Source organism: Haematobia irritans, chromosome 1, assembly GCF_050003625.1.
Source record: "Haematobia irritans isolate KBUSLIRL chromosome 1, ASM5000362v1, whole genome shotgun sequence".
NCBI lineage: Eukaryota > Metazoa > Arthropoda > Insecta > Diptera > Muscidae > Haematobia > Haematobia irritans.
The window spans coordinates 262,479,700-262,623,878 of record NC_134397.1 but is presented as its reverse complement, the minus strand read 5'-3'; the positions used below and the strand labels follow the sequence as shown (position 1 = coordinate 262,623,878).

Genomic DNA, 144,179 nt, shown 5'->3' with positions numbered 1-144,179 from the left:
TATATATATATATATATATATATATATATACTGACCGATTTTTCCAAAAAATGGGTATAAAACCCTTATTTATCAACCGATAGTACTCAAACATGGCTTACTATAGTCTTCTATAGTACTTTTGAGAAAATTTTCTGTAGAAATAAAATTTTGACCAAAATATCTATAGAAATAAAATGTTGACAAAATTTTCCATAGACATAACATTTTCTATAGAAATAAAATTTTGCACAATTTTCTATAGAAATTAAATTTTGCAATATTCTATATAGAAATAAACTTTTGCAATATTTTATATAGATATAAAATTTTGCAAAATTTTCTATAGAAATAAAATTTTGAGAAAATTATCAACAGAAATACAACTTTTCAAAATTTTCTATGGAAATAAAAATTTGCAATATTCTATATAGAAATAAAAGTTTGCAAAATTTTCTATAGAAATAAAAGTTTGCAAAATAAAATTTTGAGAAAATTATCAATAGAAATAAAAGTTTGCAAAATTTTCCGTAGAAATAAAATTTTGGCAAATTTTTTTATAGAAAAATGTTCTATAGAAATCAAACTTTGCAAACTTTTCTATAGAAATAAAATTTTGACAAAATTTTCTACAGAAATATTTTTTTTTTTTTTTAATTTTCTATAGAAATAAAATTTTGCAAAATTTTCTATAGAAATAAAATTTTCCAATATTCTACATAGAAATAAACTTTTACAATATTCTATATAGAAATAAAATTTTGAGAAAATTATCAATAGAAATAAAATTTTTCAAAATTTTCTATAGAAATAAAAATTTGCAATATTCTATATAGAAATAAAATTTTGCAAAATTTTCTATAGAAAAAAAGTTTGTAAAATAAAATTTTGAGAAAATTATCAATAGAAATAAAAGTTTGCAAAATTTTCCGTAGAAATAAAATTTTGACAATTTTTTTTATAGAAATAAAACTTTGACAAATTTTCTATAGAAATCAAACTTTGCAAGCTTTTCTAAAGAAATAAAATTTTGACAAAATTTTCTACAGAAATAATTTTTTTAAAAAATTATCAATAGAAATTAAATTTTGACAAAATTTTCTATAGAAATAAAATTTTGCAATATTCTATATAGAAATAAATGTTGGCAAAATTTTCTATAGAAAAAAACTTTGCAAAATAAAATTTTGAGAAAATTATCAATAGAAATAAAAGTTTCCAAAATTTTCCATAGAAGTAAAATTTTGACATTTTTTTATAGAAATAAAACATTTTGTCAAAATTTTCTATAGAAATCAAACTCTGCAGCGGTGGATTATACCACCTTAGTAATGCTGGTGACATTTCAAAGCTTCTCTAAGTGGTTTCACTGCAATGTGGAACGCCGTTCGGACTCGGCTATAAAATGAAGGTCCCTTGTCATTGAGCTTAATATGGAATCGGGCAGCACTCAGTGATAAGAGAGAAGTTCACCAATACTACATTGTAGAGGTCTGCATCGAATAACTTGTCACTACATGTATGCAATTCGCTGTCGAATATAGTACATACACTGTCTTTCTCTCAGAGCGCAAGTAGTGAAATGAAGAGAACACTTGCTTGTCAAATACCACCAAGTACTTATCCGAAACAATATGTGTTCCGAAAAGAAGGAACAATAAAAATGTAAGTACTTGAGAAGAAGTACAACATGGATTCTCTTCACTTCACGTGGTACCACAAGTATTTCTCAGTTATGTGCGAAGCAAAACTTTCCATTATTATTAATCATAGATATGTATGTATGTCACATATTTCATATATTTATGTATGTCACACACTTAACTTAACGTTTGCCGTTCTTTATAACAAACCGAAAACATTTATTATGGAGAGTAACTGTTTTTATGTATTTCTGAAACTGCACGTGGTACATGGAGTACTCTATGAAGTTTTGTTCTCGCAACATACTTGACGTGATCACTCTGAGTACACTTCAATAAGAGAGAAAGAGGAATATGTGTTTGTTGGTAGTGAAGACATCAGAGTAGCAACAAGAACTTACTCGTGGCTTTTGGTGTTCATCAAAATGTGTACCAATTGTTTTGCGAATCTCTCAAATAGATGTACTCATGTAGCAAGTACACGTGTACTCTGCATTTACAAATAGAATTGTGCAGACCTCTACTACATTGGTGAACTTCTGAATGGACTGAATAGTCTAAGTGAGCCTGATACATCAGGCTGCCACCTAACCTAACATAACCTAACCTGACAAAATTTTCTACAGAAATAATTTTTTGAAAAAATTATCAATAGAAATAAAATTTTGCAAAATTGTCTATAAAAAAAAGTTTGCAAAATTTTCTATAGAAATAAAAGATCGCAAAAAAAAAATAAAATGTTGACAAAATTTTTATAGAAATAAAATTTTGACAAAATTTTCTATAGAAATAAAATTTTGAAAAAACTTTCTATAGAAATAAAATTTTTACAAAATTTTTATAGAAATAAAATTTTGACAAAATTTTCTATAGAAATAAAATTTTGACAAAATTTTCTATAGAAATAAAATTTTGACAAAATTTTCTATAGAAATAAAATTTTGACAAAAACTTTCTATAGAAATAAAATTTTGACAAAATTTTCTATAGAAATAAATTTTTTAAAAAATGTTCTTTCAATATTCGACATATGTATATAGGTATAGTTATGATCTTAAAATAAAATTAAAAAAATAAAATCGATTGAAATATTTCAAATACATTGTTTTGGTGGTGGGCATTTAAATGGATCGATTCAGCCCATCCGCTAGTGTAGCATTCTAAGAAGCATAAAATGATCTCCGTAAGTGGAAGTTGCTTTTCATTTACAGTCATACCGTACATTGATCTAATGAATAACGCAATGGAAACTAATTTGCGTAAAAACTTGTTTAGTTACAAAAATGGTGAAGTGTTTTAAAAAATTTTGTTTATCCGGAGTCGAAGTCGAGCAAAATTTTTACGACTCCGACTCCAGCAAAATCTGCAGACTATATATATATATATATATATATATATATATATATATATATATATATATATATATATATATATATATATATATATATATATATATATATATATATATATATATATATATATATATATATGTATATATATATATATATATATATATATATATATATATATATATATATATATATATATATATATATATATATATATATATATATATATATATATACATATTATATATATATATATATATATATATATATATATATATATATATATATATATATATATATATATATATATATATACATATATATATATATATATATATATATATATATATATATATATATATATATTATGAACTTCAAGAATGTTTTAGTCGAAAAAAGAATGCGATTCTATATTATCAATTTTTTATTTCGGTAGAAATGTTGTCTAAATTTTATTTCTATATAGAATTTTTGCAAAATTTTATTTTTATAGATAATATTGTCAAAATTTTATTTCAATTGAAAAATTTTGTAAAAAAGAAAGATAAAAGAAAGATGGAATAAAATCAAAATTCCTAATTTCTATAGGAAATTTTTGCAAAACTTTATTTCTATAGAATTGTATAGAATTGTTTTGCAAAATTTTATTTCCCTTCGTTTTGTTTTGTTTTTGTTGGTTTCGTTCTTTAAGTATTGTTGTTGTTTTTATTGCAGCTTAAAACCATACAATGACTAAACTACAAGTGTAGCTTAACCAACAGAGGAAAATAATGTTTGTCAAATTTATTTGGGCAAAGCCCTATAGACTGCAAGATGGTTGGATGGACGCACGTTTCGGAATTACCACATTCCTCATCAGCATCCCCTACTTGCAGCAAAACTATCAACCAATTATAAGAATAAATTCAGGGCAGTTCATTAAACCCAACAATAAACCACACTTGAACCTTCCGAAAAAAAGGTTTTTGTATGATAGCCGGATATAGAAAATTTTTGCAAAATTTTATTTATATAGAGAACAAAAACAATTTGTTTTTTTTTTCGACCGTCGTTGACGGGCTTTTCAGCTAGTATTGTAGGATTTGTGCAAGTTTTATAGGTAAGCGTTTTCAAAATAAAACCTTCAGCTTTCCTTCAACATCTTCGATAAGATTTTTCTATGCAGCTAAAAATATATATTTATTTATATAAAAATATTCATTCATTTCGGGGGGGTGTTTGATCCCCCTCATCCCCCCCCTGAATACGGCCTTGGTCATTAGATACCATATAGTAACACCATGTACCAAATTTCAGCCGGATCGGATGAAATTTGCTTCTCTTATAGGATTCGCAAGACAACTTTGGGGGTCCGTTTATATGGGGGCTATACGTAAAAGTGGACCGATATGGCCCATTTGCAATACCATCCGACCTACATCAATTACAACTACTTGTGCTAAGTTTCAAGTCGATAGCTTGTTTCGTTCGGATAGCTTGTTTCGTTAGCGTGATTTCAACAGACGGTCGGACGGACGGACAGACATGCTCAGATCGACTCAGAATTTCACCACGACCCAGAATATATATACTTTATGGGGTTCTAGAGCAATATTTCGATGTGTTACAAACGGAATGACAAAGTTCATATACCCCCATCCTATGGTGGAAGGTATACAAACATCTTTGGGAGGACATTTATGAAAGTGCGTTTGAAGTTGTGCCTTTAGAAAAACTTCTAAATTGTTTACAGGGACATTTCATAAAAAACTTTAAGAAATCACAATGCTCAGCTTACGTTAAATGGTAAAATTATTTCTCTTAAAGATATTTGTAAGCACAACAAAATTTTTTTGCCCTGACCACACAGTCATTTGTTTGTGGATTTCAGGGCAAAAAAAAGCCTACAAAAATCCTCTTCACACACCCTCAAAAGCACAACCACATTCTTGATACACAAATGGGATATTAAAATAGCACACAATCAAAATGGGCGTTTTTCTTTACTTTCGGCCACTATTTGTTTTTTAGATGGTAAAACAGAGAAAAGCGTCCAAGATTTGTATATAATTTATGATATTAGTTTTGTTTATTATTGTTTTTTTTTTTTGTGGGGAGAAGTATTGCCATAAAATAAAATTTTATATAGTTGGTCCACACAAAAATTTAATTTTTTTTGTTGCTTGTCTTTCGACCAAAATAAACACTTTTTTCTTCAATAAATATACAACAAAATATAAATATATATTTTTGGTTTGTTTTTATAATACACGACCCCAATGCCAAGTTCAAAGTCGTTCGTTGGCATGTCTGTGGCATGGATGGATGGCCGTCCGTCCGTCTGTCCCTTTGACCAATTGTCCATTGGTTGAGCATGTCTATGAGTCTCTTACATCAACCCATCCTCCTGTATTGCCCTTTCAGCATATATTTCATAGAATATTAAAGAAGCAACAATAAATTGCTAGTGCGTGTCAATGAATTCATTTCCTCTGGGGACCACTAAAAACAAATTCGACTAATTATGAAAAATTAATCGACACCACGGAAAAGGGCTATTTTGTATTTAATTATTAATGGAGAAGTATAAAAAGAATGCTTTTTTTTTTGAAGAATATTTTATGGCACTGACGGTCTGCAAGAATTAAAAAATCCTCAGCAGATCCTTATTTCTACTTAATAGGCAAAAGTTGGAAAGAGTCATCATATTGGTGGTATTCAACGAATTTTGGATGTTTTATACCGAAAAGGAATTGGCGAAAAATTTAAACAATAACTTTTAAGTTAATAGGTCTACTACTGTCACAGTTCATGAGAATCGTGAGAAGTGTTCTAAAAAATTGACATGTAACGCATTTACCAATTTTGTATGGAAATTGGGAATTTTGCAAGTATATTAGAAGACCATATGTTTATTAATGAAAATGATGTGGAATTATATATCATACTAGCTTAACTCTGCTCGCTTCGCTGCGCCCTCCGAAGCGTGTTTTTAGGAAAATTTTGCGTTACCTTAGTCAACCATATCCTTCGAGCTGTAAAAAAAAAAATCGAAAAAATTTGAATTCTTTCAAACAAATCGGACAACTTGCTTTTTCGTTTATAGATGGAATTACGGCGGATATGTAGATGTAAAACGGTCCGCCTTAACAAATGTCGGGGAGAGGGTTTTTCCTTTACGCCATTGTGTTTTGTACACACCACCATAGGATGGGTTGTATATTAACTTTGTCATTCGGTTTGTAACACATCAAAATATTGCTCTAAGACCCCATAAAGTATATATATATATTCTGGGTCGTGGTGAAATTCTGAGTCGATCTAAGCATGTCCGTCCGTCCGTCCGTCTGTTGAAATCACGCTAACTTCCGAACGAAACAAGCTATCGACTTGAAACTCGCCACAAGTAGTTGTTATTGATGTAGGTCGAATGGTATTGCAAATGGGCCATATCGGTCCACTTTTACGTATAGCCCCCATATAAACGGACCCTCAGATTTGGTTTGCGGAGCCTCTAAGAGAAGCATATTTCATCCGATCCGGCTGAAATTTGGTACATAGTGTTGGCATATGATCTCTAACAACCATGTAAAATTGGTCCACATCGATCCATAATTATATATAGGTCCCAAATAAACCGATCTCCAGATTTGGCTTGCGGAGCCTCAAAGAGAAGCAAATTTCTTCCGATCTTGCTGAAATTTAGTACATGGTGTTAATATATGGTCTCTAACAACCATGCACAAATTGGTCCACATCGGTCTATAATTATATATAGCCCCCATATAAAACGATCCCCAGATTTGGCTTGCGGAGCCTCAAAGAGAAGCAACTTTCATTCGATCCGTCTGAAATTTGGTACATGGTGTTGGTATATGGTCTCTAACAACCATGCAAAAATTGGTCAACATTGGTTCACAATTATATATAGCCCCCATATAAACCGATCCCCAGATTTGACCTCCGGAGCCTCTTGGAGGAGCAAAATTCATCCGATCCGGTTGAAATTTGTAACGTGGTGTTAGTATATGGCTACCAAAATTGGTCCATATCGGTCTATAGTTATATATAGCCGATCTCTAATCACACAAAAATTGGTCCATATCGGTTCGTAATCATGTTTGCCACTCGAGCCAAAAATAATCTACCAAAATTGTATTTCTTTAGAAAATTTTGTCAAAATTTTAGTTCTATAGAGAATTTTGTTAAAATTTTATTTCTATAGAAAATTTTGTTAAAACTTAATTTCTATAGAAAATTTTGTCAAAACTTTGTTAAAAAGTAAATATTAAAACAAATCAATAATCGATTGTTTCTATGACCTCAAGGCGAACAAAATTAATAATGAAAACTTTATTTCTATAGAAAATTTTGTCAAAATTTAATTCCTATAGAAAACTTTGTTAAAATTTTATTACTATAAAAAATTTTGTCATGATTTTATTTCTATAGAAAATTTTGTCAAAATTTTATTTCTATAGAAATTTTTTTCAAAATTTTACTTCTATAGAAAATTTTTGTCAAAATTTAATTTCTATAGAAAACTTTGTCAAACTGAATTATATACGTATTTAATCGGTCTTTTTTGATTTAATATATACCACGTATGGACTTACTTACTATTTAGAAGACGGTGTTAAGAGGTTTTAAGATACCTTGCCATCGGCAAGCATTACCGCAACTCAAGTAATTCGATTGTGGATGGCAGTGTTTAGAAGAAGTTTCTACGCAATTCATGGTGGAGGGTACATAAGCTTCGGCCTGGCCGAACTTACGGCCGTATATACTTGTTTTTAAATTATGTTCTGTATATAGGCGAATTTTAAGTGTGATTTGTCACACACGGAAAATTAAGCTTTATATTTCAACAACATACAAAGAATCACTGTTTCCCGTCCAAGAACTCGGAAAAAACAAAAGTACTTAAAAAAAGTTACAACATTAACAATTCTTAAAATGTTGGACACGAAGGACATGCCTTTCCCGAACATACACCGAAAAATGATGTACCCTCTACGTTGTCGGCCAATTTCATGTAAGTTTGGCAAAAGCCTGTGGAAAAAATATAAAATTAAGTACCGAGGTCCCATTTACGGACAACCCTCTACTTTCAATTTTAAAAAAATCCCTCTCCCCACACCGACCAGATATCGGTAAATCACGTACCCTATATTAAATTTACAAACTACCCAACAGTTCCTATAAATTCCAAATAAATCGACAGAGTTCAATTCACCAATCCCCATCCTCAACCAGATATCATGTACCCTGTATTGATTTAATCCCTGAAAATTTCAAGCAAATCGGATATTTTTGTTCCAAGATTCAAACAGTCGGGCAAGGGGGAGGTCCCCTCCCGTTCACATATGAACACATCAGGTACCCCATATTAATTTCATAACCTCACCTTATGTTTTCTTCTTTTTTTACTGTACTTTAAAAAAAAAGTAGGACAAAGGGGAGTTCCCCCTCCACGACCAATATCGAAAAATAAAGGAGCGGATCTTTGTCTAGATGCCAACCCCAACCTTCAATGAAAATTTCAAATCGGTCAACTTTGGTCCAAAGTTGGGATTAGAACCTGTGCTGTTTGACTTCAATTCAATTCAATTGCATAAGCCAAAGGCATTCTGAGGCCAACATTGATTATGTTTACCAACAACCTACATCAATAACCTACCTACATCAATAACAACTACTTGTGCTGAGTTTCAAGTCGATAGCTTGTTTCGTTCGGAAGTTAGCGTGATTTCAACAGACGGACGGACGGACGGACATGCTCAGATCGACTCAGTCTTAGAGAAATATTTCGATGTGTTACAAACGGAATGACAAAGTTAATATACCCCCATGGGAGCCACCGTGGTGCAATGATTAGCATGCCCGCCTTGCATACACAAGGTCGTGGGTTCGATTCCTGCTACGACCGAACACCAAAAAGTTTTTCAGCGGTGGATTATCCTACCTCAGTAATGCTGGTGACATTTCTGAAGGTTTCAAAGCTTCTCTAAGTGGTTTCACTGGAATGTGGAACGCCGTTCGGACTCGGCTATAAAAAGGAGGTCCCTTGTCATTGAGCTTAACATGGAATCGGGCAGCACTCAGTGATAAGAGAGAAGTTCACCACTGTGGTATCACAATGGACTGAATAGTCTAAGTGAGCCTGATACATCGGGCTGCCACATAACCTAACCTAATATACCCCCATCCTATGGTGGAGGGTGTAAAAAGTGTTGTTCCACCAAGACTACGCACCGTGCCACAAGTCATTGAGAACGATGGCAAAAATTCATGAATTGGGCTTCGAATTGCTTCCCCACCCACCGTATTCTCCAGATCTGGCCCCGGCGACTTTTTCTTGTTCTCAGACCTCAAAAGGATGCTCGAAGGGAAAAACTTTGGCTGCAATGAAGAGGTGATCGCCGAAACTGAGGCCTATTTTGAGGCAAAACCGAAGGAGTACTACCAAAATGGTATCAAAAAATTGGAAGGTCGTTATAATCGTTGTATCGCTCTTGAAGGGAACTATGTTGAATAATAAAAACGAATTTTGACAAAAAAATGTGTGTTTCTTTGTTAGACCGGAGACTTATCAGCATAAGCGTAGGAAGGCCTCTGGGGAGGGGGCTTAGACCCCCCCAGAAAAATTTTAGCCCCCCCCCCCAGAATTTGAAAACCTATTTACGATTTTACATTTTTATAAAAATTAAACAAGTATATACTCGTACAACGCACAAAGTTCCACTAAAGACTTTCATGCACAATCGAATTACTTGGGTTGTGGTAGAAGTCTGATATTTATGAAATAAAGCTGTGGTGGAACTTATGATTTAGTTGAAAAAAATGGTAATTGATATTAAAACTATTCTTTCATAAATTAATATCTTAGTAATGCTGCAAAAAAGCTGCTGGCGGAGAATTGGCGGAGAAGCGATGAATGTAATATGAACTTGTCATAGAACGAATGTCCATCGTTTCAACAGCCGTTGCAATGAATTTGTGTCACTTCTTAAGGTGTGATCCGAATTCAGTATTTTTAATGTGAATTAAAAATTTTGTGATATTTTCCCAAATAAATAATTTTTATACTTTTTTAATGCATTCTAACGCTTGTTTGAAACGATTTCCCTCGAATATTTTCAAATATTATCGATTTTTCTATAATGGATTTAGCATTTTTGTGGCAAAATTTGAATAATTTGTGTCATTTATTCTTACTCTTTTTTTTAAAACTATTTGAAAAAAACTATTTTTTTAAAACTATTTGAAAAAAGAAAACAAAAAATTACGCATTAAAATATAAAAAATGAAGTAAAAAAACTTCCTGTGTAGTTAAAATAGTTAACTTCTTTGTGAAGACAATCTTGGAAGTGCTTTTAAAGTTGTGCCTTTAGAACAACTCCCAATTTTTTGCTGGGAAAAGTGTGGAACTACCCTACGGGAAATGGATCAACCACAGAACTGGTACAGGACTAGTTCCTGGTGTGTATGGACCAGTCCCACACCCAGAAAAAAGTGACCCCTTCTTTAAGTTAAAATGAACTCATTGTGAAGAAAGTTGAACTTCGTATAGCGCCAAAGACATTTTTATTTGTTTGAACGATGTGATTTTCGTAGAAATTAGGAATAATGTATTCCCTATATTAGTTAACATTTTCCTATATTTATGTACCACTATACTACAGAATGAACAAATTTAACTAATTTGAATTCATATATGGAATGATTTTATTGAAATTTTTTCATTCATTTGGACAAATCTTACACATTTGTGGTAAAACTTTTACTTCATAATTAGAACAGCTTACCTTCGTTTTTAAATACAATTTTATTTATTTCTATAAGCAACTTTATCTTCAATAAAAGACATGTTTTATTAATATATTGAATATATTTATTATGAATCAACAGAATCGAATCTCTTTGAAATATTAGTTTATTATTCCACTATTTCCAATTTCCGTGTGATATTATCAACTGTAAAACGCACTTTTTCTTCTTCTTGTACTTTTCACTTTTAATAAGTTGCTGCCTAACGATTTTGTCCTCCTTTTACAATTTCAATACCTATAAATATAAAAAATCATAAAACATTTTTGTTCCAAAAGGTTATATTACCTGATAATTGAAGATTCCAAAATGAAGACAAATGAAAGGGTTGTTATTCTGCTGGTGTTTTCTTCCTTTTACACTATCACGAACATTGATAGATTTATTTTTAAAAACGAAAATTTTTCTCACTAATTTAAAATAACAAATATTTTATATATTTTATTTGTTATATATTATATTATTTTACCATGTTATTTTATTAAAAACAACGCGATTCCAACTAGAAAAAACAACCGACGCGCAAACATATCGATTACACCCATGCGCAAACACATCGATTACGATGACAGGTATCGATTACAGGTAGACGATAGAAATTTAGGAAAATTTCCTATATTCTAACAAGTGTGTTTCCTTAAGTTTTGAAAGGATTGCATACTTCTTAGTACGAATGAACTAAAATATTTTTCTATGTCAAGTGTTGTTCGTATGTATGAAAAACTTTCTATTATAAAGGAAGTCGCAATTATCATTTTATAAGAAATTTTACTAATTTTGAGGAAACTTGGTTTTAGTTCGGTTTTTGTTTATTTTTACGAATGCTTTGTTATCGGTGAATAAAATTTTCTTTTTCAGTAGTAAATTCTTATACCCAGCGAAGAAAATAGTATGAGTAAAATTCCATGCCTTATTCTAGTTAACGAACTATTCCTAACTGCTTACAGTTTAGGATTTTTTTACTGAAACGAGTAAATTTTATTATTTTTCACAAAAATTTACCTTGATTGAAATAAAATGGATAAACTATATTGATGAAAATTTTTTCCTTTAGTTTCGAAGGCACTTTTTTCTGGGTGCAGTTCTGATCAAAACGTATGGAAGGGACCGTCCACTTTAACATGGGGTTGTCATTGACGGAGTAAACTTACATTTTAGGACGCGTCTTGGACTCATCCCAAAGGACACGTCCTGGGACAATTTAGCAGGAGCAACCCATAAACAGGTCCTCAGGAACCAGTCTCGGACAAACTCTTAGAAATCTCTTTCAATGTGGGCTCCTAAAAGAACCCGAAATGAAAAAAAAAACTTTTGAAATATGTCGAACAAAAGGTTATTCTGATAATTTTATTTCACTAAATGTGAAAATTGCACCTAACTGGAGCAAAGGTACCAGTTCTGTGATAGGTCCGTCAGTGGCAATTTGCACCAATTTCCCGTAGGGTACTTTTAGTTGCTTTATTATAAATTGATTGTCGAGTTATTTTGATGTCTATTTTTTTATTCAATTTTATGAAATAAAACATTAGTTGAACCTATAAGTTCAGTCTATAAAGTTTTAGCTAGGGGGGCTATAGCCCCCCCTAGGAAAATTGTGTAGCTATATCAAAATTAGATCCTATTTTCAATTTAATACCATTCGTTCTTGTGCCAAAAAAAAAAAACACCGTATGCCAAATTTCATCAAAATTTGGTAATAAATGTGATCAGAATCCTGCGAACACCAAATACATAGACGAACGGACATTAAGAGCTAGATTGATTCAGGAGGTAATTCTGAGTTTAGCTTACTTCTCGAAAACCTATATACCATATATCCTACATGCATTATTGCATAAATTTTCATTAGCAAAGTAAACGATTTGTAGGTCGTTGTATCTAACCCCATTGCAATGTTTTTGGTTTCCTAACGTTAATAACAATTTTTGTTATTCGGAGCTTTTGAATTATATATTTTTATTACTTTACATTATAACGCATGGCGTCCTCATGGGCTTCTATATCAAGAGAATTGTTGCTTTTGGCTGAAACCACAACTTGTTTCATGGTACTTGTATTTTTGCCTTTGAGTGTTTGTGTGTTTTTCTTTTTGATAGGAAAAGTGTTGACTATGAAAATATTGTTGGTAATCGTGATGATGTTGACTATAATGATGATGGTGATGATAATGATGATGTTTTTTTTTTTTTGATGATTATTACGTCTTTGTGGGAATAAAAAGAAAACTCATTTCAGTTTTTCCTTCTTCAATGTCAAAGCACAAGCTAACCAAATGGCATGTGCGTAAATCGCCTTTGCTACAAAGATACACAGATAAAAATAAGTTTGAGAACCAATAACTTTTGTTGGAAAACCAATAACAAAATTTGTTAATTTTCCTGCAACAAACTAATTTGTACTTTTAATAACCATTATTACAAAAAAAGTTGTTAGCAATCGTTACCATCAGAAGGCAACAAATAATTTGTGTTCTCAATAACATAATTTGTAAGTAATTTGTTGAGCATCCAACAGTACAAAATATTTGTTGTTGAACGTTACGTTTAATCCTCAACAAATATTTTTTAATTTGAACGAAAAAATTTGTTTGTGGTTTGTTGGAGTCTATCAATGACCTGTAACAAATTTATTGGTGTATTGATAAAAAATTAAATTGAAATTAAAATTGACAGAATTTTGCTATGAATTGCACCAAAATTGCAAAATTGCCGGAACAATTTTGGAGATATTTTGTTAAGTATACACAGAGAAGGAATATGACCAAAATGTTATTTTTGGACGGGGAACATGTAACATTTTTGTGTCGAAAATCCTATACTCAGTTTTGTAAATGTTTGACAATTTTAAATTTGAGTAGTCCCGGGTCTAGCAAGCATTTTGACAACTTTTTGCCCAGTGCTATATATTCTAGTTAATTAGAATTGTAATAACTCTAATCCCGATAATAATATGGTTTTATTATTTATCTCATACAAAAACACATTTAAGAAACTACCATATTGAAAAAAATACATTTTTCACAGACATTTATAAATGTCCTTCTGCACTGAAAAAACAGTGAACCCACCAGGAAGAAACATTTCGGTTAATTTTAGAAAATTTTGAATATGTTTAGAAAATTTTAACTAAACAGTATAACAAACGCTGGCATCACGCCGATGTCATAAAAATAAGTAAATATTTTTCGACAAATTCAAGAAAATGTATTAGACATAATTAAGTTTTTTCACTTGTCAAAGAAAATTTTGTACTTTGAAGGAAAAAATTGGAGTTCAAAATTGCAAGAATGTCTTTAGTGACATACGAAGTTCATGATGAACGCATTTGTAGTAAAATTTACAAATTTAAAGAAATATTGAACTATTTTGTGGAAGATACGAATTTAGTTAATCTTTATCCTTCATTTGTGTAAATTTTTTCCTCGGTTTTAGTTAAATTAACTAACGTACACAAAAAATTATTAGAGTAGAGGAAACTTTCTCCAAACATAATAATTCCATGAACTAAAATACAGTTAAATTGGCTTTAGTGAAATAGAGAGTTCACTTTTTTTTGAGTGTGTATTCTCTGATGAGTGAGCTCTTTGCTTGCTATCATACACGTGCATGTGCTCATACTCGTTTTGTTCTAACGGTATTCTCCGCATACTTCTTTTAGCTTTCGTACATATTCTCAGCGATGTGCGCGTAACACACCCAGAAAAAAGGGGCTCTAATGCCAACTGAACTTTATTTTAGTTTATGGAGATTAGTCGATTTTAGTTAAATTTTGCACAATATGAGCTTTAATGACAATATGAACTTTAATGACATGATCTAAAAATAAGAAAAAAAGTTGTATACAAATATAGTGCACAATTTTACTAAAAAATAAAATAGTTCATATTTTCCTAAAATGACAGAAATTTGCTTAAATTGAGTTCATAAGTCTCTAAAATGAGTAAATTTTACTAAAATTGTACCTGTCTCGAACTTCGTACAGCGCTAAAGACATTTTAACAATTTTTAAATCCAAGTTTTTCTTCCAAAATATGAATTTTTCTTAAACAACAGAAACAAATTTATTATTTTTAACAAATTTTCTTCAATTTGAAAAAAAGTATTAACTTATTTGTAACATGTTGCAATTGGAAAACTATTTTAGTTAAAATTTTCTAAAATAAACCTACATTTTCTTCCACGGTGGGGTCACTTTTTTTTGGGTGCAGTCTTGTATTTTTGTTTTTGTTTTCATATCGATAGCAGTCAACTATTTTCGCAACAAAGCAATTTGTTGAAAATTCAGAATATTTCTATTATTTCTTCTGTGAAGCATCTACAAACACATTTCAACAACAAATGCCCCATGTTCAATAGACAAATTTGTTGAGCATCAGCAGATTCTACATACAAATAAATTTGTTAATATTTATTTGCAGTTATTTTTTTGTGTGTATCGATGTCTGTTTAGTATTCCCAATATCATCATCATCATCATTGAGCATCATGTGAAACATTGCCTCTATTGTCAATCCCCAAGCTCCATATAATGGGGAAAGCTGCCTTAGTAAGACATCCAAAATATGATTATGATAGGCAGATGATAGATTCTATGGAGGCCTGTTTCTATGTCATCCGGGAAGGGGGTTGACTTATTTGTTGTCAAATTACTAAAATTTGTGTGAATTGTATTGCGCCTACCTATTTTTGTTACCCCTCTATGGGTATAAATTTGTTTGTAAAATATCATTTGTTGTTAATTTTTTTTTATTAATGTTTTTATGACTATTTTTCAATTGTTTCAGTTGTTTTTTTCAATTGCCAAATTTTTTTTTCATCTCAGGCGAATTGTTTTCGATTGAATTGTTATACACAGACTCTTATTAATTGACTTTGTTGTTGTAGCTGACTGACATTATGTTTTTTTGTTATCATTGAAATTGACATACCAATCATCTCAATACAATTGAGGAAGCAAAATTTTATGATAACAAACATTAACGCCATCCCAATAGAGGCAATTTGGTAAACAATTAACACCGACGAAGGCAAAACAATGATATAATTTAACAACAATTTAATTGAGTAATAATTAATGTAGAGCAGAGATGGTCCGAGTAGCATTTTTTTGGGGGTCTCTACTGTCAATAAGTTGTAAACGTCGAAAACGTCATATACGTGCATAAAAAGTAAAAAAGTAGTATGTTATGTATATTGACTGATTTTCAGCTGCATTTTAGCCGAGATGAAATTGTAGGCGCCATTGAGTCGTCGGCAAAGGCTAAAATCATCTCGGCTGTTTCATTTTCTGATATGAACCATTTGCCTCATATCTATGTATTTATGGGACATTGAAGTAAAATCGATATCCCTTTTTAATGCAAGGCTCAAATGCTATTCATAACATTTCAATGGATCCCTGTTCTATCTTTAGATTGTCCCCGAGCCCACAGTGAAATCTAGATTAATTCTGGTCAGACCAAAATTAGCTTCATCCTTATGCATTTTTATTCGGTTAAACGAAATTAAAATATATCTGTTGTGAGAAGTAGGTAACACAATTCCCTCTAGCGTATCTCATTTTTGATTTACTTGCTTTGATTGAACTCGCTATAGAGTGACAGAACTATGCTGTAAGAGAAGTTTATTAAGAGAATAAATTATCTTTATTGGGCCTTATCTGACAGTGACAAAACTGCTGCCGTTGTCATTTCTGTCCATGTTTGTAATGCAGAACACGTACTTCTCTCGTGCTGGTTTACTGCGGTAAAATTGGATATTGGCAAAGTGTTACATGCCACATGGATTATTATCTCGTACAAAGGCTACTTGATGGTAACAAGTAAATATGGAAGAAATCTAGGCCGGGAGGCATTTCAATCATACGCAATCGCCTATAAGAAATAATCCTTGGGGCTATAGCTGACACAGGCTTTATTTGTGATATACCCTCTGAGAGCCATAGATTAATTGACTGCATTAATTAGATCTCAATTGGATATTGAGTGACATGTCGATTTGTTCGAATTGAAACAACCCTAGTGGTGCAATCTGTCAACTGACAGTTTAACATTTTTGACGTTATACACCCTCAGATCGTTTTGACATACAAGCGATATTTGTATTGCTTACAGCAACTTAAACGATTCATCTCGTCCAATAAATGGAATTAAATCGTCAACATTTTCGTGCGATTATTTTTTCCAAGATCTTCAAGTGACTTATCGTGAAATTGAAACGTTCTCAGGTATTAGTGGGACAAAAAAAAAACAAGTATATACTGACATAAGTTCGGCCATGTCGAAGCTTATGCACCCTCCACCATGGATTGCATAACAGGTTGGCTGATAAGTCCCCGGTCTAACAAAGAAAAACACATTTTTTGTCAAAATTCGTTTTTATTATTCAACATAGTTCCCTTCAAGAGCGATACAACGATTATAGCGACCTTCCAATTTTTTGATACTATTTTGGTAGTACTCCTTCGGTTTTGCCTCAAAATAGGCCTCATTTTCGGCGATCACCTCTCCATTGCAGCGAAATTTTTTCCCTGCGAGCATCCTTTTGAGGTATCAGAACAAGAAAAAGTCGCTGGGGGCCAGATCTGGAGAATACGGTGGGTGGGGAAGCAATTCGAAGCCCAATTCATGAATTTTTGCCATCGTTCTCAATGACTTGTGGCACGGTGCGTTGTCTTGGTGGAACAACACTTTTTTCTTCTTCATATGGGGCCGTTTTGCCGCGATTTCGACCTTCAAACGCTCCAATAGCGCTCAAGATAATCGATAAAAATTATTCCATGCGCATCCCAAAAAACAGAGGTCATTACTTTGCCAGCGGACTTTTGAGTCTTTCCACCCTTCGGAGACGGTTCACCGGTCGCTGTCCATCAGATGTCGATTGGACTCAGGAGTGTAGTGATGGAGCCATGTTTCATCCATTGTCACATATCGACGGAAAAACTCGGGTGTATTACGAGTTAACAGCTGCAAACACCCCTCAGAATCATCAACACGTTGTTGTTTTTGGCCAAGTGTGAGCTCTCGCGGCACCCATTTTGCACAGAGCTTCCGCATATCCAAATATTGATGAATGATATGACCAAGACGTTCCTTTGATATCTTTAAGGCCTCTGCTATCTCGATCAACTTCATTTTACGGTCATTCAAAATCATTTTGTGGATTTTTTTTTATGTTTTCGTCGGTAACCACCTCCTTCGGACGTCCACTGCGTTCACCGTCCTCCGTGCTCATTTCACCACGCTTGAATTTTGCATACCAATCAATTATTGTTGATTTCCCTGGGGCAGAGTCCGGAAACTCATTATCAAGCCAAGTTTTTGCTTCCACCGTATTTTTTCCCCTTCAGAAAACAGTATTTTATCAAAACACGAAATACCTTTTTTCCATTTTTTTTTACAATAACAAAATTTGCATCACAAAAGACGCTCTATCGTACAAATTAATTGACTTATCATCATTCATCATTTGAAGGTTGGTACTATATAAAAATAATATGCATTTACTACTAGCGACGCCATCTATGTGTCAGACCGGCGACTTATCAGCCAACCTGTTAGAAACTTGTATTAAAGACTATCATCCACAATCGAATTAATTGGGTTGCGGTAAAACTTGCCGATGGTAAGGTATCTTACCCTTGACACCGTCTTCTCAATTGTAAGTTAGTCCATACGGGGTATATATTAAACAAAACAAGGCCGATTAAATACGTAAATAATTCAGTTTGACAACACTTTCTATAGACATAAAATTTTGAAAAAATTTTCTATAGAAATAAAATTTTGAAAAAAATTTCCATAGAAATAAAATGTTGACAAAATGTTCTATAGAAATAAAATTTTGATAAAAGTTTGTATAGTAATAAAATGTTGACAAAATTTTCTATATTAAAAAAAATTTTGACAAAATTTTCTATATTAAAAAAATTTTGACAAAATTTTCTATAGTAAAAAAAATTTTGAGAAAATTTTCTATATTAAAAAAATTTTGACAAAATTTTCTATATTAAAAAAATTTTGGCAAAATTTTCTATAGAAATAAAATTTTGACAAAATGTTCTATAGTAATAAAATTTAGACAAAATTTTGTATAGTAATAAAATTTTGACAAAATTTTGTATAGTAATAAAATTTTGACAAAATTTTGTATAGAAATAAAATTTTGACAAAATTTTCTATTGAAATAAACAAAATTTTCTATAGTAATAAAATTTTGACAAAATTTTCTATAGTAAACAAATTTTGAAAAAATTTTGTATAGTAATAAAATTTTGACAAAATTTTGTATAGTAATAAAATTTTGACAAAATTTTGTATAGAAATAAAATTTTGACAAAATTTTCTATTGAAATAACATTTTGACAAAATTTTCTATAGTAATAAAATTTTGACAAAATTTTCTATAGTAAACAAATTTTGAAAAAATTTTCTATAGAAATAAAATTTTGACAAAATTTTGTATAGTAATAAAATTTTGACAAAATTTTCTATAGTAAAAAAATTTTGACAAAACTTTCTATAGAAATAAAATTGTGACAAAATTTTCTATAGAAATAAAATTTTGACAAAATTTTCTATAGAAATAAAATTTTGACAAAATTTTCTATAGAAAGAAAATTTTAACAAAATTTTCTATAGTAATAAAATTTAGACAAAATTTTCTATAGTAAAAAAAATTTGTCAAAATTTTCTATATTAAAAAAAATTGGCAAAATTTTCTATAGAAATAAAATTTTGACAAAATTTTCTATAGTTATAAAATTTTGACAAAATTTTCTATAGAAAACAAATTTTGACAAAATTTTGTATAGTAAACAAATTTTGACAAAATTTTCTATAGAAATAAAATTTTGACAAAATTTTCTATAGAATGAAAATTTTGACAAAATTTTGTATAGTAATAAAATTTTGACAAAATTTTGTATAGAAATAAAATTTTGACAAAATTTTCTATTGAAATAACATTTTGACAAAATTTTCTATAGTAATAAAATTTTGACAAAATTTTCTATAGTAAACAAATTTTGAAAAAATTTTCTATACAAATAAAATTTTGTATAGTAATAAAATTTTGACAAAATTTTCTATAGTAAAAAAATTTTGACAAAATTTTCTATAGAAATAAAATTGTGACAAAATTTTCTATAGAAATAAAATTTTGACAAAATTTTCTATAGAAATAAAATTTTGACAAAATTTTCTATAGAAAGAAAATTTTAACAAAATTTTCTATAGTAATAAAATTTAGACAAAATTTTCTATAGTAAAAAAAATTTGACAAAATTTTCTATATTAAAAAAAATTGGCAAAATTTTCTATAGAAATAAAATTTTGACAAAATTTTCTATAGTTATAAAATTTTGACAAAATTTTCTATAGAAAACAAATTTTGACAAAATTTTGTATAGTAAACAAATTTTGACAAAATTTTCTATAGAAATAAAATTTTGACAAAATTTTCTATAGAATGAAAATTTTGACAAAATTTTCTATAGTAATAAAATTTTGACAAAATTTTGTATAGTAATAAAATTTTGACAAAATTTTCTATAGTAATAAAATTTAGGCAAAATTTTCTATAGTAGAAAAAATTTTGACAAAATTTTCTATATTACAAAAAAATTTTGGCAAAATTTTCTATAGAAATAAAATTTTGACAAAATTTTCTATAGAAATAAAATTTTGACAAAATTTTGTATAGTAATAAAATTTTGACAAAATTTTGTATAGTAATAAAATTTTGACAAAATTTTCTATAGTAATAAAATTTTGACAAAATTTTCTATAGTAAACAAATTTTGACAAAAATTTCTATAGAAATAACATTTTGACAAAATTTTCTATAGTAATAAAATTTTGACAAAATTTTCTATAGAAATAAAATTTTGATAAAATTTTCTATAGAAAGAAAATTTTGACAAAATTTTCTATAGTAATAAAATTTTGACAAAATTTTCTATAGTAAAAAATGTTGACAAAATTTTCTATAGTAAAAAAATTTTGACAAAATTTTCTATAGAAATGAAATTCTGGAAGATTATCTTTTGGGATCGGCTATATATAACTATAGACCGATATGAACCAATTTTGGCTTGGTTGTTAGAGTCCATATATTAGCGCAATGTACCAAATTTCAACCGGAATGAATTTTGCTCCTCCGGTGGTCAAATATGGGGATCGGTTTAAGACCGGTATGGACCAATTTTTGCATGTTTGTTAGAGACAATATACTAACACCACGTACCAAATTTCAAGCGGATAGGGTGAATTCTGCTCTTTCAAGGGGCTCCGAAGGTCAAATGTGGGGATGTGTTTATATGGGGGCTGCATATAATTATGGACCGATATGGAGCAATTCCTGTATATATACCAAATTTCAACCGAATCGGATGAATTTTGCTCATCCATGAGGCTCTGCAAGCCAAATCGGGGGATCGGTTTATATGGGGGATATATATATTTTTGGACCGATGTGGACCAATTTTCACATGTTTGTTAAAGACCATATACCAACACCATGTACCAAATCTCAGCCGGATCGGGTGAAATTTGCTTCTCATAGGGGCTCCGCAAGCCAAATCTGGGGATTGGTTTATGTGGGGGATATACATAATTATGAACCGATGTGGACCAATTTTTGCATGTATGTTAAAGACTATATACTAACACCATGTACCAAATCTCAGCCGGATCGGGTGAAATTTGCTTCTATTAGGGGCTCCGCAAGCCAAATCTGTGGATCGGTTTATATGGGGGCTATATATAATTATGGACCGATATGGACCAATTTTTGCATGGTTGTGAGAGAGCATATACTAACACCATGTACCAAATTTCAACCGCATCGGATGAAATTTGCTCCTCCAAGAGGCTCCGCAAGCCAAATCTGAGCGTCGGTTTTATGGGGGCTATACGTAAAAGAAGTCCCATATGGCCCATTTGCAATACCATCCGACCTACATTAATAACAACTACTTGTGTCAAGATTCAAGTCGATAGCTTGTTTTGTTCGGAAGTTAGCCTGATATTCGATGTTTTACAAACGGAATGGAATGACAAAGTTAATATACTCCCCATCCTATGGTGGAGGGCGTAAAAAATTTGCTTTGTGCCCCACACAATTTTTCAACCGCTCAAAATCCCAAAATATAAAAGGCAATCCTGGTATTTTTTGTCGACCCGAACATATATATCATAATACATAGATCCAGTATTCTCTTTAAAAAAATGTGTCTGTTTCAAAAATTAATTTTCTGACATTTCGCTTTAATTTTTTCGTAAAGAGTCAGTCCCCAACATTAATTTTCGTACAGTTGCTTTTGTGTTGTTCGTAAAGAGCAATGCTGCTCAAAATTAAATTTCGTATTTTCGCGGTTTTGGTCACAATTTTTTATTCAAATATGAACTTTTAATATATTAATTTATTATAAATCCTCTGGTGCATCATAAACGTTCTAATTTTGTGTAAAATTGGCAAACTACAAAAAGGAAAACGAAAGAGAATGTAAGCGTGTCCTTATTTTTATCGTTTATTCTTAATCTTTGGAACGGTCAAACATAGTTTGACACCCATGGCTCATCTATATGTTATGTATTATAATGTCTATGGACCCGAATACTAAAAACCAAACACATAGTTTTTTGCAACAATTAAGAGGCCTGAGTGATCATTAAATTATAACGTTAAAATCGTTCAAACCTGTTTCTTGTGTGAGTTGGTGCACACACGAAAAAAAAAATTCTTCTGATTCAATCACAAAGTTAATTGGTCAAATTAATTTTTTTTTAATTGAAATGTCTTCAATCACGATTTTTTTTTCAGATTCAATCACGAAATTAATTGATCCAATTAATTTTAATTTAAAAAAAAAATTCGAGTCAATTAAATTTTTAATTGAATATTTTTTCAAACTCATTTAAAACTTTAATTGAAAAATTTTTTTTTATTTTTTTTTTTTTATTTTTGGTGATATTTTCGTTTTTTTTTTGTGTAGGGAAATCCAGCATGGCAATTTTGAATTTGGGTCTACAGGGTGGCTATGTATTGTAATCAATTTTTGGTTGCTATCATTTATAAACCGCTGGTCTGATAGCTGACAGATTTTGTGACAGTGTCAGTTCATTATATTCTATTCATTTCAGTTATTCGTGATGAAATTCCAGAGTGGTAGTGTATAATAGCCTATTTTAAAATTTTACCTTTCGCTTGGACGGAGAATCGAAACGCGGACCATACATTTTGTAAGCCAACATACAATACACGTCTGTCATAGACAGACAATTAAGCAAACAGTCAAGCATATTTATAAAGCATAGTTTTCGGCGCTCACAAGCCGATGTAAAGAAACTATTTTTTAACAAAAACATACCTTTTGTTACCTACCGAGGAGCAATGGTTAGAATATCCGCCTGGCATACAAAGGGTCCTGGATTCAACCGCTTCTTCGTTCGAATACCAAAAAATTCTTTTTAAATATATTCCAGAAATGTTCGGAATGTTTATTGTGAAACTTCAAAATGTGTCTTATTAAAGACTCAAAGTCAGAAAAAGAACAGTGCTTGATATAAACAAAATGGACTGTGTTTTTGGATTAAAAGACGATTTTTTTATTGCAGAAATAAAAATTTTGTAACAAAAAATTTTTTAAATTTTCGAAGAAATTCAAAAAACTATAACAAAAGAAAAACGTTTTCCAAACGATTTTTTTTCTTTTGTATGGCTACCAAAATCTCCTGGGAATTTTGGAGACAAAGGTTTTCACTAAAAAATACCATAGTGTCGATCATCTCAAGTTAGCCAAAATGCCGCAGAGCCAGTTTCGTGTATCATGTGATGGCATAGCCGTCACACAAAAAAAAATAAAAAAAATTGCGCTTTACTTTGTTGCATTACACATCGTCCACCCTGCACAGGAGACCTGTTGTACTTGTTTTTAATGCCAACAGGCAACGAGAAAATCTTATGATAGTGGGTAAAATGGAATTTCATGTAGAAACGTCCAACGTCGTTATCATTTAATTTTCTTACTGAAATCACAACTACCCACACACTGCAAGGATATTTTATGGATGGACAAACACACATTTACCACTACACCATCTCACACTTACTTGTTAGCTATCTCTTATTTTCTTCTTCTCCACTAGATATCTGTAAATGTTTTTTTTATTTATTTTCCACTGCTGTAACACAAATGTCATTTGTATTTCCATTGATAATGGGAAAAAAGGCAAGTGATTGATGTATGGCTATAAGCAAAATGGTCCAACCATAAAATAAAATGAGATTGTGAAGTGAAACTACAAAGGACTTAAACATTGGACTTAAAATAAATTGCTTAGATATTTTTACAAACATTAAAGATTTTGGTCTTATTGTCCTTAAACCAGATAATTTTAAATGTATGATAAATTTAAAAATTTTAAATGTATATTCACATAATGACAAGATTTGGGTACGTGAGTGAAATTTTAATTATGGAGAGAATAGAAAATTTGTTCTTACGCTACATAGATGTGTTAGCGACTATCGTTAACTCCAACGAGTTTCGAGACGCTCAATTTAATTTACGATTACGAACGAAAAAACTGTAAACGTTATGCGGGCAAAGTCACTCATAAAAAAAGAAAATTGCACCTAAATATTTCCAATTAAAATGTATGTTTAAACAAGTAAGTAAAGTCTAAAGTCGGGCGGGGCCGACTATATTATACCCTTCACCACTATGTAGACCAATAATTTGTGTTACCATTTCAAATCGTTCAAATTTGTTGGGAGTTATTATGAAGGCTTTTATTAGAAATATTTATATAATTTATATACAATATGGAGACAATTTTTTGTACTTCTATAAAATCTCTAGAATTAAAATTTAAATCGGCTGACACCCTGGGATGAAACACAATGTTAGTTACAAAATATGGGAAATATAAAGCTAGAGCAATTTTAATGCAATTGTACGAAATAATATTTACGATTTATCGAGCGAGAAATACGTATTGGAGATAAAGGAAAATTTAAGTAATATTTAAAATTTTTGCTACAGTGGCGCTTTCACAAGGATATTGTTTAAATCTCGGCATTATATGTGGTCAATTGTGGGTGGATATATTATTCGGCCTAGTTTATTTAAAACTCGACCGTTTTGTGGAAAGTGTGGTATTACAGTGTGACTACGAAATCTGAACCAATTAGATCAAAAAGCAAATTAAATATATTCTCTGTGGAAACTATCGAGTCAACTGAAGGAAACTCCCATTGAAAATGGGTCTAATATATGAAATATTCTACTCAACTCTGGCGTATATATACAAAATTTGAAGCAAATCAGGCTTCAGCTCTGGCTTTTGTGCAAATCGGACAAAATATATATATGGGAGCTATATTTAAATCTGAACCGAGTTCAAACAAATTTGGCACAGTTAACCATACTATTAAACGCACTCCTTTTGGAAAATTTTAAGCAAATCAGGGTAAAATTCTGGCTTTAGAGGGCATATAAGTGCAAATCGGACCAAAGGTATATATGGGAGCTATATCTAAATCTGAACCGATTTCAACCAAATTTGGCACAGTTAACCATATTAATAAACGTACACTTTGTGCAAATTTTGAATCAAATCAGGGATTGTCTTTGACCCGAAAAAAGACCCCATGCCAAAATTGAGGACGATCGGACTTAAATTGCGAGCTGTACTTTGTGCACAAAATTACATATACAGACAGACGGACGGACAGACAGACAGACGGACATCGCTAAATCGACTCAGAATTTAATTCTAAGCCGATCGGTATACTAAAAGATGGATCTATGACTATTATTTCTTGGCGTTACATACAAATGCACACAAGGCCGTAGCCAGGATTTTAATTCGGGGGGGGGGGGGGGGGGGGTTCAACTTAAAAAAAAAATATTCATATAATCTCATGTGTAGAAATTTTTAATTATGCATAGGTATGTATACAATATTTTTATAATATTAAATTGAACCGACGGGCTTTTTGGGCAGCAAATAAATCAATGACTTCTTCAGTCGGCACATTTATTCGGCGATGAACCGACATTAATGCCAATCCTTTGAGTCTACTCTCGCTAGTCGAATTTCTAAGATACGTCTTTAATCTCTTCCATGGCTGAATAAGGAGGTTGAATCACGATAACAAAAACAACAAATTTCAATATGTTGTTTACAATTTTAAAAAGTCAAAATCAGCTGATAAAAAATCGTATGTCATTGGTAAAAGTGGCAATTATTTATTCTTTCAATTGTCCTGAAAAAATAATTCAAATCCAGAGAAAAATAAAGGTTCAAATTTAATTGCGTCACCTATGAGTTATTGTGAAGTGGATAATTCATCCGAGGAACGCCGATATGAGACCAAAGTTAATAATGGAAGTCAGTCAAATGGATATTCGCCATCTATTAACAAAAACAGTTTATGATGCAGTTTAAAAACTGATGTGCGTGGTATTTTGGGTCTGGAATATGTTATCAAGATACTCAAGTCATCTTTGAACAATTCTCCAGCTATGAATGCGCGAGTTTGTTTGAGATGCATTTGCTATGCAGTGTCATTTGGAGAGCTGCAATCACCATAAACATATGATTTTGACATCTTAAAATTTGGTCGAAATAAAAAAATTGTAATCATATGGCCCCATGATTTAACCTTCTTGTTCAGCCATGAATCTCTTCATTGTTGAAAATGAACGTTCGGATGAGCACGTAGTAACTGCAGGGATGGAAAATGCAGTACTATAGTACTTTTTTCAAAACTTTTTCACCCCGGTCAGTAACGTAGTACCCCCGCGAATGATTTAGTACCTTTTGTGTAGACATTTTTGAGTCGATATCAGATTTATGGTACAATAGCTTTGACAAAATATTTTAATATTTTGAGAAAGTCTTTATCAACCTTATTTGCTAATAGTCTTTTACAAATATGGCAAAACAGACATGTTCATGTGGGAAGAAAATCTCGATTTTGTAAAAGACATAGTCAAAAACAGGATTTTATTGAACTTCAAGAATGTTTTAGTCGAAAAAAGAATGCGATTCTATATTATCGATTTTTTATTTCGGTAGAAAATGTTGTCAACATTTTATTTCTATATAGAATTTTTGCAAAATTTTATTTTTATAGAAAATTTTGTCAACATTTTATTTCAATTGAAAATTTTGTAAAAATTTTATTTTCTTTAAAATTCAGTCTCTTGACAATAATATTCAAGTGAAATTTATGTTGAAATTTAGTAACAAGTACCTTTCCGATCAAAAAATACCTTTTTGGTACATTCTTAAAAATTGTATTTTCCATCCCTGAGTAACTGGCAAAGTGACCAAAATTTTTAAAATATGCACGTTTGGAAATATCTCTTTATTGCTTCCATCGCTAAATTAGGCAGGTTCTTTTCGCAGGTTTTGCTCCATTTCATTTACACACGTGTGTTTGGCTGTTTCGCTGTTGTTCTATGGCCAAACAAAGCGAGTCATGTTCACAAAAAGAACAACAAACACACATAAAAAGCAGAAATACATTTTCCAAAAATGAAATTTGTGGTGCGAGAAGAAAAACAATTTGTTTTTTTCGACCGTCGTTTGACGGGCTTTTCAACTAGTATTCTATGATTTGTGCAAGTTTTATAGGTAAGCGTTTTTCAAAATAAAACCTCCAGCTTTTCTTCAACATCTTCGATAAGATTTTTCTATGCAGCTAAAAATATATATTTATTTATATAAAAATATTCATTCATTTCGGGGGGGGGGGGGTATGATCCCCTTCATCCCCCCCCTGAATACGGCCTTGAATGCACAAACTTATTATACCCTGTACCACACTAGTGGTGAAGGGTATAAAAATAATCAATCAAAAAACTAAAACTATTAACTTTTTAATTAAATTAAAAAATACTGTTAATAAAATTATTGAAAATGTTCATGTTTTTAATTGAATTATTCATTATCCCAATTAACATTTTAATTAATTTAATTAAATAAATATATCCTTTAAAAATTTCTTAATTCTAGATCCTATTAAATTAAAAAAATATTTCATTTAAATGTGAAATAAAAATAAATAAATTGAAAAATTTTGCAATAATAATTAAATTTTAATTGAATCGATTAAAAACTTAATTAAAATTGCGGAGGAAATCAATTAATTTTTTTATTCAAGTACATTTTTATACCCTTCATCACACAGTGGTTCCAAATTGCTTTTTTTTAGAAATAATTCTGCAACTTTTGAACGGATAAAGATATCAACATAATTTTTCATTGTGTATAAGCTAAGGTGTTTTCCTCTAAGTTGGCAAATTTGTGAGTCCCTAGTAGGTCTACGGGTTGACCTATAGGCGTTGAAATTTGTCACCTCGGGGGTATCTGATTTTGTTTTGGCTGTCAAATCCGCAATTATGAACCGATTTTGATGATTTTTTCTTTGCTGGATAGAACTTGTAAAACCGAGATATGGGCCCCACAATTAACTTTTTTGCAAAATTTTAACGAAGTGGGGTCAGTATTTTGATTCTACCGAGTCTGTTGTTGTGCCGGTCCTTGTTTTCTTTTACCATAAGATGGGGGTATATTAACATTGTCATTCATTCTATAACACATCAAAATATTCGCCTCAGACCACATAAAGTAAAGGGTGGTTAAAATTTCAAGTGCCGATGTTGATTTTGAATAAAACACAAACTATTTAGGAAATTATTGTAATTTTATTTTATTATGATATATTGGTATTACTCAATTATGTACGGAACAAAATATCGGCCAATTGGTCGGTGGCACACCTTCATCCGATGGTCCAAATTTTCGATGACGCTGAGGCATAATGGAGGTTCTATACCGTTAAGGTCCCGAATTATCTCATCCTTTAGCTCTTGAATTGTTGCTGGCTTATCGACGTACACCTTTTCTTTCAAATAACCCCAAAGCAAAAAGTCCAACGGTGTCAAATCACATGATCTTGGCGGCCAATTGACATCGCCATTACGTGAGATAACACGGCCATTGAATTTGTTGCGCAAAAGAGCCATTGTTTCGTTAGCTGTGTGGCAAGTGGCACCGTCCTGTTGAAACCACATATCGACTACATCCATCTCTTCCAATTCGGGCCATAAAAAGTTCGATATCATCTCACGATAGCGAACACCATTCACAGTAACTGCCTGGCCAGCCTCATTTTGGAAAAAATACGGCCCGATGATGCCGCCAGCCTCTTTGTGGGTGCATTGGTTTTTCGACAATCACTCTTGGATTCTCATTTGCCCAAATGCGGCAATTCTGTTTATTGACGAATCCACTGAGGTGAAAATGTGCCTCATCACTGAAGTTGACTTTCTTCGAAAATTGATCATCCACTGTTGCCATTTCTTGGAACCATTGGAACGTTGTTGGGTTGTGTATCTCTCCATGGTTCAAATTGAGTAAGTCTGAAATAGAGAAATGTAGGTGTTTAGGTGTGGTTCACATTAAACATCGGCCCTTACAATTTAACCACCCAATTTTTAATTCGGTTTACGTTGTTTCGATTAACGTCGTCAAATTCCAGAACTAATCACGACGTAAATCGAGGGATTACTGTATATGCTATATATATTATATAGGTATTTAATCTGCCCCATATGGACTAACTTACAATTTAGAAGACTATATTGAGAAGCTTTAAAATGCCTTGCCATCGGCAAATTTTGCCGCAAACCAAGCAATAAAACCATGTCATTAGTCGACCTTTCTACGCAGTCCATTGTGGAGAGTACATAAGTTTTGGCCTCGCCCAACTTACAGCTAATTACTTCTTTAATTAATACTATAATTTTCGAGATTGAAGCAAATTCAATAAGAAACATCATTAGAGCATTAGCAACATATATTTTTCATTCATAATAAATTAAACGGTAGCAATTCAAGAACCATAGACTACATACCCATTGTAATCCATTGGATATAGAACCATGTATAATAGTCCCCAAAACTTGTACGACTGGTGATTGAATATACAAACACGTTTCCTAATACTCTCACTCATGTATTGTAAAACACTATTAAATAAGTACACAAATGTATACACGTTAACAGACATGCACATACACGACACAATCTGCAATAATTTTAAACGATTTTCATTCATCCTCGAAGGACCAAATACTCCGACACCTCAACGGCCCCAATTGTATTATTTAGCCCAATACCTAACTCAATGTGTTTAACAGTACCGTCATTTAAAATAAAGAACTAACATACCAACCAGCTACACAACAGACACACGCAAACCATTAAACATTTCATCTTAAATGGAAGCTCCCTTAAACACACGCATATACATAAAGAAAGAGGAAATAAGGCCACCCACATCAGAAAGCCATGTCAACTGGGAAATGGGGCAATGAAACATTCAAGAAGAACATTATGCGCCTCCGAAAACGCCAATGGGGGAGTGAGATTGACAAAACCGTTAGTCAGTAAGTAGGTACTGTGAATGAGTGTTATAGAGCGAAAGAAAGAGAGAGAGTGTTTGAGAGGGGATACTCAAAAGTGAGAATAATTAAACAAACCCACAAGGAAGACAAAACAGCTGAACACACACAAGCTAACAACAGCTGTTATTCGTGATAGTAGCCTGGGTGAGTATCACAAGGACACCAATGCATTACCTCTCAAGCAGTAAAAGAGCACAGGCACGTCTTTGTGGTGAAAATGAAGCGATGCCAACGGAAATCATTAAGAATTACTGTTGGTGTTGTTGTTGCTGTTGCTTTATCATTCCCCTCAATTACTACACCCAGGGAGTTTTTCACGTAATTAAACGAAATGGAAAGTGTATTCAGTCATTTTAACATTCCAGCATTAAGCCCTCTCCCCTGGTCGATGTTTGCTCAACAATCTTATCATGTACCCATGGCACAGTGATTGAATTTTTGCATAATTTACAGATTATGACAGAAGTAAATGAAACAAAATGAATCAAATTTACGATGAAAGTGTTTAGGTCATGAACTTATGTTATACACCCCCCTCCCAAAATTTTCCAATGGTATTTCAAAATTTTATTTTATTGGAAAGGATAACTTGCATTAACCAACTTTGAATTGTGCTTGCACAATTTTTTGCCAGTTACCGAATTTGCAATTGGACACCTTCGATTACCTACCGGAACTCAACCTCCGTTGATGGTACACTAATAGAAAAAATTACGTTCCATAGTCGTGAACGGACGGTGACAAAATGAAACGGAAACGTTCACAAAAAATCAAAACGCACTAAAAAAAAATATTGTCGTGAGGTCAAAGATTTCATGTCTTTAAAATACGAATGCAAATTTTGCTTAGCACGGAAGACGCAATTCTCTACCATAAAGTTTTTTTCCTTGTCCAAAAGTCGATAAACTTTTCAATGAAGTCGTATTATCCTTATAATTAAGTGATTTCACTTAAAAATGGGTATCATAACATGAAAGAAAAAATTTTTGGGCTAAGGTCAACTTGACTTTAATAAGAAAAATTCTTTACATTTAATGAAATTGTCTGTAAATTTGTTGCCTTTTTGCATCTTGACTACAACGCAAAAAATCGTTCAAATATAGGACATATATTTCAACACTTCATTTTAAAGACGTTTATTACTTGAAACATATCATAACTTCTACTGGAAGTCAAGTCTTAATTTGGAAAATAAAGTTGTCGTTAACTCGTTTTTAAAGGACTTTGATAGCATACGAAGAAAAAAAGCTGAAAAGGCGAAAAATTAAAATTTGCTCCCTAGAAGCAAGTACACAAAACCCAAGTTTAAAAGAGAATTGTGTCTTAAAAGTTTCTTTACTTGTATTCTCCGCTTCTTTGGCTCGGAATCAATACCAAAATTTTTAAAGTAAAGACAAAATCTTTGGAACCGGGCATGTTTTTTATACCCTGCTCCACACTGTGGAACTGGGTATTATAAGTTAGTGCATATGTTTGCAACACCCAGAAGGAGACGAGATAGACACATGGTGTCTTTGGCAAAAATGCTCAGGGTGGGCTCTTGAGGCGATATAGCGATGTCCGTCTGTCCGTCTGTCTGTGAACACATTTTTGTAATCAAAGTCTAGGTCGCAGTTTTAGTCCAATCGACTTCACATTTGGCACAAGTATGTGTTTTGCCTCAGAATAGATCCCTATTGATTTTGGAAGAAATCGGTTCAGATTTAGATATAGCTCCCATATATATATTTCGCCCGATATGGACTTATATGGCCCCAGAAGCCAGAGTTTTACCCTAATTTTGTTAAAATTTTGTACAAGAAGAACAATTAGTACTATAGTCAAGTGTGCCAAATTTTATTGAAATCGGTTCAGATTTAGATAAAGCTCCCATATATATCTTTCGCCCGATATGGACTAATACGGTCCCAGAAGCCAGAGTTTTATCCCAATTTAGTTGAAATTTTGCACAGGGAGTAGAATTAGCATTGTAGCTATGCATGCCAAATTTGGTTGAAATCGGTTCACATTTAGATATAGCTCCCATATATAGCTTTCGCCCGATTTACACACATTTGCCCACAGAGGCCAATTTTTAACTCCGATTTAGTTGAAATTTTGCACAGGGAGTAGAATTAGCATTGTTGCTATGTGTGCCAAATTTGGTTGAAATCGGTTCACATTTAGATATAGCTCCCATATATATGCTTTTCTGATTTCGAAAAAAATGGTCAAAATACCAACATTTTCCTTGTAAAATCGCCACTGCTTAGTCCAAAAGTTGTAAAAATGACTCAAATTTTCCTAAACTTCTAATACATATATATCGAGCGATAAATCATAAATAAACTTTTCCCTAAAATTGCTTCAGATTTAAATGTTTCTCATATTTTTTTTACTAACATTGTGTTCCACCCTAGTGCATTAGCCGACTTAAATTTTGAGTCTATAGATTTTGCAGAAGTCTATCAAATTCTGTCCACATCGAGTGATATTGAAATGTATGTATTTGGGACAAACTTTTATATATAGCCCCCAACACATTTGACGGATGTGGTATGGTATCGAAAATTTAGATCTACAAAGTGGTGCAGGATATAATATAGTCGGCCCCGCCCGACTTTAGACTTTCCTTATGCCAGGGTCACACTGGGCAAATATTTGACAGAAATCGAAAAAGAATCCGTCGCCATAGGAAAACCAGCAAACATTATGAGCTCATATTGGATATATAACATCATGGCAGGGTTATTTTCCAAAAACCGTATCCAGATGTTTGGATAATTGTTCTGGAAAAATGTTTGACTCTCATTTTGGTCAAATATTTGGAATGTTCACTATTTCGTCCACGGGAGTTCACGATTTCATGACCGGCGTTCGTTTTTCTTTGGCCATGAAAAGTCTTAAAATAATCGTTAGACGTTATTATGGCAACTCCCTCGGTGGTGCAATGTGCTAAGGCGACTGTTAACGCATATGGTGCAGAAAACACAGGATCGAGTCACGCTAGCGGAAATCTTTTTTTAATTTTGTTTATAAAGTCGTAACCATAAAGTTTTCAGATCATAAACGCTGATTGTTGTTTTGACAACGCATGGTATCATTTTATCGTTGTCAGATTGACACCGCCTGTTGTCAGTTTGACACCAAATGTGTGTTGATTCACTTTCATGAACGAATCGTTTTGAAATGAGCACCCCGTGCATGATTTTTTCTATGAGTGTAATGATGAGGGAAGCCGTAACGGCAAGTGGTCACTTGCCGCTTCTGGAATCAAAATAAATGCCGAATATTATCGGGAAAATTTCATAAAGACCTTATGAAGCACTGGACAGACAAACATTTCGGTCGCAGACCATGGATATTTCAACAGGACTCAGCACCATCGCATTCGGTACGCGTTAACCAATAATGACTTACAACGGAGGTTACTGACTTCATTTCTACCACACAATATCGACCAAAATCCCCGGGTCTCAATCCGTAGGATTGTTGCGTCTAGGGTATTTTGAAGAGTTATGTTTGTACAAAAAACTTCCAAAGATTCGATCATCATCTCGCTGCGGGATTGGACCAAATTGCAGAGAATGAAGCCGCCTAGTCGCGCCGCTGATTTCAGTCGCCGCCGACGATTTTTACCAGTCGACGCCGCCGCCGAATATGTCGACTCATCTCGACTCAAATTTAGCCGTCAATTAATCAAAAATATCGATTTCAATCAGAAAAATGTATTACTAATTTTCGTATTTTATTCCAAAATGTTGAACCTTCCACCCACAATCAATCAATTTCACGCTGCTATAATAACTTTGCAAAAACATTTGCTCAGAAAATTTGATTTCAATGTAAATTTGATTGTAAATTTGGTTGTACAACTAGTCTCAATACCATTCGTATAACTTCCAATTGATTTTATAATGGATAATTGTCCACCGCCGAATGGACAAATTTATATCGGAGGCAAAAATTTAGTGTCAGCCGCCGCCGACAAAAATGGGTCGGCTTCATTCTCTGCCAAATTGCCGCAGAGCCACTTTCGTTCAGCATGTGATGATTTGTCGGCCATTCAACCCAATTCCGAAAACCAGAGAATACCAACACTTATACCGTTCAAAACTTCGATCTGCAGTTTAGCTACTAACAAATAGTTCAACCATTTGGAGTTCGTTTTACAATTTTACTGCAGAGAGCGCGAACTACCCTTCAATTACAAGCAACTTGGTCTTTTGTTCAACCATTCAACTGGAACTTTCCGTTAAGCTTTTTCGATATTTCTGAGATTCCAATTCGGCTTGTTGCGCGCTATAACTTTTTCTTTCCTTGGTACCCCTCTTTCATTGCTGGAACTCTGTGTCTCCAATGAATTCCCTAATTTGTTTCCAGAACCTGTTTGCCGGCTTAGCCAGTTCCCGAATCATTCCATCAGCGATATAGTTAACACTTTGCATAGTGAAGGCAGACTACGTGCACCTTCCTCTGATGTGCTCTCAAATCTAGTTGCCTGGTGATTTTTCGCATGATCCTCCTGACTGTCGTCCTACTCTCTTTGAGTAGTTCTCCAATCATTTTCTTATCTGGGTCACCCCATAATATTTTCGTCTCCTTGCGACCGTTGATAGCAACATGTGTTTGCTTAGGATAAACGGTGTTTGAGAAATTCAAACGTTCTGAGCGGCCCCAAAGTGCAATGTGCAGCGTCCTCTAAGAATCTTTTAGGGTAAGTGGGTGGAAGATATGCTGTGTCATCTATAACAGTATCATATTCTTCTTTGAGTTATGTTCTGTTGCATCACATCTTCCTACCGGCACAGCTTGCTGACGGGCATCTTTAAGAACAGCATAAGTATTTCTTCCTTTAGTCCCTGTGTGTTAGGTTAGGTTAGGGGGCAGCCCGATGTATCAGCCTCACTTAGACTATTCAGTCCATTGTGATACCACATTGGTTAACTTCTCTACCTTAGCAGATATTTTCAAGCACATAAAACTGTCAAAGTTCGCAAAGAAATATCTGGTTTGGCAAGCCATCTGTACCTATGGCTTGAAAAGCAGCATTTTCATAGCTTCCGAGACTGTCAACCAAGAAATTTACGTGAAAGAGTGTTTGAATAAACGTCTGCTACCTTTTCTGAAGAAACACGGTTGTTCCGTACTGTTTTGGCCGGATTTGCCATTACGGTAAAAAGGCCATGGAGTAGTACGCCGCCAACAACGTGCAGGTGGTTCCCAAGGACAAGAACCCTCCCAACACGCCAGAGCTCCTCCCAATTGAGAAATACTGGGCTATTGTCAAGGGGAACCTAAAGAAGACCAAAAAACTGCTAAGGACGAGCAGCAGTTCAAGGCAAACCGGCTTTCTGCGGCGAAGAAGGTGGCTGTACAAAATCTGATGGTTGGTGTCAAGCGTGAGGCCCGGCAATTCGGATTTGGAAAAGCGAAAGCCTAACTGAATATTTTTCCTGAATTTTATACTAATTGAACTTGAAAAAGAAATTTAATTTGATTTTTTAAATAAACGATTTCACCGATTTACACGCGTTTTCCCTTGACCAAATTTTGACCGTATCACCCTTTAGACTATTCAGTTCATTGTGATATCACATTGGTTAACTTCTCTCTTATCACTGAGTGCTGCCCGATTCCATGTTAAGCTCAATGACAAGGGACCTCCTTTTTATAGCCGAGTCCGAACGGCGTTCCACATTGCAGTGAAACCACTTAGAGAAGCTTTGAAACCCTCAGAAATATCACCCAGCATTACTGAGGTGGGATAATCCACCGCTGAAAAACTTTTTGGTGTTCGCTCGAAGCAGAAATCGAACCCACGACTTTGTGTATGCAAGGCGGGCATGCTAACCATTGCACCACGGTGGTTCACATCTTACTACTGGCACAGCTTGCTGAGGGGCATCTTTAATAACAGCATAAGTAATTCTTCCTTTAGTTCCTGTGTGTTAGCGAACGCCCTCAAGCCGCAATATTCGTTGTTTTTCTGTGTTTCACCTTTCTTTCTTAGTGCTATATCATTACTCCATAGCTCCTTAACCGTTTAAATCGTGACTGGTATCATCTGCACACGGTAACCTCCTCCTTCAGATGTATTTGTTATCGCTCCACTCTCAGTTACTTTTCCTCGATCTCTCGTACTGTTTTTATCCCTCTTAAACTTTTCGTGTCTTTCTTCTCGCTTCGTCGTAGTTCTCCTCTTCGTTTTAGTCTTCGTTATCTTCTTCGCTACCTTCTTTGTTATATTCTCGTTGATCCTATTTTAACTTTTGCGCTCTCGTTTTTCCACTGTTTTTTCTTCTTCGTTCTAATATTTGACGTAGAACAAGATTCGCTGGTTCATTCTTACTTTTACAAGGTTCGAAGGACCAAAAATGAATAAAAAGAGGTCTGTGAGATTGCTTAGGATGAAATGATGTATGAGAAATTCAAACACAGTATATGTGGGTCTTCCACATATACGCCCAGTCCCGTCCCGTGACTGTGGTGTCGTTCTCCCAGGGCCATCTTACTGGCGCCAGAATATCACATTCCGCAGCCCTGGCTAGCTGGTATTTGATCATGGGTTATTGCGATATCCTCCATTTCACCCATAGTCTCCCCTTTTAACACTTGACGCTCGTGTTTTCGACTATTCTCTCAACATCTTCAATCGCTTTGCATTTGTACCAACTACGCTTTTGATCTGAACCTCTATTGGTCTTACGTCCAAAGCTGTGGTTCATTGTCTCAATTATGCCAAGATATCATGCCCGTGGACCCACTTTCTCTCCATTGATTGTCAACCCATAGGTCAACATTGGCGAAATTACACTCGTTTATATACAGTGCGTCACCTTTGAATTCAGGCCCCATTTATAGCCGATCGTTCTTTTGCACAGTGTCCAACATCTGTAGACTTTCTCAATCCTCACTTTCAATTCAGTTTCCTGTCTAAGGGCGTTTTCGTTTCGAAAAAATATGTTGCATTGGTGTTACACTACTTTTTTCTCCATTATATTTTCGCCCAAATGATAGTGCCATTTCAAAGTTATTACTAATTCATAATATTGTGAGGAATACAGGACCCAGAAGCTATGACAGTGTCTTTCATATTTTGCAATCAATTTCGAGAATGTTGCACCTTTTCTCCCAATCGAAATCACCATAAGGTTTTTCCTATGTACTTTATTTTATCAGACATTGATATTGTCTTGTCCAAAAAGCTCGGTTCGGTATATGGAACAATTTTAGTACTTCTAGTGAATAGGCCAAATTCCGTCTTCTCCGAGTTAACATTCAGGCCCCTGGGTCTTGCCCAGTCACATGTCATTCTCAGTACGCTTTATGCCCTCCTGCAGAGTCTGTTCGGATCCGTTCCTTTAAAAACATTATAACGTAGTCTGCGCTACCGACGGGTTCAAATCCCCCCTTAGCTAGAATCCCCAGTAGATGGTGTATAGTTGTTACCCTTGCCACCGTGGTGCAATGGTAAGCATGCTCGCCTTGCATACACAAGGTCGTGGGTTCGATTCCTGCTTCGATCGAACACCAAAAAGTTTTTCAGCGGTGGATTATCCCACCTCAGTAATGCTGGTGACATTTCTAAGGGTTTCAAAACTTCTCTAAGTGGTTTCACTGCTATAAAAAGGAGGTCCTTGTCATTGAGCTTAACATGGAATCGGGCAGCACTCAGTGATAAGAGAGAAGTTCACCAATGTGGTATCACAATGGACTGAATGGTCTAAGTGAGCCTGATACATCGGGCTGCCACCTAACCTAACCTAACCTACCCTTGCCTCCCGCCAGGATTTTAGAGTATATTCTAATCTAAGGCATTCCGTATAAATGGAGAATCTCTCTGGTCCATCTCTCTTTGGAGAAGTGACGGAAATACCCATCGGATCCATTACGACTTAAGTGGTAAGAATCTTTTTATAGCCCCTTTGATCATTTCATTTGTTATGATAATGTCCTGGCTATGACTTCCGTTTTTATTAGCGTCTCCTCCCGGCCCGATACACATCGGCGAAAATAAGTAGTAGTCAAGAGTCCTATCCGACACTCTATTGATACCATTCCATTTCGCACATCGTTTAGCATTGCTTCGGTCTGGGTATGGGTTTTAGAGAAGAATTTCCTTATTCTCGAAGTCGCCAATTTACTTTATGTTAACTGACAGTTAAAGCCTAATGGAGATACATGAAAACGGACCGTTAGTTGGAATTTGTATACTCAAATGCCATGAAACCACTGTCCATTGTGTCTTACCATTATTCATGACTTTGCCACAATTCTCTTCTATAAAACTTGATTGTAATCCAAAATAGAAACAAGTAAATCTCAAACAAAGTTGTATTGAAGAACGACAGGTGGATTGTATTGCCGTCACAAAACATTCAAAGAGCATTTCACCCAAGGAATTGCTAAACCTTTTTCTAATCTCTTGAAAAATGTTTGTGGTCCGAGTAAAATAAATGTTTTTTTTTGTTGTGTAAAGGATTTTCCAAGACATTATGTTTGACTTTTTATGTCCATTTGAGTTGGGGGTTTTATCGTTTGCTGTTTGGGCCTTCAGTCAGTCAGTTAGTTCTTGACAACATAAGTGCGTCATCGTTTGGGTGGGAGTTGGTGGGATTTGGATTTTATGATTTTAATTGGGTCATGGACAAAAGGTCAGCATCGTTTTAACATTTTACGAAAAGTTCAATCGGAGTTTGGTTTATGGTTTTTGTGGATATTGTGGTAAACCACACGACACGTAAACAAGGATTGTGGTTATGAGCAACACAGGTTATTATGATACATGGAGAAAATACTGATGGAGAGGTAGGGAAATGGGTCCCAGGAAAATGAGTCACAAAAAACCAGGTTATTATGATACATGGAGACAATACTGATGGAGAGGTAGGAAAATGGGTCCCAGGAAAATTACACGCAAAAAAATAATTCTTTCCTCCCAAACGAAATTTTAGACAAACAAAGTTCGTTTCTCATTTGCTTTTCGCTGTAAGGAAGTGTATTTGGAAGAAAAGTATATACTTTTTGTGATAAACGTTTATCTTTTCCAGGATGTAAAAACAATTTCATAAAGACTAGCTCAAAAAAAAAACATTATTTTCTTGCTAATTGCATTGTCCCTCACATCTTTCTCACATCCACGAGGATTTTTAGTTCTTAACACCTTTTCCTGTAATACCAACAATGTAGAAGAAATTATACGATTTTATAAATTTTTAAATTTTTTTTACCTTTCGCCTGGACGGAGAATCGTTATATTTATATAGCATAGCTTGCGGCGCCCACGAACGGAATAAACAAAGTTTATTTAACAGAAACAAACATTTAGTTTGGCACCGTGGAGCAGTGGTAGCTACGTCCGACTCTCATGCCAAGGGTCGTGGGTTCGATCCCTGCTTCGGCCAAAGTTTTTTTTTTTTTTGCTTTTGTTTTTTTTACATATATTCCAGATATATTTGGCAGATTCCGAAAAAATGTTCAACATTACATTGTACTATATTAAATTTTGAACTGTAAAATGTGTCTTATTAAAGACCTAAAGTCAGAAAAGAACAGTGTTTGATATAAAACGACTGTGTTGTTATTTCAAAAATAACTTTTTTTATTGAAAAAATAAAAATTTTGTAACAAACGAATTTTTTTGGTGATAAAAGTTTAAAATTTTCGAAGCAATTCAAAAAACTCTAACAAAAGAAAAACGTTTTCGGTACACGTTTTCCAAACGTTTTTTTTTTCTTTGCGTGTAGTCACAAAAACCCTAATGTAAGGGGGAGGGCGACAAATGTGGCGCGACGCTACATAATGAATATGCGCCTCATGAAAATGAGCCCCAACAATATGTAACTGAAGCATGAAAATCGACTCCTTAATAAAATTAGGGCTCATTTTGTTTTGATTTTAAAAACCGTGTGAAAATGAACCCTAAGGTGCTATGAATATGGGCCCCATGCAAATTAGCACCAAAACCTAAATAAAGTAGGACCTCTAATAATTATATGGAAAACAACATCATCAAATTTGTATGTGTTTTTGGGAACAACTTCATTTTACTTTTTTGGGCCTGTTTGCATTATGAAAATAAAACCCAGTATTTCAAATGAAACTAAACCCCAATTTCCATTTTGGGATTGTGCTTCGTTTTCAAGTGGGCCATATTTTCGCATTCTGGAATTTTTCAAGTGGAGCCTTTTTCGCATTGTGGAATTTTTCAATAATGGCAACTAGTTTTGAGCCTTCGTTTCGGGGTTTAAGACTTTCTCCTATGGACAGAGTCCAAGGTGAGTCTCAAGAGATACTGAGTAACATTTTTATACCCTCCACCATAGGATGGGGGTATATTAACTTTGTCATTCCGTTTGTAACACATCGAAATATTGCTCTAAGACCCCATAAAGTATATATATATTCTGGGTCGTGGTGAAATTCTGAGTCGATCTGAGCATGTCCGTCCGTCCGTCTGTTGAAATCACGCTAACTTCCGAACGAAACAAGCTATCGACTTGAAACTTGGCACAAGTAGTTGTTATTGATGTAGGTCGGATGGTATTGCAATCGAGCCATATCGGTCCACTTTTACTTATAGCCCCCATATAAACGGACCCCCAAATTTGGCTTGCGATTGCTCTCAGAGAAACAAATTTCATCCGATCCGGCTGAAATTTGGTACATGGTGTTAGTATATGGTCTCTAACAACCATGCAGAAATTGGTTTATATCGGTCCATAATTACATATAGCCCCCATATAAACCGATCCCCCGATTTGGCTTGCGGAGCCTCTAAGAGAAGCAAATTTCATCCGATCCGGCTAAAATTTGGTACATGGTGTTGGTATATGTTATCTAATGACCATGCAGAAATTGGTCCATATCGGCCCACTTTTACGTATAGCCCCATATAAACCTATCCCCCGATTTGGCTTGCGGAGCCTCTAAGAGAACCAAATTTGATCCGATCCGGCTGAAATTTGGTACATGGTGCTAATATATGGTATCTAACAACTGTGCAAAAATTGGTCCACATCGGTCCATAATTATATATAGCACCCATATAAACCGATCCCCAGATTTGACCTCCGGAGCCTCTTGGCGGAGCAAAAGTCATCCGATCCCATTGAAATTTGGTACGTTGTGTTAATATATTGTCTCTAACAACCATGCCAAAATTGGTCCATATCGGTCCATAACAGCGTTGCCAGAATTGTTTCACCAAAAACCGCTAGATTTGTCCAAAAAACTAGCCAAAAAAAGCTAAAAAATTAAAAAAAATAGCTAGAAAAAAAGCTAAATTTTTTTGTATCAAAAGTCGCATTTTTGATTGAAATTTAACAAACTTGAAGGCTTTATATCACTTAAAATGCATATTATTTTAATTGTATTAATTTTAATTCCATTTCTGTGAGACTGTAAGAAAATCTAAGTCTGTTTGCGAACTCGATACATTTTGATTACTATCACAAATTTTTCGTCCTTCGTTTATATTTCCTAGGAAAAACATTTTTCCCAGTAAACTTGCAATTATCAGCTTGTTAATCATCAACAAGTCCAATGTGCGATATATTGCACAATGTCACATAGAACTGCATTAGAAAATATCAATATATTTCGTTTTAACCGAATTAATCATAAATTCGTGAACGTGTAAAATTCTCCTAATTTTACCCAAGAGAATAAAACCCATTTTAACTGTCTTGCAAGTTTATACTGAATAACTTTTATTCGAAAATGTCCCATACAAACCTATTGTTGTCCAATTTTCGTAAATGTAAATCCATTCCATTAATAAATAGCAGATTTGTTTTGATCCTATCACTACGAATTTTTTATTGCCTTTTTTGATGTTAAAAAAAATAATACCACATTCAAAACTTTATTTCCTTAATTATTTCTATGTTCGGTTCCAAAGATTTTGTACACTAATGATTCCGAGTCAAATTTGACTTTATTCGTTTTTTCACCTTTTTCTTCATGAGCTATCACAGTGCTTTAAAAACGTGCTAACGACAACTTAAATTTCCAAATTCAGACTCGACTTTAAGTAGAATAAAATATTGAAAAACCTCTTCTATTTTTTAACGCTATTTTGGTTTGTGTTCAAAATGAAAAAACTCCACAAATTTAAAGACATTCATTAATTTTAAGAAATTTTTAGATTTGACCCTAGCCTTCTTTCATGAAAAATACCCATCTTTAAGTTGAATCACTTAACTACTCGTATAAGGACAAAACGACTTTATCGGCTTTTGGACAAGGAAAACAGTTTATATAAGAGAAATTCACAAATGCTAAAAAAAAACTTTACAACCGGGTGTATTTGCTGCAAAAATGCCCGCATAACGACTGGAATAATTATTAATGTTTCAATTGAGCTTTGAAATATGTGGAAACCCGTATTCTGGCTTAGATAAAATCGAAGTTTTATCCATATTTCAATAGGAACATGTCGAAAATAAAAAAGCCAAAAATAGCTAAAAGGGTCATGAAAAAAAGCCAGAAAAAAAGCTAAATGCATTTTTTCCCCGCTAAACGTCTTCAAAAAAAGCCAAATCTAGCGGGAAAAAAGCTAAATTGGCAACGCTGGTCCATAATTATATATAGCCCCCATATAAGCCGATACCCAGATTTGATCTCCGGAGCCTCTTAGAGGAGCAAATTTAATCCGATCCGGCTGCAATTTGGTACATGGTGTTGGTATATGTTCTCTAATGACCATGCAAAAATTGGTCCACATCGGCCCATAATTATATATAGCCCCCATATAAACCGATCCCCAGATTTGACCTCCGGAGTGACGATCCGGTTGAAAATTGGTACGTGGTGTTAGTATATGGTCTCTAACAATCATGCAAGAATTGATCCATATCGGTCCATAATTATATATAGCCGATCCCCAATCACACAAAAATTGGTCCATATCCATAATCATGGTTGTCACTCGAGCCTACCAAAATTTTATTTTTATAGAAAACATTGTCAAAATGTTATTTCTATAGAAAATTTGGTCAAAATTTTATTTCTATAGAAAATTTTTTCCAAATTTTATTTCTATAGAAAATTTTTCCAAATTTTACTTCTATAGAAAATGTTGTCAAAATTTTATTTCTATATAAACTTTAAACTTAATTATATTCGTATTTAATCGGCTTTTTTAGTTTAATATATACCACGTATGGACTATGTGGTATATATTACGGTGTTAGGAAGTTTTAAGATACCTTGCCATCGGCAAGTGTTACCGCAACCCAAGTAATTCGATTGTGGATGACAGTCTTCAGTAGAAGTGGAGGAGGGTACATAAGCTTCGGCCTGGCCGAACTTATGGCCGTATATACTTGTTTTTCTTAAAACTTTATATTTTCTATCATCTAGTGTTCATTTTCACACGGTCATTTAAATCAAAAGTGAAAATGAGCCCTAATTTTAATTTTGGCTCCACTTGAAAACGAAGCAAAATGGGGATTATTTTCATTTGAAATATTTGGGACTATTTGCATAATGTAAACGGTAACCAAAAATAAAATGAAGTTACTCCCCAAAAAACATAAAAATTTGGTGTTGTTGTTTTCCCATACAATTTTTTGTGGGATCCTACACTCACAAAAATTTACTTGGATCCAAAACTTTTGACTTTCGCTTAAGGATATTGGTAATGATTTCGAGCCAAAGACGTGGCTTCTTTAAATTAAAAATTCAATATCTACCGGATACTTCAAAGTACACTGAAAAAAATATTGACCTAATATGGAAGATCATGCCTCTTCAATTTTAGGACTCGAAATTTACGCAATGCTAAAGACAAAATTCTTTCAAATAATGACATTTTAATTAAAAGAAAGTTTATAATCCTTGCTTCAAAAATTCTTTTCATTAAATTTAGGACACACATCTTGAAATTTTGCGTCCCTCTGTTGAAGTTGTTGATCTTTGAAGTACGACAAATGTTCCTTAAGATAAAGAAAAACATTTTTAATTTAAAGAAATCGACTTTAACTCAACTGACATATTGAATTTTTAAATTTAAGATAAAAATGCTTCAAATATAGGCTTATTGGTTTAAAGTTTTTTTTTACATTAAGAAAACAGTTTTTACTTTGAAGTACTTGGCTTAATTTGGATTTTGAAACTGGAATTTGTTTGTACATGAATACCTTTATTAATATATCGCAAACAGAGAATAAAAATTCGATGAATGAGATCTGTATGCAATTTTAATTTTATCGATCCTAGATTTAAAGCCAGAGAGGTCCCTAAAAAAATTCTTTATTTTAAAGAAGCCGCATCTTTGGCTCGGAATCAATACCAAAATCCTTAAAGGAAGGTCAAAATCTTTGGATCCAAGTAAACTTTTTTTTTGAGTGTAAAAAAATATTTTCCTAAATCAAAAAAAAAAACTTTAAACCAACTATGCAAAATCCTCAAAATAAGCCTAAGCCCATTTTTTGAAGCATTTTTATCTTAAATCTAAAGATTGAATATTTCAGTGAATTTAAGGACGATATTTTTAAGTCAAAAATGTGTTTCTTTTCTTTAAGGAAAATTTCCCTTAGTTTAAGGATATGCTATTTTAACAGAGAGGCGCAAATTTCCAAAATTTGTGTCCTAAATTTAATGAGAACATTTTTTTAAGCACAGATTATAAACTTTATTTTAATAAAATGTTCATTATTTTAAAGAAATTTGTCCTTAATATTTTGTAAATTGCGTAAATATCACGTAAATATTTTTGTCAGTGTAGTTATTCTTAAAAGATAGTTTTTAATACAATATTTCTTCAAAATTTTCCCTTTACTCTTGAAAACGCTCATGCCTAAAGTCTAAATCGTTTTTTTTTTGTATTGTTTAAAGTATTCTTCTGTGTTTGCATTTTTTGTAAAAGAAAACCTAAACAGAATCCTTAAAATAAGGACTTCCTTTACTAAGTGGATTTAAAATACCCCACACTCATGTAAATCCACTAACATTCGCTTAAGCTGTACAAAATGTTGTAGAGGAAGCACTACAACAATAGCTGACATTTTTTTATCTGTGCAGTCAAGGGGATGAAGGACATTCAACAGAGAGATAGAGAAAGAGTGTGAATGAGAGGAATAAACAAACATTTGAAAAATAAACATCAACATAAATAAATGTTTATGCACAGTAGTCGATATAAGAATGTATACAGTAGAACACTTAAACAAATTTAATTGATTTCAATGTTAAATTTAACTTTTTATTGCAACAGTGGCTCAAGGTTTTTTTTTTTCTTTTTTATTATTACTCTCAAATTTCGCGAATTCTGAAAATTCTGTAGTCATGGTTTGGGTGTCATATAGTCGGTTCATAGTCACACTTAATCAACTATACACCCTCGGTAAAAATCACTACTGTAATGTACTCTCACAACCTTATTCAGCTTCAAGGATATATACTTTCGAAATTTGGGAAACAATATTTGCACTGTACGAATATGAACAAATAGTTACTTCCACTTTCTGAAAATTTATTTAATTGCAGCGAAATGTCCTACATATATAGTGTGACCACAAAGTTTTCAATAAAAATTTGAATAGAATTTAAAAGAAATATTCAATTAAAAATTTAATTGGATCAACAAATTTTTTAATTGAAACAAAAATCAATCACAACAATTAATTAATTATTAATTAATTATTTTTTAATTAATTAAGTTTTTAATTGACTTTGGTGATTGATACTATAATTTCTATGAGTGAAGACATTTCAAATAAAAATTAATTGGATCAATTAATTTCGTGATTGAAGACAAAAAATATTTATTTGTGCGAACAGTTCATTTTATTGTTTACAAGCTTACAAAACAATTTTGATATATTGCATTCAGCATTCAGTTATTCGTGATGGAATTCAAGCAGGATAGTGTGATTGCTTTATAATGAGTGATTTTTAGCTAGTATCTTTTTCGAAACACTGCACACAAAGAAAATTTCATTAAAAGTCAGCCAACGAAAAGTTTTCATTGATATAACGAAACGTTTTCATTAATACAATGAAAATATTCGTTAACAGTACGAAACGTTACGTTGATTTGCAGAAAATTTGTTATATTAACCAAAAAAATTCGTTGTATTAACGAATTTGTTTCATTGGCTGACTTTTAACGACACATTTCGTTAATATAATGAAACTTTTTCTATTAGTGTGGTTTAAACAGCAGACGCACATTTCGTGCTTTGTTTCACTCTCAAACATCTGCAATTCGGTCTATTATTTAGCCATGAATCCTCTTACAAACGAACAACGCTTGCAAATTAATGAATTTTATTATAAAAATGCGTGCGTGGAAAGTTGGCCGAATATCGGGATTCAGCGCAGAAGCCCTGTTTTGGCTCGATGGGTACGTAAATAACCAGAATTTTCGATTTTTTAGCGAAAATCTACCAATGCATCCAGAAGAGGTCACATTTTGGCGCGGTTTATTGGCTGGTGGCATCATTGGACCGTAGAAAGATATAATTTTTTTTTTAAATTTTATAGAAATAAAATTTTGAAAAAATTTTCTATAAAAATAAAATTTTAACGAAAATTTTCTATAGAAATACATTTTTGACGAAAATTTTCTATAGACATAAAATTTTGACGAAAAATTTCTATAGAAATAAAATTTTGGCAAAATTTTCTAAAGAAATAAAATTCTAACAAAATTTTCTAAAGAAATAATATTTTGACAAAATTTTCTAAAGAAATAAAATTTTGACAAAATGTTCTATAGAAATATATTTTTGGCAAAATTTTCTAAAGAAATCGAATTTTGACAAACTTTTCTATTGAAATAAAATTTTGACAAACTTTTCTATAAAAATAAAATGTTGACGAAAATTTTCTATAAAAATAAAATTTTGACAAAATTTTCTATAGAAATAAAAATTTGACAAAATTTTCTACAGAAATAAAATTTTGACAACATTTTCTATAAAAATATAAAATTTTGACGAAGATTTTCTATAGAAATAAAATTTTGAAGAAATAAAATTTTGACAAAATTTTCTAAAGAAATAAAATTTTGACAAAATTTCCTATAGAAATAAAATTTTGACAAAATTTTCTATAAAAATAAAATTTTGACAAAATTTTCTACAGAAATAAAATTTTGACAAAACTTTCCATAAAAATAAAATTTTGACAAAATGTTCTATAGAAATAAAATGTTGACAAAATTTTCTAAAGAAATAAAATTTTCTATAGAAATAAAATTTTGACAAAACTTTCTAAAGAAATAAAATTTTGATAAAATTTTCTGTAGAAATAAAATTTTTACAATATTTTCTATAGAAATAAAATTTTTACAATATTTTCTATAGAAATAAAATTTTGACAAAATTTCCTAAAGAAATAAAATTTTGACAAAATTTTCTAAAGAAATAAAATTTTGACAAAATTTTCTATGGAAATAAAATTTTGACAAGATTTTCTATAGAAATAAAATTTTGGCAAAATTTTCTATAGAAATAAAATGTTTAACAAAATTTTCTATAGAAATACAATTTTGACAAAATATTCTATAGAAATAAAATTTTGACAAATTCTAACGAAATAAAATTTTGACAAAATTTTCTAAAGAAATAAAATTTTGACAAAATTTCCTATAGAAATAAAATTTTGACGAAGATTTTCTATAGAAATAAAATTTTGACGAAAATTTTCTATATAAATAAAATTTTGACAAAACTTTCCATAGAAATAAAATTTTGACAAAATGTTCTATAGAAATAAAATGTTGACAAAATTTTCTAAAGAAATAAATTTTTCAATAGAAATAAAATTTTGACAAATTTTTCTACAGAAATAAAATTTTGACAAAACTTTCTAAAGAAATAAAATTTTGACAAAATTTTCTGTATAAATAAAATTTTTACAATATTTTCTATAGAAATGAAATTTTTACAATATTTTCTATAGAAATAAAATTTTCGTTTTGTTTGTTATTGTTGGCTTCTCTTCAATCGTTATTGTTGTTTCTTTTTTTGATCTCAGCTTAAAGCCATGCATTGACTAAACTACAAGTGTAGCTTAACCAACAGAGGAAAAGTATGCTTGTCAAATTTATTTGGGCAAAGCCCTATAGACTGCAAGATGGTTGGATGTACAGCTGTTTCGGAATTACCACATTCCTCATCAGCATCCTCTACTTGCAGCAAAACTATCAACCAATTATCAGAATAAATTCGGGTAATTCACTCAACCCAACGTGAACTACACTTGAACCTCCCGAAAAAGGGTTTGATAGTCGGCTACTGCCTAAACAAATTTGCCAGCATATCTCTTTTCCTTTGCCAAACTCAAATCATCGATTTGTATGTATTTGGCTGGGTTTGTTTTTGAGCGTGCTTCCTCTATCTTCATTCGTTTTGTTTGTTATTGTTGGCTTCTCTTCAATCGTTATTGTTGTTTCTTTTTTTGATCTCAGCTTAAAGCCATGCATTGACTAAACTACAAGTGTAGCTTCACGGGAGGTTCAAGTGTAGTTCACGTTGGGTTGAGTGAATTACCCGAATTTATTCTGATAATTGGTTGATAGTTTTGCTGCAAGTAGAGGATGCTGATGAGGAATGTGGTAATTCCGAAACAGCTGTACATCCAACCATCTTGCAGTCTATAGGGCTTTGCCCAAATAAATTTGACAAGCATACTTTTCCTCTGTTGGTTAAGCTACACTTGTAGTTTAGTCAATGCATGGCTTTAAGCTGAGATCAAAAAAAGAAACAACAATAAAAATAAAATTTTGACAAAATTTCCTAAAGAAATAAAATTTTGACAAAATTTTCTATGGAAATAAAATTTTTACAAGATTTTCTATAGAAATAAAATTTTGGCAAAATTTTCTATAGAAATAAAATTTTGACATAATTTTCAATAGAAATAAAATTTTTAACAAAATTTTATTTCTATAGACAAAATTTTCTATAGAAATACAATTTTGACAAAATATTCTATAGAAATAAAATTTTGACAAATTTTTCTATGGAAATAAAATTTTGACAAAATTTGCTATGGAAATAAAATTTTGACAAAATTTGCTATTCAAATAAATTTTTTACAAAATTTTCTATAGATATAAAACTTTGACAAAATGCAATAAAATTTTGACAAAATCTTCTATGGAAATAAAATTTTGACAAAATTTTCTATGGAAATAAAATTTTGACAAAATTTTCTATAGAAATAAGATGTTGACAAAATTTTCTACAGAAATAAAATTTTTACAAAATTTTCTATAGAAATAAGATGTTGACAAAATTTTCTACAGAAATAAAATTTTTACAAAATTTGCTATAGAAAAAAAATGTTGGCAAATTTTTTTTATAAAATTAAAATTTTGACAATATTTTCTATAGAAATAAAATGTTGACAATTTTTTTTTTTTAGTTTTTTTGGTAAAATTTTCTCCGAACTTTTGTACATTAATTATAGCTCGAGTGGCAACCGTTGATTGTAAGACGACATTAAAATATTCCTTCGTGAAATACCGACCAAAGTATTGCCACGAATATGACAAAATTGGATGAAGGTGATGTACTTGATTTGAGGCGCAGTCGCGTTCAACATTTACATGAAATAATCTTCAAACATTAAATTATAAGGACCTTACTATTGATTCAAATAAAGAATTTATGCATTTTTTTGAATGTTAAGCGATTTTTTTATTTTTCCTATAGCTCTTAAAAACTCACCCTTTATTTGGCTGGAAACCATTAGTGACATAGTTGGAGCCCTTAGAGCATTTAAATGTGAATAAATCTTTTTATTTAGTGTTACATCCCGACCAAAAAGTGGTCGGAAAATGGAAAAATATTTGCTCACAATATGTGCAGTAGACTGCAGCCATTGAAGTTCCAAAACCTACAAAAGCTATCTAATGCACAAAAAATGTTAGGCTGGAAAGAGCCAATAAGAATACATTTCGGGAAGTTTATGAACAACAAAAATAATTTGTTTTACTTGTCAAAGATAAATTTAATAATTAATTACTAATATTTCAAATTTTTGGGGTAGCCTCGTTCATGTGTCAGACGCATGCTAAAACGAATGCAAGTTCATTTATCTACAACGAAGCTCAATCTTGATCTTTTCCTTTATCATCTCTCACATTCTCTGACATTTCTAAATATATTTTATATCTCTATATATCTGTTTTACGCCCATTTTCATGAAGCTCCGTTAGTGCTCCGTTAACTAACGAACTTTTAAAGCGCATTATGGGCATAGCTGCGTATATATTCCATATGGCAGTTAGGAACTTAACTGCCGTAATTTTTTCAGTTAAAGTTAACAGGAGAGAAGATATTTGGAATTTACTTTCTGTTACCTGGCAGTTAAAGCCTAACGAAGCTACATGAAAATGGCCGTTAATGAAATTACAAAATTAATATCAGAGAAAGTGAGAGATGATAAAGGAAAAGTTCAAGATTGAGCTTCGGGGTTATGAAGAACCACATCAACATAACACAGTGAGAGAATCAAATGAGAGCAAATAGTTGGTGCTCTACTTGAGAGTCATCAACAAGCAATAAATTTCAGAAAATGTGGTGTCCCAAAATTATATACTATATTAATAACATTAAATGCTTGCACTTAAAAGTAATGTGACAAAACGTTAATTCCAAATAGATATTTTTTACTCGGAAACATATGAAATACTCTATATTCATCCGTGGAGGTAGAGATTTATTTCATAACCACTATTCTACTGTTTATTGGTTGTCAAAATCAAATGAGATTGTCCATTCGATAGACGTAACTCTGAATTGTCAATTGGCGCAACTACGAAAATGGGTCGGTACTAAAATTAGTTAACACAGTCAATATGTTCTTTCGGTGTAATTAAATAAATTCAACTGTTGGATTCTAAAATTCATAATAGAGCACACTTTGGAGAACTTTAATACAGCCTGTTAATACCAAAAGAAAAAACTGCTCAACAAAACGAAAGTTGCCTTTAGCCACTTAAATATCTCCTTGGTACCAAATCGTAGCATATAAAATATCACAATGGACTGAATAGTCTAAGTGAGCCTGAAACTTAATCGGGCTGTCACTTTAACCTAACCTAGCATATAAATGATCTTGAATGAAATTTATTTCTCATCAAACACATATTTTCAAATATGAAGAAAATGCATAGAAAACATATTCTCCCAATGTCGCCATCATCGCTTCACCACACCCTTTTTGGCATAACTTTAACGCCAATCTCCCACTTTGTTATTTAGTTCCCATGCGTTTAATCTATTAAGAAAATCACAGGAGACATACGCCTTACTAACAGTGTTCATATGAATATGGGTCTTCTATAAAACTGAGCGTTCTTCATTAACATTCACCTAAAAAGAAACACGCACACACACACTCAAGGCCGTATTCAGGGGGGGGGGGGGTGAGGGGGATCAAACCCCCCCCGAAATGAATGAATATTTTTATATAAATAAATATATATTTTTAGCTGCATAGAAAAATCTTATCGAAGATGTTGAAGGAAAGCTGAAGGTTTTATTTTGAAAACGCTTACCTATAAAACTTGCACAAATCCTAGAATACTAGTTGAAAAGCCCGTCAAACGACGGTCGAAAAAAACAAATTGTTTTTGTTCTCGCACCACAAATTTCATTTTTGGAAAATGTATTTCTGCTTTTTATGTGTGTTTGTTGTTCTTTTTGTGAACATGACTCGCTTTGTTTGGCCATAGCAACAACAACGAAACAGCCAAACACATATGTGTAAATGAAATGGCGCAAAACCTGCCAAAAGAACCTGCCTAATTCAGCGATGGAAGCACTTGGAGAGTGCAATAAAGAGATATTTCCAAAGTGCATATTCTTTTAAAAATTTTGGTCACTTTGCCAGTAACTCAGGGATGGAAAATACAATTTTTAAGAAAGTACAAAAAAGGTATTTTTGAGCGGAAAGGTACTTTTTACTAAATTTCAACAAAAATTTCACTGGAAGATTATTGTCAAGAGACTGAATTTTGAAGAAAATAAAATTTTGAAAAAATTTTCTATATAAATAAAATTTTGCAAAAATTTTCTATAGCCGGCTATCATACAAAAACCTTTTTTAGGCTTTCCCAAATAAATTTGACAAACATTCTTTTCCTCTGTTGGTTAAGCTACACTTGTAGTTTAGTCAATGTAAGGTTTTAAGCTGCAATAAAAAAACAACAACAATGCTTGTTAATATTAAGAACGTGTAACAGCCCTTTAAGTACTTCCAATATATATGAACGATTACTTGTACTAAAATATATTTTCTATCAGCAGATGGCGCATATATCTATTTTCTTAATTCGAAATATTACTCTCACTTAATTTTTTTAACGAAACCATGTAATAGCTTTTAAGTAAAAATGAAATAAATGATCACTTTGGATTTAACACTTAAACTGTTCGGTAAGCTTTTCACTCCATTCCACCTGGTGAGGTTTTTGTCAAGCCTGAAATACCTTTCTTCCCATTTCATATCGTTATCGCGAACGAGGTGATAATTCGTCGATGCTTTGTCAATCCAATCGAGAACCAACATAGAGAACCAGAGAATCCATTTAATTAATGCTTTAAGAACAAAACCAACAATAACAAAACGAAGGGAAATAAAATTTTGCAAAAAAATTCTATAGAAAAAAAAATTTGGAAAATTTTTTCTATAGAAATAAAGTTTTGCAAAAATTTCCTATAGAAATAACATTTTTACAAAATTTTCAATTGAAATAAAATTTTGACAAAATTATCTATAAAAATAAAATTTTGCAAAAATTCTATATAGAAATAAAATTTAGACAACATTTTCTACTGAAATAAAAAATTGAGAATATATAATCGCATTCTTTTTTCGACTAAAACATTCTTGAAGTTCAATAAAATCCTGTTTTTGACTATATCTTTTACAAAATTGAGATTTTCTTCCCACATGAACATGTCTGTTTTGCAATATTTCTAAAAGACTATTAGCAAATAAGGTTGATTAAAATATTTTGTCAAAGCTATTGTACCATAAATCTGATATCGACTCAAAAATGTCTACACAAAAGGTACTAAATCATTCGCGGGGGTACTACGGTACTGACCTGGGTGAAAAAGTATTGAAAAAAGTACTTTCGTACTGCATTTTCCATCCCTGCAGTTACTACGTGCTCCTCCGAACGTTCATTTTCAAAAATGAAGAGATTAAAGACGTATCTTAGAAATTCGACTGGCGAGAGTAGACTCAATGGATTGGCATTAATGTCGGTTCATCGCCGAATAAATGTACCGACTGAAGAAGTCATTGATTTATTTGCTGCCCAAAAAGCCCGTCGGCTCAATTTAATATTATAAAAATATTGTATACATACCTTTGCATAAATAAAATTTTCTACACATGAGATTATATGAATATTTTTTTAAAGTTGAACCCCCCCCGAATTAAAATCCTGGCTACGGCCTTGCACACACTCATATGAATACAAAATAGGGACACATGCACTTTGCCTATGCCAATGTGAGTATCCTTAAGCTTCAATCAAGTGATGCCTGTGTGTGAATGTGTGTGTGTGAGACCATCTACGCTTATTGTTCATGGTCTTGTGCGACAGTGACAACTTCACGTCAATGTTCGATTATATAATTCCTTGTTGAGGAAATTTGCTATAAGTAAAGAAGAATGAACATCACCTAGAAAATACCATCCACCCTCCACTGTAGGCTTTTCGATAGATGGGATAGAAGGCATCAGTTTGAGGAACATTCATAAATGTTATAGTGTAGCTATCTACCTTCAAGCAGCGGCAAGGGTAGCATGGGTACTTATATAGTCAAATTCTACCATCAAAAGTTAATATGCAAAGTTTTTGTTAATACAGAGAATGTTAGATAAATAGCGAGAGAGAGAGGAAACGCATGTCTTTCATTGTTTATGTATCCTTTCTACTATTTATGCTCTCTTGAAACAAAACAATTATTCTCTACTCTCTTTTATAATTCTCACTAAGTTAAATAAATGTCTCTCTATAATCAAAGCTTTTACCTTGAATGAGATTTTGAGACTTGTAAATAACGTTTTCTCTATATTTGAATTTTACTCAGACATTAACTCTTTTTGAGCTTTTTAAGGTTATGTTTGTCTCTTGTTTAGTTCTTAATCTGCCATTGATAACTTAAGTGGCATACGTCCATTTAGCAAAGAATCTATTCCCTGCCAACCATTTCAAAGTTCGATTTCATCTCCATGGCTACCACAGACTCGTAAGTGGCACTACAACAAACGCTAACTGTGATACGAAAAAGTACGAAATGTACATGAAAGTATTTTGTCATCACTATTGTTACAAGAGTCATTTTAATATTTTTGTAAACACTAAGAGCAAATGGATTCTTATAAAGTATTTGAATACAAATTAAGTGCGAAAAACAATGTTATTATGCTTAAAATTGGAAAGGTATATTGGTGAAAAGTGAATAATGTGTTATTTTAAATATCGCTATTATTTCAGTTAAAACTTAACGGAGCTATTTAAACCTCCTTTGTTAAATTTTATTTCAATAGAAAATTTTGTAAAAATTTTACTGTTATCAAAAATTTTGCCAACATTTGTTTTTGGAAATTTTGTAAAACTAATTTTTTTCTATAGAAACTTTGCCAAAATTTTATTTCTATAGCAAATTTTATCAAAATTTTATTTCTATAGAAAATTTTGTCAACATTTTATTTCTATAGAAAATTTTGTCAAAATTTTATTTTATAGAAAATAAAGTCAAAATTTCATTTCTATAGAAAATATAGTCAAAATTTTATTTCTATAGAAAATTTTTATCAAAATTTTATTTCTATAGAAAATTTTGTCAAAAATTTTATTTTTATAGAAAATATTGTAAAAATTTTTCCTACAGAACATTTTGTAAAAATTTTATTTGTGTAGAAAATTTTGTCAAACTTTTATTTCTGTACAAAATTGTGTCAACATTTTATTTCTATAGAAAATTTTTCAAAATTGTTGTCAAAATTTTATGAAAATTTTAGCAAAATTTTATTTCTATAGAAAATTTTGTCAAAATTTTATGAAAATTTTATTTCTATAGAAAATTTTGTCAAAATTTTATGAAAATTTTAGCAAAATTTTATTTCTATAGAAAATTTTGTCAAAATTTTATGAAAATTTTAGCAAAATTTTATTTCTATAGAAAATTTTGTCAAAAATTTTAATTCTATACAAAATTTTTATCAAATTTTTATTTCTATAGAAAATGTTGTCAAAAATTTTATTTTTATAGAAAATATTGTAAAAATTATATTTCTATAGGAAATATTGTAAAAATTTTTTCTACAGAAAATTCTGTAAAAAATTTATTTGTGTAGAAAATTTTGTCTAACTATTATTTCTGTACAAAATTTTATTTCTATAGAAAATTTTTCAATATTTTATGTCTATAGAAAATTTTGTAACAGTTTTATTTCTATAGAAAATTTCGTCAAAATTTTATTTCTATAGATTTTTTTTCTATAGAAAATTTTGTCAAAATTTTAGTTCTATAGAAAATTTTGTCAAAACTTGAGTTCTATAGAAAATTTTGATAAAATTTCATTTCTATAGAAAAATTTGTAAAAATTGTATTCCAATAGAAAATGTTGTAAAAATTTTTATTTCTATAGAAAATTTTGTCAAAATTTTATTTCTATAGAAAATTTTGTATAAATGTTATTTCTGTAGAAAATTTTGTCAAAATTTTATATCTATAGAAAATTTTGTAACAGTTTTATTTCTATAGAAAATCTTGTCAAAATTTTAATTCCATAGAAAATTTTGTCAACATTTTATTTCAATAGAAAAGTTTGTCAAAATTCGATTTCTTTAGAAAATTTTGCCAAAAATTTATTTCTATAGAAAATTTTTGTATAGAAAATTTTCTATAGAAAATTTTGTCAAAATTTTATTTCTATACAAAATTTAGTCAAATTTTTATTTCTATAGAAAATTTTGTCATAATTTTATTTTAATAGAGAAATTTGGTATAAATTTTATTTCTGTAGAAAATTTTGTAAAAATTATATTTGTATTGAAAATTTTGGAAGCATTTTATTTCTATAAAAAATTTTCTAAAAATTTTATTTCTACAGAAAACTTTCTCAAAATTTTATTTCTATAGAAGATTTTGTAAAAATTTTATTTCTACAGAAAATTTTGTCAAAATCTTATTTCTATAGAAAATTTTGTCAAAATTTAGTTTCATACAAAATTTTGTGAAAATTTTATTTCTATAGAAAATTTTATTAAAATGTTATTTCTATAGAAAATTTTGTCAAAATTTTATTTCTATACAAAATTTTGTCAAAATTTTATTTTAATAGAAAAATTTGGTATTAATTTTATTTTTGTAGAAAATTTTGTAAAAATTATATTTGTATAGAAAATTTTGGAAAAATTTTATTTCTACACAGAAAAAATATCACCAAAATATTTCCAATTAAAAAGTTAATTGAAGTTGAATATTTTTTCAATTAATAAATTAATTGATACAATTAACTTTTTAATCAAGATAGAACATAAAGTTAATTAAGTCAATGATTGAAAATTTTAAAATTTTTAATTAAAAAATTAATTGATACAATTAACTTTTTAATCAAATTCGGAAGACTAAGTCAGTTAAAAAAAGTGATGAACATTTCTTAATCCAAATAAAAACTCTAAACCAATTCAGAAAGTAATTGAAAATAGTTACCTTTTTAAATAAAAAATTAATTGGGGTTTGCATTCAAAATCAATTAAATTTTTAATTGAATCAATTAAAAAATTAATTGAAAATTGCTAATGACATCAATTAATATTTTAATCAAGAATTTTTTCTATGCCCAATTAAAACTGTGATTGATACTATCATTTTCGTGATTGAAGACATTTCAATTAAAAAATTAATTGGATCAATTAATTTCGTGATTGAATCAGAAAAAAATTTTTTGGAGTGTATAGAAAATTTTCTAAAAATTTTATTTCTACAGAAAACTTTCTAAAAATTTTATTTCTAAAGAAAACTTTCTCAAAATTTTATTTCTATAGAAGATTTTGTTAAAATTTTATTTCTACAGAAAATTTTGTCAAAATCTTATTTCTATAGAAAGTTTTGTCAAAAATTTAGTTTCATACAAAATTTTGTGAAAATTTTATATCTATAGAAAATTTTATTAAAATGTTATTTCTATAGAATATTTTGTCAAAATTTTATTTCTATAGAAAAATTTGTCAAATTTTTTTTCTTTAGAGAATTTTGTCAATATTTTATTTCAATAGAAAAATTTGTCAAAACTTTATTTCTATAGAAAATTTTGTATAAATTTTATTTCTGTAGAAAATTTTGTCAAAATTTTATGTCTATAGAAAATTTTGTAACAGTTTTATTTCTATAAAAAATCTCGTCAAAATTTTATTTTTATAGAAAATTTTGTCAAAATTTTTTTCTATAGAAAATTTGCTAAAATTTTATTTCTATAGAAAATTTGCTAAAATTTTATTTCTGTACAAAATTTGCTAAAATTTTATTTCTATAGAAAATTTTTTCAAAATGTTATTTCCATAGAAAATTTTGTAAAAATTTTATTTCTAAAGAAAATTTTGTCAATATTTTATTTTTATAGAAAATTTTGTCAAAATTTTATTTCTATAGAAAATTTTGTCAAAATTGTTTTCTATCGAAAATTTTGTCAAAATTGTTTTCCATCGAAAATTTTGTCAAAATTGTTTTCTATCGAAAATTTTGTCAAAATTTTATTTTAATACATTGGTATAAATTTTATTTCTGTAGAAAATTTTGTAAAAATTATATTTGTATAGAAAATTTTGTAAAAATGTTATTTCTATACAAAATTTTCTAAAAAATTTATTTCTATAGAAAACTTTGTCAAAATTTTATTTCGATAGAAGATTTTGTAAAAATTTTATTTCTACAGAAATTTTTGTCAAAATTTTATTTCTATAGAAAATTTTGTCCAAAATTTTGTTCCATACAAAATTTTGTGAAAACTTTATTTCTATAGAAAATTTTATCAAAATTTTATTTCTATGAAAAATTTAGTCAACATTGCATTTCTATAAACAACATTTTATTTCTATCAACATTTTATTTCTATAGAAAATGTTGTCAAATAAATTTTACAAGCATACTTTCCTCTGTTGGTTAAGCTACTCTTGTAGGTTGGTTAATGCATCATTTCAAGCTGAAATCAAAACAACAATAATGATTGAAGAATAAACCAACAATAAAAAACAAAACGAAAATTTTATTCTATTGAAAATTTTGCCAAAATTTGATTTCTGTAGAAAATATTGTCAAAATTTTATTTTCATTGAAAATTTTGTCAAATTTTATTACTATTGAAAATTTCACCAAAATTTTATTTCTATAGAAAATTTTGTCAAAGTTTTATTTCCATAAGAAATTTTTTTTAAAAAATTTCTTTTTCTATAGAAAGTTTTCTCAACATTTTATTTTTATAGAAAATAATAACAATAAATAATTTACCATTTTCGGTAGAATTCTATCAACTGTGGCAACCGTGATTGGGATAATATTGGAAATAATATTGGAAACGAAATTCTCCTACTCACCAAGAGTTCAAACAGTTTAGATATAACACATAACTTTGCAATACATCTATAATACTCAAATTCATAAAAAAATATAAAAGACAACCTTAGTACCTTGTAAACTCGTTCTATGCTTTTTGTTGACAAAAAGTTGATTATTTGAAAATTCAATATTCGATTTCGATTAACGGTCATTTTCATGTATCTCCGTTAGACTTTAACTCCCAGTTAACAGAAAGTAAAATCGAAATATCTTCTCTCCGGTTAACTTTAACTGAAAATTTTTTAGCAGTTAAGTTCCTAACTGGCATATGAAATATATAGACAAGATGACAGACATGTCCATAGTACGGTTTAAAAGTTCGTTAGCTAACGTAGCAATAACGGAGCTTCCTGAAAATGGGGGTAAGAGTCTATCACAGATTGCTCAAAATTTACTTTTTTATGCGTAAAATGAAAACGGTTCGCATTGACCTTCGCTCCACGATATCCTGCCCATGACAAATCCATTTAAAGGTAAAAAACTCTTACTCATGGTCGTATCTAAAAAAAATTAAAGGATGTAATTGAGTTTAGGTTATTTCCCATTTGCTATTTAATCGAATGAAATCCATTTTCATTAATTCATACTTTCTAAGAAATCATATTTTTGCATTACATTAATAGCAAAAAGGTAGAATTCCTTAGAAAAAAAGAGCACATTTTAAATGTGAGTGGGTATATGTGGGATTCTCTTCACATACTCATAAAACTGACATCAATGACACGAGTGTGAAGGAGACATAAACAAATGGAGCGGATCATGAATAATTAAACTCTTCAAGAATTCAGTATCTTAAAAAGGTGGATGAATCTTAAAAAACAAAACAAGCAAAAGAAAATGGAAAATTTCATAAAATGGGCCTTTGCCATAAGAGCCATAATTTTGTTGGGGTTTTTCATAAACTTTTAAGACACTTTTCCAAGTCACTTTAGAGCGCTTCTGTTGGAGAAATTCTGAGAAATCTTGGATTCTTAATGGTTTTATTTGTGAGCATTATGCTAATGCCTTTTATAAATATAAGACAATTTGGATTATTAATTTTAATAGTAAATGGGTGTATAATAACATGTTTTATATATTACATTTTCTAAAATGTTAAGTTGTTTTAAAACTATTAACTAAATATTCGGGTATATTCAAATTAATATGCACTGAAAAAAATTCAAAAGATTTTGTCTTTATACATGAACGAACAAGATTGTTTTTCATATTTTTCGGTGCAAAAATTATATGTTTGACACTAAAATGTTTAGCACATTAAGTGCAAGCATTATATGCTTGCACTTAATGTGCAGATAGTGTCAGAGAGAGAAGCAGCGTTGCCAGAATTGTTTCACCAAAAACCGCTAGATTTGTCCAAAAAAATAGCTAAAAAAAGCTAAAAAATGCTAAAAAATAGCTAGAAAAAAAGCTAAATTTTTTTGTATCAAAAGTCATATTTTTGATTGAAATTTAACAAACTTAAAGGCTTTATTTCACTTAAAATGCATATTATTTTCATTTTAATTCCACTTCTGTGAGACTGTAACAATATCTAAGGCATATTAGCTCTGTTTGCGTATTCGATACATTTTGATTACTATCACAAATTTTTTCCTTCGTTTTGTGGGAGCTACCTTCCCAAAACCTCTATTTTATTTACTTGTTATTTTAAAATATTAAATAATCTAAGCATGCTTTAGATTTGGTAAAAAAATGATTTGTCATTTTTTTAAATAAAATTTTAGTTTGGTTTTGAAATTGTGAGAAATTCGAAATACATTACTTTTATTTAAATTGTAGAAAATACCTACAGTTTACATTTCCCAGTAAAAACATTTTCATTTTCTTCATGAGCTATCAAAGTGCTTTAAAAACTTGCTAACGCCAACTTAAATTTCCAAATTCAGACTCGACTTCTAGTAGAAATTATTGAATGTATACGTTTTTAGAATAAAGTGTTGAAAAACATTTTCTATTTTTGAACGCTATTTTGGTTTGTGGTTAAGATGAAAAAACTCCTCACATTTAAAGACTATTTCATTAATTCTTCCTTCTTTCATGAAAACATACCCATTTTTAAGTTGAGTCACTTAATTATAAGGACAAAACGACTTTATCGTCTTTTGGACAAGGAAAACAGTTTATATAAGAGAAATTCACAAATGCTATTATAACCAAAATTCGCGTTCGTATTTTAAGGAGATGAAATCTTTGGCCTCACGACAATATTTTTTCAGTGCACAAAGCAATTCACATCTACTATTTTAATTTAGTAATATCGCAATAACTTTAGAATATTATAATAACATAAAAAGGATAAACGAGTCAAATGCTAATATTCCCAAAAATTTATCTAACAAATTTGTATGGTAATAGTAGATTTAAAGTTTACGATAACTTTTATGAATATGATGAAAAAAACTTTACAATAAGGTGTATTTGCTGCAAAAATGCCCGCATAATGGCTGGAATCATTATTAATGTTTCAACTGAGCTTTGAAATATGTGGAAACCCTTATTCTTGCAGCAAGGCTGAGATAAAACGCCGTTATCCATATTTCAATAGAAACATGTCGAAAATAAAAAAAAGCCAAAAATAGCTAAAAGGGCCATGAAAAAAAGCCAGAAAAAAAGCTAAATGCATTTTTTTCCCGCTAAACGTCTTCAAAAACAGCCAAATCTAGCGGGAAAAAAGCTAAATTGGCAACGCTGGAGAGAAGAGAGAACAAATATAAAGATGGCTATGGAGATACATAACGAAAGACATCAACGTAACACAGTGAGAAAATTAAATGAGAATGGTGCTTTGCTTGACATATTTTCTATGTTGATAAACGAGCTTGCATTCATTAAAATTAAAAATTTTAATTGCTTAAATCTAGACATTATTCAATTTACTATATAAATTGGTCTCCGAATGAGGTTTAAAAAATATGTTTAGGTTTAAACATAAAATATATTTGCACAGTACAATCAATTTTTTGTTAGCACAAATTCTGAAAATATATAAGCTTGAAGCGGAATATAATTGGGAGTATATGCTACAGAGGTCAGGGTATAATAACTTTGATATGCCAAAAAATGTGCCTACCATAAAATATATACCGATCAGAAAATGAAGCCGACCCATTTTTTTCGATGGCGGCTGATACTAACTTTTTGCCTCCGGCGGCGGAGGGTTGACGGCTAAGCCGATAGAAATTGGTCAAATCTGCGGCGGACAATTATCCATTATAAAATCAATTTGAAGTTATTCCAATGGTAATGAGATTTATTGTACAACAAATCTTTCAATCACATTTACATTTCATTCAAATTTTCTAAGCTAAATTTTTGCAAAATTAATATAGCAACTTTATACTGACGAATTTTGGGTGGAATGTCAAACATTTTGACAAAAAATGCAACCATTAATAATAAATTTCTTTGATTTAAGTCAATATTTTTGACTAATTGGCGGCTAATTTTGAGTCGAGATGAGTCGACATATTCGGCGGCGGCTTCGAGTGGCAAAAACTGGTCGGCGGCGGCTAAAAATGGCGGCGCGACTCAGCGGCTTCATTCTCTGATACCGATCGACTCAGAATGCCCTTCTGAGCGATTTCCTATTTTTTTTAACCCTCTCATGCCCGAATTACAATGCACAGACTTAAAAATTTTATGCGCTATATATGTTAGACTTGACTCACACATGAAATTAAAAAAAAATCAAAGTCCTTGGTATCCTGCTTCGTCACATAATGTAAAATCAAAATAAGGGGCATCATTAAAGCACAATATTGCCTATACACCCTCAAAAAAAATCGCTTCTCTAACATATGTTCCAAACATATTTTGCAGGAAGCACATATATTATTGGATACCGCCGAAACAGTAATATGTTTGTTTTACGTGAGCATATTATATGTTTGGAAGCATTTTGAGTCCAAAAATAGTATATGCTTGGTATAATTCCCCAAAGAAGATTGTGTTCATTCCCTCACATATTTTTAACTTCCACGAAATTTTTGAGTTCTTCGCATCTTTTTCTGTAATACAAACATGCTGTTTTTTTTTCAAATGTCTATTTTCTTGGTTCCGAATGTCTATTCTCTTTATTCCGAATACTCAATCTACTATTCAAATTAAATAATATTTAGACTTAAGCATACCAAGCCACCGTGGTGCAATGGTTAGCATGCCCGCCTTGCATACACAAGGTCGTGGGTTCGATTCCTGCTACGACCGAACACCAAAAAGTTTTTCAGCGGTGGATTATCCCACCTCAGTAATGCTGGTGACATTTCTGAGGGTTTCAAAAACTTCTCTAAGTGGTTTCACTGCAAGGTGGAACGCCGTTCGGACTCGGCTATAAAAAGGAGGTCCCTTGTCATTGAGCTTAACATGGAATCGGGCAGCACTCAGTGATAAGAGAGAAGTTCACCACTGTGGTGTCACCACTGTGGTATCACAATGGACTGAATAGTCTAAGTGAGCCTGATACATCGGGCTGCCACATAACCTAACCTAACCTAACCTAAGCATACCAAATTTTTGGCCATATTATAAAACAGTTTTCCGAAACAACATACAAGCGGTTTCACAGAAATTGCTCTCATTTCATTCTCTCGCTGTGTTATGTTGATATCTTTTTATTCAACCCTCCCGGTTTCCATCTCTATTTCTTTCTCTATACTAACTCTCTCTCTCTCTCTCTCTCTCTGTCGCTCTCTGAATAAAGTATCACAACATATATATGTTTACTCGAAATTTGTAAATTTATATATGTTTACATTCACGAATATTATTTTTATGAAACATTCATGCCCCAAACATAATATATTCTAACATATTAACATATGTGTCCCAAACATTTTGTGTTAGTTTAGGAACATTACATGTTTGCACTTAAATATATTGTGTTTAAAAATTGTGCCCGAAACACATTTTGTTTATATCGGAACATATGAAAAACATATTTTTCTAACAGTGTAGGCACCATTTGGCATGAGAGGGTTACAAATGGTCTCAATATTAGTGGTATACCAACTCTGTAGGTGCGGAATAAACTATAGCTCCTAAAATCCGACATTTCTGTTCAGATTGTGATAAAACTCCGATAAACAAGTATCCCTTAATGTTCTTAAATACGGAAATGCGGTTTATCTCCGAAATCTATACCATTGATACCCCACAAACAATGTTTACTAATACAGTAGGGGTGGTTTAGGGTATGATATAGTCGGCCCCGCCCGAATTTTTTCTTTACTTACTGGTTTAATTTCATGACAATTTAGTTGAATTAAAAATAAAAAAATTCTTTCTATGTTTTTTTAATTATTCTGTAAAAGGTATGGGTATATAACTATAATCCATGTTAAATATTTTATAGCTAGTTTTGTTTCGAGTTTCTTCGTAAAATGACATGATAAAAAGTTAAGAACAAACTAAACTAAAATATAAACCCAACCCCATATTGCATACATGATGTTCGGTGGTGTTTTCTTGTAACATTCCAACAAGTTTCCCATAAAATATTTAAAACATCTCACAACGGATACAGAGGTAACTGCCGTAGCAACAGCATCACCATCAGACGGACACAATACAAATTCCCTGAATGTTAATTAATATTTTATTAAAAACACAAAAAAAAAACAACTTTCATTTATTCTTTTTCTCATTTTGTTGATTCTTTGTCCCTTACTTTTTTATCCTTTCAGGTGATTACTATGCCAAGGGACTCTAAGGCGCCTGAAATCATTAGGGGCTCCATGGTTTTTTTCATGGATGGACATTCCAGAGTTTTATAAATGAATTAAGTCTACATCAACAACGAAGATAGGGTCCATATATAATGTAATAGTAGAAAAATGTGTAACAGCCAGAGAGAGAGAGACCAAAGATCTTAAATATAGTAAAAAAAATCGTTTTTTAATACAAATTTGAATTATAAATTTATGTTTTCGTTACAATGAAATAACATGTTGGCATATCTGAAAGAGGTGACATTAATGTTTTTATTCTCCAAACGTCCAAAACCGGAAGTTAATGTTATTGACGTTTAGAAAATAAAATGTTATTTTTCTAGAACTGACACTACCTCTCTTAATTTATTAACTTGATAGAGGGAATTTAGAGAGATAGATCAGGGATGAAAAGTCCATTTTTTAATTGTATCAACGGGAATAAAAAACTGTACCTTTTCAGATTTTACCAAATTTCAAAAATATTGGAAAAAATATAGTAACCGAAAAGTAAACACATTGACATCATGTGGAGGTGAAGGTGGATGATGCAATTTGTCAGAAATCAAAATAATATAATCATTGGTCGAAAATGTCGTAGCAGCCGTAGAATTTCTCTTAGTAATACTTACTGTCAATTTTTTGAAATTTGAAGAACTTCACTATCAATTATTTTGCAAAATTTTATTTATTTATTTTTATTTCTATAGAATATTTTGTCAAAATGTTACTTCTATAGACAATTTTGTCAAAGCTTTTTTTTCTATAGAAAATTTTGTCAAAATTTTACTTCTATAGACAATTTTGTCAAAGTTTTTTTCTATAGAAAATTTCACCAAATTTTATTTTAATAGAAAATTGTGTAATTTTTTTCTATAGAACGTTTTGTAAAACTGTTATTTCTATAGAAAATTTTGTCAGAATTTTATTTTTATAGAAAATTTTGCCAAAATTTTATTTCTATAGAAAATTTTCGCAAAATTTTATTTCTATAGAAAATTTTCGAAAAATTTTATTTCTATAGAAAATTTTGTCAAAATTTTATTTCTACAGAAAATTTTGTCAACATTTTATTTCTATAGATAATTTTCGCAAAATTTTATTTGTATAGAAAATGTTGCCAAAATTTTACTTCTATGATTTGGTTTTTTTAATTTTACTTCTATGGAAAATTTGGTCAAAATTTAATTTTTATAGAAAATTTTGTCAAAATTTTACTTCTATGGAATTTTTTTGAAAATTTTACTTCTATGGATAATTTTGTCCAAATTCTATTTCTTGGATAACTTTGTCCAAATTTTATTTCTATAGAAAATTTCGGCAAAATTTTACTTCTATAGACAATTTTGTCAAAGTTTTATTTCTATAGAAAATTTTGTCAAAATTTTATTTCAACAGAAAATTTTGTCAAAATGTTATTTCTATAGAAAATTTTCGCAAAATTTTATTTCTATAGAAAATTTTGCCAAAATTTTCTATGATTTTTTTTTTAAGTTTACTTCTATAGAAACTTTTGTCAAAATTCAAATAGAAAATTTTGCCAAATTGTACTTCAATGGAATTTTTTAAAAAAAATTTTACTTCTATGGATAATTTTGTCCAAATTTTATTTCTTGGATAATTTTGTCCAAATTTTATTTCTATAGAAAATTTTGTCCAAATTTTATTTCTTGGATATTTTTGTCCACATTTTATTTCTATAGAAATTTTTGTAAAAATTTTACTTCTATAGACAATTTTGTAAAAGTTTTATTTCTATAGAAAATTTTGTCAAAATTTTATTTCTACACGCAGAGAAGGAATATGATCACCCCAAACATGTTTCAAGAGCAAAATGTTATTTTTGGACGATGAACACGGAACATTTTTACCGCAAAAATTTTATTTTCTCGATAAACGTATGGATAATTTTGTCCAAATTTTATTTCTATAAGAAATTTTTATCAAAATTTTACTTCTGTAGACAATTTTGTCAAAGTTTTATTTCTATAGAAAATTTTGTCGAAATTTCAACGTGTACCAATAACAACGACATATTAAAGAGTCTACAAATTAAAGAAAACTTCGTTTGTACAAAATTTCGTTTCGGAGAAAAGAATCACGATTGCCACTCGATCCCAAAACAATCGACCAAAGTTTGGAGAACATTTTACCAAAAAAACTACCAAACAAAAAAATTATTTTGCAAAATTTTATTTCTTGGATAATTTTGTCCAAATTTTATTTCTATAGAATATTTTGCCAAAATTTTATTTCTTGGATAATTTTGTCCAAATTTTATTTCTATAGAATATTTTGCCAAAATTTTAATTTTGTCAACATTTTTTTTCTATAGAAAATTTTGTCAAAATTTTACTTCTATGGATTTTTATACCCTACGCCACACTGTGGAACAGGGTATTATAAGTTAGTGCATATGCTTGCAACACCCAGAAGGAGACGAGTTAGACACATGGTGTCTTTGGCAATAATGCTCAGGGTGGGTCCCTGAGTCGATATAACCATGTCAGTCCGTCCGCCTGTCCGTCCGTCTGTATCTAATTGTATAGTCAAATGTGCAAAATTTGATTGAAATCGGTTCAGATTTAGATATAGCTCCCATATATATCTTTCGCCAGATATGCACTTATATGGACCCAGAAGCCAGAGTTTTATGCCGATTAGCTTGAAATTTTGCACAAGAAGTACAATTGGTAGTGTAGTTACGTGTGCCAAATTTGATTGAAATCGGTTCAGATTTAGATATAGCTCCCATATATATTTTTCGCCCGATATGGACTTATATGGCCCCAGAAGCCAGAGTTTTGGCCCAATTTGGTTGAAATTTTGCACTAGGAGTACAATTAGTAATATAGTCATGTGTGCCAAATCGGTTCAGATTTAGATATAGCTCCCATATATATGTTTTTCTGATTTCGACAAAAATGGTCAAAATACCAACATTTTCCTTGTTGAATCGCCACTGCTTAGTCGAAAAGTTGTAAAAATGACTCTAATTTTCCTAAACTTCTAATACATATATATCGAGCGATAAATCATAAATAAACTTTTGCGAAGTTTCCTTAAAATTGCTTTAGATTTAAATGTTTCCCATATTTTTTTACTAAAATTGTGTTCCACCCTAGTGCATTAGCCAACTTAAATTTTGAGTCTATAGATTTTGTAAAAGTCTATCAAATTCTGTCCAAATCGAGTTATATTTAAATGTATGTATTTGGGACAAACCTTTATATATAGCACCCAACACATTTGACGGATGTGATATGGTATCGAAAATTTAGATCTACAAAGTGGTGAAGGGTATAATATAGTCGGCCCCGCCCGACTTTAGACTTTCCTTACTTGTTTTTTCAAAATTTTTCTTCTATGGAAAATTTTTTCAAAATTTTATTTCTATAGAAAATTTTGTCAAAATTTTACTTCTATAGACAATTTTGTCAAAGTTTTATTTCTATAGAAAATTTTGTCAAAATTTTATTTTCATAGAAAATTTTGTCAAAATTTTATTTGTATAGAAAATTTTGTCAAAATTTTACTTCTATGTAATTTTTTCAAAATTTTACTTCTATAGAAAATTTTGTCAAAATTTTATTTTTATAGGAAATTTTGTCAAAATTTTATTTTTATAGAAAATTTTGTCAAAATTTTACTTCTATGGAAATTTTTTTCAAAATTTTACTTCTATGGAAAATTTTGTCAAAATTGTATTTCTTAGATAATTTTGTCCAAATTTTATTTCTATAGAAAATTTTGTAAAAATGTTACTTCTTTAGAAATGTTTTCAAAATTTTACTTCTACACGCAGAGAAGGAGTATGATCACCCCAAACATGTTTCAAGAGCAAAATTTTATTTTTGGACGATGAACACGGAACATTTTTGCCGCAAAAATGTTATTTTCTCGAGAAACATATACATACTTGCCGAAATCAGATACATAATTGCCGAGAAAATAACATGATTGCTACAAAAATGTTATATGTTCACCATCCAAAAATTACATTTTGCTCTTGAAACATATTTGAGGTGATTATATTCCTTCTCTGCGTGTAGAAGTAACATTTTGAAAACATTTCTAAAGAAGTAACATTTTTACAAAATTTTCTATAGAAATAAAAAATTTTTCTATAGAAATATTGTTCAAAAGCTAAGTGTCGGAAATAACATCAAATTTTACAATCAGTATAGATTTGTTCAAATTGGCTACCTTCAGCACGAATTATGGCCTTAAAAAGCAAAGAAGATAAGCACGCTCTGCTCGAAATTGCCTCTGAAGTCTTTTGGTCTGTAAAATAAAAGAACAATTTCATACTATCCTTTGTTGTTGCAAACACAGTTGGACATTAGGACATTAGGAGTTTTGGCTCGTTTATATTTTTGTTATTTTAAATAAAAACTTGTCCTGAGAAGTATGTATATTTTTTATTTTTATAGATAATTTTTTTATTTCTTTGTATATATATTCACATTTTTCCAAATATCACTTCAACTCCCAAGTTTCAGTGAAATTTTAAATGTAAAATTTTAAATCAAATCAATTTCATCACAACTTCTCTTCGGCAAATCGCAGATTTTTGGTGAATTTTGAAGACCTACGCAGAACTTATTTTTTGACAAAGAATTTTATAGACAAAGTTATCAAACCAATGTCCTTCGAAGTCTAAACTGCCAATACCTAAACCACCAATAATAAAAATGTCTATAAAATTCGATGTCAAAAAAAAATCTCCGTAGGTCATCACAATTGACCAAAAGCATATAAAATTATGTAAGAAAACAAACATAAATTTGACAATTCTAAGACAAGATAATTTACCACAGCAGCGACAACGAAGAAGAACAAGAAAAAAACACATAACACTTCACCCCATACAAACTGATTTGCTTAACAAATAAAAATGAAGCGATAACCAACAACAATGTCATAAAAAAGTTATAAAAAGTACCTTCGTTTAGGATTTATTGTCCTCCATTTATAGGCTAATTTTAAGGATTCCTTTAATACAAGAACAAGATAGCGTAGACGACGATAATAATGAGAAGCCGATATATAACTTTCAAAACTTTGGACAAAGAAAATATAAAATTGATTGATTCTACAATACTTGGTTTTTTATAGTTGAAATTTAAAATAAAGCAAAAAAAGATGGTTACTTGGATCCAAAGTTTTTCACCTTCCCTTAAGGATTTTGGTATTGATTCCGAGCGAAAAATGCGGCTTCTTTAAAATAAAGAGATTTTTTAATGACTTATTTGGCTTCAACAAATCAACATAATTAACATCATTTATCGAATTTTCATAGAGGATGCTGATGAGGAATGTGGTAATTCCGAAACGTGCGTCCATCCAACCATCTTGCAGCCTATAGGGCTTTGTCCAACTAAATTTGAAAAATATTGTTTTCATCTGTTGGTTAAGCTACACTTGTAATTTAGTCAATGCATGGTTTTAAGCTGAAATCAAAAACAAACAAAAAAATTTTATTTCTATAGAAAATTTTGTCAAAATTTTATTTCTATAGAAAATTTTGTCAAAATTGTATTTCTATAGAAAATGTTATAAAATTTTTTTCTATAGAAAATTTTGTCAAATTTTTATTTCTATAGAAAATTTTGTCAATTTTTTTCCTATAGAAAATGTTGTCAAAATTTTATTTCTATAGAAAATTTTGTCAAAATTTCATTTCTATAGAAAATTTTGTCAAAATTTTATTTCTCTAGAAAATTTTGTCAAAATTTTATTTCTATAGAAAATTTTGTCAAAATTTTATTTCTATAGAAAATTTTGTCAAAATTTTATTTCTCTAAAAAATTTTGTCAAAATTTTATTTCTATAGAAAATTTTGTCAAAATTTTATTTCTATAGAAAATTTTATCAAATTTTTTTCTATAGAAAATTTTGTCAAATTTTTATTTCTATAGAAAATTTTGTCAATTTTTTTCCTATAGAAACTGTTGTCAAAATTTTATTTCTATAGAAAATTTTGTCAAAATTTTATTTCTCTAGAAAATTTTGTCAAAATTTTATTTCTATAGAAAATGTTGTCAAAATTTTATTTCTATAAAAAATTTTGTCAAAATTTTATTTCTCTAAAAAATTTTGTCAACATTTTATTTCTATAGAAAATTTTGTCAAAATTTTATTTCTATAGAAAATTTTTTTAAAATTTTATTTCTTTAGAAAATTTTGTCAAAATTTTATTTCTATAGAAAATTTTTGTCAAAATTTTTTTTTTCTATAGAAAACATTGTCAAAATTTTATTTCTATAGGAAATTTTGTCAAAATTTTATTTATATAGGAAATTTTGTCAAAATTTTATTTCTATAGGAAATTTTGTCAAAATTTTATTTCTATAGAAAATTTTGTCAAAATTTTATTTCTATAGAAAATTTTGTCAAAATTTTATTTCTATAGAAAATTTTGTCAAAATTTTATTTCTATAGAAAATTTTTTCAAAATTTTATTTCTCTAGAAATATGTGGACGACATATTTGCGATAGTAAAGAAAACCGACGTGGAAAGTACTCTTGACGCATTAAACTCATTCCACAGTCAAATACAATTTACAATGGAGTTAGAGAAGGATAACAAGCTACCATATTTAGACTGTAACATACTGAGAGATGATAATTGTTTGAGGCTGAATTGGTATCAAAAACCAACAGCAACTGGACGACTAATAAATTATAATTCAAAACACAATAAAAGTATAATCCATATGACAGCAATCAATTTTATAGATCGAATCTTAAGGATAAGTGATGCAGAATTCCACAAGGAGAATGAAATAAAGATAAGACAAATATTGACCACAAACGATTTTCCAAATAGAATAATAAGCAGACTAATAAATCGCGTTAAAAATAAAACACTTGACGAAAACATTAAACCTAAGACTATTGAAGAGCCGGACCATAATAAGGATAAGTCATACAAACCCATGACTTACGTTGAAGGATTCTCAGAGCGTTTTTTCAAATCGGACGTATATAACAAGGACAAGATTCAAATTGCTTCACGCACATCGAGAACAGTAAAGGAATTATTCAGCAACACAAAGTCAAAAATAAAGAATGAGGACAGGAGTAACATAGTGTACAAAATTAAATGTAATGGAGACAAGTCCAACATATGCCCAATGGCATATGTTGGCACTACAATGACCAAACTTAAGACAAGACTTTCGTCGCATAAATCAGACCTTAAAGCTGTAGACAAATCAGTAGAGCAAAAAACAGCACTTGCAGCTCACTGTGCAACAACAGGACACAAGCCCAACTTCACAGACGTCGAGATACTTGCACAAGAGAATAATCATAGACGACGATACACTCTTGAGATGCTCAATATAATAGATCTCTCTCCTGACAAAAGAATGAATTTCAAAAAAGACACGGAAGTATGTGCCAGAATGTATCGACATATTATAAACAAGCATCGACACAAACGAAGTTTAGTGTACGGTGAATTGCGAAACAAACACCAGCACAAGAACTCAAGTTAGTTATTTTTCGATAAAATATATTTTCAATAACAATTGTGATTTTTGTGAACATTAAATGTAATTTAATTTTTGTATTTTATGTAGATACAAAATCCCAGAAGATGGTTAGTGGCACTAACCGAAATATTGGAAATAAATATTAAAACAAATCAATAATCGATTGCTTCTATGACCTCAAGCCGAACAAAATTAATAATCAGAATAAAAATTTTATTTCTATAGAAAATTTTGTCAAAATTTTATTTCGCTAGAAAATGTTTGTCAAAATGTTTTTTCTATAGAAAATGTTTGTCAAAATGTTATTTCTATAGAAAATTTTGTCAAAATTTTATTTCTATAGAAAATTTTGTCAAAATTTTATTTCAATAGAAAATTTTTGTCAAAATTTTATTTCTACAGAAAATTTTTGTCAAAATTTTATTTCTACAGAAAATTTTGTCAAAATTTTATTTCTCTAGAAAATGTTGTCAAAATTTTATTTCTATAGAAAATTTTGTCAAAATTTTAATTCTATAGAAAATTTTGTCAAAATTTTATTTCTATAGAAAATTTTGTACAAAATATTATTTCTATAGAAAATTTTGTCAAAATTTTATTTCTATAGAAAATTTTGTCAACATTTTATTTCTCTAGAAAATTTTGTCAACATTTTATTTCTATAGAAAATTTTATCAAAATTTTATTTCTAAGAAAATTTTGTCAAAATTTTAGTTCTATAGAAAATGTTGTTTAAATTTTATTTCTACAGAAAATTTTGTCAAAATTTTATTTCTATAGAAAATTTTGTCAAAATTTTATTTCTATAGAAAATTTTGTAAAAATTTTATTTCTATAGAAAATTTTGTAAAAATTTTATTTCTATAGAAAATTTTGTCAAAATTTTATTTCTATAGAAAATTTTGTCAAAATTTTATTTCTATAGAAAATTTTGTCAAAATTTTATTTCTATAGAAAATTTTGTCAAAATTTTATTTCTATAGAAAATTTTGTCAAAATTTTATTTTTATAGAAAATTTTGTCAAATGAAGGACTTCCAGTAAAAATTTGTGATAATTATCCAATGTTATCGGGTTCTCCAAAGGAGCTAATAGGTCTATTCACGTACTTTTCCAGTAAAACATATCCAGTAAACACTAGCAAGAGAGTAAGACTGTATTTTACTCTCTTTGCTTAATATTGCTGAAAAGTGCACGAACGGCATCCGGTAACTATTTGCACATTAAAAATTCCAGCTTCTAAAACAATTAAAACAAACAAAAACGAATCCTGTTTTTTTTTTTAATTTCCAATTGTAGTTGCGGAACATGTGCATTGTACTGGGGCTTCGTTTGTTATCATCAATTAGCTGACAACGTATACAATGGTTTGCAAGATTTTATTGTGAAAAAAAAATATCTAGCAATCCCTCTATCTGATAACTGTCAAATATAGTTTCTCTCAGGCTCTCTTTTGCTGACGTTTTGGAGTAAACGAAGGACTTCCAGTAAAAATTTGTTATAATTATCCAAAATTATCGGGTTCTCGAAAGTACGGTATTAGCTCCACTTTAAACTGTCAAAACAACATGGTGTCAGACAACATGGTTTTCATACTAAAAACAAAACACTCTTAACCCTTAGATGCGCGCTGTAACATTTAAGATACAACGAAATCTTACGTTTTAAAATGTTGACTGAAATCTACGAAATCAATTTTGATTGATGCATCTAAAACATCACAACACATTTTTAAAAAATATATTTTTCCGGAAAATCTATACTTCTTCTGTGTAATCTCCAACCAAAATCGAAAATAAAATTATGGCCGAAAATTGAAAAACTCACAAATTGGAAGATAAATAATATTTGCCAGAGATGAAAGCAATTTTGGTAAACTCTTTGTAGTGTAAAAATATATCTTTTATGTACTTAGATCAAATTGTTTATTTTTAAACAAAAACAATAAGATACGAGCGCAGTTCGGAAAGTTCTTAGTCTAGCACAAAAAGCGCGGTATAAACAGAAAAAAAGTTAAGCGTTTTGGAAACTTGCACATGTTAAATTTTGTTTCGATCTGGCATCTCCTTCATATAGAAATAGAAAATTGCATCCGCAATTTTTTTACAATGGAAAAATTAGAAATGCATGCTGTCATTAAATATTTACATAAAAAAGGTTTATCGGGACAAGAAATTCATAATGATATGGTGAATGTGTTAGGTGAAAGTGCTCCTTCATATGCAACAGTAAAAAATTGGGTTCCTGAATTTAAACTTGGTCGTACAAGCATTGAAGATAAAACACGTAGTGGACGTCCAAAAACAGCAACAACAACAGAAATTGTAGCCAAAGTGCATGATATGGTATTAAATGATCGACGAATAAAAATGCGTGAAATTGCTAATATCATGAGCATCGCAAATGATCGAATCCGTTTAATTTTGCATGAAGAACTACAGATGAAAACGCTTACTGCAAGATGGTGCCGCATTTGTTAACAGTCGATCAAAAACACATAGGAACGAACATTTCTCAAGCTTGTTTGGATCGTTTTAAGCGACATAAAATGGATTTTTAGCGGCGTTTCATAACTGTTGATGAGACATGGATCCACCACTATACTCCGGAGACAAAAGAACAATCCAAACAATGGCCTGGAGCTAGAGGAAATGCCCCAAAGAAGGCAAAAACAATTCAATCGGCTGGTAAGGTTATGGCAAAGGTTTTTTGGGACTTCAAAGGTATTTTATTGATTGACTATCTGCAAAAGGCTAAAACAATAAATTCAGAGTACTATTGCAACCTTTTGGATCGATTAAATGTACAAATTCGAGAAAAATGTCCTGGCTTACAATACAAAAAAATAATTTTTCATCAAAACGACGCACCAGCGCACAAGAGTGTATTAACAATGGCTAAAATCAACGAATTAAAGTACGAGTTGCTTGACCACCCACCTATTCTCCTGATTTAGCTCCCAGTGACTTTTACTTGTTCCCAAATCTAAAAAAAAAATCCTTGCTGGCAAGCGTGTTACCTCAAATGAAGATGCAATTACAGTTGTAAACCACTATTTGGAAGACCTTGAGGAAAACTATTTTAATCAAGGGATAGCATTGCTAGAAAAGCGAAAGACTAAGTGTATAAGTTTCAGAAGATTATATTGAAAAATAAAAATATTTTTGAAAAACTAACTATTCTCTTTCCTTGATAGGCTAGGAAGTTTCCGAACCGCCCTCGTACAACTACTATTTTTGCAAAAAAAAAACAAAAAAAAATTTTGGAAAAAACTATATATAAAGAAGTAAGGAAAGTCTAAAGTCGGACGGGCCGACTATTTTATACCCTGCACCACTTTGTAGATCTAAATTTTCGATACCATATCACATCCGTCAAATGTTTTGGGGGCTAATTATATATAAAGGTTTGTCCCAAATACATACATTGAAATATCACTTGATCTGAACAGAATTTGATAGACTTCTACAAAATCTATAGACTCAAAATTTAAGTTGGCTAATGCACTAGTGTGGAACACAATATTAGTAAAAAAACAAGTATATACAGTACTAAGTTCGGCCGGGCCGAATCTTAAATACCCACCACCATGAACCAAATATTAGGGCTTCCTTTGAAATTTCAGGAGGGCTTGAGGACTTGAGGACACTTCCCGAAGATAAATTTAAAGATTTCACCTATGAGGACTATATCAGATTCTGGATTTATAAGAACCATTTTTGTTTGAGTTTTAGAGGAATCATTAACATCTCTTGTAAGTGTGCAAGAAAATTATAAAATAACGTCTTGATTTGAAATCTTAAATCTGTAGAAGTAAAATCTGGAAATTTTACATTGAGTTTCAAGCAATTTTCATGATCAGTGCGCCTTCTACACCCTCAAGAAGTGAAGTCGGTCTATATGGAGGCATTACCAAATGTACCCATAAAAACTTAATCCGATACACGTTTTTGTGAACCTAAAATACCAGAATATTTACAATTTCAGGCAAATCAGATAAAAACTACGGTTTCTAGAAACCCAAGGAGTTAAATCGGGAGATCGTTCTTATGGGGGCTATACTAAAATAGCGACCGATACTCACCGTTTTCGGCACACCTCTTTATGACCCGAAAATACCTCTAGATTTCCAATTTCAGACAAATTGGATAAAAACTACGGTTTCTATAAGCCCAAGACCCCAAATCGGGAGGTCGTTTTATATGGGGACCATACCAAAACATGGACCGATACTCACAATTTTTGGCACACTTATTTGTGGTCCTACAATACCTCTAGATTTCAACTACGATTTCTATAAGCCCAAGACCCCAAATCGGGAGGTCGGTTTATATGGGGACTATATCAAAACCTGGACCGATATAGCCCATCTTCGAACTTGACCTGCCTGCAGACAAAAGACGAGTTTGTGCAAAATTTCAGCACGATTGCTTCATTATTAAAGACTGTAGCGTGATTACAACAGACAGATAGACGGACATCGTTATATCGTCTTAGACTTTCTCCCTTATCAAGAATATATATAATTTATATAGTCGGAAATCGATATTTCGATGTGTTACAAACGGAATGACAAACTTATTATACCCCCGTCACCATTCTATGATGGTGGGTATAAAAATCTAAATTATAACGTATAGTTCAAACTAAAAATTGTTTATTAATTTCAAAACCAACAGATACAAAATTCTCAAAATTATTTTTAGCCTATATTTGAAGCGGGTTTTTCTTAAATCTAAAAATTCAATATTTCAGTTAATTTAAGGACAATTTCTTTAAACCAAAAGTTTATTTCTATAGAAAATTTTGTCAAAATTTTATTTCTCTAGAAAATTTTGTCAAAATTTTATTTTTCTATAGAAAATTTTGTCAAAATTTGATTTCTATAGAAATTTTTGTCAAAATTTTATTTCTGTATAAAATTCTATATCAAAATTTTATTTCCATAGAAAATTTTGTCAAAATTTCATTTCTATAGAAAATTTTGTCTAAATTTTATTTCTATAGAAAATTTTGTCAAAATTTTATTTCTATAGAAAATTTTGTCAAAAATTTTATTTCTATAAAAAATGTTGTCAAAATTTTATTTCTATAAAAAATGTTGTCAAAATTTTATTTCTCTAGAAAATTTTGTCAAAATTTTACTTCTATTGAAAATTTTGTCAAAATTTTATTTCTTTAGAAAATTTTGGTCTATAGAATATTTATGAAGTACCTCTTAGTTGGAGAGGAATATTTTGCAAAATCTTCCAAAACATACACTGAAAAAAATATTGTCCTAATATAGAAGATTATGCAACTTAAATTTTAGGACTCCAAATTTACACAATGCTAACGACAAAATTCTTTAAAATAATGTTATTTTAATTAAAAGAAAGTTTATAATCCTTGCTTCAAAAATTTTTTTCATTAAATTTAGGACACAAATCTTGAAATTTTGCGTCCCTCTATTGAAGTTGTAGATCTTTGAAGTAAGGCAAATGTTCCTTAAAATAAAGAAAAACATTTTTAATTTAAAGAAATCGTCTTTAACTCAACTGACATATTGAATTTTTAAATTTAAGATAAAAACGCTTCAAATATAGGCTGAGACTTATTTTAAGGATTTGCATCTTTGGTTTAAAGTTTTTTTTTTAGCATTAAGAAAACAGTTTTTACTTTGAAGTACTTGGCATAATTTGGATTTTGAAACTGAAATTTGTTTGTACATGAATACTTTTATTAATATATCACAAACAGAGAATAAAAATTCGATGAATTAGATCTGTATCAAATTTTAATTTTATCGATCCTAGATTTAAAGCCAGGAAGGTCCGTAAAAAATGTCTTTATTTTAAAGAAGCCGCATCTTTGGCTCGGAATCAATACCAAAATCCTTACAGAAAGGTCAAAATCTTTGGATCCAAGTAAACTTTTTTTTTTGAGTGTAAGGAATTCTACCAACATACCAAACAGTAAAATGTTTGAAGATTATTTCATGCAAATGTAAATCGCGACTGCTCCTCGGATGGCCCATCCGCTTAGTCCAATTTTGTCATACACTTTGAAACAGTTCGGCCGGTATATCACGATTAAAACGGAAATCTTCCTACTGCTATTTTGACTAAAAACGCTATGGGAAACTGTTACAAAACATTAAACTTAGCTGCAGAATAAAAACATCATATGTGAATATTTTACTTTAAAAATAATTTCCCAAATAATTTTATTTTGAGTTAATTGGAAATTTAACTCGGTAAATCCATTTGTAACATAATTTGTACATTGAAATTTTCGTATTTCGTCTGCTGGAAAAATGTTGTCGGTATTTTCCATTAATTACAGATTTTTTTCTATGAGCACATTTTTTTCCCAAAATTTTACAGACAGGTTGATAGTTAATAACCTTCAATTAAATTAATATCGAAATAAAACCACAATATATATTTGCTTGTTTTTCATAGATGTTTATTTTTATTTCAATCACAGCACAGAATATACAGAGATTATTTTAATGAATTTTAGAAGGAAAACACAAATGAAATGTATAAATCAAAATTAAATATACGTATATTAATTTTAGTATTCCATTCCAATATTTTTCCTATATAACTACTGGGTCTTAAATGGGGGTGAAAAACTTGGTATGAGATGGAGCAGGTTGGTCTATATGGATGGATGAATGTTGAAGTTTATAGAGTCACAGTCATAGATGTGTCGAGAAGAAGAAACTTAGGAAACCCTAGCTGTTTGCTTAATGAGGAAAATGATTTTCAAATTTCATTATTTCTAAGTAAAATATACTAACAAGCTACACATATGTTTTGGTTTTTTTTTTAAGGAATACAAAATCATTTTTTAATTTTTTTGAGGTTCCATACAACATTTTCTTCATTCTATTGTTTTCATTTTAACTACAATTTTTTGTTCAGATTTTTATATGTCTTAATATTTCATTTTGAATTTAGTATTTGTATTTGGTTCTAGAACAACAAGACAATTAGTTTTGAGCTTTTGATTTTATTAAATACTTTTTTCCAATGGATTCTATATAAGTTCTATGGTATTATTTTTTTTTTCTTTCAATATATTGGTTAATATAGGTTTTGTAGACATACAGTTCTTTTTTATAATTTATTTTGTATATATGTAGATTATGTGTATTTTAGATATTGGAAATATGATTTTTTCTTTTTCAATTTATCTGATTTTTTCTGTACTTTAGTTTCTCATTTTGTTCATGCAACATAAAAAATAACATTTAGTTTTATGCTTTTTTGGTTGTTATAAATTTATGGATTTATTTTAAGGTATAGCAGTTTAAAAAGTGGGCTCAGATGATTGTTTCATTTTACTGTAAAAGCCAGGCATAAGTATAAGGTAAGGTATTATTAGTAGATGATTATTTTTAAGTTAAAGGACTGTGTAGAAAAAGAGATTATGAGGGCTTTGGCTAGAATGATCAAAACCTGTGGATGAAAGCCGATGGACCGTTTTGTCTTCTTAAACCGGTTTTCATGAAAATTCCATTTTCGCTGGACCGGTAGAAGCGGTATTTTCAAGACATCAACAACCGATTCTCGGTTTTTTGATATTTTCAATTGCCAATTTAATGCCAAATGTAGACTGAAACAAACAAAAATGTTAAAAAAATAGGACATAACAGCAGTTTACTGATTGCTTTCAAAATTCTAACCCGATACTATCCGGTGTACTATTTTTTTACTGTATTGTCCTTTAGTTAGGCTGAAACATACAAAAATGCTCAAAAACTTAGGACATAACAGCAGTTTACAGATTGATTTGAAAATTCTAACCCGGTACACCGGTACTATCCGGTGCACTACTTTTTTGTTCGTATTTGCAGTTGAAAAGTACTATAAGTAGAAATCCCTGTTTAGAACCACGACTCAATGCTTAGCTCCAATGTGAGTAAATACGAGTGCCGAGATGCTGAAAACAAAGGAGAAAATACCCACCCTTCTAGGTATTTTCTAAGCTCTTGCTCTCTCTATTTAAGTGATGCCAACTGTTATTATCTATCGTTGACGCCGATGTGGATGCATTTGTATGACACGGTATGGTTGCGGTAGTCAAAAATAAATACGCCACACGGCAGTGGTAATGTTACTGCGAATGTTGTTCTTGTTGTGGTTGTGCTATTGGTAAGACACCCGAAAGTGTTTCGGTGCTTTAGTCAATGTCACCGTTTTTTTTTTTTTTGCGAATAATAACGAATGACAAAAAATACCAGCGGTTGCAGTTCTCTGCTGGGAGTGTTTCGGTGTTTTAGTCAATGTCACCGTTTTTTTCTTGCGAATAATACCGGATGACAAAAATACCACCGGTTGCAGTTCTCTGCTGTAGACATAGTCATGAACTCTGACCATCTCGCAATCACACTGGAAATTGATCTCGGGACAGTTATTCCAGAGAAAATAACGTTTATGAGCTTTGGTAAAGCTAACTGGGAACTATTTACCTTGCTAACACAGTACGAGTTTGTCACTAACGTCAGCGCCGGCTTGAGAGAAGTTCTTCAGGGATGTCTTGAAGAGGGCATGCAAAATAGGTATACTAGCGGGTCTGATCCCCGACATCCGTTCGAATTTCCACATGGAAAAATCAAGGATGGCAGATAAGAGGGACAAGATCCGGAGAGTAGATCCAGCTGATCCCTAGTCTCGCTAAGGAGAGCGACCCACTTGTGGCCACCCGTAGGCAAGAAATGTGACGTAAGCGTTTGGAGAAGTCCGAAGGATGATATCCGTGTAGCAAATGCTTTCTGAGGACAATTCGTTGAGAAGCCGGGACGATGCAAGCAGAAGGCAAATGCGAGTCTTCCGTGCACTCAGACAGGTTGATCCTCCCTATGGTCATCAGCCAAAAGTGTGTGCTCCAAGCGATAAGGTCGTCAAGATTTCCACAGCATTTGGGCGAGATGGTTTGGCTACGATCACATAGGAGAGAACCTAGTACCACTAGGTTCCTGACCAATATCTTCAATGTCTGCCTCAACACTCTCGAAATACCAGATATCCGGGAAAATAGGAAAAGTTATTTCAGTTCTGAAACCAGTAAATCGAAATCATGGAGACTTGTATCGACCAATTATCTTGTTTTGCCCGGTCACGAAGATTCTGGAAGAGAGAAGTTCACCAATGTGGTATCACAATGGACTGAATAGTCTAAATGAGCCTGATACATCGGGCTGCCACCTAACCTAACCTAAGATTCTGGAAGCTATTTTCCTGTCCTACTTCATAGAACATCTAATGTTGGAAGAACATCAGCATGATTTTCACTCGGGCAGGAATACGACCACACTGAACTGATAGTCTATGCCGGACGACATATGAGAACTGACTATATGGCGACACGGCATATGTATGAGAATAACCTTGCAAAAGCTGCGGAACTTCTATCGATGAGGCCGTTATTTAGATACGATATCAGCATTTTCATCGATAGTCAGGCAGCTATAAAGGCCCTGGGCAATTTCGTATTGATCGAAGGTAGTCAACCGATGTCGTAGAGAGCTTACGGTTCGCACTGAACAGCATAATGGAACTCTGTGCTGGGTACCTGGACATTGTGACATAACTGGGAATGAAGAGGCAGATGTACTGGCTAAGGAAGGCGCAGGTGGCACGGATAACGTAATTTCGGACGTTCTCCTCCGCTTTCTTTGTTTATCTACAGGATCAATAGCAAATATAAAGATTTAAGGAAGAGACGATGGGCTTCTTCCATAGGCTGTGAACAAACGAAACTGATATGGGACAAGTATAATATTAGGAACTCTGAAATCCTGATGTCATTGCAAAGAGAGGATGTGAGGTCGATAAAAGGCATCATAACAGGACACAACACTCTTGCAAAGCACATGGTAAGGATCGGTCTAGAGAATGATGATATTTGTAGGTGGTTTCTGGACCCCGAGGCTACGAAAGATTCATTTCACTTCCTTTGCCTGGATCCAGCACTATCTTTCAGAAGAAACAAGATACTGGGCTCTTATTTCTTTCAGACTATGGTCGACTTGCGAGAATGCGGCCTGAGCAGTATCCTCGCCTTCATCAAGGCATCGGGGTGAAGGACCTAGGCGCATCCGAAGGACACATTATCATAGAATGGACTCATTCCCGCCGGAGCGAGACAGACACGAAGAGGAAGATGGAAAGAAGTTTGAGGAACCGCAATGCATCAACTATGGTGTAAGTGGACACAATTCCGCTAGTTCGGATTCGTATCATCCTCCTAACCTAACCTAACGACCACTACCTTGTGTGAATTAACATCCAATATTGCGGAGGATGTGACGATTCTCTTGGGATTAGATATGTCTAAAGCGTTTGATACAGTGAACCACACTCTTAGGAGACTTACGAAATTCTCTGCCTAAGAAATGGTTATGAGCAATTCAGATGAAAGACATCTTCGCCTAGCAAGCTCCTCTTTCACCATCATATATCCACCTGATAACCTATGCGGATGACTATTCCCTACACTTAGGAACTTCTTTGTCAGCAGGAATCTTTCTGCTCCTAAATAAACGGCGACCATTTTCACATCGTGTACCACGGAAATGGACCTGGAACTCCATATCCACATCCGTGGTCTGAGTATCCCCACTTGTAAGAACCCCAAGGTTATTACTGTGACACTTAGGGACTTCTTTGTTAGCAGGAATATAAAGCTTTCTGCTGCTAAATCGACGGCGACCATTCTCACATTGTGAACCCAGGAAGTGAATCTAGAACTCGATATCCACATCCGTAGCCACAGTATCCTCTACATGCGCAAGAACCCTAAGGTTATTGGTGTGACTTTCGGTAGTTTGTTCCTCTTCGAAAATCATGCGGAAATGGTAGTTAAAATTTTGGGAGCAGAAACAAGATCTCGATGGCATTGACTGATAGCACTAGGGGGAAAGTTAAAGATACGATATAAAAACTTACAAGTCTATTGGTCGTCCCTTTATCGATTATGGGGCCTCGTTTGGATTCACATTATTAGAGGTATCAAATGGAGAAATTTTCAAAAGGTGCAAAATACTGCATTGCGGATTGCTAATGGATGTTACTCCAACAAACCAGAACAGAATCTGCAACATGAGTCCGACATGCGATTGGAGACATCACTGTGACCTCCTCACCCACCAGGATGTACCAACCGAGCGAGTCAAGCCCATTGGGCTCGATGTGAGGATAGATATACAATCAATTAACTGCGTAATCGGCGATGACACGGCAGCGGTTCAGAAGGCGCGTTGTACTGAGTGGAGGACCACCACCTGCCAGCAGTAACGGCTGCTTAGAGAAACAAGGTCAGTACCTCTCCCTTCTGAACCCGGCAATTCAAGATATTTGCCCAGAACAGAATCTGCAACATGAGTCCAAAATGCTCTTGGAGGCATCACTGTGACCTCCTCACCCACCAGGAGATACCAATCGAGCGGGTCAAGCCCATTGGGTTCGATGTGAGGAAAGATATGCAATAAATTAACCGCTTGATCGGCGATGACACGGCAGCGGTTCAGAAGGCGCGTTGTACTGAGTGGAGGACCACCACCTGCCAGCAATAACGGCTGCTTAGAGAAACAAGGTCAGTACCTCTCCCTTCTGAACCCGACCTTTCAAGATGTTTGCCCGAATTGTGGACAATCGCTTCACATCACTATGCATCTCTTCTTCACTGAGAACTTATACAGTAGAGGCAGCTTGGTTCCTCGTACTGGATGTTGAATCTTAAATTTCTAATCCCAATAATTGCTTTTGTCTCATATTCTCCCTATTTGTTTTCATATATCACTTCCCAGGGGCTACAAAAACTGGATACACTTACGTTGCTCGCCACTCAAGAAATTTGGAGACTATACTCCTGCTTGCAGAACATTAAAGAATAAATATGATTAAGAAATTTTATATGAGAGAATCCCCATTCAGTTCGCGGAAGTTACTCTGTATTGTGCAGCGAATGTCTCACACACTTGCGTTGCTCGGGACTCAAGAAAGTTGGAGAATACACTGGTGCTTTCAAATGTTCGACGGGCTTGTCGTAGGCTCGAAACATATTTTACAAAAAAATTTTAAATTTACCATTTATTTGTCCATACTATTTAGTTAAATTTAGATAATTTAATGTGGCAGTTCTTAAAGGATCGTTCCTCAAACCTTCTTGCAGTCTAAAGGGTTTTGGCAAATATATTTTCCCTTTGTTGGTTAAGCTTATTTGTAATTGCGTTGGAATTTAAATTAAAATCAATATTTTACTTTATTACACAGATCTTTACACAGCCCTATAAACTAACATTTTTGTTTATAATAAAATACAATACATCGAAAAAAAAAACAAATAGCAAATGATTACAAGACTATTACACGAAGAAAAAAAATTATACGGCTAAAACAATTTTGCAAAAATAATCTTAATTAAATATTTTTGCTTTAATAAAAACTTAAAATTAATATAAAAAATAATCTCATTTATTTGTTTTGTTCTTCTTCTATGATGACTTCATTATATTGGCTATGAATTTGGGGTTTTTAAGGAACATTAAAATTTAAAATCGAGAATTTCTTAAAAATCTTACAAATTGATGAAATTTTTATTTTCATAGTCAATATCATCGTATTAGCCAATATATAAATAAAAAATACACACAAAGTATAATTTTCTAAAGAATAAAATAATTACTATATAAAATTTAAACAATATAGATACGTGAGAAATCATAAAATAATCAGCCTTCGTCCCATTTTGACTATGTAGTAGATGAGAAAATTATATGCGATTAAAAAACAAGAAAAACATATTCACAGTACTTCCTTCTTAGCATATAAGTTACAAAAAAAAAAAAAAAACAATTACAACACCTATTTCAAAATAACATAACATAGATATGGAAGAAGAAAAAAACAAAAAGAAAACTTAATTCTAAAAAAATCCTAATTGGGAGCTATAATGCTCTCATTAAGAGGCGATACTAGAACAAAACAATAGATGCCTGAATGTGTATGTGTGTAAATATGTGTTTTTTTTTAATTATTTTGGTTTCGTTTTCTCCATAATGGTGGGATGGAAGCGTGTAAATAGATTTTTTTTTTATTTTTTTATTCCATTCATTTGATCGATAGTTTCCAATTTGATACAGCAATGATAGTTCTTTAGTAGATGTAATTGTGGGGAAAAACTGCACGAGCTGGCAAATAATCTGGATCATTTTGATTGCGATAACGACGGGCTAAGAATACAGCAAGTACCTGCAATTGTAATAGAATATAGTGAATTAATTTAGAGGTACATAAAAATGAATTCTGTAAGATAAAATAAAAATAAATTGAAAATTATTAAACAAACGATAAAGTATAAATACAAATTTAAAAAGATAGAAAAGTAAAATCTAGAATAATATAAATTTAAAAATAATTAAAAAAAAATAAAAAATAAATTAAATTAACAAACTTTTCTAAAGAAATAAAATTTTGACAACATTTTCTATAGAAATAAAATTTTGACAACATTTTCTATAGAAATAAAATTTTAACAAAATTTTCTTTAGCAATAAAATTTTTACAAAATTTTCTATAGAAACAAGATATTGACAAAATTTTCTATAGAAATAGAAGTTTGACAAAATTATTTTATAGAAATAAAATTTTGGCAAAATTTTCTAAAGAAATAAATTTTGACAATATTCTATACGAATTAATTTTTGACAAAAATTTCTATAGGAATAGAATTTAGCAAAATAAGATGTTCATGTTTGGTAGTCGATTTTGACAAAATTTCCTACAGAAATAAAATTTTGACAAAATTTTCTATAGAATAAAATTTTGACAAAAATTTCTATAGAAATACAATTTTCACAAAACTTTCTATAGAAATAAAAGTTTGATAAAACTGTCTATAGAAATAAAATTTTGACAACATTTTCTATAGCAATAAAATTTTGACAACATTTTCTATAGCAATAAAATTTTGACAAAATTTTCTATAGAAATAAAATTTTGACAAAATTTTCTATAGAAATAAAATTTTGACAAAATTTTCTAAAGCAATAGAATTTTGACAACATTTACTATAGAAATAAAATTTTGACAAAATTTTCTATAGAAACAAGATATTGACAAAATTTTCTATAGAAATAAAATTGTTACAAAATTATCTATAGAAATAAAATTTTGACAACATTTTCTAAAGCAATAAAATTTTGACAACATTTTCTATAGCAATAGAATTTTGACAAAATTTTCTATAGAAATAAAAATTTTCCCCATGTTCCGATATTCGGAATGGCAAATCGCAAGAAGTTATTTTTCTTGCTACGAAAACATAGAAATACACTCGGACTCCAGTACAATTTAAATTTGAACTTCTCATTAAAGAGAACTACATTACCAAGATTTAAGTTTATAAGGTTCATGGTCAAGAAATTATGTCCGAACAAAAATTTTGCGATTTGCGATTCCTAATTTCGGAACATGGCGGTTTGACAAAATTGTCTATAGAAATACGATTTTGACAAAATTTTCTATAGAAATAAAATTTTGACAAAATTTTCTATAGAAATAAAATTTTGACAAAATTTTCTATAGAAATAAAATTTTCCAAAAATTTTCTATAGAAATAAGATTTTCCAAAAATTTTCTATAGAAATAAAAGTTTCAAAAAATTTTCTTTAGAAATAAAATTTTGGCAAAATTTTCTGTAGAATTAGAATTTTGACAAAATTCTTTTATAGAAATTACATTTTGAAAAAAGCTTCTATAGAAATAAAATTTTGACAAAATTTTCTATAGCAAAACAACTTTGAGAAAATTTTCTATAGAAATAAAATTTTGACAAAATTTTCTATAGAAATAGAATTTTGACAAAATTTTCTATAGCAATAAAATTTTGACAAATTTTTCTATAGAAATAAAATTTTGACAAAATTTCCTAAAGAAATAAAATTTTGACAAAATTTTCTAGAGAAATAAAATTTTGACAAAATTTTCTAGAGAAAAAACAAATTTACAAAATTTTCTAGAGAAATAAAATTTTGACAACATTTTCTAGAGAAATAAAATTTTCATAAAATTTTCTAGAGAAATAAAATTTTGACAAAATTGTCTAGAGAAATAAAATTTTGACAAAATTTTCTATAGAAATAAAATTTTGACAAACTTTTCTATAGAAATAACATTTTGACAAAATTTTCTAGAGAAAAAAAGTTTGACAAAATTTTCTATAGAAATAAAATTTTTGACAAAATTTTCTAAAGAAATAACATTTTGACAAAATTTTCTATATGAATAAAATTTTGCCAAAATTTTCTATAGAAATAATATTTTGGCAAAGTTTTCTATAGAAATAAATTTTTGATAAAATTCTTTTATAGAAACAAAATTTTGACAAAATTTTCTATAGAAATAAAATTTAGATATAAAATTTTGATAAAATTTTCTATAGAAATAAAATTTTGACAAAATTTTCTATAGAAATAAAATTTTGACAAAATTTTCTATAGAAATAAAATTTTGACAAAATTTTCTATAGAAATAAAATTTTTACAAAATTATCTATAGAAATAAAATTTTGACAAAATTTTCTATGGAAATAAAATTTTTACAAAATTATCTATAAAAATAAAATTTTGACAAAATTGTCTATGGAAATAAAATTTTGACAAACTTTTCTATAGAAATAAAATTTTGACAAAATTTTCTATAGAAATAAAATGTTGACAAAATTTTCTATAGAAATAACATGTGGACAAAATTTTCTATGGAAACAAAATTTTGACAAAATTTTCTATAGAAATAAAATTTTGCCAAAATTTTCTATAGAAATAAAATTTTGACAAAATTTTCTAGAGAAATAAAATTTTGACAAAATGTTTTATAGAAAAAAAAATTTGGCAAAATTTTTTATAGAAACAAGATATTGACAAATTTTATTATAGAAATAAAATTTTTACAAAATTTTCTATAGAATTAAAATTTTGACAAAATTTTCTATAGAAATAAAATTTTGACAAAATTTTCTATAGAAATATAATTTTGACAAAATTTTCTACAGAAATAAAATTTTGACAAAATTTTCTACAGAAATAAAATTTTGACAAAATTTTCTATAGCAATGAAATGTTGACAACATTTTCTATAGAAATAAAATTTTGACAAAATTTTCTATGGAAATAAAATGTTGACAAAATTTTCTATAGCAATAGAATTTTGACAAAATTTTCTATAGAAATAAAATTTTGACAAAATTTTCTAGAGAAATAAAATTTTGACAAAATTTTCTAGAGAAATAAAATTTTGACAAAATTTTCTATAGAAATAAAATTTTGACAAAATTTTCTATAGAAATAAAATTTTGACAAAATTTTCTATAGAAATAAAATTTTGACAAAATTTTCTATAGAAATAAAATTTTGACAAAATTTTCTATAGAAATAGAATTTTGGGAAAATATTCTATAGAAATAAAATTTTGACAAAATGTTCTATAGAAATAAAATTTTGACAAAATTTTCTATAGAAATAGAATTTGGAAAAATTTTCTATAGAAATAGAATTTGGGAAAATTTTCTATAGAAATAAAATTTTGACAAAATTTTCTATAGAAATAAAATGTTCACAAAATTTTCTATATAAATAAAATTTTGACAAAATTTTCTATAGAAATAAAATTTCTTTGTAACTATACATGCCAAAAATGCCTTGAAATCGGTTCAGATTGGGATATAGCTGCCATATATCTTTCGTCCGATTTACACTCAATGACCTCAGAGACCAAATTTTACTCCGATTTAATGAAGCTTTACACGGGGAGTATAATTAACATTCTTACTTGACATGCCAAATTTGGTTGAAATCAATTCAGTTTTAGATATAGCTCCCAACATATGTGTTTCCGATTTGGACAAAAATGGCCAAAATACCCACACTTTCCTTGTAAAATCGCCGCTGCTGAGTTGACAAATTTTTAAAAATTACTCAAATTTTCCTATACCTCTAATTCATACCTATCGATCGATAAATCATAAATGCACTTTTGCGAAGTTGCATAAAAATGAATTTAGATTTAAATAGGTCCCATATTTTTTTTACTAAAATTTTGCTCCGTAGCAAACCGTTTGCCGGTTTAAATTTTAAGTCTAGAGATTTCCAATAAATGATTATGGGAATATAATTATCTATATATAGATAGCACCCAACAAATTTGTAGTCTTTGAGTTAGTATTGAAAATGTAGATGTGGAGCTGGGTATAATATGGTCGGCCCCGCCCGATATTAGACTTTCCTTACATGTTTTAAATGATAATTTGATTGACTCTTAATTGAAATAAAATTTTAAAGTAAAAAACCAAAAGAATAATAAACAACACAAAAAGGAGGAAAATACAAGAGAAACAAATATTTTCAAATGGACAATAGAAATCTCACCCAATATTTTACGACTCTCCAGATAAACATATATATGTGTGTGTGTGCTTATATCGGGAATTATCAAAAACAAATACTAATTTCATAATATGATTTTATATGTATAGTGTATTTCGATGATAATTAACTTTATAAATATTCGTTCAATACAATAATGACCAAGTTAATTGGCTATGAAACCCTTTTGGATATGTAAACAAATTAACTCAAACTATTCCAAAAATGATACAGAAAAACGATAATACGAAATGAAATTATGGACTTTTTTCTTTAATAAAACAAAACGAAGGCTGTAGATGTGATGACAATGGATTGATAGAATGATTGATTGAATGATTCCGAATGGCCTGCACAAACGGAGTTTCTTACATAGCTAGGCTTTTTTGTTGACTCTTCTCTAAATATGTTCGTATATATACTTATATGTAAATAATATAAATGTTTATATATGTATTCTGTGTATGTATAGAAATGTGTGGATTAAATACGATTTTATAACATGTATTCATTTTGTATATGCTTGTGTAAGTATTTATGTATGTAATTTTAATGATTATGGTTAAATAATATTTATGCATAAATATAATTAAATTATTTATTGTATTATATATTCTAATAATAAATATATGTATGTATGTATGTATTAATGCTGGTTAATTATAATTTGTCGTATAATAGTGAATGTTATGTGAATGTGGATGTATAGGTTTGAATTCTAGTTCAGTGTTACATCAATTGCAAAAGGTTGTAAAAAATATTTTTAATAACTATCTAAGATTTAAATTAATATTTTCCAAAGGTCAGTACTAAGTTCATGTTCCACTAGCGGAAAGGAAAATTAGTTTTTGTTCTTTGAATTAATATAGCAATATGTTTGATTTTCACGCATGAAACACAACTTAATATTAGGGATGGCTTTCGGGGCATACCGAATTCCTAAATTCCTGGGTTTATCGGTATTAATCCCGAATCCTGAGATTTTTTATTTTAAATCCCCGTACTTTTAGGGATCCCGAAAAAATTAATCCCAATTTTAAATTTGTGGTTTTTATGATGTTTTTTTTTTGTTCTTGAAACTTGATTCTTGAATTGTAACCAAATTCAAACTTTTTGGTGTTCGGTCGTAGCAGGAATCGAACCCACGACCTTGTGTATGCAAGGCGGGCATGCTAACCATTGCACCACGGTAGAAAAATGGTCTCAAAATTTCGTATTTTTCGTTTATTGTTACAGAAGTTTATAAAATTGCATTTTAGTGCTCACGAATATGAAAAAAATTTATAGCTTATTTAGACTAAAGCCTGTCCTTTGAAATAACATCTAGAAATAAATCGAAACTAATCGACAACGATATCAACAGAGTTTGGTGTCGTTTTCGAATGTCCTCCTAAGTGGGCATCGGTAGTCAAAGGGTTAATAAATTTTAATTAAAGCAAATACAACAATTTTTTGTGCTGTTTATCAAAGTATTAAAAAAAATCTCAAAATCTCAGGATCTATAATATCCGAATGACATACACGTCTGCCACAGTTGGTAGAATTCTGATGTTCTGGAAGATTTTGCCAACTATTCCTCTCCAACAAAGGGTTACTTCACAATTTTTTTGTAGAAATAAAATTTTGACAAAATTTTATATAGAAATAAAATTTTCACAAAATTTTATATAGAAATAAAATTTTCACAAAATTTTCTATAGAAATAAAATTTTCACAAAAATTTCTATAGAAATAAAATTTTGACAACATTTTCTATAGAAATAAAATTTTGACAAAATTTTCTATAGAAATAAAATTTTGACAAAATTTTCTATACAAATAAAATTTTGACAAAATTTTCTACAGAAATAAAATTTTGACAAAATTTTCTGTAGAAATAAAATTTTGACAAAATTTTCAATAGAAAGAAAATTTTGACACAATTTTCTATAGAAATAAAATTTTTACAAAATTTTCACAAAATATTCTATAAAAATAAAATTATGATAAAATTTTCTATAGAAATAAAACTATGACAAAATTTTCTATAGAAATAAAAGTTTGACAAAATTTTCTATGGAAATAAAATTTTGACAAAATTTTCTGTAGAAATAAAATTTTGACAAAATTTTCTATAGAAATAAAATTTCGACAAAATTTTCTAAAGAAATAACATTTTGCAAAATTTTCTATAGAAATAAAATTTTGACAAAATTTTCTATAGAAATAAAATTATAACAAAATTTTCTATAGAAATAAATTTTTTAAAAAAATTAAAGGGTTACTTCACAAATTTTTTGAAGAAATAAAATTTTGACAAAATTGTCTAAAAAAATAAAATTTTCACAAAAATTTCTATAGAAATAAAATTTTGACACAATTTTGTAAAGAAATAACATTTTGCAAAATCTTCTATAGAAATAAAATTTTGACAAAATTTTCTATAGAAATAAAATTATAACAAAATTTTCTATAGAAATAAATTTTTTAAAAAAATTAAAGGGTTACTTCACAAATTTTTTGAAGAAATAAAATTTTGACAAAATTTTCTAAAAAAATAAAATTTTCACAAAAATTTCTATAGAAATAACATTTTGACAAAATTTTCTAAAGAAATAACATTTTGCAAAATTTTCTATAGAAATTAAATTTTGACAAAATTTTCTATAGAAAATAAATTTTGTCATTGTCTGTAGAAATACAATTTTTACAAAATTTTCTATTGAAATAAAATTTTGACAAAATGTTCTATAGAAATAAATTTTTCACAAAATTTTCTAAAGAAATAACATTTCGCAAAATTTTCTGTAGAAATAAAATTTTGACAAAATTTTCTAAAGAAATAACATTTTGCAAAATTCTCTATAGAAATAAAATTTTGACAAAATTTTCTATAGAAATAAAATTATAACAAAATTTTCTATAGAAAAAAAAATTTTTAAAAAAATTAAAGGTTTACTTCACACATTTTTTGAAGAAATAAAATTTTGACAAAATTTTCTATAAAAATAAAATTTTCACAAAAATTTCTATAGAAATAAAATGTTGACAAAATTTTCTATAAAAATAAAATGTTGACAAATTTTTCTATAGAAAATAAATTTTGACATTTTCTTTAGAAATAAAATTTTGACAAAATTTTCTATAGAAATTAAATTTTAACAAAAATGTCTGTAGAAATAAAATTTTGAAAAAAAGTGTCTATAGAAAACAAATTTTGACAACATTTTCTATAGAAATAAAATTTTGACAAAATTTTCTATAGAAATAAAATTTTGACAAAATTTTCTATAGAAATAAAATTTTGACAAAAGTTTCTATAGAAATAAAATTTTGACAAAATTTTCTATAGAAATAAAATTTTGACAAAATTTTCTATAGAAATAAAATTTTGACAAAATTTTCTATAGAAATAAAATTTTGACAAAAATTTTCTATAAAAAAATTGACTAAATTGTCTAAAGAAAAAAATTTTGACAAAATTTTCTATAGAAATAAAATTTTGACAAAATTTTCTATAGAAATAAAATTTTGACAAAATTTTCTATAGAAATAAAATTTTGACAACATTTTCATTAGAAATAAAATTTTGACAACATTTTCATTAGAAATAAAATGTTGACAAAATTTTCTATAGAAATAAAATTTTCTATATAAATAATATTTTGACAAAATTTTCTATGGAAATAAAATTTTGGCAAAATTTTCTATGGAAATAAAATTTTGACAAAATTTTCTATAGAAATAAAATTTCGACAAAATTTTCTATAAAAAAATTTACTAAATTGTCTATAGAAAAAAATTTTGACAATATTTTCTATAGAAATAAAATTAAGACAAAATTTTCTATAGAAATAAAATTATGACAAAATTTTCTATAGAAATAAAATTATGACAAAATTTTCTATAGAAATAAAATTTTGACAGTATTTTCTAAAGAAATAACATTTTGCAAAATTTTCTATAGAAATAAAGTTTTGACAAAATCTTCCATAGAAATAAAACTTTGCAAAATATTATTTTTTTTTTTTGGTTTAGTAGTTTTTTTGTAAAGTTTTCTCCAAATATTAGTAGATGCCTCGAGTTGCAACCGTGATGACATCTCTTCTTAATACTGACCTAAAGACAAATTTATTTTATTTTCACTTAGAATAGTTGAAATGTCATAACCTTTTGCTTTACTGTTATTGCATTTAGATATATCATAATTTTCTTCCTGTTCTGTTATTCTTTTTTCTTGCTGTGTACTTGTTTTTTTAATATGGTTTTTTTTTTGTAAAATATCTAAAATACATAATTGGGGTTATTCCACAATTCACCTAAACAATAGTATTTATTGTGAAATTATTTTGAAAAATCTTTCTAGTTTTGTTGTTTTGTATATGACCACATGGTATGACTAGAAATGTGATTTTATTTTTCTTTCTTATTTATGAAAAATTAGAACAAAAACATTGTTAAGACTTTGTATAAATGATCATTTTTTCGTAAAACTATTCAATTGAATTGAATTTCGTATTTAAAGAAAAGCGCTGGGTAATCCACGTGGATCTTTTTGATTACGATAGCGTACAGTTAGCCAAACTCCAATAAACTGTAGAATATTATGGAAATATGCATTTGTAAAATTAATAAAGAAATGACAAGGGATTAAAAAAAGAGAAAAATTATTATATTAGTTTTTGTTTTTGTATTTGTTATAAGTATGTGTATAAGTTTTGGCAATTATTTTTGGGAAATCATTTTCAAACCTATCGCAGAAAAAAATATAATCAATATTTTTCAATAAAAAATAATTCAAATATAATTCGGACAAAATATTCAATTAAAATATTAATTTAATCAATTTTGTTTTTAATTACAACAAAAATGCACATAACATAAATTAATTTAATCAATTAAATTTTTATTTGTGTGAGTTTTTGTGGTAGAATTATACCACTGTGGCAACCCTGCTTGTAGCTTTCACCGCTTCAGGTACAGAATCCTCAATGAATCTTGTTAAGACGTATCTGGTATTCTGCCTGATTTAGAGGCTCTCTTTTGTAACGCTGGATCTCGCGTTCTAGGAGGTGAAGATCAACCCCACCTTTCCTTTTTCGAACCTCAAGACTTGAGGACCTTCTTTTTAACGCGGCGCTTCTCTCAATGATACAATCACCACGCCGTCAAAAGGAAGAAGGGTGGAATAGAGGATAGGTAGAGTTTAAATCAGTGCCGGAGACACCACCCCACCTTGGGGAACTCCCTGTTTCACCCTACATTCCACATACGACTGGCGACCGCACATATAATTAAGAACGACCCAATTCCTGCCGGAAGGAATTTAAATGACACTCAAAATTGTTGTTGTGCTGTGCACTTTACGTAATCCATGTTAAGGTTGGCTGACCGGGGAGAAGTAGTGCGAGAGGAGGTAGATCGGTCTGTACGAGTCATCTTTGCTCGAGACTTAGCCTAGCTTCAGAAGTGGAATCACCTGACACATTTTGCAGACATCGGGTATAATGAATGATTCCAATATTCTCAGATGCTTCAGCATTGGCATATGCCTTTGGTGAGGGGCCAGCGCCTTGGATGGTTTTGCCGTGTTGATGGTAACTTCGGCTGGGTTGTGGTGTGTCGCTGGCTCGGAGACCACGGATGCGACGAATTGCTCTCCCTTTCTATCTATCATCTCTGGATGCTCAATAAACTGTCGATTGAAAAACCTCGCGCATCTCTTCGTATCAGTTTCGTCGCCTAGGGAAACTGAGATCCCATCATCCCTTATAGCGAGGTTCCAATGGACTCTTACTGTTGATCACAACTTTCCTGTGCCAGTGCCAAGGTTACGTTGGTTCAGGTGCATTAACTATGTATTTGGCTTGTGCTCGTCGACTATTATACTAATTTCTAGCTTCAGTTTACTGCTTGGAAATTGTGCCACGGGCCACACATGAGCAATTCGACGAGCCGAGATGAAGCAAGCGGCAACTGCGTTAATGATGTCCCCCGGAACAACCTTTATGCAAGAGAAACATGTGGGAGGGTGAAGGGAGCTCACTGAAGCGGCGATATATACATTCTCTGAAGACATCCCTGTTGGCTTTCTATTGGTTGATGAACGTACGCCGTTCAAAGGTTATTAAATCGGAAAAGGCCGGTCAGCGGTGAGAATTATGGGGAGATGGTCCAATAATCCATCAATTCATTGGGATCCGTCGTTTGTTGTTGTTGTAACAGTTTTTAATGTAGTTTCATCCATTTTGTTCTATGTAATTCAACTAGTAGCCATATCAAGGAACTCTGCGACAAGAATGGGGTGTGTCCAGAGTGATCTGGTAGTGAGACGGGTAGGCTTAGCTGGGCAAGCAAAAAGGTGACGAGTTTCATGTGGCTCTTGATTACAGATGGGACACACGTCAGCTACGCTGCTATCAATCACTGATAAGTAGGAATTGGGGCGGCTGCACTTGCCTGATCTTAGTTGGGCTAAAACTACACTGGTCTGCAGTGGGAGGTCTCTCTCCTCCGGTGCTATGGGCGGCGGTCGGACACCGAGAACTGGATTAACCTTGTTGCTTCTCACCGCTTCAGCTACAGCATCCTCTGAATCCTGCTCAGACTTGTCTGGTACGCTGCCTGATCTAGAGGCTCTCTTTTGTAGCGCTGGATCTCGCGCTCTAGATGATGTATATCAACCCTTACGTTCCTGGGTTGTGCTTGTGTATCCATGAGATGGAGGTTTGGATGATTACTGCGGTAACAACCCAGGAGATACTGCTTTGACAACATGTAGTTGTGTCTTCGCACAGGGATGGTTAGGTTAGGTTATGTGGCAGCCCGATGTATCAGGCTCACTTAGACTATTCAGTCCATTGTGATACCACAGTGGTGAACTTCTCTCTTATCACTGAGTGCTGCCCGATTCCATGTTAAGCTCAATGACAAGGGACCTCCTTTTTATAGCCGAGTCCGAACGGCGTTCCACATTCCAGTGAAACCACTTACAGAAGCTTTGAAACCCTCAGATATGTCACCAGCATTACTGAGGTGGGATAATCCACCGCTGAAAAACTTTTTGGTGTTCGGTCGTAGCAGGAATCGAACCGACGACCTTGTGTATGCAAGGCGGGCATGCTAACCATTGCACCACGGTGGCTCCCAGGGATGATGTTTGTCTCCACATAAAGGTAATGCAGGGGTGTACTGCGGAGACACTTTGTTCCAGTTCAAAGGGCAGCATTCTGGCAAGTCTGTATGTTATTCCACTACGTGTCGCTCGTTTGAGGTGTCCACACTGGCGCTGCATAGTTTACCACTGACTGGCCAATTGCCTTATATGTAATCAACAAGGTTTCTCTGCCCAAGTGCTGCCGGCAAGCAACTTGAGGACCTTGTTTCTACCGCGGAGCTTGTCACAAACTGCAGGGGCATGAGCGGACGACTTAAACAGGCTGTCGAATGTGACCCCTAGAATCTTGGGGTAATTTGTGGTCGGAATTATTTGGCCGTCGACTCTGCCTAGTGTGGCTGAGGATTTGGTGGGGGACATCCTCAAATCTCTCGCAGTGAAATAACTGGTAAGATCAGCGAGGTAGACATTCAATCGATCGCAAATGTCATCAACAATGGACCCGGATGCCATGATTGTGCAATCGTCTGCATATGACACAATCTCGACGCCGTCAGGAGGGGGTGGAATCGAGGACAGGCAGAGGTTAAACAGTGCCGGAGATATCACCCCGCCCTGGGGAACTCCCTGTTTAACTCTACGGGTTTTGTCTTCTTGTCGTTGAATTCCACATACGACTGGCGTCCACACATATAATTCAGAACCCAAAGCTTCGTTCCTGCCGGCAAGCGACTTGAGGACCTTGTTTATACCGCGGAGCTTATCACAAATTGCAGTGGCATGGGCGGATAACTTAAAAATGCTGTCGAATGTGACCCCGAGAATCTTGGGGTAATTTGTTGTCGGAATTGTTTCGCCATCGAATCTGACATTCAACTGCCTGCGTACTTCTGCCGTCCATGTAGTGAATAGTGTGGCTGAGGATTTTGTGGGAGATATCTTCAAATTTCTTGCAATTATATAACTGGTAAGATCAGCGTGGTAGACGTTCAGTCGATGGCATATGTCATCAACAATGGACCCGGATGCCATGATTGTGCAATCGCCTGCATATAACACAATCTCGAATCGCCTGCATATAACACAATCTCGACGCCGTCAGGATGGGGTGGAATCGAGGACAGACAGAGGTTAAACAGTGCCGGCGAAATCACCCCGCCCTGGGGAACTCCCTGTTTAACTCTACGGGGTTTTGATTTCTTGTCCCTGAATTTCACATACGACTGGCGTCCACTCATATTGATCAGAACCCAACGCTTCGTTCTTGCCGGTAGGGACGTATTCTCGATGTCCTCGAATAATGTGGCATGGTTGACCGTATCGAACGCTTTCGATAGGTCAAGCGCCACGTGGACCGTTCTATGACACGACTTGGGCTTATGAAGTCCCCTATTGATGTGTCGAAATGGCATGTAAGGCTGACCGATCCAGGGGTTTCCCGTAGGGTTGCTTGCGACTGGTTACATGAATCTTCTTTTCTTTAAGAACTCATTAATACCATCGTGATAAACACAACCGTAAAAACATTTTGTGTGTTTACCCGACTGGGAAAAAATGGTTAGTGACGGCTAAAATCGGCAGCGAGACTGGGCGGCTTCATTCTCTGCCCGAGACTGGTGGTTTAACATATTTCAAAAAAAAATCGAAAAGTAGGATTTAAAACCCAAAGCAATATAACAGTTTTCTAAATATAAAATAATCCAAAATTCAGCTATTTAATTACAATTACTTTTTTTATTATTTATTAATATTTCCAAAACGCGAAAAAAACCAATCTTGATAACGTCTCTGCAAAGAGGAATCAATGCCATCATGGAATATTGCCAAAACTAATACACATAACATACACAATACGCATTATTAACCATTTCACACTAAATTTAAGAACAACAAAAATCCGGTCATTAGTTACACTTACCTCTGTAAAACTGAAGAAAATTCCCAAACCACCGCACAGTTTAAAGGCATAATTGATTTTATCCTCCAATTTGGGTAAACATGGTGGACACTGGCAATTTGTGTCAAACGAACCCGCACAGCATTGTTTGTTAACCAACTCACAAGAGGCTTCGGGTGAGGTTGATCCAGTGGTATTTGTCGAATTAAAGCCACAGCACAGGAATGTGTCTTGCACTTGTTTATGCATTGAGGCGGGCACCGTATTCCATCCTTGTTCAGCGAATTCTTGTTGTTGCTCCGAATTGACAGCCAAACATGAGCTGGCAATGGAGAATTGTATGAGGAAGAGCAAGAACAAAATGATCATATACTGTTGGGTGTGGGATGCGGGAGTTAGTGAAGAAAAGTGAATGAATTAAGGAAATCCATATTTGCATAAAATTTTCACCGTCATTTAATTCAATGTGTTATCATTTTACTTTCTGTTGATTTTTATACCCTCCATCATAGGATGGGGGTATATTAACTTTGTCATTCCGTTTGTAACACATCGAAATATTGCTCTAAGACCCCATAAAGTATATATATTCTGGGTCGTGGTGAAATTCTGAGTCGATCTAAGCATGTCCGTCCGTCCGTCCGTCCGTCCGTCTGTTGAAATCACGCTAACTTCCGAACGAAACAAGCTATCGACTTGAAACTTGGCACAAGTAGCTGTTATCGATGTAGGTCGGATGGTATTGAAAATGGGCCATATCGGTCCACTTTTACGTATAGCCCCCATATAAAGGGACCTTCAGATTTGGCTTGTGGAGCCTCTAACAGAAGCATATTTCATCCGATCCGGCTGAAATTTGGTATATGGTGTTGGTATATGGTCTCTAACAACCATGCAAAAATTGGTCTACATCGGTCCATAATTATATATAGCCCCCATATAAACCGATCCCCAGATTTGGCTTGTGGAGCCTCTAAGAGAAACATATTTCATCCGATCCGGCTGAAATTTGGTACATGGTGTTGGTAGATGGTCTCTAACAATCATGCAAAAATTGGTCCACATCGGTCCATAATTATATATAGCCCCCATATAAACTGATCCCCAGATTTGGCTTGTGGAGCCTCTAAGAGAAGCATATTTCATCCGATCCTGCTGAAATTTGGTACATGTTGTTGGATGATGGTCTCTAACAATCGTGCAAAAATTGGTCTACATCGGTCCATAATTATATATAGCCCCCATATAAACCGATCCCCAGATTTGGCTTGTGGAGCCTCTAAGAGAAGCATATTTCATCCGATCCGGCTGAAATTTGGTACATGGTGTTGGTAGATGGTCTCTAACAGTCATGCAAAAATTGGTCCACATCGGTCCATAATTATATATAGCCCCCATATAAACTGATCCCCAGATTTGGCATGTGGAGCCTCTAAGAGAAGCATATTTCATCCGATCCGGCTGAAATTTGGTACATGTTGTTGGATGATGGTCTCTAACAATCGTGCAAAAATTGGTCTACATCGGTCCATAATTATATATAGCCCCCATATAAACCGATCCCCAGATTTGGCTTGTGGAGCCTCTAAGAGAAGCATATTTCATCCGATCCGGCTGAAATTTGGTACATGGTGTTGGTAGATGGTCTCTAACAATCATGCAAAAATTGGTGCACATCGGTCCATAATTATATATAGCCCCCATATAAACCGATCCCCAGATTTGGCTTGCGGAGCCTCAAAGAGAAGCAAATTTCATCCGATCCGGCTGAAATTTGGTACATGATGTTGGTATATGGTCTCTAATAACCATGCAAAAATTGGTCCACATCGGTCCATAATTATATATGGACCCCATATAAACCGATCTCCAGATTTGGCTTGCGAAGCCCCAAAGAAAAGCAAATTGCATCCGATCCGGCTGAAATTTGGTACTTGGTATTGTTATATGGTCTCTAATAACCATGCAAAAATTGGTCCACATCGGTTCATAATTATATATAGCCCCCATATAAGCCGATCCCCAGATTTGGCTTGCGAAGTCTCCAAGAGAAGCAAATTTCACCCAATCCGGTTGTAATTTTGAACATGGTGTTAGTATATGATCTTTAACAACCGTGCCAGAATTGGTCCATATCGGTCCATAATTATATATAGCCCCTATATAAAACGTTCTCCAGATTTGACCTCCGGAGCCTCTTGGAGGAGCAAAATTCATCCGATCCGGTTCAAATTAGGAACGTGGTGTTAGTATATGGTCGCTAACAACCATACAACAATTGGTCCAATCACTCAAAAATTGGTCCATATCGGTTCATAACCATGGTTGCCACTAGCCAAAATTAATCTACCAAAATTTTATTTATATAGAAAATTTTGTCAAAATTTTATTTCTATAGATAATTTTGTCAAAATTTTATTTCTAGAGAAAATTTTGTTAAAATTTTATTCGGTTCACAATAAAATTTTCATCATTGTCAAAATTTTATTTCTATAGAAAATTTTGTTCAAATTTTATTCGGTTCATAATCATGGTTGCCACTCGAGCCAAAAATAATCTACCAAGATTTTATTTCTATAGAATATTTTGTCAAAAGTCTATTTCTATAGAAAATTTTGTTAAAATTTTATTTCTGTAGAAATTTTTATCAAAATTTTCTTTCTATAGAAAATTTTGTCAAAATTTTTATTTCTATAGAAAATGTTATTTCTATAGAAAATTTTGTTAAAATTTTTTTTTTCTGTAGAAAATTTTGTCAAAATTTTATGTCTACTTTGTCAAACTGAATTATATACATATTGGATCGATCTTTTTTGATTTAATATATACCACGTATGGACTTACATACAATTTAGAAGATGGTGTTAGGAGGTTTTAAGATACTTTGCCATCGGCAAGCGTTACCGCAACTTAAGTAATTCGATTGTGGATGGCAGTGTTTAGAAAAAGTTTCTACGCAATCCATGATGGAGGGTACGTAAGCTTCGGCCTGGCCGAACTTACGGCCGTATATACTTGTTTTTGTTTCTTTTTTTATATTTGCATACTAACGTTGCGTTGTTATTTTTTTTTTTTTTAGTTTTGTTTTTATGGCTCACTTTAATGGAATATTGTTTGCATTGCCAATGGCGAAGGCATTTGCAAAGGGGGAAGACTAAATATTATGAAGTCATTGAACGTTGCAGAAACTATGATGGTTTCTATAATAATCAATGGTCCCATATCTAAACATTTTGAATATTTTCATGTGACTATCCTACGCTGCAAATATATAACACAATGTAGCAGTAACTCGGATTGAATAGAAATTAATGGAATCCAGGATAGTAGAGCTCGACCGAAGCGGGGATTTTTGACTGAAGTCAATTATTTTACATGACTTTTAATATTCTGTTAGAACTCAAAGTATTCCAAATTCAGAAGTTTGATGACAAATAATGATTCTTTATAAATTTGTTTACGTTATTTTTTTGTCAAGGATGTTTTGACTGAGACAAAATCAACATTGGGACAATTCGATATGAAATAAATTATTCAATAAGCTTCGGTTAATTGGCCTCTTGACGCCGATGGCCGATTAGGTTAGGGTCACTGCAATCATTCAGGGCATTATTGATTAGGTATAGTGGCAGCAAGCATAGCCACAATGAATTTTTATTTTGGACCAACATTTTTTTGAAATTCGACCAAAATTCGTACCAGCGGATCCTTTTTCCAAATTAAATTAATATAATTTAAAAGCTACAATTTATCCACAATTTTACTTTGATAGAAAATTTTGGCAAATTTTTATTTTTATTTCTATTGAAAATGTCTATAGAAAATATTGTCAAGACTTTATTTCTATACACGGATGAAAAAGACTGTTTTTCATATGTTTGGCTATAAACATTATATGTTTGGAACACAAATTTTTAAACACAATATTTTTGAGTGCAAGCATATAATGTTCATAAACTAGCATAACATGTTTGGGACATATATGTTAATATGTTAGAACATATTATGTTTGGGACATAAAATGTTTCTAAATATAATATGCTTGAATGCAAACATATATTAATTTAGAAATAGCCTATAAACATATATGTGTTTAGTAGCTTGGAGCGCTATTTAACAGGGAGCGATATTGAATTAAGTTGGTGATTGTTGCTTGTTATTACAAAATTAACATTTTATTTTTCCTTGGGCAATTGATCTGCTACTTCTTTGATCCTTACAAACTGTGTGGTCCGCTGTTCGAATCCCCGTCCGGCAAAAGGTAAAATTAAAATAAAAAAAATCATACAATTGAATAATTTCTTCTACAATGTTTGTATTACAGAAAAAGGTGCTAAGAACTAAAAAATCTCGTGGAAGTGAGAAAGATGTGGGAGAATATACAATTGGGCAGAAACAAAATTTTGAGCATTCAGGTCGAAAACCTATGTTGTTAGCACCTATATTACCTGTTTATTTTCATAATTCATTATGATTGTAAATATATAAATAAATAAATAAAATTTTGACCACAATATTGTTTGGGAGAATTTTTTTTAAGCATATAATATTTTTGGGTGCAAAATGCTTCCAAACATATTATATGTTCACATAATAACATATTGTTTTTTGGAAGACAACATTATTGAATTTGGATGCAAAAATACAAAATGTTTGGAACTTAGACTACCCAAACATATATTGTTTAGACTAATATGCTTTCAAACATATTATATATTGGAAGAGATCAAACATATAAATGTTTGGGCAATACCCAAAAATGTATATGCTTGAAGCAAAATATGTTTGGGAGTATATGTTACAGAAGCGATTTTTTGTGAGCGTGTAGGAAATTTTGTCAAAATTTTATTTCTACACTCATAGAAAAAAGTCTGCTAAAAACAGCAGTCGATGTCTGCTGTTATATTTTTGTACTTCAGGGCCTAATGAGCAACAATTCATAAAATTTTTAGGTTATAAATTTTTCCCCAAAGCAAAGAACCAAAAGTAGTTTTTGGTTTATTTTTGCACTGTAATATACTTACAAGCTTCTAAATACGATCAGCAAACATTTTGTTTGATGTTATGCCTCAATTCGATAAATAATCAGATTTTTGGTCAAATACCATAGATATTCATAAAATATTGTGTTAATTATGTTAGGATAACTCCTAAGTTGACATTTTTGTAATCGGGCTTAAAAATATCAGGAAATGTTTGCTATTTCGGCAAACAGTGACTGCTGTCCCTTTTTCAGCAGACTTTCTGCTGTTTTAGCAGACTTTTCTGCTGTCCCTACTAACAAATTTCTTGGGTGTATAGAAATTTTTGCAAACTTTTTCTATAGATTTTTTTATTTCTATAAAAAATTTTGTGAAAATATTGTCACAATTTTACTTCTATAGAAAATGTAGTCAAAATTTTATTTCTATAGAAAATTTTGACAAAATTATATTTTTGTTTTTTGTAGAAAATTTTGCCAAAATTTTGTGAAAATTTTATTTCTATAGAAAATGTAGTCGAAATTTTATTTCTGTAGAAAATTTTGTTTCTGTAAAAATTTTGCCAAAATTTTATTTCTGTAGAAAATTTTGTTAAAATATTTGTTCATTAGAAATTTTTGGCCAAATTCTATTTCTATAGAAAATTTTGTCAAAATTTCATTTTTATAGAAAATTGTTTCATTTCAATAGAAAATTTTGCCAAAATTTTTTTTCTGTAGAAAATTTTGCCAAAATTTTATTTCTGTAGAAAATTTTGTGAAAATTTGTTTTCTATAGAATATGTAGTCAAAATATTTATTTCTATAGAAAATTTAGACAAAATTTTATTTCTGTAGAAAATTTTGCTAAAATTTTATTTGTGTAGAAATTTTTGTTAAAATATTTGTTTATTAGAAATTTTTGGCCAAATTTTATTTCTATAGTAAATTTGGTAAAAATTTAATTTTTTAGGAAATTTTTTCAAAATTTCATTTCAATAAAAAAATTTTGTCAAAATTTTGTGAAAATTTTATTTCTATAGAAAATGTAGTCAAAATTTTATTTCTGTAGAAAATTTTGTCAAAATTTTCTTTCTGTAGAAAATGTAGTCAAAATTTTATTTCTGTAGAAAATTTTGTGAAAATTTTATTTCTGTAGAAAATTTTGTTTCTGTAGAAAATTTAGCCAAAATTTTATTTCTGTAGAATATTTTGTGAAAATTTTTTTTCTATAGAAAATGTAGTCAAAATTTTTATTTCTATAGAAAATTTTGACAAAATTTTTATTTCTATAGAAAATTTTGAAAAAATTTTATTTCTGTAGAAAATTTTGCCAAAATTTTATTTCTATAGAAAATTTTGCTAAAATTTTATTTGTGTAGAAATTTTTGTTAAAATATTTGTTTATTAGAAATTTTTGGCCAAATTTTATTTCTATAGAAAATTTGGTAAAAATTTCATTTTTTAGGAAATTTTTTCAAAATTTCATTTCAATAAAAAATTTTGTCAAAATTTTGTGAAAATTTTATTTCTATAGAAAATGTAGTCAAAATTTTATTTCTGTAGAAAATTTTGTCAAAATTTTCTTCATGTAGAAAAATTTGCCAAAATTTTATTTCTGTAGAAAATTTTATTTCTGTAGAAAATTTTGTGAAAATTTTATTTCTGTAGAAAATTTTGTTTCTGTAGAAAATTTTGCCAAAATTTTATTTCTGTAGAATATTTTGTGAAATTTTTTTTTCTATAGAAAATGTAGTCAAAATTTTTATTTCTATAGAAAATTTTGACAAAATTTTATTTCTGTAGAAAATTTTGCTAAAATTTTATTTGTGTAGAAATTTTTGTTAAAATATTTGTTTATTAGAAATTTTTGGCCAAATTTTATTTCTGTAGAAAATTTGGTAAAAATTTCATTTTTTAGGAAATTTTTGCAAAATTTCATTCCAATAAAAAATTTTGTCAAAATTTTGTGAAAATTTTATTTCTATAGAAAATGTAGTCAAAATTTTATTTCTGTAGAAAATTTTGTCAAAATTTTCTTTCTGTAGAAAAATTTACCAAAATTTTATTTCTGTAGAAAATTTTGTGAAAATTTTATTTCTGTAGAAAATTTTGTTTCTGTAGAAAATTTAGCCAAAATTTTATTTCTGTAGAAAATTTTGTGAAAATTTTTTTTCTATAGAAAATATAGTCAAAATTTTTATTTCTATAGAAAATTTTGACAAAATTTTATTTCTGTAGAAAATTTTGCCAAAATTTTATTTCTGTAGAAAATTTTGCTAAAATTTTATTTGTGTAGAAATTTTTGTTAAAATATATGTTTATTAGAAATTTTTGGTCAAATTTTATTTCTATAGAAAATTTGGTAAAAATTTCATTTTTTAGGATTCCGCTTGTAATTGTGTCTACGCACAGGAATGATCTTGGTCTTGACATAAAAATGAACCAGGGGTGTACTGAGGAGAAATTTTTTCGAAGTTCTAAGGGCAGCATTCTGACAACTCTGTTTGTTTTTCCACTGCGTATCACTTGTCTGAGGTGTCCACACTTGTGCTGAATAGTTTACCACTGATAGGCCAATTGCCTTATAGGCACTTAACAAGGTTTCTTTGTCCGCACCCCAAGTGCTATCGGCAAGGGACTTGAAGACCTTGTTTCTAACGGGGGAGCTTATCACAAATTACAGTGACATGAGCAGAAGACTTGAAAAGGCTATCGAATGTTATCCCGAGAATTTTGGGGTAATTTATAGTGGGAATTATTTCACCATCGATTCTGACATTTAACTGCCGGTGTACTTATGCCGTCCATGTAATGAATAGAATAGCTGAGGATTTGGTGGCGTATATCCTCAAATTTTTTCCAGAAAAAAACTTGTAAGATCAGCAAGATAGAACTTTAATCGATTACATATGTCATCTACAATGGGCCGGGATGCCATGATCGTACAGTAATCCGCATATGATACAATCTCATCGTCGTAAAGAGTGGGAATAGATAATATGTAGGAGATTAAACAGTACAGAGATATCACCCAATCTTGGAGAACTTCATGTTTCACTCACTCTATGGGGTCTTGACTTTTTATCTAAATTCCACATACGAATGGCGCCCACACGGATAACTTTTAACCCCATGACATGCAAAGCCGTGGCCTTGGTCGCGGCAGCTGGAAATTCTCCACAAGGCTGGGTAGGAGTAGTGGCTCAAGTGACTTGGTTACTTGCTAGAGAAGGGAAATCGGTTTGCACGATGCTAACATACTCGAGTCTTTGTCTGACTTCTGTAACCATTTTCCAGAAATCGGGTATAATTAGTGATTTCCAGGACATATTGACAAGCGATGTTAATTTCGAGAATATACTTTCATTGTGCATTGTAAGCGCGACAAAAGTCGATGGCAAGATCGCCGGGAAAGACCTCGTTATAAAATATAATAATACCTTCTATCTAAATCGAACGGTCCCATCGCCCACTTTCCCGCTCCTTCCGACCGTGAGGGCCTCGTCCCCATGATGTAGGAACAGCATACACACCAGAGAACTGCAACCGGTGGCTTTTTTTCGTACTGCAATCTTACCCACAACATTGATACAAATGCGAGTATAAAAACACCGCTAGTATATAACAATGTTCGTATGCAGTGTCTTGCAATCTTAAACCAATCGACATCGTAACAACGCTCGGTAAACAAAAAAATCAGTGTGGCGCTTAAAAGTGATTGCACTCGACAACAACAATTACCAGCAGTTGGCATTAGCTCAAAAGAATTGAGAGAGTACCAAATAAGAGAATACCAAACTGCTGAGATATGGGTAACCAATTTGTGTGATTGCTTTACTACGGTGTTTTCGAGAGACCAACACTCATACTAACTAACACCGACAGTCGTCGGCTGCATTGGATATTGGTGGTTGACTTTTTTACCAATTGGTGTTTTAAGATTGCAAATATTGGTGTTTACTAAATACACTGGTCGGTTGCGGTAGATCGCAGCCGTTCTCTGGTACACACCTCGGACCATGGCGGCGTGGAGGCATAGGGTTTAACCAGATACAGAGAAGGGTTAGGTTATTCCAGGACATCTTCATTGGAACAGTGATTTTGTTCTTCCTCCTTACACTTCTAGATTGAGGCTGATTCATTTGCCTACTTTTATGAGCCGACGGACGATTTTGAGCTCCATGATGATGTATAGGCTAGTTTTTGGGGATATTCCATGCTCTGAATTGATATCTAGGATTAGGATAAATGTTCCTCTTAGGGCAACTAGGAATTACCAGTTTCTTTTCATTGATTTTCAATGTTCGAATTATGCTTCTGTAGAGCCTATTCGTAGGATGTGCATTAATTTTTATTCAATCTATCATCTAGTTGACAATAACTTAAGTATTGAAATGGTGAAGTCCAAAATTGTTCTATCTAAATATTCAATTTTGTTAATTAATAGGACATGTTGATTTTGTTAGTTTTAAACAAGTATATACGGCCGTAAGTTCGGCCAGGCCGAAGCTTATGTACCCTCCATCATGGATTGCGTAGAAACTTCTTCTAAACACTGCCATCCACAATCGAATTACTTAAGTTGCGGTAACGCTTGCCGATGGCAAGGTATCTTAAAACCTCCTAACACCATCTTCTAAATTGTATGTAAGTCCATACGTGGTATATATTAAATCAAAAAAGATCGATCCAATACGTATATAATTCAGTTTGACAAAGTAGACATACAATTTTGACAAAATTTTCTACAGAAATAAAATTTTAACAAAATTTTCTATAGAAATAATATTTTCACAAAATTTTCTATAGGAATAAACTTTTGACAAAATTTTCTATAGAAATAAAATCTTGGTAGATTATTTCTGGCTCGAGTGGCAACCATGATTATGAACCGTATAAAATATGAACAAAATTTTCTATTGAAATAAAATTTTGACAATGATGAAAATTTTGTTATGAACCGAATAAAATTTTAACAAAATTTTCTCTAGAAATAAAATTTTGACAAAATTTTCTATAGAAATAAAATTTTGACAAAATTTTCTATAGAAATAAAATTTTGGTAGACTATTTTTGGCTCTAGTGGCAACCATGATTATGAACCGATGGACCAATTTTTGTGTGATTGGACCAATTTTGGTATGGTTGTTAGCGACCATATACTAACACCACGTTCCTAATTTGAACCGGATCGGATGAATTTTGCTCCTCCAAGAGGTTCCGGAGGTCAAATCTGGAGAACGTTTTATATGGGGGCTATATATAATTATGGACCGATATGGACCAATTCTGGCACGGTTGTTAAAGATCATATACTAACACCATGTTCCAAATTACAACCGGATTGGATGAAATTTGCTTCTCTTGGAGACTTCGCAAGCCAAATCTGGGGATCGGTTTATATGGGGGCTATATATAATTAAGGACCGATATGGACCAATTTTTGCATGGTTGTTAGAGACCATATACCAATATCATGTACCAAATTTCAGCCGGATCGGATGAAATTTTCTTCTCTTTGAGGCTCCGCAAGCCAAATCTGGGGATCGGTTTATATGGTGGATATATATAATTATGGACCGATATGAACCAATTTTTGCACGGTTGTTAGAGACCATAAAGCAACACCATGTACCAAATTTCAGCCGGATCGGATGAAATTTGCTTCTCTTTGAGGCTCCGCAAGCCAAATCTGGGGATCGGTTTATATGGGGGCTATATATAATCATGGACCGATATGAACCAATTTTTGCACGGTTGTTAGAGACCATATACCAACACCGTATAACAAATTTCAGCCGGATCGGATGAAATATGCTTCTCTTAGAGGCTCCACAAGCCAAATCTGAGGGTCCCTTTATATGGGGGCTATACGTAAAAGTGGACCGATATGGCCCATTTTCAATACCATCCGACCTACATCGATAACAACTACTTGTGCCAAGTTTCAAGTCGATAGCTTGTTTCGTTCGGAAGTTAGCGTGATTTAAAGTTTAAACTGTGGAACTTCTAAATTGCAATTCCTATTACATTATTCACAGAAATCAATAGGGTCTCATTTTAATTTACCTATCGAAAGTTATCAACGAAATTACACGCCCAAATATACTTTTCCTCTCAGATCACATAACTCGATTAAACGCAACCTTCCAATTCGTTCTAGCCCCTAACGATTTTCCATTTTCATTTGGCGTTAATTTGTCGCAAGATTGAAATTTGTATTCATATGTGTGTGTCTGTGTATGTGTGAATGCGCTCCTTCACTTGATATAGTCATCGTTGTTTTCCACTGTAGGAACTTTTTGCATTTTAATTTTTTCTGATTATGTTTTCATCTCCTCCGTCGCCTTATAGGCCCCCTCCCTCTTCGGTGATATTAGCACATTTGTACTCGTCTTTCTTTCTTTCGTCAATTTTTATGAGGTCGCCTTTCATCGAAGCTATGGTTGTGTATGGGGCACTGTTGTTGTTGTCGCTCTTCTCATTATGTTCCCTCATCAGTAGTGGAATCAAGTTAGACGTCACAGAGGGGGGTCATAGTAATTGTGATAACCTTCCTTCTCCACCATGACTGTATTACATTCTAGCATCTAGAACCATCTCATGATGGGAGGAAAAACATCCATTTGTTTTTGGATTGGAGAGCTTCTCCACACACAGATGAAAGCACACGCATAATTTTCCTGGTACTGTGTCCGTGTGGAGCATTTCCAAAATGACATGCCACGGAACGTTGCTCGCGCGTTAGTTTGTTGCGACGATGTTTTCATTTGGTGCTAGTAATTGTGTTGACATAATAATTATGGGCAACTGAACTCATCAGCAATCCCCACAAATTAATTGACAAAGGCGTCGACGACACACCGTGTGGATTCATTATGTAGAAGAAATATTTTTTCAACATATTTTGAAATAACCTTGATTTGCATTTTAATGGGAAGAGAAAATCATTTAAATTAAATGGGTGAAAAAGTTATTTTTTTAAGAGCCTTTGTCCCAACTCCTCAATTTTGTGTTTTCTATTTTTTTGTGTTTGTAAGAAAAGTTCGCTTGTTGGTGCTTCATAACTGGAGATAGGGTGAACAACTAATTCGAGTTCCAAACTATGGACCGCGGCTCTGGTATAAGGTTCATCACGATGCTATCCGATTTCTCTACGACATCACCAGCACGGTTGCCATAGTTGATAGAATTCTATCAAAAATGGTAGATTTTTTACTGTTTGGTAGATTGGTAGAAATCTTGATGTTTTGGTAGATTTTTGCAAAATATTCCTTCCCAACTCAGAGGTACTTCTTTCCTATAGAAATAAAAATTTGACATAATTTTCTATAGAAATAAAATTCTGATAAAATTTTCTATAGAAATAAAATGTTCACTAAATTTTCTATAGAAATAAAATGTTGACAAAATTTTCTTTAAAAATAAAATTTTGACAAAATTTTCTATAGAAATAAAATTTTTGACAAAATTTTCTATAGAAATAAAATTTTGACAAAATTTTCTATAGAAATAAAATTTTGACAAAATTTTCTATAGAAATAATATTTTGACATAATTTTCTATAGAAATAAAATTTTGACAAAATTTTCTATAGAAATAAAATTTTGACAAAATTTTTCTATAGAAATAGAATTCTGACAAAATTTGCTATAGAAATAAAATGTTCACAAAATTTTCTATATAAATAAAATGTTCACAAAATTTTCTATCGAAGCAAAATTTTGACAAAATTTTCTATAGAAATAAAAATTTGAAAAAAATTTCTATACCCGTGTAAAAATTGGAGGATCCAATCCTATCTAATAATATCAAATTGGATCTAATTGGATCTGTTCAGATATTGGTTCAGACATAATTAGATATGCACAGATATGCTATATATGGTGCTAGATCTGGTTAGATATAATTGCAGATCTCATCATGTATAGTATAATATCTAATTATATCTGGCATATCTAATAATATATGCTTGGATAGGACCATATATAGCACTATATCTAATAAGATATGGTAGATATAACATCATATCTAACTATATATGGGGTTAAATACGGTCCAAAATATAATAAAAATCATGAACAAGTTAAAAAGATTTTTGAAACACACGTCTAAAAAACTATTCGAGATATATACACAAAGTTACAGATGGAAAAATAACTTTTGTTTATTTAACGAACTTACATAATACATCTTAAAGTATTTGGCAGTTTATAAACATGTTTTTCGAGTTTCAGAACATGGTTGAGCTCCTTCACTTCAGATGGTTTAACAATCTAAAACAGTCAGTTTTGGAAATGGATATAATGAACAACGCCAGTTTTTAAATGTTTTATCGCGTACTGCTGGTTGACGTCAAAAATAAATTGTTGAAAATTCGCAAAGAAACGCCTTTTTTATTAATTGTACTGTATAGATATTAGTTTTGGTATTTTTATATAAAATATAGATATTTGTATCCATTTGACGCCTCGAGTAGTAAGAAAAATGTGGGTTTCATCAAAACACTCATTTAGTATTTGTCGTTCCCATGCGTTTGGAGTTTAATTAACCTTTCATCTAAAGCATTATTTAGTATCCTAAGTAGATTACAAAATGAATTTTTATTTTGAAATATACTCATATAAAAAGACTGCTGTAGGAAACATTGACTGCTGATTTTTTTGGTAAACAAAAAAGTGCTGTTTTCGCAGTTTTTCTGCGAAAGTACAATCTGTTAGTTTGACATAACAGACATACTGCCCAAAAGTTAGTAGTTTGTTTAAATAATAGAACTTCAAACATTAAAAAACATTTAGTATATTTTGATTATGCAATAACATTTCTGAACAAGTCGCTTTTTTTAATATATGTCCCACTCGGAGATAGTAATTTACATTTTATTTAAAACATTTTTAATCGCGGGAAACGTTTCCTTCAAAGTAAACGTTGCCCCGATCACAAAAAAGTAGTACCTTGAGGATGGGGGCTTAAATACCTTCTTGGTTTTCTAAGCAAGAAGGTGACGCAGGCACCGAAGTGAAATGAGTCTCATTAGTCAAGATGATTTTAAAATTTATATAGTAAATTTAATTTAAAATTTCAAACAACAAAGTTTCTTCTTGTTTCATCTATCATACGTTCTAATAAATGGGTTCTATACATTATAAAAGTGCTTCATGTTTTTAGTGTCAACGATCCATTAGTTTTAACAACAACCTCAATGTTGTTGTTAAAACTATGTCAAATGTCAACGCCGTCAGGGGCATCACTTCTAAACAAATTTAACGCAAGACTAGCTGAGAAAATTAAGAAATTTAATATAATTGTTTTAAATGTGTTCCTTTGATAACGTGTATATCGTTTCCTTTATTGCGGAGATTATGTAGGTAAGTAGATTGTATTTGTTATGTTAGTAGTCATTTTCATATTGTTTTACTATTTTCTAGATTTGGAAAAAAAGGAAACCTCAGTGGTGTACTGGTTAACATGCCCGCCTTGCATTCAAAAGGTCACGGGTTCAATCCCAGTTCCGACCAATACCAAAAATTTTTTCGGCGGTGGATTATCTCCTCGCAGTAATGTTGGTGACATTTCTGCTTCAAAGATTCTCTAAGTTGTTTCTGCGCAACGTGAAATGCCGATAGGACTCGATTATAACAAGGAGGACCCATGTTATTGAGCTAATTATTGAATCGAGCAGCAGTCAGTGATAAATGAGATGTTGATCACTGTGATGTCATGATGGTCTGAATAGTATGTATGAGCCTAAAATAACAGCCTATCGCTATACCTAACCTAATCCCGAATACACTTTAAATGTGAGTATTAAAAGCAACATAAAATTATATGGCAATTTTTATTGCAACTTAAAGAAGAATGATCCAAAACAATACTAATACTTGCTTACATAGTCCAATATATTCCCATATTTGTTTAATCCTATATTTGTTTAATAATTGTTTTTTAACTTAATTTCATTGCAGATTGCCTTAACGCTGTAATACTTTAGTCGCGTGTCTAAGTCCAAAGCAGAAGAAACAAACGAAAAAACCCTTGGACAACACTATAACTCAACTGTCAATACTCTTAAATAGCTTTGATGGATCAATTTAAATTAAACATATTTATTATGCACATACTACACTATAACTCAACTGTCAATACTCTTAAATAGCTTTGATGGATCAATTTAAATTAAACATATTTATTATGCACATACTTTTTGTCTGTATTATTAAATAAAACAATTAATCTCATTTTATATACAAACTATGGGCTTTTATGCGTTGAAAGATCTCGAAAGATACAATTGTATCAAATAATATACAATTATATCAAATTAGATCTGATTAGATGTGTCTCATTTTTGAGATCTGATCAGATCCAATTTCATAGTATTTAGATCTTACCAGATATAACCATTTTTCGGATCTGTTCAGATCTGACCATATCTTGGCTCAGATCTAACCATATCAAATCAGATCCCCCAATTTTTACACGGGTAGAAATAAAAATTTGAAAAAAAATTCTATAAAAATAAAATCTTGACAAAATTTTCTTTAGAAATAGAATTTTGACAAAATTTTCTATAGAAATAAAATTTTGACAAAATTTTCTATATAAATAAAATTTTGACAAAATTTTCTATATAAATAAAATTTTGACGAAATTTTCTATAGAAATAAAATTTTGACAAAATTTTCTATAGAAATAAAATTTTGACAAAATTTTCTATAGAAATAAAATTTTGACAAAATTTTCTACAGAAATAAAATTTTGACAAATTTTTCTATATAAATAAAATTTTGACAAAATTTTCTACCAAAATAAAATTTTGACAAAATTTTCTATAGAAGTAAAATTTTGACAAAATTTTCTATCGAAATAAAATTTTGACAAAATTTTCTATAGAAATAAAAATTTGAAAAAAATTTCTATAGAAATAAAATTTTTACAAAATTTTCTATAGAATAAAATTTTGACAAAATTTTGTATAGAAATAAAATTTTGACAAAATTTTCTATAGAAATACAATTTTGACAAAATTTTCTATAGAAATAAAATTTTGACAAAATTTTCTATAGAAATAAAATTTTGACAAAATTTTCTATAGAAATAAAATTTTGACAAAATTTTCTATAGAAATAAAATTTTGACAAAATTTTCTATAGAAATAAAATTTTCTACAGAAATAAAATTTTGACAAAATTTTCTATAGAAATACAATTTTGACAAGATTTTCTATAGAAATAAAATTCTGAAAAAATTATCTATAGAAATAAAATTTTGACAAAATTTTCTACAGAAATAAAATTTTGACAATCTTTTCTATTGAAATAAAATGTTGACAAAATTTTCTATAGAAATAAATTTTTTTTATGTTTGTACAAATTTATTTCGACAATGGCCGGTTATCATAATCCTTTTTTCGGAAGTTTCAAGTGCGGTTCACTTTGTGTTTAGTGAACTGAATTTATTCTGATAATTGGTTGATAGTTTTGCTGCAAATAGAGGATGCTGATGAGGAATGTGGTAATTCCGAAACGTGCGTCCATCCAACCATCTTGCAGTCTATAGGGCTTTGCCCAAATAAATTTGACAATCATCCTTTTCCTCTGTTGGTTAAGCTACTCTTTTGGTTAAGTCAACGCAATGGTTTTAAAGCTGAGATCAAAACAACAAAAATAAAGTTTTGAGAAAATTTTCTGTAGAAATAAAATTTTGACAAAATTTTCTACAGAAATAAAATTTTGACAAAACTTTCTAAAGGTATAAACTTTTAACAAAATTTGCTATAGAAATAAAATTTTGACAAAATTTTCTATAGAACCGACCACCAGTTACGACCGAAGACCAAAACATTTTTCAGCGGTGGATTATCCCCTCTCAGTAATGGTGGTAACATTTCAGAGCGTTTCAAAGCTTCTCTAAGTGGTTTCACCGCAAATAGGTTCCTTGTCATTGAGCTAAAGATAGAATTGGGCAGCACTCAGAGATAAGAGAGAAGTTCACCGCTGTGGTATCACAATGGACTGAGTAGTCTAAGTAAACGGGATATATCGGGGTGTTAGTATAGCTAACCTGATCTAACCTAGTAAGGCCACAGATTGACCTAACGCAGAGCCCTCACTGTAGTCGAGTCTATGGCCTTTGGCTGACATAGGGGTTTCAACCCTGTGCAAGGACTGTTTATTTCCTAAATAAACTCAAAAAAACAAACAACTTCAAAGGTCTTTCAACATCAATGTTACTCCCAGACAACGTCAGGATATTTTCCCAAATGTCTTCGTTTTTTCACCCCTTATTAACTTAGAAATTAAAAATCTAATAATTTTAGCTAACAACTCGGATTGATTGATTAAAAGTCGTCGCCGTTTAGGACAAAGGAAACATTTCGTCTTTTGTGATTGAGCCAAATTTTCTTTTTTCGGCCAGACCTCAATAATCTCGATCTGGCAAATTAAAAAAAGTTGTCTTTTATGCCCTTGTCCATAATTTCCCATAAAAATTTTAAAAAATAAATTTAATAAAAAAATGTTTTCGCCTTGGATAAGACCATTAAAATTGTTCATATTTTCTTGACATTATATCTGCAAGAGTATATCTCCTTCAATTCCTAAAAGGCCAGACACTCACATATATCGTCCCCGGAGGATGGGGACAAAATCAATTACTTTTCCATATTCTCTATTCACCATAGATATGCTGATTCAACATTTTAAGATGATACGTGACACTATCTGTGTTTTTCGTTTTTTGATTTTGATCGTTGATTGTCTTTAAAAAAGGATACAAAGAATAGCATAACTTGATGATGTCTAACAGCACCGGCTAGTCCTAATATCGATATGAGTATTAAGATTATACCACAGGCCAATATGCCTCCAACAATGGGCAGATTTGTAACAATTGAAGCAGCACGAGCATAAACCCCAACGCCAATCAAGAGGAAGCCCACCATCTGAAAAATAAATAAAAAAACGGAAAAACAAAGTTATTAAAGATAATCAATATGCTGAGATAGGATGGAAGAAAACAAAAATATAAATAATGTAAATGTTTTAAAACCAAAAGGTGTAACCAAACAGCACAAATATATTGGAGTAAGTACGTGTGAGATTGTTTGGTTAGTGAGAAAAAGTAGGAGGCATTTTTTGTCTGTTTTAGTTTTCCTGCCTTAGGTGATTGCATGAAAAAGTATACATCACACCCCAACTTGGCTGTAGCATATCATCTATACAATAGGTAAGTTTATCTCCATAGGGGATTATATGTTTCTTAAATAAATTGCATGTGTATGCCAGAAATCACCTTAAACACGCACATACACTTAATTTTTGCAATAAATCATTCCTTACGAAAAGTCCATAGTCTCCTGAGAAACGATATCATCATTATTAATCGATATGCGGATATACTCTATGAGGCTCATAAGTTAAGTGATTAGCAGATTTATGGAGTAATATGAATATAACATATTATTGTTAAATACAAATATATAAATAAAAAAATGAAATCTTTAATAAAACAAGGAAGATCGAGGTGAAGTGATATATCCAGCAACAACTAAACGTACTAATAATCTACCAACATTTTGCATAATTTTATTTCTATAGAATTTGTATGTCTATAGAAAATTTTATTTCTATAGAAAAATTTTGTCAAAATTTTATTTTCATAGACAATTTTGTCAAAATTTTATTTCTATAGGAAATTTTGTCAAAATTTTATTTCTATAAGAAATTTTGTCAAAATTTTATTTCTATAGAAAATTTTGTCAAAATTTTATTTCTATAGAAAATTTTGTCAAAATTTTATTTCTATAGAAAATGTCAATAAAATTTTATTTCTATAGAAAATTTTATAATAATAATTTTATTTCTATAGAAATGTTGTCAAAATTTTATTTCTATAGAAAATTTTGTAAAAATTTTATTTCTATAGAAAATTTTGTCAAAATTTTATTTCTATAGAAAATTTTGTCAAAATTTTATTTCTATAGAAAATTTTGTCAAAATTTTATTTCTATTGAAAATTTTGTCAAAATCGTATTTCTACAGGAAATTTTGTCAAAATTTTGTATAGGAATGTATAGGAAATTTTGTCACAATTTTATTTCTAAAATCAAAATTTTGTCAAAATTTTATTTCTATAAAAAATTTTGTCAAAATTTTATTTCTATAGAAAATTTTGTCCAAAATTTTATTTATATAGACAATTTTGTCAAAATTTTATTTCTATAGAAAATTTTGTCACAATTTTATTTTTATAGACAATTTTGTCAAAATTTTATTTCTATAAGAAATTTTGTCAAAATTTTATTTCTATAGAAAATTTTGTCAAAATTTTATTTCTATAGAAAATTTTGTCAAAATTTTATTTCTATAGAAAATTTTATCAAAATTTTTTTTATATAGAAAATTTTGTCAAAATTTTATTTCTATAGAAAATTTTGTCAAAATTTTATTTCTATAGAAAATTTTGTCAAAAGTTTATTTCCATAGGAAATTTTGTCAAAAGTTTATTTTTATAAAAAAATTTGTCAAAATTTTATTTCTATGAGAAGTTTTGTCAAAATTTTATTTCTATAGAAAATTTTGTCAAAATTTTATTTCTATAGGAAATTTTGTCAAAATTTTATTTCTATAGAAAATTTTATCAAAATTTTATTTATATAGAAAATTTTGTCAAAATTTTATTTCTATAGAAAATTTTGTCAAAATTTTATTTCTATAGAAAATTTTGTCAAAAGTTTATTTCCATAGGAAATTTTGTCAAAATTTTATTTTATAGAAAATTTTGTCAAAATTTTATTTCTATAAGAAAGTTTGTCAAAATTTTATTTCTATAGAAAATTTTGTCAAAATTTTATTTCTATAGGAAATTTTGTCAAAATTTTATTTCTATAGAAAATTTTATCAAAATTTTATTTATATAGAAAATTTTGTCAAAAGTTTATTTCCATAGGAAATTTTGTCAAAATTTTATTTCTATAGAAAATTTTGTCAAAATTTTATTTCTATAAGAAATTTTGTCAAAATTTTATTTCTATAGCAAATTTTGTCAAAATTTTATTTCTATAGAAAATTTTGTCAAAATTTTATTTCTATAGGAAATATTGTCAAAATTTTATTTGTATAGGAAATTTTGTCAAAATTTTATTTGTATAGGAAATTTTGTCAAAATTTTATTTCTATAGCAAATTTTGTCAAAATGTTATTTATATAGAAAATTTTGTCAAAATTTTATTTCAATAGAAAATTTTGTCACAATTTTATTTTTATAGAAAATTTTGTCAAAATTTTATTTCTATAAGAAATTTTGTCAAAATTTTATTTCTATAGAAAATTTTGTCAAAATTTTATTTCTATAGAAAATTTTGTCAAAATTTTATTTCTATAGAAAATTTTATCAAAATTTTATTTATATAGAAAATTTTGTCAAAATTTTATTTCTATAGAAAATTTTGTCAAAATTTTATTTCTATAGAAAATTTTGTCAAAATTTTATTTCTATAGAAAATTTTGTCAAAAGTTTATTTCCATAGGAAATTTTGTCAAAAGTTTATTTTTATAAAAAAATTTGCCAAAATTTTATTTCTATGAGAAATTTTGTCAAAATTTTATTTCTATAGAAAATTTTGTCAAAATTTTATTTCTATAGGAAATTTTGTCAAAATTTTATTTCTATAGAAAATTTTATCAAAATTTTATTTATATAGAAAATTTTGTCAAAATTTTATTTCTATAGAAAATTTTGTCAAAATTTTATTTCTATAGAAAATTTTGTCAAAAGTTTATTTCCATAGGAAATTTTGTCAAAATTTTATTTCTATAGAAAATTTTGTCAAAATTTTATTTCTATAGGAAATTTTGTCAAAATTTTATTTCTATAGAAAATTTTGTCAAAATTTTATTTCTATAGGAAATTTTGTCAAAATTTTATTTCTATAGAAAATTTTATCAAAATTTTATTTATATCGAAAATTTTGTCAAAAGTTTATTTCCATAGGAAATTTTGTCAAAATTTTATTTCTATAGAAAATTTTGTCAAAATTTCATTTCTATAAGAAATTTTGTCAAAATTTTATTTCTATAGCAAATTTTGTCAAAATTTTATTTCTATAGAAAATTTTGTCAAAATTTTATTTCTATAGGAAATTTTGTCAAAATTTTATTTGTATAGGAAATTTTGTCAAAATTTTATTTGTATAGGAAATTTTGTCAAAATTTTATTTCTATAGCAAATTTTGTCAAAATGTTATTTCTATAGAAAATTTTGTCAAAATTTTATTTTCATAGAAAATTTTGTCAAAATTTTATTTTCATAGAAAATTTTGTCAAAATTTTATTTCTATAGAAAATTTTGTCAAAATTTTATTTCTATAGAAAATTTTGTCAAAATTTTATTTCTAAAGAAAATTTTATCAAAACATTATCTAAAAATTTTGTAGAATTTTACCAACTGTGGTAACCGCGATAGCCAGTCCTAGATTATGGTGTTCCTGTACCGTCGGTATTTACCATTTAATGAGATAAGGAATATGAAAAATAAAAATTTCAATAAAATTCATCCCAAAAGAAATTGTTTTTGAATTTCTCCACTATCCCCTACTAGAGGCGCTGCTGATTACTTCTACTTATAGCAGACGTTATCCAGTCGTGTTTGGTTTATAGAAGGAAAGTCGGGGGGCGTTTGTTGCCGGAAATCGAACCGGACACCTTTGTTATGCAAGACTAACTAACATTATACCAGTCTTCTGCATAACATACAATCTCATCGCCGCCAGGAAGAAGTGGAATATATTGACTTTTAATTCCCTTCGGTAAAACGAAATTACTATGTTATGTGGGATAGAACTAGTGGACTAGGAATAGTGAATGTATCCATTAACGCGAACTTTAATGAAAAGTCAGCTGATAAATTGAGGTCCACTACCAGTATAGTCAGATGCGTCAACATCAGAATTATGGTAGCAAGGGTAAAAGCAAGGTAAAATGCAAGCAAGATAAATTACCTTTGCTGATGCTCTTTCAATTTGGTTGTATTATCGAATTTATTAATATTCCTGGTCAAATAGGCCTTCCTCGAAGTGGTAGTCGTTGCCTATGGCGTCCGTAATGGTGTTCATTTGTTCACAAATGACAAGCATCGGGTGGGAGACAATTGTTAAAAACGAAGCAAATAAAGGCGAGAGGTTTGCGAGGATTACTTACAAACGATCTTAAATGGGTGTTTCGTGTATCTGAGAGACGAAGAAGAGTGCCCTATTGAGGTCGTTTTTCCTATTTTAAAGCTTCATTCCTTCAAAATTTCCATGTAGTGATTGACATAAGATAATTCTATGACCTTCGGTAGCAAAACGGAAGAGCGTTAATCTTGCAAAACTACTGAAAGTTTCACTAAAACAACAACAAATCTATAAATAAATAACACAGCAGCCTTTAAGGAAGAATGGAGGCTCTTATGATAATCCGTTTCATTGAAGCCGGAACGAATCCTAATTAAATTAACGGACAAGACTCTATACAGGGTAAGTAGATGAGGTCAAAAACTTCCTACCACGAGAATGATTGTGAATAAAAACTTATAATAATATGTTGGTTTCAGTTACCATACACCACATTCTCATAAGTACTACCAAATAGATTTAGTTTTGATTTCTTACAAACTACACTATTTGCTCATATCTCGACCACATTTGCAATTTAATTTATGCTAATGCAGCAGAGAAGTAATATCCCCATAGAAAATGACCTTGTAAAGTAATTGGGATTTGTATTTAATAGTAATTGCATACCAAATTTTGGACCAAGGTATCTCCAAGATTATTTGCTAATGAGTTTTTGCTGGATAGATGTTTAAAATATAACCTGGAGCACAACGGCGATATGTAGACGCATTGGCATTGACCCCAAAAAACCGGTTCCTCGTTCCCTTGGGGACCACCGTTTAATAACCGGTTTCTCGTTGCCTTGGGAGCCACCGTGGAACAATGTATGGAGTATCTTTTGAATACACAAAAAAAATTGTCATCAAGTTTGGCTACATTTTGTCATTTTAAATCTTCGTGCTATCTATTTTCTCAGACCTAATATTGAGAAGTGTGGTATTCCCACGATCCTCTTTTTCTACTTTATTGCTGTTGTTCCGTTAGAATATTTACCCAAAATGTCCGAGAATCCTACATAATCAACCGTTAAATGTGAAATAAAATTGTGGATTACATACCCCATTATTAGCACCGAATATTATCTGCCACCATAAAAAAGGCGCATTGCTAACAAAAACAATTTTTATTACCCCCCAATAAAGGCCATATTGTCAACTGATTTGTATTTTGGAGAAATCCCAGAACTCTTATGCAATGGTAAATTATCAACATTTACGGTTCCATTTGCTTTTAAAGTAGCCGGGAAAAGAATAACAATGAGCAATATTAACAACACTATTTAGACTTAGTCTGACAATATTAGCTTTTCTTAAGGTCAATTGTCTACAAAGAGTCTAGTGTAACTAGACTATTTAGCAAGCAAATGGTAAAATATGGATAAATGATTTGGTTGTGTTTCGTGTGCCGAAAAAAAAACAAAACCTATTTATGACTAAGAAAAATATGACGCACCAAAAAACAGGAATCCAGTACGCAAACATGTCAGTGATTAATCCAAAATAGAATAATTGTTACTTTATGCTCTGTCCCCCAAACAATATACTTCCTGTGAATCTCGAATTATGTTTCTTGTATCCATAAGCAGTGTTGCTAGTATTGGGGATTTCAAATTGGGGATATTTTTAGTCGATGAGGATGAAATTTGGTAGTTGGTTTTTCGGTTCAGTATAATAAGGAAAGGAAAGTCTAAAGTCGGGCGGGGCCGACAATATTATACCCTGCTCCACTTTGTAAATCCACATTTTCGATACTATATCAAATCCGTCAAATGTGTCGGGTGCTATATATAAAGGTTTTTGTCCCAAACACATACATTTAAATCTGACTCCATATGAACAAAATGTATAATATATAGACTTCAAATTAAAATAAGTCGGCTAATGCCCTGGGATGGTACACTATGTTAGTAAAAAAAATATGGGAAACATTTTAATCTCAACCAATTTTGAGGCATCTTAGCAAAAGTGTATTTATGATTTATCGGTCGATAGATATGTATTAGAAATAAAGGAAAATTTGAGTCACTTTTACAAGTTTTCGACTTAGCAGTGGCGATTTTTTAGGGAAAATCTGGGTATTTTTTGTCCAAATCGGAAAAACATATATATGGGAGCCATATAGAAATCTGAACCGATTTCAACCAAATTTGACATGCATACTTAGTATATTAATTCTACTCCCTGTGCAAAATTTCACATAAATCGGACTACAACTTTGACCTCTGTGGTCATATGACGGAAAATCGGGCGAAAGATATATATGGGAGCTATATTTAAATCTGAACCGATTTCAATAAAATTTAGCACACATGACTACACTGTACTCCTAGTGCAAAATTTCAACCAAATTGGTCTAAAACACTGGCTTCTGAGGCCATATCGGGCGAAAGATATATATGAGAGCTATCTCTTAATCTGAACCAATTTCAATCAAATTTGGCTCACCCGACTATAGTACTTATTGTTCTCCTGGTGCAAAATATCAAGCAAATCAGGGTGAAACTCTGGCTTCTGGGTCCATATAAGTGCATATCGGGCGAAAGATATATATGGGAGCTATATCTAAATCGGAACCGATTCCAATCAAATTTCGCACACTTGATCATACGACTAAGTGTTATGCTTGTGCAAAATTTCAAGCAAATCAGGGTGAAACTCTGGCTTCTGGGTCCATACAAGTGCATATCGGGCGAAAGATATATATGGGAGCTATATCTAAATCTGAACCGATTTCTTCCAAAATCAATAGGGTTCTATTCTGACCCAAAACAGGAAGTTGTAACAAATTTGGAGGCAATTGGACTTAAACTGCGACCTAGATTTTGATCACAGACAGACGGACGGACGGACGAACAAACGGACATGGCTAGATCGACTCAGGGCCCCACCCTGAGCATTATTGCCAAAGACACCATGTGTCTATCTCGTCTCCTTCTGGGTATTGCAAACATATGCACTAACTTATAATATCCTGATCCACAGTGTGGGGCAGGGTATAAAAATGTGTAATCATTTCGCCTAACTGTTGCCCCTTCATCACTGATTTAAACAATATATGTATCCCATAAAAAACAAACAAATGATGAAGATATTGTCACTAGAGTATTTAGAAGTAAATTTGCATTCATAAATACATCGTCTTATTGCAAATCGCAAGCTAGTATGACAATAATAGGACCACCCTCGTACCAGCTGGAAACAATGTAATCTCGAAAAAACCCGAGACCAACTCACTCCAGTTATTTCACTGCTAGAAATTTGAGAATGTCCGCCTCTCATTTGTGATAAGCTCCGCGGCACATGGGATGCGGACAAAAAAACCTTGTTGACTACATATAAGGCAATGTGGGAAACTATGCAGTGCCAGTATGACACCTCAAACAAGTGGTCCGCAGTGGAATAACATACGGACCTGTCAGAACGTTGCCTGCGACAGAATGTCTCAGCAGTACACCCCTGGATCAACTTTATGCGGAGACCGATGATCTTGGTTGTTTCAGTGAGCCCACACAAATATGTGTGGTCAAAGCATTAACTCCTGGATTGCTATCGAAGTTGCCATCCATCTCACCATCTTGTACATAGGCAACCACCATCCAGGAATTTAAGGGTTCATCTTCACGAGATCCAGCTTTACAAAAGAGAGCCTCTAGATCAGGCAGCATACCAGACAGGTCTGAATGAGATGAACTATGAGGATACTGTAGCTGTGAGTGGTGAAGATATACTAAAGCTGAAGCACGTTCTCGGAGCTAAGGGTGATGGTTTCCCCTAGCACTGAGGGAAAGAGACCTCGCGCGGTAGGCCACAGTAGTTTTCCCGCGGTTAGCCAAGTGCAACCGCCTCAATTCCTATCAGTGATTGATAGCAGCGTAGCCAAAAGACACTTGTCACCTTTCGTTTGCCCTTTTAAACCTACCCAACTCACCACCATATCACTCTGGACACATCCCATATTGATCTGGATACTAACAGGTTGGCTGATAAGTCCCCGGTTTGACACATAGATGGCGTCTCTAGTATTAAATGCATATTATTTTTATATAGTACCAACCTTCAAATGATTCGTGTCAAAATTTGACGTCTGTAAGTCAATTAGTTTGTGAGATAGAGCGTCTTTTGTGAAGCAACTTTTGTTATTGTGAAAAAATGGAAAAAAGGAATTTCGTGTTTTGATAAAATACTGTTTTCTGAAGGGAAAAAATACGGTGGAAGCCAAAAACTTGGCTTGATAATGAGTTTTCAGACTCCGCTCCAGGGAAATCAACAATAATTGATTGGTATGCAAAATTCAAGCGTGGTGAAATAAGCACGGAGGACGGTGAACGCAGTGAACGCCCGAAAGAGGTGGTTACCGACGAAGACATCAAAAAATCCACAAATGATTTTGAATGACCGTAAAATGAAGTTGATCGAGATAGCAGAGACCTTAAAGATTTCAAAGGAACGTGTTGGTCATATCATTCATCAATATTTGGATATGCGGAAGCTCTGTGCAAAATGGGTGCAGGGTGAGCTCACATTTGACCAAAACAACAACGTGTTGATGTTTCTGAGCGGTGTTTGCAGCTGGTAACTCGTAATACACCCGAGTTTTTCCGTCGATATGTGACAATGGATGAAACATGGCTCCATCACTACATTCCTGAGTCCAATCGACAGTCGGCTGAGTGGACAGCGACCGGTGAACCGTCTCCGAAGCGTGGAAAGACTCAAAAGTCCGCTGTCAAAGTATTGGCCTCTGTTTTTTGGGATGCGCATGGAATAATTTTTATCGATTATCATGAGAAGGGAAAAACCATCAACAGTGACTATTAAATGGCGTAATTGGAGCTTTTGAAGGTCGAAATCGCTGCAAAACGGCCCCATATGAAGAAGAAAAAAGTGTTGTTCCACCAAGACAACGCATCGTGCCACAAGTCATTGAGAACGATGGCAAAAATTCATGAATTGGGCTTCGAATTGCTTCCCCACCCACCGTATTCTCTAGATCGGGCCACCAGCGACTTTTTCTTGTTCTCAGACCTCAAAAGGATGCTCGCAGAGAAAAAATTTGGCTGTAATGAAGAGGTGATCGCCGAAACTGAGGCCTATTTTGAGGCAAAACCGAAGGAGTACTATCAAAATGGTATCAAAAAATTGTAAGGTCGTTATAATCGTTGTATCGCTCTTGAAGGGAACTATGTTGAATAATAAAAATGAATTTTGACAAAAAAAATGTGTTTCTCTTTGTTAGACCGGGGACTTATCAGCCAACCTGTTACCTAAAATACCAAAGCATAAAACAAAATGTATGAAACCACATACATAACTGTCATTGTAGTCGGGTGTACGGCCCGGGGCGGACACAGGATTTTTCAACTCTGTCCAAGGACTGGAAACCACCATTTGGAGTAGGTTTATTTCCTAAAAAAACTCGATAATACAAACAACTCCAAAGGGCTATAACAACACCGACCACTTTGCAGTCAGGTCTAGGGCCAGGAGCGAACACAGTCCATGGACCGCAAACCCCCCATTTCGAGTATGTTTATTTTCTGAAAAACTCGAAAATACAAATAACTCCAAAGGGCTACAACAGCAACCAAAACAAACATTTCATTTATTAATCCAAAATAAATTAATTATTTTATTCTCAGTGTCATAAACAATATCCCTCCTGTGAACATTAAATTATGTTTTGTTGTATCCGTAGGACTTTGTCACAACCCTCGTACCAGCAGGAAACAATGCAATCCCGCCACAACCCGAGACCAACTCACTCTCCGGCTATGTAACAAAGAATAATAATAACAACAACAACGAAACCAACATGTTGTTGGCTTTGTTTGATTACAATGGCGAATGGTACCAAACCAAAAATGGGGATGAGATTGGGAAAGAAAACAAATACACTAAAACGAAATCGATATTTTAAAGGATTTTTGAAGAATGATGGAGGTAAGAAGTAAAGTTGGTGAACCCATAAAAGAAAGGCAGGCAACCCGAATGAAAGAAAGTACCTTTGTTTCACAAAGAAGAAAACTGGGGAGCGAGCACTCAAAAGCAGCAATATCAGTTAAGATGTCCCCCTCTTTTGTACTTAGGTCGCCTCCGTTCAGGAGTGTATGTATAATAAATCACATTGGGGTATTGAATGTATGCCTTTCAGTATTTTCAAATGAGTTCATTTTAAAGGAGAAGAAAAAGGAAAATGTAAAAACATTTTTTAGACCCTAATGAAGACACACTTTTTCCACATAAATCAATAGCCGCCCAAGCTGGAATCGTTATGTATAATAGTATGTACAACTTACGCCTTCTATGGGTTACCATTTTCGTCATTGGGGTGCTTAGACTTTATATCGCTACTACCCCAAAAACATATCTTGGAGATCTTTTAGTTTCTTAGTTCCACACTTACCACATATAAAATATTTAACGCAATTAATGCGTTTTTCGAACATGTAAATCCACCGCACATTTTGATTTTGTTTATTCTTCAATTATCTCTATCTCTTTAATTTTTGTTGTTGTTATTTCGTCACTTGATTTATTTTTAGATGTTATTACAATTTGTGTTTTTCTTCCCGAGGCTTTATCAATGAAACTGCGCCACCATTAAACCAGCTTGACTTTCGTTTTCTTTGGTATTATGTATATTTTTGTTGTTGTTTTCTATAAATCTTTGTTTTTTGTTTGTTTGTTTTTTTTTTAAGGCTGTTTTATAAAAGAATTCCGTCCACGTACCAAGCAACCGTTCTTGTTTTCTTACTACTATTTTTCTTTCTTATTGGAAAATATCAAGGTAAAGTTGGCTGCAAGTGAACATCTGGTATTTTGACAGCTGTCAGCTGGTGAGTATGGTCATCAGTGCTGACAACATGTTTGTAGTGCTAGGTTACTACTTTTTTTTTACAACTCTTAATTAACCGTTAATAATATGGAAAACTCAAATTTTTGTTAATTTTTTTTTCAGATATTTGTGTTGGCATACTGCCAAGGATAAACACACTGGCTGATAGACGCTGGTACATCAAGAGAATTGCAACTTGTAACTCAACATTTTTCCTTCATAAAGGTGGGTACTAACACTGTCAATATTTTTTGAATTTGACGGCGCTTCTGAGAATCCCCACCACGTCGAAAACAGTCGTATACGATATCCAAAACTCTTCGCAAAAACGCCGTAACTATTAAGAAGTTGTACCATGCCATGTTACAACAAAAAATTATCGCATGAGTGCAATTATTACGTGCCTTTTTTAATAAATTTAGAACGACACCAATAAGAGCCCCTTCAAACAATCAGAAAATATGCATTTTAAGATAAGGCCGGTATGCACCTCTAGCGAAAAATTTCATTCCCATAAGAAATGCATTGCTATTTATGCTAACGAAATTTTCGGTAGCGTTCAATTTCGTAAGCTGGTACGCACCTCCAATGAAAATAACAAGGTTGTCAAAAGCATATTTTGGCAGCAAACATTTAATTTATTACAATCATTGTGTGCGTAAAAGTTTTAAAAGGTCTGTAAATAATAAACAATTTATTTGAGGAATATTTGGAACATATATTAACAATTTTTAAGAGCGATTAGCTGGTTTAAAATTTGTGTACACAGCCCTGTTTTTTTGTTGTAGACTTAAATAAATTTTTGCTACCAAAAATTTCGCTAGAGGTGCATACCGGCCTATAGTTGTAAAGGAATCATTGTGGTCAAGTAAAACACGATTGTTTAGATGTTTATTAATTAAACATTTATAAATTCTTATAAATATAAAATTTATACCACTATCACAACACATTTAATATAATTTTTTCATTAATAATAGAATGATGTTGATTTCCTAGTGGCAAGTTACATCCTGTCAGCATTTCAAAGTTCCATTTCATCCTCATCGCTACCACAGACTCGTAAGTGACGCTGCAACAATCGCCAACTGTGATGGGGGAAGGTTAGGTTAGGTTATGTGGCAGCCCGATGTATCAGGCTCACTTAGACTATTCAGTCCATTGTGATACCACAGTGGTGAACTTCTCTCTTATCACTGAGTGCTGCCCGATTCCATGTTAAGCTCAATGACAAGGGACCTCCTTTTTATAGCCGAGTCCGAACGGCGTTCCACATTCCAGTGAAACCACTTAGAGAAGCTTTGAAACCCTCAGAAATGTCACCAGCATTACTGAGGTGGGATAATCCACCGCTGAAAAACTTTTTGGTGTTCGGTCGTAGCAGGAATCGAACCCACGACCTTGTGTATGCAAGGCGGGCATGCTAACCATTGCACCACGGTGATGGGGGAAGCGTATGAAAAAGTATGAAATGTACATGAAAGTATATTAAATATAAAATTTATACCACTATCACAACACATTTAACATAATTTTTTCATTAAAGGTGGGTATTAAGTTCGAGTTTAGCCGCTAAAATCGTAATTTTTTCACGATTACTTTTCTTTAATAATCCATTTTCATTTTTTTTTCATTTTTCAAATTCTTCTTTATTAATTTGATTTTTAAATACAATTCATTTAATGAGATTTTATCACAGTAGATATTACAACAAATGAGACACTGGCTGGCAATATAAGCTATGTTATTTAAGATACATATTATTAAAGTTCCATTTCATCCTCATAGCTACCACAGACTCGTTAGTGACACTGCAACAATCGCCAACTGTGATGGGGGAAGCGTATGAAAAAGTATGAAATGTACATGAAAGTATTTTACCTTCACTATTGTTACAAGAGCCATTTTATATTTTGTGAAACGCAAAGCGCAACTAGCTTCTTATAATTTATTTAAATAAAATCCATAATGAAGTGCTCAACACATAGTTATTTCGCTTAAAATGGTAAAAAGTATATTGGTGACAAATTTTTGACTTTACAGACACGCTGCCTCCATCGAGAATAAAAACACTGGCTGATAGACGCCAGTGTCCTATGACAAGCTCGTGTTAAATTCATCGCTTCTGCGCCAATTTTGCACCACTTCCGGATCCAAAAATAACATTTTCACTACTTTTTTGGCGACGTTTTTTGCTGGGTTCATCCTCATCTCTAACACAGACCAGGGATGGAAAATGCAGTAGTATAGTACTATTTTCAATACTTTTTCACCCTGGTCAGTAACGTAGTAACCCCGCGAATGATTTAGTACCTTTTGTGTAGACATTTTTGAGCCGATATCAGATTTATGGCACAATAGTTTTGGCAAAATATTTTAATATTTTGAGAAAGTCTTTAACAAAGTCTAATAGTCTCTTGCAAATTTTGCAAAACAGACAGGTCCATGCGGGAAGAAAATCTCGATTTTGTAAACGTCATAGAACAATATTTCTTGAATTTGAAGAATGTTGTAGTAGAAAAAAGCATGTGATTGTATATTACGCTTCCACACGAACACTTTCTAGATAAGAAGTTATCGATCGCGTACTAAAATAATGCAAACCATTACAGTCTGTGAACACTTGCAGAAAATCTTATCAAAAATTTTTTATAGAAATAAAATTTTGACAAAATTTTCTATGAAAATAAAATTTTGACAAAATTTTCTATAGAAATAAAATTTTGACAAAATTTCTTATAGAAATAAAATTTTGACAAAATTTCTTATAGAAATAAAATTTTGTCAAAATTTTCTATAGAAATAAAATGTTGACAAATTTTTTTATAAAAATAACATTTTAAGAAAATTTTCTATAGAAATAAAATTTTGACAAAATTTTCTATAGAAATAAAATTTTGACAAAATTTTCTATAGAAATAAAATTTTGACAAAATTTTCTATAGAAATAAAAAAATAAAATTTCGACAAAATTTTCTATAGAAATAAAATTTCGACAAAATTTTCTATAGAAATAAAATTTTGACAAAATTTTCTATAGAAATAGAAATAAAATTTCGACAAAATTTTCTATAGAAATAAAATTTTGACAAATTTTGAGATAAAAATTTTATTTCTATAGAAAATAGAAATAAAATTTTTATAAAATTTTCTATAGAAATAAAATTTTGAAAAAATTTTCTATAGAAATAAAATTTTGACATAATTTCTTATAGAAATAAAATTTTGGCAAAATTTCCTATAGAAATAAAATGTTGACAAAATTTTCTATAGAAATAAAATTTTGACAAAATTTTCTATAGAAATACAATTTTGACAAAATTTTCTATTGAAATAAAATTTTGACAAAATTTCTTATAGAAATAAAATTTTGACAAAATTTCTTATAGAAATAAAATTTTGACAAAATTTCTTATAGAAATAAAATTTTGTCAAAATGTTATTTCTATAAGAAATTTTGTCGAAATTTTATTTCTATAGAAAATTTTGTCAAAATTTTATTTCTATAGACAATTTTGTCAAAATTTTATTTTCATAGAAAATTTTGTCAAAATTTTATTTCTATAAAAAACTAACTGTAGCGACCGTGATTACAATGCTACGGTAGTCTTTGTAGGCGGATATAAAACTAAAACTAAAAAACATATTTAAAATTGGGGTCAACTCAACAAAATTTTATTTTCTTTAAAATTCAGTCTAAGGGAGCTCTTGTCAATAATATTCCAATGGAATTTTTGTTGATTTTGGTAAAAAGTACTTTTTCGTTCAAAAAAAAAAAATACATTTTTTTTGTGCTTTCTTAAAAATTGTATTTTCCATCCCTGGAACAGACTCGTATGTGACAATACAACAATCGTCAACTGTGATGGGGGAAACGTATCAAGAAGTACGAAATGTACTTGAAAGTATTTTGGCACAACTATTGTTACAAGAGCCATTTTATATTTTGGGAAACACCTAGCGCAACTAACTAATTATAAATTATTTAAATAAAAACAAAAATTAAGTGCTGAAAACATCGTTATTACATAGAAAAAATTTTCCCATTATAGGTGGGTACTATGTATCACAATGGACTGAATAGTCTAAGTGAGCCTGAATCTTAATCGGGCTGCCACTTTAACCTTTAACTTTTATGTTCGGTTTTCCAGTTGAAAACCACTTTATTTCAGCGATTACTTTTCCTTAAATAATCAAAATTGAAAATGAAAACAAACCTATTCTTGTAAAATCTTACCGAAATCTAGAGGAACAAGAAACTGTCCATCAATTTTGTTAATTTGTTTGCTTTATATTGAACTGTTTTAATAAAGTAACCGCGAACATTTCAACGCGAAAAGCTAACATAGAACTTACTTTAAAATCTTAATTGAGCTTTAAAAAATATGCAATTAAAAATTTAATTAATTCAACAATTTTTTTAATTGAAACAAAAATCAATCACATAAATTAATAGTAACAATTAATTTTTTAATTGGCCTTCAATTATTTTTTTTTAATTGATACTATCATTTCTGTGATTAAAGACATATCAATTAAAATAATAAAATAAGATCAATTAATTTTGTGATTGAATACAAAAAAATATATATGTATTTGTTGTGTGTACGCTTTAATTTTGAAAAGTATATTGATGAGAAATTGTCGACTTTCCAAATGGAATAAAGTGAGAGGTTTTCATATATTTTTCCAGACACGCTGCCCCCATCAAGATTATACACTTATATACGCTGGAGCATCAGCCGAATAAAGCAGAATTGCAACTTATAAATCAACATAACTCTTTTTTTTAAGGCATTCAATGTGTTCAATGTGGTTTTATTTATTGTAGTAACTTGGCGTCAGTGTTGCCAATTTGGTGCTTTTAGCACCAAATTTAGTGCTTTTTGATTTCCAAAAAGCACCAAATTGCCTTTTTGGTGCCATTTCAAAAAAAGCACCAACTTGGTGCTTTCTGGTATTTTCATTTAGTGCTTTTGGTGCTTTTTTTATTTTGAACAGTATTAAGTTTAATTGATACAAAAATTTTGATTAGACTTTCAAGAGCCGAAGAAAGTCAAATTTATTGCCAAATATAGAATTTGATTGTTATGAAGTTTGTATTGATTATTTTTTAATTAATATTGTTATTTAGGGTATTCTGTAGGAAAGTCGAACGATGAGTGCCGAATTTTTGAATTTGGTAAAGATGTCATTAAAAACGTTGTATTAAATTCACAAAAGCACGCAGAATTGGAATAAGCAATAGACTTCTTCCATATATTAATATTTTGAAAGTTGAAAAACATGACTGATCAAAATGAATTGGACGAAAGCATTAAAACTAGGGCTGTCACTCGGGATAAATCCCGTCCCGAAATCCCGGGATTTTCGGGACGGGATTTATCCCGAATCCCGGAATTTTTTATTTTGAATCCCGGGATTTTTCGGGATCCCGAAAAAATAATACCAATGTGATAAAATTGTGGTTTTTTAAGATTGTTTATTAATAAATTGGAGTCTTCACTCAGTGTAAACGGCCCTTAGATTTCATAACCGACAAATTGAGTTAATAAACATCTTGAGTAAGAATTTATTATACATGAGGTATACTAAAGAGCACAATTTCATCAAAAATCGAAATAAACGAGAAGGACCTTTGAATAATGAGTTCATGTGAAATGGAATTCGTGCCACATAAAATAAAAAGCAATGATAAAAGGTCCGTCGAAAATATGACAAGATCGCGATTATCTGACAAAAATTTGGATGCTGCGATATTTTTACTTAAATCGAAGTACAAAAGGATTATCACAAGTATACGAAAATACGCCTAATCTAACCTAATCCTTAAAATGTTTGCTGAGTAAGATTGCGATAAGAAATGGCTTTTTTCATTTATTTTTTTTTTTTCGCTAAGTATGATAGCAATTTAAAATTGCTTTTAAATTTACTCTTATGTTCTTTTGTTGTTAATAAAATTGAATTAATTAAATAAATTGGTTTAATGTACAACAATTTTTTGGCGCTGTAAATTGTTATTAATTAAAATATTTAAAGAATCCCGAAAATTTCGGGATCCCGAAAAAAATCTCGAAAAATCCCGGGATCCCGGGATTCAATATTTTGAAATCCCGAATCCCGGGATTTTTAAAAATCGATCCCGAACGACAGCCCTAATTAAAACTGATCAAAGTGTATACTTAAATAGCGGTTCATAATGGTGAGTGCTAAGTTCGAGTTTTGCCGCAAAAGTGAAAACTATACCAGTAAAAACGGTATAAAATTATGCATATTTGCTGCAAATTTTATTATAATGGGGAATAGCCAAAAGCAAATTTTCACAAAGTTTGTATTCCTTAAAATGAATTATTAAAGAAATGTAATCGCAACTTCTTAAAATTCTATTCATAATACATCGGAAGTTTTTTTTTTTTTTTTTTTTTTTTTTTTTTTTTTTTTTAGTAGAGCATTTAATTTTCGATTTTGTGGTGGAAGGTGGTATGTTAGAATTTATAAGATATTTTTGGTGCTTTTTGGCCCTGGGGAGTTGGCAACACTGCTTGGCGTGGTACAACTTCTCAATAGTAGCGGCACTTTTGCGACGAGTTTTGGATATCGTATACTCAGAAGTAGAGGTGTGCACGTGAGTAATAGTTTACTCACGCTCACGCACACTCACGACAGAAAAATCATACTCACGCGCACTCACGCACGATATGTTTTGGTAGGACTCACGCTCACGCACACTCACGAAAAGAAAATTTGTATTCACGCACACTCACGCACGAAAACGTCGTGACTCACAAAAAATACCGTGACTCACGAAAAATACCGTGAATCACGAAAAATATCGTGACCCACGAATAATTTTATAATTAATTTACCTTACCGTAGTGTCTGAAAACATGAGCATTATTAAAATCGAGAGTGTTATCAAACTCTTAACATCTCAGGTGTCACTAGAATTGTAATTGAATTTAACTCTTAAGCGTTTTATGTTGGTGAGCAGGAATATTGTCATGAGTGTAATTCGTTACTCACGCACACTCACGAAGATATTATTTTCGTGACTCACGCTCACGCACGACATTTTGTTTTGTTAATCACGCTCACGCACACTCACGCTGTTGTCATGAGCGTGACTCACGACTCACGCACGAATCACGAAAATTTTCGTGAGTCACGACCATTTCGTGTCACGTGCACACCTCTACTCAGAAGCACCGTCAAATTCACAAAATGTTGGCAGGGGATGGCGGGTAGCCCATCGAAAAATATCGTCTAACAACAATCCAAATTATTGTATTCATGTGCACATATAATTTATTTGTTTAAATAAAAATCCGAAGATATTTATTAATATAATATTTTTATTTCTTTAAATAATCGATTTTGTAAATAAAAAAAAAAGAAAAAAAATGTAGATCACGATCGCAACATGCCCGGCTAGCTCAGTCGGTAGAGCATGAGACTCTTAATCTCAGGGTCGTGGGTTCGAGCCCCACGTTGGGCGCACTTGCTTTTTTTATTATTACAATGTTGATGCTTTAAATAAAAGAATTAAAAATTATGATTAGGAGTTATTTTCATGTAGCTGTATTCTCTCCCAATAATATTAACTGACAAATGAATATAGGGTAATAACGAACATATCCAACGTATCACTAACGGAGCTTCATGAAAATAAGGGTAAATGAGAAATAAAATCTGATGTCGCATCATAATGTGCCGATATATTCACTAAATCAAAATTAGTAGTTGATAAAAACTAATGCGCCCAACGTGGGGCTCGAACCCACGACCCTGAGATTAAGAGTCTCATGCTCTACCGACTGAGCTAGCCGGGCAGTTGCGCATATGTTGGCCAATTAGTAACACATGAAACCGACGGCTTCTTCACAGTACGAATGTTTATAAACATTGTTGCTGTATCATGTTGCTAAAAGCTTATATGACAAAAAAGCTTATTGTATTCAACAATTCCAAAAACCATATGTTGCCACAAAGGTAGCAAAGGAAATTTATAGAGTGCTCTCTTCTGAGAATAAACGTAGATGGCGTTGATTTCATTACACAGAAAAAAATATCACCAAAATATTTCCAATTAAAAAGTTAATTGAAGTTGAAAAAAATTTCAATTAATAAATTAATTGATACAATTAACTTTTTAATCAAGATAGAAATATTAAGTCAATTAAGTCGATGATTGGAAATTTAAAAATTTGTAATTAAAACATTAATTGATACAATTAACTTTTTAATCAAATTCGGACGACTACGTCAGTTAAAGAAAGTGATGAATATTTTTTAATTTTTAATTAAAAATGTATTTCAAACAATCAATTGTTAATCCAAATAAAAACCAATTCAGAAAATAATTGAAAATAGTTGCATTTCTTAATTAAAAAATTAATTGAGTTTGGCTATCAACATCAATTAAATTTTTAATTGAATCAATTAAAAAATTAATTGAAATTTGCTAATGAAATCAATTAATATTTTAATCAAGAATTTTTTCTATGACCAATTAAAACTGTGATTGATACTATCATTTTCGTGATTGAAGACATTTCAATTAAAAAATTAATTGGATCAATTAATTTCGTGATTGAATCAGAAAAAAATTTTTTTGTGTGTATAAGTTTAAACTTTTTATGTTGCAACCCGAGAACTACCGAAAATATGATGTAGGCAAAAATATTTAGCAATTTATTATAAACAATTCAAATTAATGAGGTTTATAATAGATTTGCTATATATATATTTATGGACCGATATGGACCAATTCCTGCATAGTTGTTGGATACCATATACTAACACCACGTACCAAATTTCAACCGGATCGGATGAATTTTGCTCCTCTTCTAAGAGGCTCCGGAGGTCAAATCTGGGGATCGGCTTATATGGGGGCTATATATAATTATGGACCGATATGGACCAATTTTGGCATGGTTGTTAGAGACAATATACTAACACTATGTACCAAATTTCAATCGGATCGGATGACTTTTGCTCCTCTAAGAGGCTCCGGAGGTCAAATCTGGGGATCGGTTTATATGGAGGCTATATATAATTATGGGCCAACACCATATACTAAATTTCAGCCGGATCGGATGAAATTTGCTTCTCTTAGAGGCTCCGCAAGCCAAATTTGGGGTCCGTTTATATGGGGGCTATACTTAAAAATGGACCGATATGGCCCATTTGCAATACCATCCGACCTACATCAATAACAACTACTTGTGCCAAGTTTCAAGTCAACAGCTTGTTTCGTTCGGAAGTTAGCGTGATTTCAACAGACGGACGGACGGACATGCTCAGATCGACTCAGAATTTCACCACGACCCAGAATATATATACTTTATGGGGTCTTAGAGCAATATTTCGATGTGTTACAAACGGAATGACAAAGTTAATATACCCCCATCCTATGGTGGAAGGTATAACAAGTTGGGACTAAAACCGAAAATTGTGCATTGGCTATACACGGCAGTGGTTAGACCTATAATGCTATGTGGTGTTGCAGTTTGGTGGCCGGTACTTCAGCAGCCGACACGTTTAGACAAAGTTCAGCGTATGGCGTGCTTGTGTATCTCAGGCGCATTCAGTAAGACAGGAACAAATTCCCTTAATGTCATGCTGCATCTATTACCTTTAGATATTTTGGCCAAACAGTCAGCTGCAACAACGGCTGTGCGGTTGCGCGAAATATTAGCACTAAGAGAGTTGGCGAATTGGCTCAGAAGTAATGTTCCAACAAATGTTGGTATTAATATATACTCAAACAATCAACCTGCAATACAATCCTTGGACTCTGTGTTCCTTAACACGAAAACGGCCATGGACTGCCGCAAATCTCTCAACGAGATGGCTGAGCTGTACAATATTCACCTAATATGAGTGCCTGGTTATAGGAACATACCGGGGAACTGGGAAGCAGATGAGTTAGCAAGGCTAGGGACTACCTTACATATTCCAGGGATAGGCCGTTATGATGGTTATGAATGATCGATGGGAGAATTGCAAGGGTCAAGGCCGTATTCAGGGGGGGGGGATGAGGGGGATCAAACCCCCCCCCGAAATGAATGAATATTTTTATATCAATAAATATATATTTTTAGCTGCATAGAAAAATCTTATCGAAGATGTTGAAGAAAAGCTGGAGGTTTTATTTTGAAGAACGCTTACCTATAAAACTTGCACAAATCACAGAATACTAGTTGAAAAGCCCGTCAAACGACGGTCGAAAAAAAAAAACAAATTATTTTTGTTCTCGCACCACAAATTTCATTTTTGGAAAATGTATTTCTGCTTTTTATGTGTGTTTGTTGTTCTTTTTGTCAACAATACTCGCTTTGTTTGGCCATAGCAACAACAACGAAACAGCCAAACACACATGTGTAAATGAAATGGCGCAAAACCTGCGAAAAGAAACTGCCTAATTCAGCGATGGAAGCAATAAAGAGATTTTTCCAAACGTGCATATTCTTTTAAAAATTTTGGTCACTTTGCCAGTTACTCAGGGATGGAAAATACAATTTTTAAGAAAGTACATAAAAGGTATTTTTTGAGCGGAAAGGTACTTTTTACTAAATTTCAACAAAAATTTCACTGGAAGATTATTGTCAAGAGACTGAATTTTAAAGAAAATAAAATTTTGACAAAATTTTCTATATAAATAAAATTTTGCAAAAATTTCCTATAGAAATAAAATTTTTACAAAATTTTCAATTGAAATAAAATTTTGACAAAATTTTCTATAAAAATAAAATTTTGCAAAAATTCTATATAGAAATAAAATGTTGACAACTATTTCTACTATTTCGATAATATAGAATCGCATTCTTTTTTCGACTAAAACTTTCTTGAAGTTCAATAAAATCCTGTTTTTGACTATGTCTTTTACAAAATCTAGATGTCTGTTTGCCATATTTGTAAAAGACTATTAGCAAATAAGGTTGATAAAGACTTTCTCAAAATATTAAAATATTTTGTCAAAGCTATTGTACCATAAATCTGATATCGACTCAAAAATGTCTACACAAAAGGTACTAAATCATTCGCGGGGGTACTAAGGTACTGACCGGGGTGAAAACGATTTGAAAAAAGTACTATAATACTGCATTTTCCATCCCTGCAGTTACTACGTGCTCATCCGAACGTTCATTTTCAACAATGAAGAGATTAAAGACGTATCTTAGAAATTCGACTAGCGAGAGTAGACTCAAAGGATTGGCATTAATGTCGGTTCATCGCCGAATAAATGTGCCGACTGAAGAAGTCATTGATTTATTTGCTGCCCAAAAAGCCCGTCGGCTCAATTTAATATTATAATTATATTATAACAGGGAGCCACCGTAGTGCAATGGTTAGCATGCCCGCCTTGCATACACAAGGTCGTGGGTTCGATTCCTGCTTCGACCGAACACCAAAAATTTTTTCAGCGGTGGATTATCCCACCTCAGTAATGCTGGTGACATTTCTGAGGGTTTTCAAAGCTTCTCTAAGTGGTTTCACTGCAATGTGGAACGCCGTTCGGACTCGGCTATAAAAAGGAGGTCCCTTGTCATTGAGCTTAACATGGAATCGGGCAGCACTCAGTGATAAGAGAGAAGTTCACCAATGTGGTATCACAATGGACTGAATAGTCTAAGTGAGCCTGATACATCGGGCTGCCACCTAACCTAACCTAACCTAACCTAACCTAATATTATAACAAGTATATACAGCACTAAGTTCGGCCGGGCCGAATCTTAAATACCCACCACCATGAACCAAATATTAGGGTTTCCTTTGAAATTTCAGGAGGGCTTGAGGACTTGAGGATATTCCCGAAGATAAATTTAAAGATTTCACCTATGAGGACTATATCAGATTCTGGATTTATAAGAACCATTTTTGTTTGAGTTTTAAAGGAATCATTAACATCTCTTGTAAGTGTGCAAGAAAATTATAAAATAAAGTCTTGATTTGAAATCTTAAATCTGTAGAAGTAAAATCTGAAAATTTTACATTGAGTTTCACGATACACGTTTTTGTGAGCCTAAAATACCAGAATATTTACAATTTCAGGCAAATCAGATAAAAACTACGGTTTCTAGAAACCCAAGGAGTTAAATCGGGAGATCGTTCTTATGGGGGCTATACTAAAATATGGACCGATACTCACCGTTTTCAGCACACCTATTTATGACCCGAAAATACCTCTAGATTTCAAATTTCAGGCAAATAGGATAAAAACTTCGGATTCTAGAAGCCCAAGAAGTAAAATCTTGAAATCGGTCTATATGGGGGCTATACCAAATTATGGACCGATACTCACCATTTTCGGCACACCTCTTTATGGTCATAAAATACCTCTAGATTTCCAATTTCAGACAAATTGGATAAAAACTACGGTTTCTATAAGCCCAAGACCCCAAATTCGGGAGGTCGTTTTATATGGGGACCATACCAAAACATGGACCGATACTCACAATTTTTGGCACACGTATTTGTGGTCCTACAATACCTCTAGATTTCTAATTTCAGGTAAATTGAATAAAAACTGCGGTTTCTATAAGCCCAAGAAGTAAAATCGGGAGATCGGTCTATATGGGGACTATACCAAAACATGGACCGATAATCACCATTTTTGGCACACCTCTTTATGGCCATAAAATACCTCTAGGTTTCAAATTTCAGGCAAATTGGATAAAAACTACGATTTCTATAAGCCCAAGACCCCAAATCGGGAGGTCGGTTTATATGGGGACTATATCAAAACCTGGACCGATATAGCCCATCTTCCAACTTGACCTGCCTGCAGACAAAAGACGAGTTTGTGCAAAATGTCAGTACGATTGCTTCATTATTGAAGACTGTAGCGTGATTACAACAGACAGACAGCCAGACAGACAGACGGACATGGTTATATCGTCTTAGAATTTCTCCCCGATCAAGAATATATATACTTTATATAGTCGGAAATCGATATTTCGATGTGTTACAAACGGAATGACAAACTTATTATACCCCCGTCACCATTCTATGGTGGTGGGTATAAAAATATTGTATATTTTTATACCCTATGCATAAATAAAATTTTCTACACATGAGATTATATGAATATTTTTTTTAAAGTTGAACCCCCCCCGAATTAAAATCCTGGCTACGGCCTTGGCAAGGGTTGTATCGACACCAAACAAATATGGCCCCATTTAAACGTAAACCGCACACTAGATATGCTAGTGTTCTCAAGACGTCAGATATCACTCCTGATGTCTGCTATAACGGGTCGCAGCCTGATAGGCGATTTTGTAAAAACTATTGGCGCGACTACTGTATGCGCTGTCATAATGCGGAGGATGAGGAATCAATTAAACACCTCTTGTTTGAGAGTCCTGCATTTTGTGTTAGGCGTAAGCGAATTTAAGGGGCATATAGCTTTAGACTACTAGCGGACCTGGAAAACGTTAACTTAAGCAGTCTGGAACAATCAGTGCCCAGCAAGAAAAGAGCTTCCAAAAAAGTAGTTTGGATCCCCAATCTGTGATCCGGAAGTAGTGCAAACTTGGATCATCTCCAATGAATTTTACATGGACTTGTCATAGGACGGAAGTACTCCCTTTTTGGATCCTTTGCTTTGCTTTAGAAGTTGTGTCCTGGAAGTTAATTTGAATGAAGAAATTTAAAAAGCGAAAAAAATTTTTTTTTCAACCAATTTCACACTTTTTTTCATCCATATGTTTTTTTATTTGTCATTACGTTTGTAACACATCGAAATATTGATCTAAGACCCTGGGTCGTGGTGAAATTCTGAGTCGATCTGAGCATGTCCGTCCGTCCGTCCGTCTGTTGAAATCACGCTAACTTCCGAACGAAACAAGCTATCGACTTGAAACTTGGCACAAGTAGTTGTTATTAATGTAGATCGGATGGTATTGCAAATGGGTCATATCGGTCCACTTTTACGTATAGCCCCCATATAGACGGACCCCCAAATTTGACTTGCGGAGCCTCTAAGAGAAGCAAATTTCATCCGATCCAGCTGAAATTTGGTACATGGTGTTAGTATATGGCCATATCGGTTCATAATTATATATAGCCCCAATATAAAACCGATCACCAGATTTGACCTCCGGAGCCTCTTGGAAGACCAAAATTCATCTGATTCAGTTGAAATTTGGTACGTGATGTTAATATATGGCCCCAAACACCCATGCAAAAATTGGTCGATATCGGTCCATAATTATATATAGGCCCCATATAAACCGATCCCCAGATTTGACCCCCGGAACATCTTGGAAGAGCAAAATTCTTCCCATTCGGTTGAAATTTGTTACGTGATGTTAGTATATGGTATCCAACAACCATGTAGGAATTGGTTCCTATCAGTCCATAATTATATATAGCTCCCATATAAACCGATCGCCAGATTTGACCTCCGGTGCCTTTTGGAGAAGCAAAATTCATCCGATCTGATTGAAATTTGGTACGTGGTGGTAGTATATGATATTTAATAACCATGCCTAAAGTGGTCCATATCAGTCCATAATCATTTATAGCCCCCATATCAACCGATCCCGAGATTTAGTTTTGGAGCCTCTTTGAGGAGCAAATTTCATCCGAGTAAGTTGAAATTTGTGGATGCCAGTCTTTCGTAGAAGTTTCTACGCAATCCATGGTGGAGGGTAACATAAGATTCCATGGCCGAACTTACGGCCGTATATACTTGTTATTACACAATTTTTTCCTATTATCTATTTTTTACAATTTGAAAAACTTTTTCGCTCCGACCAGGGGTTGAACCTGGGTTCGCTCACACCATAACAGGACGCCTTAGCACACTCAGCCACAAACGCCATTGAACATAAAACGTCGAAAGGTCAATTCAAATGTTTGTGATATGATCGTAATACGACACCAAGGAATAACATTATAATTGCTTCTCAAGATGTTCTTTATTAGTATGAACGAAAAAATAAGAAACGCAGGTTTAAATCTTACCAGCGGCAATTTCTTTATCAAATATTTTTCTAAAAAAATATTTTTTATGTTATGCATTGTTTTTATTTTTTATTTTCGATATATATTTTCGTATATTAAAAATCAACAAAAAAAAATAAAAATTCTCGTAATTTGCAAAACTTTTTCAAAAGAACTTCCATGGAAGCGAAAAAGTCAAACGGCACAGGTTCAAATCCCAGCGGAGATAATTTTTTTATTATTATTATCTTTTTACTTTTTATTAATTTACTATTTTTTTATTAGTTTTCTAATAAAAAAATTAAAATTTAATTGTACAAAATTTCACTTAAAATAGCCTGATTGCCTTCTTTCTAATACTTGTCCACAAGGACTGCATCGGAAGTAGAAAAAAATCATTGGGGGATCCCAAGATGCGCTTTAGAAGAAATGTTTTTTTTTGGACTTGTCCAAAAGGACTGCATCGGAAGTGGAAAAAATCATTGAGGGATCCCACGATGCGCTTTAGAAGAAATGTTTGTGGACTTGTCCAAAAGGGCTGCATCGGAAGTTGAAAAAAACTCGATGGGGGATTCTGGGATGGGATTTAAAAGAAATGTTTGTGGAACAACTTCCATTTTTTTTTTTTGCTGGATGGTTAAAACTAGCAGTATCCATATGTAATAGGTAATTTTAGTTAATGTGGTATCACAATGGACTGAATAGTCTAAGTGAGACTGAAACTTAATCAGGCTGTAACTTTAAAACCTAACCTAACATTTTAGTACTGAATAACCAAGCCGTGATGGACTAAGCGAAAAGTAAGAGTATTCGACAAGATTCGTACTGATGAGATCTTCTGGATGGAACGCCAGTGCAACAATGTTCTGGAAAATTTATGAAAATTTTGCATCTACATTCCAAAAAAGTGAACTCCATATTTCACTAAAGCCCATTTAACTTTATTTTAGTTCATGGAATTATTATGTTTGGAGAAAGTTTCCTTTACTCTAATCATTATACCCTGAGCCACACTGTGGAACAGGGTATTATAAGTTAGTGCATATGTTTGCAACACCCAGAAGGAGACGAGATAGACACATGGTGTCTTTGGCAAAAATGCTCAGGGTGGGCTCTTGAGTCGATATAGCGATGTCCGTCTGTCCATGAACACATTTTTGTAATCAAAGTCTAGGTCGCAGTTTTAATACAATCGACTTCAAATTTGGCACAAGTATGTGTTTTGGCTCAGAATAGATCCCTATTGATTTTGGAAGAAATCGGTTCAGATTTAGATATAGCTCCCATATATATCTTTCGGCCGATATGGACTAATACGGTCCCAGAAGCCAATGTTTTACCCTAATTTGGTTGAAATTTTGCACAGGGAGTATAATTAGCATTGTAGCTATGCGTGCCAAATTTGGTTGAAATCGGTTCAGATTTAGATATAGTTCCAATATATAGCTTTCGGCCGATTTACACTCATATGACCACAGAGGCCAATTTTTTGCTCCGATTTAGTTGAAATTTTGCACAGGGAGTAGAAGTAGCATTGTAGCTATGCGTGCCAAATTTGGTTGAAATCGGTTCAGATTTAGATATAGCTCCAATATATAGCTTTCGGCCGATTTACACTCATATGACAACAGAGGCCAATTTTTTGCTCCGATTTAGTTGAAATTTTGCACAGGGAGTAGAATTAGCATTGTAGCCCGATTTACACCCATATGACCACAGAGGCCAATTTTTAACACCGATTTAGTTGAAATTTTGCACAGAGAGTAGAATTAGCATTGTTGCTATGCGTGCCAAATTTGGGTGAAATCGGTT

General features: G+C 31.4%; 1 protein-coding gene, 2 long non-coding RNA genes and 2 other non-coding genes across 5 annotated transcripts; 3 read left to right on the top strand and 2 right to left on the bottom strand.

The window, feature by feature from the left end:
* The first annotated feature begins 54,383 nt into the window (after positions 1–54,383).
* LOC142219687 (uncharacterized) lies at positions 54,384–64,756 on the top strand. Its single transcript, XR_012717706.1, has 2 exons — positions 54,384–54,477; positions 64,536–64,756. It is a non-coding gene; the product is annotated as an uncharacterized LOC142219687 (long non-coding RNA).
* A 13,729-nt stretch (positions 64,757–78,485) lies between these two features.
* On the bottom strand, positions 78,486–127,355 carry Tsp97E (Tetraspanin 97E). Its single transcript, XM_075291775.1, has 4 exons — positions 126,987–127,355; positions 116,205–116,372; positions 98,488–98,838; positions 78,486–85,304 (listed from the first exon to the last, which is right to left on the bottom strand). The coding sequence occupies exons 1-4, from the start codon at positions 127,044–127,046 to the stop codon at positions 85,209–85,211; spliced, it is 675 nt and encodes a 224-aa protein (XP_075147890.1). The 5' UTR covers positions 127,047–127,355; the 3' UTR covers positions 78,486–85,208.
* Positions 112,228–113,680, top strand: LOC142221901 (uncharacterized). The gene is made up of 3 exons (XR_012718225.1): positions 112,228–112,797; positions 112,858–113,229; positions 113,395–113,680. It is a non-coding gene; the product is annotated as an uncharacterized LOC142221901 (long non-coding RNA).
* Positions 127,356–134,840: 7,485 nt separating the features above from the next.
* On the top strand, positions 134,841–134,913 carry TRNAK-CUU (transfer RNA lysine (anticodon CUU)). Its single transcript has one exon. It is a non-coding gene; the product is annotated as a tRNA-Lys (tRNA).
* A 261-nt stretch (positions 134,914–135,174) lies between these two features.
* TRNAK-CUU (transfer RNA lysine (anticodon CUU)) lies at positions 135,175–135,247 on the bottom strand. Its single transcript has one exon. It is a non-coding gene; the product is annotated as a tRNA-Lys (tRNA).
* Positions 135,248–144,179: the final 8,932 nt, after the last annotated feature.

Excerpts from the sequence above, each read along its gene's own strand:
- Tsp97E (XM_075291775.1), bottom strand. The coding sequence starts at position 127,046 with ATGTGCGGTGGATTTACATGTTCGAAAAACGCATTAATTGCGTTAAAT. Across the intron at positions 116,373-126,986 it reads CGTTAAATATTTTATATGTG|ATGGTGGGCTTCCTCTTGAT; the intron begins GTAAGTGTGGAA and ends TTTATTTTTCAG. Across the intron at positions 85,305-98,487 it reads TTTTCTTCAGTTTTACAGAG|GTACTTGCTGTATTCTTAGC; the intron begins GTAAGTGTAACT and ends TTACAATTGCAG.